This window comes from Anoplophora glabripennis, unplaced genomic scaffold, assembly GCF_000390285.2.
Source record: "Anoplophora glabripennis isolate ALB-LARVAE unplaced genomic scaffold, Agla_2.0 scaffold224, whole genome shotgun sequence".
In the NCBI taxonomy this organism is placed as follows: Eukaryota; Metazoa; Arthropoda; class Insecta; order Coleoptera; family Cerambycidae; genus Anoplophora; species Anoplophora glabripennis.
Window position 1 is genome coordinate 96,553 of NW_019416317.1, and position 144,179 is coordinate 240,731.

At 32.1% G+C, this 144,179-nt stretch overlaps 11 protein-coding genes across 29 annotated transcripts in view; 5 read left to right on the forward strand and 6 right to left on the reverse strand.

Annotated features, from left to right (window-relative positions):
- The window catches only part of LOC108907831, a 10,412-nt gene extending 7,641 nt beyond the window's left edge, over positions 1-2,771 (forward strand). For both annotated transcript variants that reach the window (XM_018711648.1, XM_018711647.1), the window contains exon 4: positions 2,230-2,771. In XM_018711648.1, coding sequence (XP_018567164.1) covers positions 2,230-2,702 — 473 coding nt within the window. In that variant the 3' untranslated portion in view covers positions 2,703-2,771. The remainder of the gene's footprint in view (positions 1-2,229) is intronic.
- A 4,760-nt stretch (positions 2,772-7,531) lies between these two features.
- On the reverse strand, positions 7,532-18,738 carry LOC108907855 (beta-chimaerin). Of its 2 annotated transcripts, none has more exons than XM_018711682.2 (8): positions 18,590-18,738; positions 18,178-18,385; positions 17,321-17,557; positions 17,054-17,265; positions 14,127-14,357; positions 13,122-13,259; positions 10,116-10,221; positions 7,532-10,056 (listed from the first exon to the last, which is right to left on the reverse strand). In XM_018711682.2, exons 1-8 carry the CDS (start codon positions 18,636-18,638, stop codon positions 9,891-9,893), a joined length of 1,347 nt encoding a protein of 448 aa, XP_018567198.1. In that variant the 5' UTR covers positions 18,639-18,738; the 3' UTR covers positions 7,532-9,890. The 2 variants fall into 2 exon arrangements, with proteins under 2 accessions (XP_018567198.1, XP_018567197.1); XM_018711681.1 differs by lacking the exon at positions 18,590-18,738 and adding an exon at positions 18,438-18,569.
- Positions 18,739-19,333: 595 nt separating this feature from the next.
- Positions 19,334-76,813, forward strand: LOC108907845 (phosphatidylinositol 4-phosphate 5-kinase type-1 alpha). 10 transcript variants are annotated; one of them, XM_023454073.1, is made up of 18 exons: positions 19,334-19,636; positions 19,943-19,989; positions 40,694-40,847; positions 50,720-50,931; positions 50,986-51,127; positions 51,543-51,718; positions 51,771-51,986; positions 52,041-52,270; positions 54,581-54,713; positions 54,773-54,860; positions 58,766-58,828; positions 59,532-59,609; positions 59,993-60,043; positions 63,967-64,173; positions 67,169-67,364; positions 67,489-67,685; positions 70,193-70,287; positions 72,155-74,024. In XM_023454073.1, exons 1-18 carry the CDS (start codon positions 19,519-19,521, stop codon positions 72,197-72,199), a joined length of 2,448 nt encoding a protein of 815 aa, XP_023309841.1. In that variant the 5' UTR covers positions 19,334-19,518; the 3' UTR covers positions 72,200-74,024. The 10 variants fall into 10 exon arrangements, with proteins under 10 accessions (XP_023309841.1, XP_023309837.1, XP_023309838.1 ...); XM_023454069.1 differs by lacking the exons at positions 58,766-58,828; positions 63,967-64,173; XM_023454070.1 differs by lacking the exons at positions 58,766-58,828; positions 63,967-64,173 and having other exon boundaries at positions 52,044-52,270.
- On the forward strand, positions 27,902-28,913 carry LOC108907835. Of its 2 annotated transcripts, none has more exons than XM_018711654.1 (2): positions 27,902-28,451; positions 28,502-28,913. In XM_018711654.1, exons 1-2 carry the CDS (start codon positions 28,053-28,055, stop codon positions 28,505-28,507), a joined length of 405 nt encoding a protein of 134 aa, XP_018567170.1. In that variant the 5' UTR covers positions 27,902-28,052; the 3' UTR covers positions 28,508-28,913. The 2 variants fall into 2 exon arrangements, with proteins under 2 accessions (XP_018567170.1, XP_018567169.1); XM_018711653.1 differs by having other exon boundaries at positions 28,508-28,913.
- Positions 76,814-76,847: 34 nt separating the features above from the next.
- On the reverse strand, positions 76,848-85,729 carry LOC108907846 (integrator complex subunit 9). 2 transcript variants are annotated; one of them, XM_018711668.1, is made up of 11 exons: positions 85,721-85,729; positions 85,472-85,663; positions 85,214-85,416; positions 84,962-85,163; positions 84,664-84,910; positions 84,292-84,605; positions 83,936-84,038; positions 83,638-83,882; positions 79,708-79,860; positions 79,504-79,653; positions 76,848-77,009 (listed from the first exon to the last, which is right to left on the reverse strand). In XM_018711668.1, the coding sequence occupies exons 1-11, from the start codon at positions 85,727-85,729 to the stop codon at positions 76,995-76,997; spliced, it is 1,833 nt and encodes a 610-aa protein (XP_018567184.1). In that variant the 3' UTR covers positions 76,848-76,994. The 2 variants fall into 2 exon arrangements, with proteins under 2 accessions (XP_018567184.1, XP_018567183.1); XM_018711667.1 differs by having other exon boundaries at positions 76,894-77,013.
- A 318-nt stretch (positions 85,730-86,047) lies between these two features.
- LOC108907847 (DNA repair protein RAD51 homolog 3-like) lies at positions 86,048-104,369 on the forward strand. 3 transcript variants are annotated; one of them, XM_018711669.2, is made up of 5 exons: positions 86,048-86,384; positions 86,438-86,544; positions 86,591-86,766; positions 86,820-86,945; positions 86,997-88,901. In XM_018711669.2, exons 1-5 carry the CDS (start codon positions 86,086-86,088, stop codon positions 87,183-87,185), a joined length of 897 nt encoding a protein of 298 aa, XP_018567185.1. In that variant the 5' UTR covers positions 86,048-86,085; the 3' UTR covers positions 87,186-88,901. The 3 variants fall into 3 exon arrangements, with proteins under 3 accessions (XP_018567185.1, XP_018567186.1, XP_018567187.1); XM_018711670.1 differs by lacking the exons at positions 86,591-86,766; positions 86,820-86,945; positions 86,997-88,901 and adding exons at positions 103,331-103,439; positions 103,814-104,369; XM_018711671.2 differs by lacking the exons at positions 86,048-86,384; positions 86,438-86,544; positions 86,591-86,766; positions 86,820-86,945; positions 86,997-88,901 and adding exons at positions 98,451-99,029; positions 103,331-103,439; positions 103,814-104,363.
- Positions 89,646-95,285, reverse strand: LOC108907849 (protein N-terminal glutamine amidohydrolase). 2 transcript variants are annotated; one of them, XM_018711673.2, is made up of 6 exons: positions 95,071-95,156; positions 91,099-91,228; positions 90,387-90,540; positions 90,185-90,333; positions 89,998-90,122; positions 89,646-89,944 (listed from the first exon to the last, which is right to left on the reverse strand). In XM_018711673.2, the coding sequence occupies exons 2-6, from the start codon at positions 91,128-91,130 to the stop codon at positions 89,835-89,837; spliced, it is 570 nt and encodes a 189-aa protein (XP_018567189.1). In that variant the 5' UTR covers positions 91,131-91,228; positions 95,071-95,156; the 3' UTR covers positions 89,646-89,834. The 2 variants fall into 2 exon arrangements, with proteins under 2 accessions (XP_018567189.1, XP_018567188.1); XM_018711672.2 differs by lacking the exon at positions 91,099-91,228 and having other exon boundaries at positions 95,071-95,285.
- Positions 104,370-107,582: 3,213 nt separating the features above from the next.
- LOC108907838 (cyclin-dependent kinase 2-interacting protein-like) lies at positions 107,583-108,759 on the reverse strand. Of its 2 annotated transcripts, XM_018711658.1 has the most exons (4): positions 108,679-108,759; positions 108,366-108,495; positions 107,924-108,306; positions 107,583-107,859 (listed from the first exon to the last, which is right to left on the reverse strand). In XM_018711658.1, the coding sequence occupies exons 2-4, from the start codon at positions 108,427-108,429 to the stop codon at positions 107,701-107,703; spliced, it is 606 nt and encodes a 201-aa protein (XP_018567174.1). In that variant the 5' UTR covers positions 108,430-108,495; positions 108,679-108,759; the 3' UTR covers positions 107,583-107,700. The 2 variants fall into 2 exon arrangements, with proteins under 2 accessions (XP_018567174.1, XP_023309842.1); XM_023454074.1 differs by lacking the exon at positions 108,679-108,759 and having other exon boundaries at positions 108,366-108,505.
- Positions 108,760-108,939: 180 nt separating this feature from the next.
- LOC108907850 (poly(A) RNA polymerase, mitochondrial) lies at positions 108,940-117,932 on the forward strand. 2 transcript variants are annotated; one of them, XM_018711674.1, is made up of 7 exons: positions 108,940-109,398; positions 109,458-109,657; positions 109,711-109,947; positions 110,002-110,208; positions 110,268-110,482; positions 113,663-113,895; positions 117,217-117,932. In XM_018711674.1, the coding sequence occupies exons 1-7, from the start codon at positions 109,272-109,274 to the stop codon at positions 117,822-117,824; spliced, it is 1,827 nt and encodes a 608-aa protein (XP_018567190.1). In that variant the 5' UTR covers positions 108,940-109,271; the 3' UTR covers positions 117,825-117,932. The 2 variants fall into 2 exon arrangements, with proteins under 2 accessions (XP_018567190.1, XP_018567191.1); XM_018711675.1 differs by having other exon boundaries at positions 109,711-109,917.
- LOC108907851 (thioredoxin-like protein 1) lies at positions 117,907-121,122 on the reverse strand. The gene is made up of 6 exons (XM_018711677.2): positions 120,903-121,122; positions 120,685-120,841; positions 120,517-120,624; positions 120,338-120,460; positions 120,104-120,264; positions 117,907-118,238 (listed from the first exon to the last, which is right to left on the reverse strand). The coding sequence occupies exons 1-6, from the start codon at positions 120,998-121,000 to the stop codon at positions 118,028-118,030; spliced, it is 858 nt and encodes a 285-aa protein (XP_018567193.1). The 5' UTR covers positions 121,001-121,122; the 3' UTR covers positions 117,907-118,027.
- A 4,025-nt stretch (positions 121,123-125,147) lies between these two features.
- Positions 125,148-142,010, reverse strand: LOC108907837. The gene is made up of 2 exons (XM_018711657.2): positions 141,942-142,010; positions 125,148-126,649 (listed from the first exon to the last, which is right to left on the reverse strand). Exons 1-2 carry the CDS (start codon positions 141,956-141,958, stop codon positions 126,043-126,045), a joined length of 624 nt encoding a protein of 207 aa, XP_018567173.1. The 5' UTR covers positions 141,959-142,010; the 3' UTR covers positions 125,148-126,042.
- Positions 142,011-144,179: the final 2,169 nt, after the last annotated feature.

The window sequence follows — 144,179 nt, forward strand, 5'->3', positions numbered from 1 at the left end:
GCGAAATGGGCGGTGACTATTAGACGCTTTCATTATAGCCATCTTTATCGCACAGATTTCTATGACTTTCTTTATCGCTCTCACGTAACGATCGATGAACCATGGGGACTTTCTGACCCTGTATACGGATACGCTCCAAATTATAGCGCACACGTGAAATAAGAAAAATTAAAATTGTAAAGATATCTAAGTATAATATTTTTTTGAAAACATGTATTTTTTGTAATAAATAAATGTATTTTAATAATTAAGAATAAAATAGTTGTCACAGAAACCAGCCATCCTGGATATTAGGTACCTCGAGGACCGTTACTACTGTCGTGATATTCCTTTTGAGCGACCTCAAAACCCCCGAGGTAACGAGTTTCGGCTAATTGTAAGTTTATAACGAATTTCCACAAAACTCCAGGAGACGACGTGGAAACCGGCCACCCTGGGCACTAGGTACCTCGAAGACCGTTGCCGTCATGATATACGTGTTCAGCGATTCAAAAACCCCCAAAATTGAACTCATTTCCGTCGATATTTTCCAAGTTATAAATTTTTCAATTTTTAACTCTCGAGATGCAATTTTAATTTCTCATTGATCACATAGGATCACAAACTTTCTAGACGCTCTAACAAATCGAATGCAAAAAACTGCATCACGATCCATCTTACTGCACAGATTTCGGAGGTAAGACCGTTTTTAGTGCTTTATTTCCTCGACTATTCAACCAGAAACCAGGCTGCACTTTTCCGAAGGTTCTGGTTTAGAAGGTCAGTCACATTTTGTCGGTCTGTGTTACTGCTGATACGCTCATTTGTAAAAATATTTCTTAGGAAACGGAAAAAGTTAATAAATAGGCTTTAAAGGCCGATTTATAAAGACGATATATCTTAGCAAACTAAAACTATGTACCTACTGGTCATTGCCCTTTGTTCTACCGCCAGTTACAGTCTCTAGTTCCAATGTTGTATTTTTAACTTGATTTTTGAATTTTCCATAAAAAATGCGTTGTGTACAAAATTATGCTTCTACAAATATATCTGTTTTTTATAACGTCACGAAAAAAACAAAGTACGATCCTGGAAATGTACGATTTACTCGCGGACCTTACAACACAACTACTTTTTATATTTGACATTTTATTTAAATTAAAAAAAAACAGGGACAAAAAAACTTTAACAGCACATTAAAAATCTTTTAATGAAAAATGCTATTTTCGTACATGCCAAAGAAAGAAAAACGCACGCAGAATATGGACGATTTTAAAAGAGCAAGTTACGACGCATCAGCAAAGTGACCGATGACCGATTTTGATGAATAAGATATGAAAATATTCATAAAAAAGAAAATAACACAGGCCGACAAAATTTGACCGACCCTCTAACTCAGAAACCACAATGTATCTTTCCGAAGGATTTTGGTGAGCTGGATTCGAATCCGAGGTCCAAATTTGTCAATTGGCTCTGGTTTTCGACAAAAAATGCCAAAATTGAAATTTTTTGACATTTGAGGTTATGTAACATGGATAGGTATATTTTTTTTGCTAAACCGATTAATGGGGTCTTAAAGTACTATACTTACTCTTTAAAATGCATTTGGATTTATCCCGATATCACTTTTTGATCTTTGAGAAATCGCATATGATTTATTTCTCGATTTTTGAATATACTAATAACACAGCACGACAAACCGAAATTCATCGGTACCCGGAAGTAGGGATCTTACATGTTTTTAAAAATACTCTATCACGTCAAATTTTGCAAGAAATTTTAAAAAATGTAAAAATTCGAAATAAGGCCGATATTTTTCGCATTATGTCAATCTGGAAATACATCTACACGTAGAAGAGGCTAAATATGCTCAATCTCAAAAACCCTAAGGCCATAATCCATAACCCATAAACTCTAAAATTCGAGAAATAAGTAAAATTACTTTTCAACATACGATTTCTCAGACGAAAAATTATATCGGGATAAATTTAAATGCGTTTTAAAGAGTAAGTAGTACTTTAAGACTGCAATAATGGTTTCAGCAAAAAAATTTACCTTTCCATGTAACATAACCTCAAATATGTCAAATAATCGCGATTTTGACACGTTTAGGTTAGGATATCTCGAAAACCACAGCCACTTGAGAAATTTCGACCTTGGATTCGAATTCTTCAGTTTAAAAATCCAGAGAGAAAGATAGGTAGCATAGTACCTATTTATTTGATAAATTATTATCATTTTATGTTTTAGGTAAAAAATTCATAATCACTAACAACCAAATCAGCCAATGCGACGGATCCGTGTCAGACGACGGCAAATGCAGTGGATCCTTAACCCCCTTCAAAATCAACGAAAAAAAGGACCACTGCTACAACAGGCAAGGCTTCTCCCTCGTGAACAACTACATATGCATCGGTGCCTCGACCGTATCAATTGTAAACGGCCAAATTAGTTGTACCAATAGGTTCGGCACTCCTGCCTTGTTGATAACGTTAGAAGATTACAGGAAATTATGCGAAGGAATATCCACTTCGGTAGAGTACAAGTACATCGCCAATCCCCAAGATTCGAAACACGTGGAGATACCCAACAAGAATAAGTATGTTACATGTTCGAATAACCAACCAGGCGTGTGCGTATTTACCGAAACTAATGCTATACCGAATTCAAATGCGAATATTATCATTAACAGCTATAATTCTGGAGCTTATGTAAGCGTGTAGTGACAATAAAACTTATATGTACTTACTTTGAAGCAACACGTGATTTTAATAAAAATATATATATTTGTTGACTGTATTTATTTTCTGTCCGTTTTTGATTCAAAAGGAACGTTTGTTGACCCCCTCCCCTGTAATTTTTTACGGCAAATTAAAAAAAAACGTTAAGGAGGTTTATCGGGTACGGAGGTACGTCTAAAGTCTAACGAGAGTTTCTGTAGATTCGCTAGTGACTACAGTAGTAAGCCTTTAGATTTGGCAATGTTGCACTTGGCTGGCTCGCTCGCCTCGGCGTTCGCTCGTTCGCACTCGATCATTCTGTTTGCTTGGACACATGCATATTTCAAATAATACGCTACGTCGAGATCACGCATATGGAGGTTAAGTTAGTCAACAACAGCAGTTTGAAGGAGAATTATTATAAATTGTGTATCTTACAAGTACCTAATCGATTTCTACCAGCTGTCATACGGTTCCTTAGATATCGGTTTCCTATTTATACAAGTTGCTGTGGAGACTGTTCGTCAATTGTTGCGCATTCTATGTGGAAAGACCAAAAAAATCTGCATTCACATAAGACTTCATACTAAATCGTGAAAAATTATTTTATTAATATCTTGTCTCTTAGGTATCAAAACTAGTCATAATTTTGTTTGAGGATTCTCTTCATATTAATAAGCTTATATTAATTTTTTTTATAAATATTTGTTTGTCAATTCCAACAAATCAGATACCTCCTTAAGTTAAAAGTCGTTTTGTTTATAAGTGTTGTATTTTCGTAAATAGATTTTTTACGCAGTTTTTTTACGTATAGGTAATTCAGCAACGTACGCGATAATTTTCTATAATTTCCATTTCTTCAATTACAAGATAAAACAAATACATATTTTTTTATGGAACACTACGTACGTATATATTTTTCTATTTTTGAAATCCATGTAAAAAATCCCTTTCAAATGATGTTTTTATACATTATATTTACAGGAAAAAATTCATTCAAGGAAGAAATGCCAGATTTTTGTTATTCAACTGTTTATTGATGTTGACACAACTAAGTGTGCCATGCATGTGTTTAATGTATAGATGAAAAAAATTTTAATAATAAAATGTTTTTTTTTATACAGGGTGTCCCACCGGGAAATGCGTCGATTGATATCTAGGAAAGTACTGCTCCGAAAAATTTGAAAATTTGGCAGCATGGCAATATTCCTGGGGCGAACACAACTAAAATATCTAGAACTATCCAGCACTTCCGGGTATACCGGAAGTGGATACGAACTTTGTTATTTTAAATGGGACACACTATATATTATTGAATTTTCGGATTCTACGTGAAATTTGAGGGTCACTTTATTAAATATTCCCTATACCTAGGAGTTATAAAATTTGAGATATTAATATTTAAAGAAAAAAATTTGACATATGCAAGGGTCCGCGGAGATGCTAGTAACTCTCTTCAGGAGCGTGATGTCAAGTGGATTTTTGGTACCTGTAAAGGGCATGGGTAACGCTAAATTATGGTATAATAACAAATTAAAACATTTAATACTAGGTGTTTCATTTTTGCTGTTACATTTTGACAACTTCAAACAGCTATAACTTTGTTAACTTAAATGGAACACCCTATATTTTTTTGCTCTGTCGTATGCAGATTCAAATTTCCTTTCAAGCCATATCAGCATTGTTAGGGTTGCCCTTACTACTTTTAGAGATGTTTGCAATGTTCAGCTTTTTGGACAGTTTTTTCTGGTATCAGACCTGTTGTCAAATTGGCCATGACCACAAACACTCCAAAAACAATTGCAATAACTTGATGTTTGTCAAGTTAGTTGTCAAATGAATGTTGTGTCTAAATAGTTTTTGCTGAAAATTTAAATAAAAATTATTATTATTTTAACTTGTTTGTTATTTATGGAAAAAAAGCAGCCAATTCTCCACATGTTCTTGAAATTACTTTGTCACATTTTCCATAAATAACAAACAAATTAAAAAATCCTCATTAGTATAATTTAAAAAATTAAAAAATTTAATTTGTCTCATTTTTGTAGTGTGTCCAGGCAATTTTATTTAAATTTTCGGCAAAAACTATTACTTATGTAACAATAATTTGACAACTAACTTGACAAATGTCAAGTTATTTCAATTGTTTTTGGAGTATTTCTGGTCATGGCCAATTTGACAACAGGTCTGCTACGAGAAAAACGTCCAAAAAATAGAAAATTGAAAATATCTCTAAAAGTAGTAACGGCAACCCTAACCACGCTTATATGGCCTGAAAGGAAATTTCAGTCTCCATACGACAGAGTGAAAAAATACAGGGTGTTCCATTTAAGTTAACAAAGTTATAGCTGTTTAAAGTTACCAAAATGTAAGAGCAAAAACGAAACACCTAGTATTAAATGTTTTAATTTCTTCGTATACCATAACCTATGCCCTTTACAGGTACCAAAAATCCGCTTGACATCATGCTCCTGAAAAGAGTTACCAGCATCTCTGCGGACCCTTGCATCTGTCAAATTTTTCTCTAAATATTAATATCTCAAATTCTATAACTATAGGGAATATCTACTTAATAAAGTACTCAAATTTCAGGTAGAATCCGAAAATGCAATAATATATAGGGTGTCCCATTTAAAATAACAAAGTTGGTATCGACTTCCGGTATAACCGGAAGTGTTGAAGAGTTCTAGATATTTTAGTTGTGTTTGCCCCAGGGACATTGCCATGTTGCCATATTTTCAAATTTTTTGAAGCAGTATTTTCCTAGATATCGATCGACGCAGTTCCCGGTGGGACACCCTGTATTGATTTAAAAAAAAAGATTGAATTTTTAAAACAACGTCTCCTAATCGTCACAAATGACTTTAAGTTAACCCAAATGAATTTTCTGAAGTCAGTTTTTTTAAATATTTACGTTTTTATGTTTTCAAACAAAAACTCAATTGAATTTTAAAAATTACTAACTAGTGCCACCAAATAATCACAGGTAATAACTTTTGACTCTGTTCAAAGTCAAGTTAATATAACCTGTGAATATGAGGAAAATTAAACAGTATTCAAGCTATATTGTCTGTGGTATTCGTATTAAATTGAACACTCAGAATTCCCCAAGGATCTGCCTTGAGACCTTCACTGTAGATATACTGTCAATGATTTTTTATTATTTACATTCATATGATAACATGTAAGAATAAATGAATACCATAAAAAATAAATATTGTTTACAATGGAATCAAAAGGGTTTCGGTTTGCAAAGGAATGTACATATTTCTGATAAAAATACATTAATGGACCTACCCTAAAAAAAAGTATTTCATCTCGAGTTGCAAATGCTATTTTTTTTATTCATGTATAGATTCTTATTCAATTTATCTTAAAATTAATGGTTTATTACTGTTTCCCGTGTATAATAAATAACTATTTTTTTTCACTGCATAGCAAAAAGCCTTATTTAAAAAATATATTAAAAATAATGTCATTAATAAATTAATACTGGTTGTAACTTTATCCCATTTAATGTTAAATTAACACAAGGCAAATTGTAAATATTAATAATGATAAATTCCTCAAGGATCTATCTTGAGGCCACCACTGTATATATATTTGTCATTTATTTAAATTACCTGCATAAATTCATAACACTCATATGGTAAAATATTTCATGTGAATAATTAATGTTTCTTATGAAGAGAATATAAAACCATTTTGGCTTGTCAAAGCAATATATTCCTATATAATAAATGAAAAACTTATTTATATGGTACAGTACAACCACTATATGTACTTTAGCATCATTCCAAGCTCCGTGCAATAACAAATGTCTCAAATAATCATAAAAAATAGAAAAAACAATTAGAAAAATATAAAAATAATAAAAATCTACAAAGTAAAAAGAAAATACTTGTTTGTAATTTTATCAAGTACTCAACATTTAAACTCTATAATCTGGAACAAACTTTACATATTTATAAATCAGATCAATTTTGGTTCAAATTACTGGACTCGTCGTGTGAAAATAACACAGGCATACAAAAAAAAAGTCCAAACCCAAGAGATCCACATATCATTTCCGAAGGGTATCAAAATTCATGACTTCCCGATGAATTTTGGAGAAAACTGAAATTTTTGGGTGGAAATTGGCCCCAAATATGGGTCAAAACTGACTTTTACCTAAATTTTGTCCAAATTATTATTTTCGTAGTATTTTGAGGTGCTGAACGTGACGCCATTAGAAAAATTTACCCGTAACCTCAATCATTTTCAGAAAATCCACTCTTTGGGTGAAAACTGACCTAAATATTGGTCAAAACTGATTGTTTCCTAAATTTTGTCTAAATATATAATTGTTGTAGTATTTTGGGGCGCTAAACATCATGCCATTGGTAAAATTTACCCATGACCTCGATATTTCTCAAAAAATCCATATTTGGACCAGTTTGCACTCAAATAGTGGATTTTCTGAGAAATACTGAAGTCATGGGTAAATTTTACCAATGGCATCTTGTTTACCGCATCAAAATACTACAAAAATGATATATTTAGACAAAATTTAGGAAACAATCAGTTTTTACCAATATTTAGATCAGTTTTCACCCAAAAATTTCACTTTTCTCCCAAATTCATTGGGAAGTTATGAATTTTAACCACTGATTTGTGTTCAGTGCATCGAATTTCTTCAGAGATGATAAGTGGTTATCTTGGGTTCAGACTTTTTTTATGTGTGTGTGTAATTAGTTATACAGAAGACAACCACTGTATTCTGTATTTTGTATACACTCACTTTCTGAAATAATTACAGGATTTAGGACAAGGTAAGAAATTATATACCTCCGTATTCTAAAAATCACTAAATATATTTCTGATATAAAATTACAAAACTTCTTAATACTAAAATGAATACAGGTATTTCAAATACCAATACCTTTTAGAAAATTTAATAATATATTAAAATAAATAGAATACTATATTCCTATGAACAAGATAACCTTCGTGTAAGTTTGCTGATGATAAGAATTGTACTTCCAACGCAGCATGACCCAAACATGACTGCATAAAAGCAAATTTACACAACGCTAAAGTTGAAGTCATAAAATATATGTATAACATAAAAACTTCAAGAAAAAAGTAAATAACTATCTGCAAATACAAATAATCGCTTACTTTTTGGAAAATATCACATAGAAAACTAATTTAGATCACACATGAAAATGGAATTTTACAATTTTTACAAAAAAAAAAAAAACTAAAGAACACTAAAGGGATCAGTCTCTAAAAAAATCTAATTATTTTTGTGCAATTCCATTCCGCAAAATTCTTGTAAAGCCAAATTATTTTAAATGACTGCAACAAATATAAAAACTGAGATTCAAAAATAACCTCTAGAAAAAGTTGCACAATAATCCTAAACATTTTTTGCAAAAAAAATATTGCATTAGTAAAATTACCAACGAAGTAAAAAATAAACTGCCAACTTTACATGCCCGTCAATAATGATAAATTATCACAAACGACCTCTAATATAACTTTTTAAAATTTCGAGACCATACGCTCATATCGCTCATCTAAATATTCCTAAATAATGGATTAACTTTTAGGATAAAATATATAATACTGAACTAAAAAAATTGGAAAACAATTTTAGTTTGTTGTTAAAATTTAACTACAAGTGCCTAGTGCTTCGTCTGCCAATAATAAAAATTTAAACTTTCTTCAAATTACAATGACAATTAAAGTTTAAAATTCTAATAAAATAGCCAATAATATGCAAAATACGGAATGTACACAAAGGAATTTTTTTAGATAATCTTGAAAAATGTAGGCGCACTTCCAATAACAAGCATATTGCACTAATGATTTTTGATATGTTTTGAAAAGTTTAAAATATGGGAATTCATGAAATATATTAGACATTTGATTATTTTAGAAAATAGTTTGATTCTAAGTTTTGTTTTATGGATCATTATTAAATGTAAAATATACAGAGTATGAAAAATGCTTTGTCACAATTTAATGGTGGATTCATTATAATTAAAAAAAAGTTCCTAGAATTGTGTCCGGAATTGAAAATTAAGATTGCAAGTAAAAGTCTACCCTTGAAACTATGACTCTGTATGTAAAAAAAAAAAGTATGGCAATTTCAGGAGGTCCTAAAACTGATGGTTGGCTGCCATTACAGGAAAACGGAAAGATCAAAAAAGAAACCACAAATAGGGATTTTTATGATATAAGTGTTTGACATGAAATTTCGTCTTGATAAGTTTACCACTGTGATGTCATCGAAATTATTCTTCCCCAACTCATAAATACCTACTTTTTACAATATATGTGTCGTGTTTTTTTTTTCCTAACAAATTTTATGGAGAAAGATTATACAGGGTGTCACGCTTAAATGTGATACAAGCCTGTGTTGCCGTGGAAAATAAGATAGTTTCAATGTTTATTTAATTACTGATAGGTTTTAATTATTTTCGCGTTTATTACTAATTTATTAATAGTCACTGAAAAAGTAGATATTATTATTTAGACTCTTGCAAAAATTCAAAATTAGCAGAACTGCTGAACTGAAACAAACAATTGCAATACTAATAAAATCAGTAACAGACTTGATCAAACCAAAATATTTCTCTATACACATCATTTTGTATCTATTAAACAGGAAGAGATATCAAAAAACTTTTTTAGTAAAAATTGTTGAGAAAAATATATAAATTAAAAAAAAGAATGTTTGATAAATTTACAAGACGGAATTTAAATTCAAATGCTTGCTTTTTCCTAGTTATTCTTTCCATTTTCCTGTAATAACACCAGTTTTGGATCACTCCATACATACATTTGTGGATAAGTAATAAACTAATTCCACATTTGAATTAAATTTTCTTGTAATTATAAAAAAAAATGTTTTTCAAATTTTAACACTCGATATTGCGAAAACAAACTGTTTTTGGACATTACACTTAAGAGAACTTATTTGGTTAATTGTAAAGTCTGCCATTAAATTCTGGCCTAGCACTTTTTTAACATCCTGTACATATTTACATTCATTCAATCAATTATCTACAGTCATCAATTAAAAAGAGATCAGTTATAATTGCATAAAATTGAATTTGTAACTTTGCGATAAAACAATTTGAACGAATACGAGGCTCGTCAGCACAAAGACCATATACTCTATTGCAAGTAGAATAAAGTTAACTATTTCATGAAAATCTTATCGTAATTGTTGATCATGATTTCGAGCAGTAGTATGTCGCTCCTCACGTCCCAAATGATGTTAGGCGGGTGGTGGATCAGAGTGGGCGCGAAAACCGTCGCAAGGTTGGAGGAATTCATTTTGTTTATAGGTGCATGCAGAGCGACCCTAAAAATTGTTAAATCTAAGCTTAGAGAAGCCGACGTTGGACGACAGGTGAAACTTACCTGTAGAGGTGCTCTATCATGAATTTTAGAGTGTCGTAGTGCGGTTTAGGAAGCGAGAGAAGGGCGTGTTTGATGGACGACAGTTGTAGGTCTTTTTTATCGTGTTCTGTAAAGTATGTTACCATATTTTGTACCCAAGTTTTGTTTGTGTTTTGTACCCAAGTGTGTTTCACTCTTCACGGAGCCACCCTTATATCTAACGCATTTTAGCAGAAAATAATTACCTTTAAAGCAATTATTCTGATAGTTGTTTAGTTTTAAAATTAAAAACAGGTTGGACTATTTTTTATTTATTAGAGACTTTTTATCTAAAAACTAATACTATATTCTAATTTAGGTTCCACAAAAACATCTTTTTACCAACTTTAAATTAAATATCTTTAAAAGTGTGTAATATACGGGTGGACATGTTTACTTTATTTTATTAAACTAATTCAAATAAATTCAAAAAATTTATTTCCAAAAACTCAAATACAATGTTTTTCAATACCAAAAACTGTAGCAGATCTTTTTTTTTATGTCATCAAAGGTAAAAGCAAGAATATAAGATGTTTCTTTTAAGAAAGAATAATAACCAAAAATGTAAGTATATAAAAGTTATTCATAGACAAGGTTCTCGACTGCTTTTTGAATTAATAATATTTTCTATCACACACGCTCGCTATGGGACCTATAGCGTAGGGGGTTATGTACACGGAAAGTGCCAGATAGTACAACCGCGTGATGTTATTTTCATAACGCAACACAGAGATTATTTTGAATGAGAATTTCCCGAGAAAGTGGATAGGTTGCAACAGTCAATTAGTTGAGTGGCCGTCAAGAGCTCCAGACTTGACTCCACTTGATAATTTCTTTATGGGGCACTTTGAAAAATAAAGTGTATTAAACGAGACCCCAGAAGAATTATGTAATAGAATTAGACAATCATGTAGACAAATAACACCACATCAGTTGAGCAGAGTTATTAGAAATAAGAGGAGACGAATTGAACAGTGGACTAATAGAAAACAGTAATATTTAAATTTTATTTTGTTGTGAAAGTCATTTCTGGTATAATAAAAAAATATATATAATTTGGCTGTCTTATTGTGAGCACCCTGTATGAGTGAAATCAATAAAATTGCATGGAAAAATTAAAATTAAGAAAAAATATCTTAATATAGTAACCCGTTTCAAAAATTAAAAAAAATTCCAAGCAATTTACTTATTCGAATAAGAAGAAGAAGAGGAGATCTGGAGAAAAGTGTTCAGTGTTCTTCGTTCTTACTTCTTATCTTAATCTTAGGCTTCTGGTTAGTTAGAAAAAAGAAGGAGTTATGTATGTCTTTATGGAAAAATAAAGTTTTAGAGGAAAGTATAGTGTGCCTTCCTGAAACAGCCACCCAGATAGAGCTCCCTACATTAAAAATATTTTCTGCTGTTACTACAGGACACTGCAAACAGTGAAATTTTTCGAAGTTTGCACCTATTTTGTGAACACCCTGTAAAAGCTATATTAATGAAACTTTGTATTTAGGGTGTTTTGAGGTGTGATCAAATCGAAATTGCTATCCATTTCTTTTTTAAAAAAATGCCTAATATGTTTTTTTATTTTTTGAGGGTCTTTTCTTAATGATAGTTGGCCGTAGAAAAGATCGCATGTCAAAAAATATAATATCCAAAAGTAGGCCTTTTGAGTACTACTACATAAAAATAAGAATTTTGGAAATCGGCCAATGCCATCCTAAATATGGAGGTGTTCCAACTTTAAGTGAAACACACTATATAATACTTATTAAAAAAATAGTAAATAAACAATTTCACCTCTAAAACTTTAACATAAGTTGCACAACAATATTATGATTCCATTTTTCAAAAAATTGAAATTGTCAAATTTTGTGGGGTACGTCGTATTAGAACGAGAGTAATGATTTTCTAAATCCTCTCTTTATGAAGCCTATCCTTTCTTAAGAGCACTGCAGAAATAAATTATTATCAATTCTTAATTATTTAACATGCAATTCTATTTCTTCTTTTTTTGTATATTACTTGATGTGAATTTTTTCAATAAATGTGAAAATATTAGGAGCAGCAGCTTCTTACACTAATCTTTTTTTGGATGTTGGATAAAAAAAATTACAATGAGGCTTCTGGGGATGCTAAATTATTAACTTCTAGATAAAAAAATTGTTAATAATAAGTGTTTTAAAAGTATGTTTCTTTATAATTTTGAAACCGGATACCTATGATTAAAATCAAATTTGGTAATAATCATCGTTTGGCAATTAATTCTTTCACACTAAAATGTGAAAAAACGGTATAAATGCGAGACACGGGTAGCTCCATGAAACGTGAAACACTGTGTACTTTGATCTAGTCAGACAACCAGTCAAACTTCGAAAGGAAAATACTAGATGGCGCCTCTCCCATAAATTCCCTGTTATTATACGTATTATGAACAAGCGTGAAAGATTTGTAGATTTTATAATTCTCGCTAGCTAGCATTTCCATTCTTAAATTTTCTGGTTGTCCAGCTGTTTATATAAATTAAAAAAAAATCATCTATGTATAAAACGAAAAATACTTGCACATAAACAAATTAGTTCTTCTTCGAGTTATACGTTGAACAATTTAATCTCGTTAATCCGATCAGTAAAATAACTGACTATCGCTCGAAACCAGATTAGGAAAGTGTTCAAAAAAAGATTGTTATTAAAATTTTAATTGTTTTGAGTGTTCCTTGAAATTCAGGAACAGCTGTTTTATGATAGGTACACATGATATCAGATTGTAGTTTCCCAAAACCCTTACTTACTTCTACAAAAAAATTTTTTATCATTACATTCTATGTCAACTAATTCATTAACCCGAACAAGTCACATCTAAATTCGTTTCCCTTTCCATGACCCTGCTTTACTTGAAGAGTATAATAGGTTTGTCAAAAAAAGAACGTTGAAAATTCAAAATAAAAAAAATGCATTTTCATTTGATCTCTGTAAAATGGTAATAAATTTATTTTTTACTCACGTATTGCATCGATCAGTAAAGGATGGACTTCGAACGTTATTAGAGGGACGGGAAGGATCCTCAGGTAGAGCTTGAGGGCGCCTGTTATCACATTTATATTCGGGTACTTGTCTACACTCAAATCGGCCTTTTCTCCATCTGGAATACAAATGACATCGTATTACTACGTAAAGGCAGAAAACGTTGATGCTGTGCATGAACTGATATTGTAAGATCCTCATGTGAGTTATCGTGAGATCGAAACATTTGGCTGCCAAAAAAATTTGTTCGCGTTGGATCCCATGTAATTTGGCAAACGCTCAAAAAAAGGCTCGTGTCGATTGTTCAAAATAAATGCTCAAGAAATGCGATCGCGGTGCTGCAAAGCACGTCTATGACATTGCAACAGGTGACGAATCACGGATCTATGCATATAAGCCCAAAAGTAAACAGCAGTCGACTGTATGGCTCTTTCAAGATGAGCCAAATCCAACAAAAGTCGTTCACGCAAGAAGCATTTTTAAGCAAATGGTCACCTGTTTTTTCAAAAAAACCAGATATGTGATAACTGTACCATTAGTTGGATGGTCAATTTTAAATGGTACCCAACCATTTGTGGAAAAATAAGTGAAATCAACCTCTGAAGATGTAGCATTCTTCACCAGGACAATGCGAGCTCACACACTGCTCAAACAAGACATTTTGAGAACTGAAAAAATCAAATTGATGAGTCATCCGCCATACGGCCCTGATTTGACACCCAATGACTTTCTTTTATTCCCACACATCAAAAATAAATTACGAGATCAACATTATTCCATGCCTAAAGAAGCAGTTGGCACGTTCAAAATTTATCTTTTATAACAAATTTATAACTTTAGGATGATTGAGTTTAACGATAGGTACAAGAAAAATTTGATGTATTTTTCTTGAAATTTACTATTTAATAAACACTGAAATGTAAAACAGATATTTCAACATAATGTATACTTTTATATTTACATATTATACAAAAAATTTACTCACCTTTGTCTAAAGCCATCTTGATGGCATCTATCTCCTCAGCAAAACCACTCAATCGGTAGATTCCTTCTGTCGTAAGGCCCCTCGCCTCAACTTCGGCAACACATTTTGTCACCACAAAGGGCAGTTCTGCTTTGTAGGCGCTCAAGAGCGTGGTCAGTTCGATTCCAAATACGCCTCGGAGGTATTTTAAGTCCGGCACGCAGTCGTTGGCGAACTTTTCCGAACATTTCACTGAAATATGAAGATCGGACGTTCAAAAATGAAAATTCATAACTAAACTACCGTCAAAAGTTTCAAAGTAATTAGTTTTGATAGCGAGTATAATTTTTCGTGAATATTGCCTGCCATTTTTGGTGATTTCCTTTTTTAAATCAGGCAAAAATAGATCAGAAAAATGTTTGAGTTTTTAGCAAAAAAAAAGATGAGGATGATTCTTTTTCTGATTTTTCTGTAATTACAGCAGGGCCTCGATAATCCGAACACCGAAAATTTATACCCTGTTCGGATTCACGAAGCGTTCGGATTATAGTATGTAGACATTTTGAAAGGGATTTTTCCAAATAAAACAAAAATATTTTACATTATAATGTATTTAAGTATGTACGTTAGATGTATGTTAGATAAAATGCTATTAATCACACTTTTTTAAAGAATTCCAATATAGTGCTTTGACGAGGAGTATTTAGCGACATAGAAAATGCTTTATCCCTTAATTTACGTAACAGTATTTTTTCCGGAATAGAAATGTCGACTTCATCTGCCCATTCTCAACAAAAAAACGCACTACGTGGCACTGGCGAGACAGAAACTGTGAGAAATGGCGGTTGCGCAGGGGTAAGGGGGGGTCATTCGGATTATAGAGGCGTTCGGACTAGCTGGGGTACGGATTATCAAGGCCCTGCTGTAATGTTAAAAATAGATAGCAGGCCAACTAATAGAGCAAAAAAAGAGGCTGTTTTTATGCTTAAATTTTACAGCAAATTTCATGTATGCCCTTTTGAAAAATACTTAGTAAATGAAAACCCAAGTGATTTCCCCAGCAAAGTCGTGAACAATTTTTTTTAAAAAAAAAAAAATGCAAAAAAAAGAAAAATTTTTTGGTTTTTTTTTATAATATCTCGAAAAATAGTGATGGAATCGTCTTACTTTCAATAGGAGTTTTGTAGAGAATGAAAAAACCTATAAAATGGTTTTTGTGCGACCCAATCGGTTCATTTTTGATTGTTTCGGGCAACTTTCAAGGGCATTTTTAACATATTTCCCATCACCCAGGCGGAAATCTGAGATATACAAATTGGGGATTTGCCGTTTTCAGAATTTAAAACTGACCATTTTTGATATGTTGTGCAAAAAAAACACCCTAGTTTGTTTATAATGCAATTGTGCAAAAACTATGCATCAGACAGAAACCATCTTACGCACGATTAAACTACATATTATTATCTGTCATTTTCCGCAAGATTGTTTTTCCAGCTTCAAATTTGACGGTTATGAATTTTTAAAAAAAGATCTATTTTTGAAGAGGTTTTTCCGGATTTCATCTGTAAAAAATGAACCAATCGGGTCGCTCAAAAAACCATTTTATAGGTTTTTTATTCTCTACAAAAGTTCTATTGACAGTAAGATGATACCATCATTATTTTTCGAGATAGATATTATAAAAAAAACAAAAAAATTTCATTTTTTGCAGTTTTTATTGTTAAAAGAAAATTGTTCATGACTGCTGGGGAAATCAATTCGGTTTTCATTTACTAAGTATTTTTCAAAAGGTAATACATGAAATTTGCTGTAATATTTTAGTGTGCCAAAAAAATCTCTATTGATTGGCCTATAGTGTTGTGGAACATGTACAAGAATTTATTATTGACATTTTCCATCAAACATAAAGGAGAATAAACAAGAATAGATAAGCATAAAAGAGAAGAATCTGAAAATTAATAATATATAAAGTAGAAACAACTACTTTTCTTTGGAGAGGATTGATTTTCCAGTGATATAAACCCCTTAACATACTTTTTCCCCATAATATTGCATGGATTACCAAGCAGACTACCAAAGTAAATCTTATTGAACACATGGAATTATATTTTTACTTCAGAACAGTTCAATCAAGAAAAATACATACTGCAGAAATGCCAGTCAAAAGTCAAATATAATTTGATGTACCAGATGTCAAATGAATGATCCCGTTGACTACCAGGTTATATTAGCCACTCTAAATTAGTTATTTTCATACTACTAACTTTAATCTGATAGTAAATTTTAAATAAGGAAGTAATTTTTTTTTTACAAATACATAGTTAAAATATCAATAATTTTTATCAGAAAGGTGTGGCCATGTTTCAGATTGAGTATAAATTAAAAAAATAGGCAATCAAACGATAATAATACACTCTTTATCTTTTCTTAAACTTATTTGACCCAGTTTGGAAATTATAACACATAGAAGACTATAAAAAGTACCAGGAAAAAGTAGGTCTATTGCCAATATAACTAGTGGAGAATGAATTTAACAATTATGTAAGCCTTAGTCACAGGTTACGGTATTTAATACCACTTAAACTATATAAATTCCATTCAATTAACCAAGTCAGCGACCTGCTTACGTTTTTACATGAAAATATATTTCTCCTTACTACGTTTTATACAAATAAACACTTTAGAACCTCGTTTTCACTCACCTTTCAACAAAAAGTAAAGTATTTTACAGGATATTATTTTTTTTTCAATTGCTACATTCTCTAGGAGAATGTGAGAGAGAATGTCATTATTTCAAAGCAACTTTTATAATTTTTAAAGATATTACTATCATTTTCGATTAGAATAATAGAATTTAAAGAAAACTAACTTTAATAGGGAAATTTAAATATTATTTTGACAAAAATGATCTTATTAAAAGTAATTTAATTTTATTTAATTCGACTTACCGTGTGCTATTACACCGCAGTCCTCACACCTTTTGCCCTGCAGCGTAAAACCCCACAAGAAATTCGCACACAGCTCACACCAGTTCAAACCTTTGAAAGTTGTCAACTTGAAAGAGTGCGCTTTTTCCAACTTATCTGGCACAGTTTGACCCAATATCTGCTGCGCTAACTGTGAATTTTGATTGTACGAATCGTTGAACAAATTCCTGTTCCTAGAAAACGGACAGAAATTACACCTGAGATGAGAAAATTACACCACAACTTTACTTTGCATTTTCTCTGGATAAGGCCCGTAATTTTCTTTTGTTCAAAGTCATGTATGGGCTTTCCTGGTAATTGGCGTTGGACAAACACTGAAGAATGGCTGGAGCCTTGAGATCTATGTACATTGTGACCAATCCATCTGCTACGAGTGATCGAACACAATCGTATCTTTTCTCCCGGACATACAGACCCGATTTGGGGTCGTAGAAGAGTTTGTAATGATGGATTTTGTCATTGAACCTATTCAGTAAAAAATATTTATTTAATTTCATTTTACTGTAGTAAACGTAGGACGTGTGTCTAGCAAATAAAATATTAGTGCAAAATTACAATTTTATATAAAGATTCTAATAATATCTACAATCAAATTTCAAGGAAAATTAAACAAGCTGAAGTGATAATCTTTGATGTTTTATCAGTGCATTAAGTATAATTCTGATTTAATACTGATTACGTTTTAAATAAACATACACTAGGGAACGTGTAACTTACAGGTTATTCCCGCTTTATCAGTAATAAAGATAAATAAATAATAATTCTTTTCGGTGCATTCTTAATTGAAGATTTAAAAGAAAATGTATGATGTACTGGTTATTCCAAGATTCCTAATATAGTGTTTTAATTCAATCGCTTAAAAATTAATATTCATCATTTCAATTAATTTACATAGAAAAATTGTTTAATAATAACCCTACAATTCTATCTCTATAGTAGTGGTGAAAGAATACAATAAAAATAAGGAAAATGTAATGGTAGAAGGGAATATTGTATAGTGCAGTCCCAATACCGTAAAAAAAATTAAATGAAAACTTTTATATATAAAAAAATTGATATCCATAAATAATAAACAAATATCTTACTTCAAACTTAAAGTATGGAATTGTCCATTTGCGGATTTACTGCTCCTAACAAGATAGGCCCCATTTGGTTGACCGCTCAACAAGTTCGAAGCGTCAACGTGAGAAATTGCTCCATGGTAATCTCTGCCTAGATAACTAGGTAAATCAGATGGCACCTCGTCACATATTATTGGTACCGGCACAGGAGCCTCCAATTGCATACGATACACTAAAAACACACAAACCGTTACACAGATTAACGGAAGTCGAAATGCACCTACAAATTAAGATGTCAGTGGTCAGAGGGTAGAGTAAATTCCAGTCCCTCTCCATGATGTCTGGTTTGAAAATACGAGATATTCGTAGTACAACCATTTTAAAGTGTGAAATCTCTAATTAAATTGGAAACAAGAAAATAGGTTATGTTGCTTACAATCACTTTTCCATACTGTGTGCACTAGGGAATCCGACTCTAGACCCATCGTAACTGCAGGTTTATCTTATCATAAACAGGATAATCAGCTCACATCATTTTTTTTTTAAAAAAAGCTTCTCGGTTGACAACACGACACAACACACAACACAACAAAGGATCAGCAGTGGCAATGCAAATGACATTTGACATTTGAAATTTCTCTACTGTAAGAGGGAAGTACTTTCCTTAAAATTATTTTTCTAACTCGAATCTTAAATGAAGCTGGTACATTAACTTACTGAACTAAAATACACTAATATACATAATTTTCTCCTGTGATTGTCGAATCAAAATCATAGCAAAAGCAAACCAATTATGGATTTGTTGAATTTGAATTTTGCTAATAGGTGGTGCCATCTGTTCACCAAAAGGCATGTTACATATTTTTACACACTGTGACATCGTGACATCTACCGTTGATCGAAATATTCTCTCATTTCAGTCGACGACATCTATTTAATATTCGTGGAATCAAACACACGTTTGTATAAGTTACTATAAGATGACGCCAGTGCACATAAGTATGTTCCATAATTTAAATGAAAATTAAAAAATATCATAGTCACAGTAAAATAATTAAAATAAATTCCATAATTAAGTATATTAGTCTGTATTATTAAATCTAATTATTAATTCTTTTTTTTTCATAGTCACATGACTGCATTTGACGCAGGCGCTCTAACAATTTGTCAGACACCTAGATGAGGGTGGGGATAAATATGTCAATGGAAAATGTTTATGTCAAAGTGGTAAATGAAAGCCGATTTTTCCCGTTAAAATCCGCCCCGGAATTATTGGCCGACTGAAAACATGTGGTAGTGTAGTGTTTTTGTAGTGTAAGTGATAATAAAAATCCCTCAATTAAATTAATTTTACTACAGTGCAAAATGGCTTCTGGAGATGTAATAGAGACTATAGAACTTGATTCAAATTTGGCATTGAATATGAATAATTCCAAGGAGATTTCGGGGTACCATGAAACGGGAGAGGGTGGAGAAACTGATGGTAAATATTGATTATATAAATTGTTGGAATAGGCCCAGAAAGATTAATTTCCAACCAATACATGATTTAAATTTTTCGGGTCACTATTAAAAATGAAAGTATTGAATGTGTTTCAACCACTTGTTCAGAAATTTCACATATTTTAAAATTTCATAAAAAACCACAGTGCAATCAAATGTATAAGAATGATAAATTACTCATAATTTTTTAAATCAAATGCAAGAATGCGAATATCTTGTTCACAAGATAATTTTATGACTCACTATCTATACATTGTATCTTCATTATAAACTTTTCTTTTTTCAGACAAGGACGACAATAAGGACACGTTAAATAAAAGCAATGTCCAGGATGTAAGTACCACTATACATAGAAAACGATAAATATATTAGATCGTTGGCCTTGTACGATGTTTCAAACAAAAACTGCAAACATTTCATCAAATTAGTGTACAGAGTCCGGGTAGTTGTAATTAATTATATTAAATTTTGTTGGGAATGTCTTTTTAAGAAATATTTGTAGAAATGTTTGCAAGTTATTTAAATATTACTGTCTAAAAATACACTTAATTTTATTAAATATTTCATTTATATGGTACCGCATAAGAAAACGTACTTTATTCTTTTTGTATTTATCTTTATAACGCAGGTAAATTGAAATAGGTATGAAAAGGAACCTTTTATTGTGCATTTAAATGTAACTATACAACTGAAAAGTTAAAAAGTTTGTAGGATGTACTCTTAAATACTTGTCACAGTATTTTCATTTAAAATACTGTAGCTCATAAAATAACAATGGACAATGGACTAACATTGATAGAAACTATTTGTTTTACATTTAAACAAAAATCTCCCCACAAGGGATGATACATGTTTTTTGAAGTACCCTGTATAATCATTGGCATTGTTTTATATTATCTACACAAAACATAAATCAAAGGAAGTGACCGTATAAAATCAGTTTGGGTAAATACCAAGGACATATAAATATCTAACCACATTTCAACAATAAACAATATATAATTGTTTTAACTATTTTAAAACATCACATTACCATGTACCGCATTAAATAATATTCAATTAGACAAAATTAATATTAAGAAAATATGTTATATATTCCATTGTTTAAATCTTTAGTATTCCTCTATCTAGAAATACATTTGAGATCTTGAGTGGGTCAATAAATTAAATATTAATCAATAAGTATAGCTCTGCACTTAAAGCATCAATAAGGTATGTTTCATATACATGTAGATAACAAATGATTGTGATCTTAATACCACTTATTTTGGAATTTCGGTGATGTAAAAAATGTAAATTGAAAAACATGTTATTTTATGGAAGATTTTATATCTTTCGATAGCATACCTACGTTATTATCTTATTAGGGATTTGACGCAATTCAGTTATAATTGTTGGGTGTACAAGGTGTATTTAAATGAACAAAAACAAAGGGTTCCTCGATCAACTTGGGCCAAAAATATGATAATTGGGCCAAATATACCTTAGTTACAGCATATTTAACTTTTCAGAAAAAAACATTACAAATACACAAATATCTCGAAAAGGTAGATTAAAGAATCTTGAGGTACCAAACTAAATAAAGGTAAAAATTTGCGTACAATTATATCAGCCAGTGGCTCCACATACTGGGAGCGAGGTGAAAATCACTGACCAAAATTTGTACAAAATTCTCGTTTTCTTATAATAGATAGCAGGGTGGCCGCTTTAGATGTATATGTGCATTGTAACGTGTGACATAAAATAATAATAATAATAATAATTGAAATATTACCGCAGATTATTCAAATGTTCAAACTTGTTTATCAAGTTATTCCTGTGGTTTCCCCTCGTCTGGCAGACACACCACCATTAAAAATGTCAGAATTCAGTTTGTTACATGCAGTTTTTTGTAAATCCAATAAGTCCGTTTAATTCGTAATGGTATTTCAAAGAAAAAGTTCTCTTTAATTTAATTAAAAATAAATAATTTACCTAAAAATAAATAATTTTCAAGTTATTATTTGTTCAGTCCAAACAGCAGTTCAATAAATTAAAAATATTTCTAAAACTGTTCATTTTACAAAGAAGAAGAATTCTTTGTTGCAAATACAATGTAATCATTAATGTCCAGCAAATTAAGTAACTTTGAAATTTACCCTTTACGACTCTTTAGAAAAATTAAATTCAGTGTTTTTTGTTCTTGCTGTTACATTATATTTAAAATTATTGTATTTGTAACAAAAAATTCATATAAATGTTTTTTTGCCTAACGAACAGTTTAGTTATTTTTTTTTATTCAACAGTGTAGTAAGCTTATTTTATACTTAAAAAGTAATAAATCGAAATTTACTTGTTTAAACATTTTAAACAACCATTTTATGGCTTACATTCCCCAACTAGCATTGAATTATACCAGCAATACCCAGTAAACAGCTAGTAGTTAGTAATTATGTAAAATAAAAATTAAAAGTGATATACTTATCTAAATATTATTGATACAAAAGCACCTGATATATTGAAATTATTAATAATGTAATTTTTCAAATAAATTTTTTGTATTCTTGTTCTAATATCACCCTTGACAAAGACCAACTCTAATAGCTGTTTTACATTGACAATTTATTGCTCAATTAATTCATGAAGTCGCTTCATCAAGAAATTCTGTCAAATAACTTCATGAATTTATTCATCAAGTTCTTGACGAATTAGAGCATGTTCTAATTTTCGTCAATTTCTTTGTGAAATTCGGAAGTACCAACCCAACAGATTTCCAGCCTCAGATCAGTAATGAGGTTATGTTATTGGAATATGTAAATAATTGTGTGGCGTCGTGCTAGTTTTGCATTGTTTTCACTGATTTGTTACTTACAAATACTAATATTTATATAACATGTGTCAGAACGGTACCGCTGTTGTATCACTACAATTATGAGTGGAAAGGTGACATTTTTGAAATTTATTTGCTTCTTTGATTCATTGGTGGAACTGATTCATACGTCAAGAAACTTGACAAAGTCTGTAGCAGTGTAAAACCACACTGTTTACCAATAAATTCGTGAATTAATTCATGAAGAACTTCGTCAATTTATTGATGAATAAATTGTCAATGTAAAACAGCTATTAAAAATAGCTACAATAGAAAAATCTTACTATTTCTACTTTTTACTTGCAAATGAAATTAATAAATATTAATAGAATAAAATTATATAAAAATAAAACTTACAAAAAATTTTAAAAATGTGGAACTATTTTTTACCTAAAAAAATATTTGCCCTTATTTTTATTACTTTGTAGATATTTTGCGTATTGCGTATCTGCATTTTTGGAATCAAAAGAAAATTGTTGACTTCATTTAGTTTTAAAATAAAGTAAACATACAGAATCTAATAACAAAAACATATTTTTTAAAAATATATTTCTAGCTCAAGATTATCAAAGTACTATTTGCGCTTCTTCATTTAGATACAACCTGTAGAGATAAATAAAAGACATCGTGTTCATTATGTCATTATGAAAGAATATACATAGTAGTAATTATAATATAAGTACAAGTCATATAAAAATATGTAAGTAAATGCAATAAAAAATATAAATAACGTAAACATTGCAAATGACATCACCAAGCATTTCATTTATGAATATTACACTGAAAGGGACAAAATACATCAACATTTTTAAAATACCTACTATTTATTTTCAATGTAGACATAGGAATGTTTCGATTGGTTAATATATCTAAAATTTTCTCTAAGTTGCCTAACGAAGCTTGCTTATACAGGGTGTCCCAGAATATATGGGCAATCTCAGATTTATACGGTTGACGTTAAAATAACAGGACAAGTCCCTATAAAAATTTCCCTAGAGGGCTTCCCTGCGGCCCCTGAAAATTGATTTTTTTTTTTTAATAACTTTTAAAATACTTCGTGCAATTTTATTACTTTTAGGAAAAAAACAAATGTAAATAAAACTGGCAATTTTTTACATAGGTACAGAACGAATGCAAATTTAATCGGTTTATTTCTATTTACAGATGTAATAAAAATCATATTAAACAAAAATAGTTTTTTCTCGAAAACAGTTCATTTTATCAATACCAACCAAGAGTCCCTTTTTTAGTTTAAGGTTCAAACTATCTATAAATATTATTTTTGTGCCTTTGTTGTAAAGGGTGTAAAAAATTTTTATATTATGCTACAGCTAGACCGTCCCTGGGCAAACCAAATAAGCCAAATTATTTTCATGGGTCAATTTTTAGAGAGCCTCATCTGTTGTCCATAATATTGAAAAGTAATTAAATTACACAAATATTTTAAAAGTTGTTAAAAAAAAATCCATTTTCAGGGGCATCCATTTTGGGGGCCTGAATCTCCGTAGGTGTGCCCTCTAGGGAATGTTTTTATAGGGACTTGTCATGTTATTTTAACATGTCCTGTATAAATCCGAGAGATTGCCCACATATTTTGGGACACCCTATACAGGGTGATTTCATTTTAAATACAGAAACTGGTGAACTAGATTCATTACCAGAAAATAAGTAGAGTTTGCTCTATAAACTTTTTTCCTGCGGGACTCAGTTTTCAACATACAGAGTGTTAAAGTTTACAAAAAAATATATATTTTCTGCTATATCTTCTTAATGCGCTGACGGAATTAAGTAAAATTTACTACAGCGTATTCACATAATTAGACCTTTTATGAATGTAATATTAACCCTGTGCCTTTAACCAGTGGCGTGGTACTGGAGGTGCCGCCCCATTTTCGTAAGAATAAAATACGCCACTGGCGGTTTTTTGTAGAAATAATGTTACATTCAGCTTACTTGGTGTTTTTTAATAGTAGCAGCAGTTTAGGAGATATTTGGGCTTGTTTTTACGTTTTATTGAATTTTCCTTATAAATTAATTCATAACCAGTGACGTGCTACTAAAGCGTCCGGCAACTTATTCCAAGAAAAGAATACGCCACTGGTGGTGTTTTGTAGAAATAATTTTATTTCTGGAAAAAATATCAAATCTAAATAAAAAATAACATTGGCAAATAGGTCGAGTAAGTAATTAAGTAACGAGTCCTACAACAATAAATTATTGTCCAAAATGAAGTCCTTTCGCATCGATACATTTCTGATATCTAATCTATTTATAGAGGAACTTATCATGAAGAGATTACAATTTTCCTCTATTCTTTGGCTTCAAAAATAAATAAACAAATAAGTAAATTATCTGCTAAACGGCTGATAGTATTAAAAAATACCAAGAATCACTTTTCATTCATTTAACGTAACAGTACCTGAATTGAACATTATTTCTACAAAAAGCCCCCAGTGGCGTATTTTTTCTTGGGAATACCAAGCGGCACCTTCAATAGCACGCCACTGGTTTATGTCATGAGGTTAATATTACATTCAATAAAAGGTCTAATTACGTGAATACGCTGCAATAAATTTCATTTAAATTGTTCAGCGTAATATGACCGACAATTTTTTTTTGGAAAGGACCTCGCACTTTTCTTATGGGAAGTGGGTTTCGGCCAATTTATTTGAAACTTCGCAGGTTGATAGTTCTTAACATGTAGATCAAAAGTCTCAATGGTCACAAAGCCCCAAATCCACCCCTCCCCCCCCCAAAAAACTGCCTCCAAGTAGCGGGGAGTTTCTTGTCGTTTTATGAAAAAAAGTTTCAAATAAAAGTTGTTTATTTCAATGAAGTCTAAAAAAAAACTATTCTTGTGTTTTTTTTCGAAAAATCAATGTTTTAGCTTTAAAACGCCACCAAAGTTTAACACAGAGTATACGTATGATAGATGTAGATATTCACGTGTGTTAAGTTTAACAGCTTGAATATTACTATTTTGAAAAAATCACATTAAAACTTTTTTTTAGATTTAGTCAAAATAAATAACTTTTACTTGAAATATTTTTTCATAAAATCACAAATAAACTTTCTACAGCTATATAAACAATTAAATTGTTAATAACAATGTTCCTGAGCCGATTTCGTAAAATTGAGTTGCAGATTCGAATTCATTGTGAAAAAATACGTGCTAAAAATTTACGTGCAAATATACGTGCAAAAAATACGTGCAACTATAAAATACAGTAATCTGGAAAATCCGTAGGCTGATTCGTAGGGGGCGGGGGGTGTGTGAGGGGCGGGGTCAAGTGGGGCAGTTTGTTAATAAAAAATGTGGTTGTTTGGGGTCATTGTTGGGTTGATTAAAAAAATAAATTGTTTTACATGCAGAAATCAGTTAAATCGCCCCCGCTACTTGGCGGCAGTTTTTGGGGGGAAGGGGTGGATTTGGGGCATTGTGCCCATTGAGACTTTTTATCTACATGTTAAGAACTATGAACCTGCGAAGTTTCAAAAAAATTGGCCGAAACCCACTTCCCATAAGAAAAGTGCGAGGTCCTTTGAACACCCTGTATCTCGAATACCCCCCCCCCCCTCCAAGCAAAAGCTTTCTATAGACCAAACTCTACCTATTTTTTGGCAACTAATCTATTCCTGCAGTTTCTATATTTGAAGTGAAATCACCCTGTATAGCATTTATAGTCCAAGCATTCTGTCACGAATTAATGTTAAATTTGCAGAAATTATTACCTGGACAAAAAAATATGACCGTATAGAAAATTAAATTTTAAATTGAGTTTCTTGTTCTTTAAACTCGATCCAATATGGCGAACATGGTTAAAAAAATCGCAAAGTTGAAAAAAAACGGTTTTTCTAAAATAACTAAAAAAATACAGCACTGATTGAAAAATTTTAAATGAGAAAGTTGTAGGTTTCAAACAGATCTATCGACTGATTTTTTGAAAGTATCGATTGCTTTGTTACTTTTCGAGATATATCGAAAAAACCGTTAAAAATCTTCTCTTTTCTCTTCTTCTATAACTCGTTTACATTTACATGCCCATATTTGCTATTTACTGCAAGCATAGCCCGCGGCAAGCCAAAAAAGTACATTTTTGAAAAATTTAAAAATATTAATTATTTTTCGAGATATATGGATTTTTTGAAAAAAAGGCGCTCTCGAAAATTGGCTAGATCTTCTCAGCGGATAGCCCTACAGTAACGATTTTCGGTTTATTTTCTTCGTAAAGAGTTATATTATCATGCTGATAAAAAATGTTGACGATTTTATTAATTTTAAGGAGCAAAAAATGACTGAAAAAGTTGCACTTTTTTTGGGTATGTTTTTTTCAAATAACTTTCAATTTTTATTATTTTTTTGTACTTAATCTGGGGTAGCTAAACACGAATATTATAGCATTTTTGCCTTAGAAGCAAAACAGACCCGTAAATGTTTAGTTTTCTTTCTTTAAAAGTCATTTTCATAAAATAAAAATTGAAATAGTAATTTGAAAAAAACATACCCAAAAAAGTGCAACTTATTCAAAGTCATTTTTTGATCCTTAAAATTAATAAAATCGTCAACATTTTTTAACAGCATGATAATATAACTCTTTACGAAGAAAATAAACCGAAAATCGTTACTGTAGGGCTATCCGCTGAGAAGATCTAGCCAATTTTCGAGAGCGCCTTTTTTTCAAAAAATCGATATATCTCGAAAAATAATTAATATTTTTAAATTTTTCAAAAATGTACTTTTTTGGCTTGCCGCGGGCTATGCTTGCAGTAAATAGCAAATATGGGCACGTAAATGTAAACGAGTTATAGAAGAAGAGAAAAGAGAAGATTTTTAACGGTTTTTTCGATATATCTCGAAAAGTAACAAAGCAATCGATACTTTCAAAAAATCAGTCGATAGATCTTTTTAAAACCTACAACTTTCTCATTTAAAATTTTTCAATCCGTGCTATATTTTTTTAGTTATTTTAGAAAAACCGTTTTTTTCAACTTTGCGATTTTTTTTAACCATGTTCGCCATATTGGATCGAGTTTAAAGAACAAGAAACTCAATTTAAAATTTAATTTTCTATACGGTCATATTTTTTTTGTCCAGGTAATAATTTCTGTAAGCATTTCTCTATAATGCTTGGACTATTATTTAGAACGGGCATAGACACAACCTGAAGAAAGTTTAAACGGGATTGTTGTAACTGAAGAAATGTGGAAAAACTGGTGTAAAAAAACCGTTTTACGCAGTATCTTGGGGGGGAGTCTGGCCCCGCGATCCTCCCCTCCTTTGTACATAATATTGATATTGTTGTTTGAAAAATAATAATATATCTTGTCTAATAGATTTATAAATAATTCTTTTATCTCTAATTGCTATAAAAATAACAAACAGTAGATAAGCTCACGTCTGCCGAGTGCGAAATGAAGCGAATCCATCTAAATAGTTAATGACGATCATCCAGAAAAACCACAGGGAGACGTACCCACCATAAAACAGACACACCTACCACTTTTGATAACGCAGAACAAAAGTTTGTGATGCTAACACAAGTCAACCATGAAGACCATAGTTTGCGGCGGTTGTGAGAATGTTATAAGGCCTCGGAGGCTGAGGCTTTTCTGTAACGGGTTGTGCGGCCGATTCTTCCACATACCCTGCACCGACGTGCCCCTGGAGCTTTACCATTCCGTCTGCAAGTACCCCTCGTTCGCGTGGAGATGCAACGATTGCAGAGCGAAGCTTCAGTTCTGGAACCCGCGCTACCTCAACGACTATTTCGTGGAGAAGATCAAGAACGTCGTGGGGGAGATGGAGGAGAGATTCAGACGTTTCAAGGAGGAGCTGATATATAACTCCGTAGGAAAGTACAAGGAGGTGATGAGTAGGAAATTAGCGTACGAAGCCATGGAGAAGATGAAGGAGACTCGGCTGAGGCAGCAGGAAAATTCGACAGAAGTGAGCTTGTTAACTTGTTCTTTTTTGAACGTGTGATATATTTTGCGAAGTTTTAGGTTGGCTTTTGCTTCAAACAAGAACACCTGAATAACTATATCGGGTGATATAGGCAGTCCATTACAGTAAGATCATTTTTGTTGTTCTAGTTAATGTACTACGTCGATTGCCCACAAAATTTTGTCTTAGTAACGTTACTGTTTCTTCATTGACTATTTGACACCACTTTGAATTGCGCTAATCAGTGACCTAGCCGTAGAATCATGCAATAGTGTTTAATTTCGTAATGACGTAAGAATAAAAGCCTACTAGAAATGGATCATACAGATTATAATTGTATGTATTTAACTTTTGAAATAGTACGTCTTATAAGAACTCCTAACCATAGATATCTGTATTTTCCTCTTGCTGATATTTCGAACATCACCCGATCTCATCTCTGCAATAAAGTACCACTTGAATTACTGATTGCTTGATATTTTTTTGCGAAAAATACATACCATCAATAATTTAAGAAGATTGCCGGCAGTTTACAATGGGAATATAAATGATAATATTTATCAGTTATCATAATCAGTATGGCTTGCGGAAAAAAAAACATTATTTGTGGCTTTACATTTGTGACGTAACACTTGAGTCATTGTCAGTGGCGTAAATAGAAAAGTGGATGGGGCCTTATTTGACAAAATATGTTAGTAGGCAAAATTAACTATTAAATTTCAGATTCTACCGACTCCTTTGTGTACGTCACTGGCTACACAATAAAGTCTGGTTTAAACAAGAGTAATGTAACGCAAATATAACTTGCAATATAATCGTAATGTAATTTTGTAAGTGTTGGAAAAAACTGGGTTTTCTTGGACACTGCCTTGTAGTACAACAAGACACTCTCACTGTCCCGCAAATGAAAACGTATTTCTGCACTTCCTTTTCTACAAAAATGACATCAATAAATGAAATTAATCCTTTACATTTTCGCATTTTTTGTAATAATAACTAAATCCGTTTTATGCATGTTAGGCTTTAGATTAAGTTAGAGATTATAAAAATCTATTTTAATCTCAATGTAATGAAAAATAAAACTTATCAGAAGAAACTTGTATTCCACTTCATTTTGTTTTGTGTATGTTTTGAATTTAATTTTAGGTATTGCATCTATGAAAATTCATCTTCATTTGAAAAAATTTGTTTTAGTTTCGGAAAAATAAAAATGCTTGAAGGACCTGTTACGGGTGACTTTCTAGGTTTATTTTAATACAAATCGATTGTATTTTTTTATGGAAATCAAGTTATTGACCTTTTCATTAAAAAAAAATGCACAAATGTTAGAATTCATCTGCAGTGATACAGATAAATTAAGAAATAAATAAAAATTCTGTAATTATCACCCAACTGCCACATTTACGGTTTTAGGAGACCACATGGAAAATCTGGATGCATACAAATGGGGAAGTCTAAAAGATTCATAGGAAATTTGTGGAAACATGGTTGGTGCTGTTTTATATTAAAATTTCAAATTTTTGTATGATATTGGGTTGTGGAAGTAATTTAGCAATAATCAATAATTTTCAAAACCTAATAAAAAAATAATACGAATTTATGAAATATTTTATTCTCGGTTTTATTATTTCTAATTAGTATTGCTAATAGTAGTATGACTTCGTCCAATAGATATTTTGAAAGCGTTCAGAAGCGTTCCTATATCTATCTCTAATGGTCTTCGAGATATTTCAATTATATCAAAAAAAGTTGGTTTTCGATAGCCTAATTCAAAATTGCCTATTTTGCTATAGGGGGATAGGGCGATGATCATTTATTACAGTTACTTTAAAAACTGTTTAATTTTACACAGGGTGGTGAACATTTATTGTCGAATATGTTTCACTTCGAACCGCTCAAATTTGGTTTTTCTAAATGGAAAATTCAAATCGAAGTAGTCCCTGAAATATTTTAATGGGACCTCACCGTAAGACAGTTGACAATATCGAAGGTACATAATACGACAAGGCAAAAGAGTCGAATAATATCGAAATCTGGACACTATTTATTTTGGCCGATCAACATAAACAGTAACAATTTTTTTCCGTAGCATCGTCAAACAAAAAATTTATTTTCGAGATAAGAATTATTTACAGCTTTCTAGAGAACCCGCTTTTTGTTAGGTTAGGTTACCCAGTTTTGTTATGTACATATTTTCATTATTAAAAAAGTGGTATCTCTAAAAACGCTTTTAAAGTTTTTGTTGTCATTCAGCATAAGAAATTCGTACCATATAATTGACCTATATTGACATTTTCTTCATCCTCTTTCGGCCTTATCTGAGACTCAATCGGGCCTCTATAATAGTTAACTATAGCGCGCGCGGTATCACGAAGGATAAGCAGTAAGCACTCCTACAACAAGTGGGTGCTCTCTGCAAGTGCGAGACAAAACTCGTGTTCTCGATTTTTCTCCCACCTAAAACTTTTTTCCTATACTCTTCACATAATAAAAAACCATTTATCCGAAAATAGATTTTTTCAAAATTCTAGAGTGTATCTAATACCCAAGTAACTTACGACAGCATTCACCGTTTTCCTTAACAATACGGCTATAAGTGAACTTTAGCAGGTTTAATAAAATACCTATGAACATCTGTCGGTAACAACTTTTAATGGAAACTGCGAAATCNTTTATATTAAAATTTCAAATTTTTGTATGATATTGGGTTGTGGAAGTAATTTAGCAAATAATACAGTGAGCTTTTTTAAAATTCCTTCAGATTTTAATGCCTTGGTATGCGAGAGGCGAAAGGTTTGGGTGGACAATTTCAATTTGAAAAGTATTTTCTTGCAGTCCAGAATTAAATTAAGAAAAAAAGAATTATAGAATTTCATGTAAATTTTGTCAAAAATTAAGAATTGCCGTGTCCCTCGAAAGCGATAAAATATACCACTTTATACCGGGTGGGGCATTTATCTTGAAACAAAATATCTCGGTTGGACTCGATTAATTCGAAAAAAATTTCAAGGCACCGAGGGGGCCACTGAAAGGTTCATATTACAACTTTTGGTCTAGACCGGAAGTGTTTTTTAGACCGGATGTTGATTTTTTTAATGGAAACATTCATTTTTTACTACGGATTTCGATTGAAAAACGAAAAAAACAACTATTTGTTCTTATTATTTTTTCGATTTAACCCATATTTTGGCCATAAAATGTCCATAAAAAAAACAAAAAAAAACAAGAATCTTGAGACAACGTAGTAACTTGTTGGGATCACTTTTTAGAAAATGTTTCATACAAAAGTTGAAGAGTTAAAAAGGGGGCTATCGTGACATGACCTTGACAATTACCTTGACTTCAAGGTCGTTTGAAGATCAAATTCAACATTTTTAGTGAAACCCTCTGAGGGTTGCTTTCGCTGAACAGCAAAAATAAAAGGCTCTCTCAACGGTAATAATAAAGTATTTTATTGAAAACTAAGTTCTTCCTGGAAGGTTGGTGCGTCCGGCGGTGTTCTTGACGTAATGCTTAAAATGGGTCACAAATATTTTAATGGGCCCTCACCGTAAGACAATCGACAATCGAAGGTAATAATGACGGCAAGACAAAAGAGTCGAATCATGTCGAAATTTCGACACTGTTTATTTTGGTCGATCGACATAAACAATAACAATATTTTTCCGTAGCATCGTCAAACAAACAAAATATTTTCGAGATAAGGATTATTTACAGCTTTCTAGAGAACTCGCTTTTTGTTAGGTTAGGGTACGAACATAGTGGCGCGACGAGACTTCAGTGTCAGATAGAGTCTAGAGGCAAAACTTGCCGCTATGTGATTTAAATACATTGAATAGCATTGGGCAGTCCATAGTGGCGCGACGAGTCACGCGTGTGTCTCCTCGAGGCATCGAGGAGGCAAATCTGCCTTCCTGTTATTTCACGCTTCTTTACGCGATTTTTAATAAATTTCATTGTATTGGTACAGTTAATATCTTTTATTTAAAAAATATATACCTACTACTTGGAACCGATGTCATCCTAATATTTGTAATGGGTGTATTCTAGATAAGTTATGAGATTAGGTAACTTTTGAATTTCAATGAATAGGTATAAAATTTCATTTGTATTTAAAAGAAATATTTACTTTTTTATTTGTGAGCGGATGTCAATATGTAGAGTTTAGTAAAATAGGGCGATGCAAGTTTTAAATGAACATACTTCGAGGAGCGACATGTCTTTACAAAATAAAAGATAATTTGTTGCGTACGTACCCCGTGTGTAAAGAAATATCAATTTTATTCGTTCTAAACCGATAAAGAAATCCAAATAAAATTCGATGTATTACAAAATTGCTAACCAGTGGAGGACAGACACGGGATATTGTCTACATAACACGATAAAAAAATAGTGCGTCCAAAATTGAAATTGATCACATTTTTGCATGTAGCTTGTAATTTTCAAAAAATAAATTTTCTTAACTTTCTCAATTTTGCGTCAAATATTTATTTTCTTACATTTATTTGTGATTTTGCAAGGAATCAAACACAATGTTAACAAATAATCAGCATAATATACTTCCAAATCTAATCTGTTCATATATTTTATGTATACATTGCGTTCCAATTTGAAACTCGTATTTTAGACTGCATTTACCGATTAATTTTTTTAATATGTAGTACTTGAAGTGAATCTACCTTCACTATGTTTGGAAAACTGCGAAAATTGACAAAATCGAATCAGGTATTTTTTTGTAAGAAAGCGTTTAATAGCTTAATCGATTTCTACGCATCCCAAATCTAAAATTAAAAAATATAAATGCGTTTATCACAACTTCAAATAAATTATAATTTTTTAATTCCCCCTGTGCCCACATAATTATTACTACTGCACCTTATGCTATTTATTTTTACAATAAATTATCCCATGTTCGATGTGATTAAGGATAAATAAGGAATCAAATTTGCAGAACGGAACGACGACGACTTTTCTGCATTAACGATTATTATTATTTTGATTCTTTCTGAAATAAAGAGCACATAATATCAGACTTTCCATTATGTCAAAGCAAACACATTTCAACTAGGTTGCAATAAAGCTAGCTATACAGGACATTAAAAAATTATAATTTATTAGAAATGGTAATTTCTATAACAAACGCCCTGTATATGCTATCGAAGCGATATTTTCGACTTGACATTTAAGATGCATAGAAATCGATTGATAAAATATTTTCTTAAAAAATGTCTAAATCGTTCCTCGGGTCCAACGGGCATTTTATTAAAATAGGTCCAATTTTTGTTTAAATGAGGACTAATAATGTGATTTATATAATTGTGTCGTTAAGTCCATCCTCATATACTTAAAAAAGCGGTCTGGATATTTTTTTAATTCATCGAAGATCCGATGGTATTCTCTTAATACGTTTCTTTTTTATTAAGATCGTGCACACTACACCGTCTACTTAGTAATAATACTTTTTTGCCGCACAACTGTCCAAAATAATATCGTCCTCACTGTCTGAATACATTTTTGTGAATAAGGTTATTTCCAAACGTAAACAATCTGATGCATTGACCCCGAATTCCAGAAGTCGCCCCGCGTGTTGACGCGCCACTATGAACACCTTGTCGCGCGCGTCTTTTGCCTCGTAGTAAGACTCTATCTGACACTGAAGCCTCGTCGCGCCACTATGGCAATACTCCGTAACGTAACAACGAACGTGTTACGGCCTGTTGCAAAAGGTGACACGGTTCGCTGCGAAAGTATGTGTGGTTTTGGTCGTATCATTCATTCCGTAACGTAACAAAATAAGGTTACGAGACGACAAAGGAACATAAACTCGCAGTATGAACCTGACTGCAATAATGGATTCGTCACTGCAATTGCAGTTAGCAGCAGCGTCATATATTTTTATTCATCATACAATTTTGAAGAATAAGAAACGGAAATCTCCGGAAATCTTTTCTTTACCCCACTCCATGGCACAAACACAGAAAAACACACTCTTCCTAGTCACTGCAGAAAACAGACTGACCCCAGACCATATACAAAAGACTGACGAAACAAAAAATAAGACAAAATCACATGTGCAACAGGTAACGTTACGGCCAAAAGGGTAACCCCGTCTCAACATGTGGCAGAAAGTACTGTTGCATCCCTTTGATGCGACGACTAAAAGCCGACAACTGATGGTTCGTCCCGGATTAGTTACGCGTGTCAAATTTGTTACACGTACCATGCAACAATTTTCCGTCTCCGCTACTTGTAACGTAACATGTTCGGTGTTACGTTACGGGGCATTTGACACAAATGGATACCTGCCTTTAGGTACCCAAGTAACTTACGACAGCATTCACCGTTTTCCTTAACAATACGGCTATAAGTGAACTTTTCTACCTAATATTTAATAACAGGTTTAATAGTAAACCTATGAACAACTTGGTAACAACTTTTAATGGAAAGTGCGAAATCATCAAAATCATTGTTAACAATGTTATAAACTTATAAATTAACCTATGCTAATTTTCAGAAACAAACATTCCTTCTCGAGATAAAGATCGTTTAGAGCATACCTATTTCTTATTTATATAATAAAAACATAAAAATTGCGAGCTTCCGAATTATCGTAAGGCTATTTTTCATTCCACATTATAAATAATTTTAATCCTACATCACGCCAGTGACTGTTTTATCGGTATCAGTACCTACGTATATTGTTCACAAAATGGAGAGATATAATCTAGGAATGTCAAATGTTTACTGTATTTCGGTTCGTACTGTTTTTTTTTAGTGTTTTAAATATTGCATACGTGATTATTCGTGACGGTTTGTGATGCTTTAGAAACTGCATTTTCAAAAACGGAAGTATTATGGAGATGTTCGATTATTATTACTCTGGCTATTATCAGGTAATCAATTATTGATTAATGCCAAAGCATATTGATACAAGGCTTCATTCGTGTTTTTTATTTTGTATTAGGATTGTTTGTGTACCTATTTGTTTTACTACTAGAGTTCCGTCACATTATAAGCCTTTGATGAATCACTTACAGGTGTTTTTAGAGGTTTAAGGAAATTGATTACCTTTTGGAGGAAGTATAAATGATGCTTCTGACCGAATAAACACAATTACAGTTCCATAGAATTTCTAATAAAGTGTCACCATATTTTGTTCGGGTGGTTGCTAAACTAAACTGATAGAGAAAATGTTAAATTGTCTTTGGGCTGTTCGTTATATCTAAATAAAACCTGTAGATACTTCTAGAAGAATAGGACAAGTGTTTAGTCGTAAATAGTAACTTAAAAAAAGTTACAAAACGAAGTGACATATGACATGCATTAGGTGCGTTTAATTACGGGAAAACGGAGATGTATTTATAACTTTTACCGTGGTGTTAGGGAATTGAGGAGTGTGGAGAAGTAATATGCGTCCTCATTCACTGCTGTTATTAAATAGAAATAACGGTGCCTCATACTCATTACCCGTCGAGTTTCGACTTTCACTCTTGAAGATAAAAATGATGATTCCTTGACGTCAGATCTGATATGCTGGAGTAGTTACAATATAATTTATCACGGTAACGACCGCTGATAACTGTGGGAACTTGTCGAGAATCTAATATTTTAGTATCTTCTTTCCTGAAAATACAGTACTTTTATAGTAATGTTTTTTTTTCAATAAATATCTCTCCCACCCTGAAAAGGACGTTTTTTTAATAAGTAATTCCTCGCGCCAGAAGGGTCAATGAAAGGGTGGCTTTTATAAATTTGGTTTTGTCTAACTAGAAATATTTCACAGCGATTAATTAGATAATACTTCTCAACTACACAATAATCGCTAAAATACAAGACATAGTTTCGAAAAATTCTGTTTTTGTTCTCAAATCTCCGTTTTCATTCTCAAAATTCAAGTTGGCTAACAGTTTTTTTGTTTTGTTTATCTTCCATAGATATAAAAAATATCGTATAATTTTTATTCTGTTATTACTTAATATCAAAATTCAAGAAATGATTTGGAAAACGACACAATCAATTCAATTTGATGGGTTTTTAGAAGGAAAATCGAGAGTTTTTCGAGGTGTTAATAATACTTTGTAATGATCTTTGTTTAGTAGAGAAGTATCCATTTTCTCAGTGTGAGATATTTTTGATTCAGCAAAACTAAATATATAAAATCACTCCTTTGACCTATCCTTTTGGCGTAAGGGATTATTGATATAAAAACGTTTTGTTTTCAGATGGCAGAAAATCCAAATAAATACAGTAACAGAAATTGCCACAAATAAATAATTACAAACAATTCAAATTCGATCTTTTAGATCTAAAAATACTACCACGGCAACTGTTTGCTTTTTAATACGCAGTAAACTTTTAAGGGGCACATTAACATAAAAAAACTTCGCATAAGCTAACAAAGCTGTCTTGTTATTTCAGTGTTCTTCAATTATTCAATTCCGTGCCTGATCTTGATAGTTGCCGTACGCTGTTGTATTTTTAGTTGGAAGTTTATTTCTGCGTTGCTCTAATGATTTTTGCCTAACTGGAGTAAAAAAACCGTTTCATTTCTACTAATATAACTTTCATATCATCATGTCTCAAATCTAAATTGAAACTGGATATACACAGATAATCTCGAGAGGTACAAGTACCTCTCCAAATAATGTTTTTTTTTTCTGAACTTGATTTACCTTTATTAGAAATTTGGTTACTTCAAGTGTTTTAATTACATAGAACTCATTTTGTTTTTCTCGTTAAATAAAATTTATACAGGGTGATTCATTAACAGTGGGAAAATCGAAAGCTGAAGATACTACACGTGAAATGGTGACCATTGGCGCAAACATACCTTATCCGAAAGTTGATAGTTTCGGAAATACAGGGTGTTGAAAGTTAAAATTTTAAATCGTTTTTTTTTGCGATTATTCCGAAAATATGTAGGTACGTTAGGAACTTGAACATTTGTGAAACTATATTTTTTAGGCGACGAATAAAATACGTGTTGTAATTTCAGCATTGCTCATAGAGGGCGCCATTTACGACCAATTTTACCGAAAATTTAGTTAATAACTTTTTACTCTGTATGTCTAATAGCTGTTTTACATTGACAATTTATTGATCAATTAATTCATGAAGTCGCTTCATCAAGAAATTGGACAAGTGTAATGCACCAAATCAGCTGTCAAATAACTTCATGAATTTATTCATCAAGTTCTTGACGAATTAGAGCATGTTCTAATTTTCGTCAATTTCTTCGTGAAGTTCGGAAGTACCAACCCAACAGATTTCCAGCCTCAGATCAGTAATGAGGTTATGTTATTGGAATATGTAAATAATTGTGTGGCGTCGTACTAGTTTTGCATTGTTTTTACTGATTTGTTACTTACAAACACTAATATTTATATAATATGTGTCAAAACGGTACCGCTGTTGTATCACTGCAATTATGAGTGAAAAGGTGACTTTTTGAAATTTATTTGCTTCTTTGATTCGTTGGTAGAACTGATTTTCATGCGTCAAAAAACTTGACAAAGTCTGTAGCAGTGTAAAACCACACTGTTTACCAATAAATTCGTTAATTAATTCATGAAGAATCAATTCAATTTATTCATCAATAAATTGTCAATGTAAAACAGCTATTACATGAAACTTGATTCAAAACTTGAAAGAGCAATTATTTTTCCATTAATTATGTGTTCTTGTTTCATTTCGATATCTCGATCCATTTTCGAGAAAAATCGATTTAACGAACACTATGTTTTGATGATACGAGAAATTAAAAGCGAAACAAACTAAGTGTTTCTTCCTGTTATTACAACAATTAACAATAAAACAAATGAAATTCGTAATAATGATTTAAAGTCAGTGTTCGAAGAATTCACCGTTGATATTTACACACTTTACACAACGTTTTGTGAGAGATCTTCGAGTTTGAAACAACATGTTGGGATTGCGCTTGATTTCGTTGGCAGCGATTTGTACCTATTCTTTGTCACAACTCTTCACATGAACAAAAATAGATTCTTTGTAAACGATATCTTTCATTCGAACCCAAATAGAAAAATCAAGAGGATTGAAGTCCGGACTTATGGATGGCCAAGCAAAAATGCTTGAAGAAGTTCCACTTTATTTAAGAAGAGACATGTAGTTCATGCATGACGGAACTTCACCGCATTTTCCTCGGCCAGTGCGTGCATATTTAGATGCAATTTTTCCAAATCGCTGCATTGGCCATGTAAGCATTTTTGCTTGGCCACCCAGAAGTCCGGACTTCAAACATCTTGATTTTTCTATTTGGTTTCGAATGAAAGATATAGTTTACAAAGAATCTATTGTCTCGTGTGAAGAGTCGTGGCAAAGGATACAAATCGCTACCAACAAAGTCAGACGCAATCCCAATATGTTGTTTCAAACTCGAAGATCTCTTAGAAAACGTGTAAAGTGTATCAGTGTCAACGGTGGATTCTTCGAACAATTGCTTTAAATCATAATTACGTATTTTATTTGTTTTATTGTTAATTGTTGTAATAACACGAAGAAACACTTGGTTTGTTTCGCTTTTAATTTCTCATATTATCAAAACATAGTGTTCGTTAAATCGATTTTTCTCGAAAACGGATCGAGATACCGAAATGAAACAAGAGTACATAATTAATGGAAAAATGATAGCTCTTTCAGGTTTTGAATCAAGTTTCATGTTAAATATACAGGGTAAAAAGTTATTAACTAAATTTTCGGTAAAATTGGTCGTAAGTGGAGCCCTCTATGAGCAACGCTGAAATTACAACACTCATCTTATTCGTCGCTTAAAAAAATATAGTTTCACAAATTTTCAATTTCCTAACCTACATAGTTTCAGAATAATCGCAAAAAAACGATTTAAAATTTTTATTTTCAACAGCCTGTATTTCCGAAACTATCAACTTTCGGATAAGACTTGTTTACGCCAATGGTCACCATTTCACGTGTAATATCTTCAGCTTTCGATTTTCCCATTGTTAATGAATCACCCTGTATACATTTTAACTTGCTCGAGAATTTAGGGCATCGCGATTCTGAATATATAGATTTTGTTTAAATTATAAAAATATTTGAATACTTTTTCTTCAAGTGTTTCTCTTAGTTTCTAAAATTTTTCCATCTTTTTAATTTTTTCAATTTTTTGTTTCGGAAAAAAACCGGCTTTCCTTTTTTTAAATCTGAATTATTGAATCTTTAGATGTATCCATTTTATTTTACTACTCTTCTAAATCTTTACCTTTTTTTTTTCGCGCACACCAGTACAACTAACCCAAACAATCGTTTATCTACTTTGATTTCACTTGAACAATTTGGGACATATGTCGCGTATGGACAGTGACTTTCACCTTATGTTCACTTTTCAAGGTCCTTGGTATAAATCTTTTTAGCATACTCAAGACAATGCGAGGCATGTTATTTGTTCTGCTGGAGCAACTAAGTTGCATAAGGATTTGAACTCTAATGTCATATTTTCGTAAGATAATCGAACCATTGTTTGCCCAGTATTGTGACGTCAACTATTAGCGCCCTATTGTTTACTTATACGTTCTACGTAATTTCAATATACACAATGTCTGTGATAATCACGAAAATACTGTCATAAAATAAGAAATCCTCCAGAAATAAACGTATGCTCTTAGTGCTGATGGATGTCCTTGGAAAACCAAATTATTAGTTCTAGATTTTTTATCGTCCCAATATTTGATGATTAACAAAGATATAATTAAGAATCGAAGTGAACAAACAAAGAAAATCCGGATCAGGATCGTAAACGGATAAATCCGTTTGGTTTCCCCTTTTCTATTTTTCTTTCTCGTTATGATATAACTATCGATGGACCTTTGATCCCACGCGTAGGAATTATAATCCACCAAATTAGATATTAAATATTTAATTTTCGTCATAAATCAAGCGCGTTCGAGCAAAAAAAAGGAGTTAAGATCTGCTAAACCGACATCTCCTTATCACAGTGCGCCGCTTATCAGTCGGCTGATTTGTATAAATAATTAGTACGACTCCAGTCATTTTACGTCATCGTAATTATTTATGTAGTTGCGTGTACCGACCCTTCTTTGTACCAGTATGAATGATATTTAATCAAATGATTTGTTTAATTAGACTATCCAGTGTCTAAACGGTTGCGTGTGCGGTACCAAGTTGTTCAGTGATATGATGCATTGCATTCGACTATAATGTGCTGATAAATAACAACCCTTCTACAGAGCTGTGGTGCTATTTTCCAGGTCGGGCAGAGAACCCTATCAAATGTGGCCAAAACGAAGGCGGAGAGAGAGAAGGAGAGGGAGAGAAAGATCGGACACCGGAGGGTCGGGGTGGGGGGAGAGATCACTTACAAGAAGATTCAGACCACCCAGATCATGGGATCCATACAATTGGGTAAGTCTCTAGGTCAGAAATGTGATAAAAAGTTTGAACCTACTTCTGGTTTAGGAAGAACATCAGAAAATAAATCAGAACTTTGTGATGGAAAATGTATCGGGCGTTCTTCCTGACACAGAAGTATGTTCACTGTTTTTTGGACCACCCTGTATACACTGTGTTGCACCCTTATATCTCGGTTATTTTAAACTGAAGCGATTTGCCATTTCTCTACGAAACAATTACCTGTAAAGCGATTACTCTGCTGTAACCAAATTAATTTGAGCCATAGGCGTCCGGTTTTATAATTAAAAAAGGGGTGTACTTTTCAAAAAATATATAAGCGGTTTTTTTTTTCATCTAGGAATTAGTACTACTGTTTTCTAATTAGCTATTAGAGACCCCTTTGTGCCAAATTTGAATAAAATATCTTTAAAAATGCTTTAGATACGGATAAAAATTACCAAAGTTGGATAAGCTCCTAATATTTCCACATTTATTGAAAATATCCACATCGTACAATAGATTATGGCAAAAGGAAACCCAAATTGATTTAATTTTTGGTGCACAATCAAGAAAATTATTTATAACGAAAGGCTTTGTACTAGAGATGATTTAGAAAATAAAATTAGAAAAAATGTGGCGAAATTACTTGGCGAGAAAGAAGAAAAGTAATAAACGGGTTGGAAAATGCATAAAAAAGTTGGTTAATAATTGAAATGTAGAGTATTATTTAATGTTGTTATATTATTTAATTTGTTCTTTTGCAATCTATATTTCGTTGTTAAAATTTCACAGCTCTATTTTGTAGCCAATCAAAAGATATTCTAAACTTTATCATGGCAATAAAAAAATTCTGTAAATTTTTCTCTTTGTCGTTACTCTAGACGAAATTGCACGAATATTTTTCTGTCACTTGAGATGATATTTATGACATACTGACATTATTTTCCTCCAAAATTCTATTTAGTAGAAGTTACAATGTAATTTGTTTTTTTCCCTAAACTCTTAATATATGATTCCAGCTTTATTTAAGTTACTTATATGGAGAAAAATACTAAGCCTTACGTTTTGTTATTTTGTATAAATAAAGTTAGTAACTTTTCTTTATTATTATTTTTTAACTGCTATTAATGTTACATAAAATAATTCGCACAATAAACAAAATGGTATTAACACAAAAATTGTATTTATCAGTAACATTAAAAAGACAGTTATTATAAACAATTGTGGGTTGGTTTGAATTGATGGTTTGCACGTCACTATTTTCTCTTTTCGTGTTCTTTTGTATTTTGGTCATGATTAAACAAACTGATATTATATAGATACAGTCTTTCTTATGTTTCAATAATTTCCCTATGATGCTCCACATCCAAATATAAGTAAGGGTAGATTGATTGGTTGTTACTGTCTCCTGTAATTTTAAGTTGTTCTCCCATCCCCTTGTTGGCCAAATTTAGCACAGCAGTAGCTCTTGCATAATGATTGGTTATTGAATTTGTTTCCTCCCAGTTTGGATTTGGAATAAAAACAATATGTGTCGGTCTTAACGTGATTGTATCTTTTTTTTTTTATTAATTTCTTGTACTGGCGGACAGGGTATATTTGAAGATAGCCCGGATTTGTAATTAACCATTTATTATTTGCCAATTTTTTGGAACCGTTCATATTTTTCATTTTTCTTGTAACTGTTTTGCTTTGGTTCCGCATTGTTTTAATTATACTGCATAATTTTCACAATTTCCCCTCTTCATATCGAAAGCATAATCTTCTAGAATGTTCACTAATTTAGTTGTACCAGTGTTGCCAATAGCAATAATCTTATAATAAAATATCTATTTACAAATTAATGTGATTAGAAATTGAGATATTTAATTTCTAGTTATCAAAATGTTCTTATAACCTTTGAGTTTCAACATAAAACCACCAAGTGGATAATTTTAAGGAAATCAATTATTTTTGTCATATTGCCAAATTTGTTAAAGCATTGAATATATTAGTTTCAAAGTAGAATGTTGACGTAGAACAACTTCAACAGAATGAAGGAACATGGAAAGAATTAAAGAAATTCAATTGTACCATTTGCACATTCAACTACTGAATGCTAACGTTGTCGCTCTTTCAAGAATCCGATCGATGTGTTCTATTTAACAAAGGCGATACATATCTTATTCAACGTAATACCCACGAACTATCATAGAAAGACGTATTCTGAATATACGGATTCTATGTACTCTCATAATACATAAGACACAATATAATAAGTTTTCCTTGTACGAGTAATATCGGAAGAAGTTGATATTGACACTAACCAACAAATCGCTATCTGCTAGTGACGGAAAGAAACTTTTTAGCTGTCTCTAAATGATGCTAACTTGTTTGGTGTTCCTGGAAAATTTTGTTATTTTGTGTTACAATCCATTGAACAGTGAGCAGCAACCATAAAATTTCTATAAATAAAACACTATAAAAATATAAGAGTACTTCGAAGAGAATAAATAATCATTTTTGAAGGTACGCGCCAGCGAAAACATATTAAAATTTCTAACATGTTGTATAAATGTTTTTAAACACTATGTATAGCGTAGCTAATCATAAATGAAATTATGTTTAATGACTGAACTTAATGAGTCACTAGTTCAGGTTCTAAGGCATCTGGCGCGGTAATTATAAATTAATAACATCAGTTTAATCATTAATGCTATTCATCAACGTATTTTACAGCTCTACCGTATGATTAGTGCAGTTTAAATCGTACTTTGCATTAGGTGAACACGAACAGACAGTCATTATATTTGCATAGCTTCTTTACGAAGATAGTGTCCGCTACAGAGTGTTTTGAAATAAGTGTTTTCATGTAGGAAACGTCATTAAATAACCTGTTGTCAAGTCATGTGTTCCAAAAAATTGATCGAGAATTATTTCGCGGAACTCTTGCCGATCCTGCATCAGCCCATATAATCAACTGATCGAGTGTTTGCAGTGCAATTCTTTTACTGACTAATGCATTCTCTTCATGTTATTGAAAAATTGTCCAGACTACTCTTAATTTACTTTGGCATATAATCAGTCTTAGTTTTGAATTTGTTTAGTTTTATCAAAAATAAGTTGAACACAATCTATATGACAGTCAGTTAGAGATCACTAACAGTTGTAGTGCAAACTAAAAGAATGGAAAAGTGCTTAATCTAACAAGTTTCTAGATGGAATGATTTTTTGAGCCAAAAATTCCGTACACCAGCGCGATTAAATTCTTGGAAATATTTTGGAGACATTTCACTACTCTTCCGAAAGTTTATTGCGATTCTGACTATTTCCGGTTTCCTGTTCTGTATTTTCTAGGTCTGCATATTCGAATCTATTCATTGTGGCAAATAAACTTGATATTTTAAATTTCCTCTACATTTTGTTCAGCTGATCCAACTTAGTAAGTGAAATTTGAAGATTTCTTAAATATTACCGTAATAGGTCTCATAAAGGTAATCTTATCCCTTATCGGCGTTGCAAGAGATAAGAGAAAAATCTAGGTTCGCCATCATCCAATTCAAATTTTGGAAACTTGGTGAGATATACAGGGTGTTAAAGAGTGTAAAATATTTAAGGAGGTAATAGTATGAACCAAAATAAGCAGAAAAGTCTCAATAAACATAGGTCCGCAAAGTAACGGTTGCGGAGATATGGAATGTTTTATGGTTTTTAGCCCCTCTTTTTATTTTGCAAAACCGTTGTGTATTTTCTTATAATAGTTGGTTGATGTTTAGTGAAATAAACAGTACGTATTTGACAGTTGTTCTCAGTGCACAAGTTTTCTTTCGCTATGGCTGGTTACTCTAACGCAGAATTAACAGACATGCATTTCATGTATGGTCGTGCTAATGGGAACGCCACCGAAGCGCGACGTCTTTATGTTGACGCTTATCCAAATCGCCAGATTCCTTCACAACGCATGTTTGGAAGAATTCACCAAAGATTGCGTGATACCGGTTCCTTGAGCAAACAGTGCCATTTATCCGGAAGACCAAGGTCGGTATCCACTCCTAGAGCAGAAGAAGAAATTCTAGCACTGGTAGAGCAGAATCCAGGTACGAGTGTGCGGAGAATATCAGCCGAGGTAGGAATTAGTGGTCCTCTTGTTTGGAGAATCCTTCACGAGCAACTGCTTTATCCATACCATGTGCAACGAGTACAGGCCTTAAATCCAATAAATGATCATCAAGCACGTTTGGTTTTTTGCCGCTGGTTTCTACGTCATGATGCTGAAGACCCTCGTTTTCTTGCAAACATTCTTTTTACTGATGAGGCCGGGTTCACAAGAAATGGAGTGTTTAATTTTCACAATACGCATATTTGGGCCGACGAAAATCCTCATGCTCTAATAGAATCTGGACATCAGGCACGTTTTTCATTAAACATTTGGATGGGTATTGTAGGTGACAGGTTTCTAGGTCCTGTTGTTTTACCAAACCGATTAACAGGCGCTGCTTACCTCAACTTTCTGCAGAACACACTGTATGAGTTTTTGGAAGACATTCCTTTGAATCAGAGGCAACAAATGTGGTTCCAGCATGATGGTGCTCCAGCTCATTTTTCCATGGCCGTTAGAGAGCATTTACACCAAACTTTTCCACATAGATGGGTAGGAAGGGCCGGACCTGTTTTATGGCCTCCAAGATCGCCTGATCTGAACCCTCTAGATTTCTTTGTTTGGGGATATTTGAAGACATTAGTGTATGGTACTCCTGTAAATAGCCTGGAAGAGCTGCAGCTACGGATTAATCAAAAGTGTCAAGAAATCCAAACCAAGGAGGGTGTTTTCGAAAGAGTTCGAATATCGTTGAGACGAAGATGTCGTGCCTGCTTGGAAATGGACGGAGGGCACTTTGAACATCTTCTGTAACTTTGTTTTTTGTTTGTTAAAAGCTTCCTTTGTCGGTTTATTCCTAATAAAATAAAATGTTTGAAAAACGAATAGTGGTCCATATCTCCGCAACCGTTACTTTGCGGACCCATGTTTATTAAGACTTTTCTGCTTATTTTGGTTCATACTATTACCTCCTGAAATATTTTACACTCTTTTTTTAACACCCTGTATATTAGAGTTCCTTCTCCAGATATCAGCACTTTCCGCAGCCTTAACCCACAGCCAGCCATTATCTTATCAGATTACAATTTCTACTCATGATTTTACCGAAAACAATTCGAAATATGTGCTCCTAGATAATTAACTGTCAGTCGTGGCGTTCGGGTAGATGGTTGAGGTTGCAAAATGTCTTGCGTTACTTTCTTGTACACAAAGTCGGAACTGCTCCGAAAAGTAGAAGTTGGTGAGTTGATAATTAATTGTTAATAACATTCACTTTTTTTAAACTGAACAATTACATGATAGTGGTATCTTACTGGGTTTCCTGCCACTGATAAGGAAAAATATACATATGACCATCGTACATCTTTCTGTAAAATAACATCGTGAAATATTTAAAATTACGATGCAAAATGGCCACAGCCTTTTATAACATTAAGTCGTTTCCAGCAAGCGCTGTGAAATTGATATCAAACCAAAGCAAAAATACGACTTGTATACACCTCGTCGTTTTGAATTATCAACAAGAAGCTTATTCCTATTTATATACTTTGGTTAAAAACACGTGTTTTGTGTCCGCTTATCGAACGTTCCATTAATATTCAAATGGAAAAGCTTTTCAGCATTGGGATTATCAACAGTCCGTCTTAAAATAGGAACAATTGATAGTGTTAGGTGTCGATGTCATATTAGCTGCGCTTACTTGTAATCCTAGCTTCATGACAAAGACGAATTGGGGATTATGCCGAACATGGAATTAAATATTGAGCACAATTTTAATTGATCATAGTCAGTCAAACTGGTAAACATGTACGGGGCGTTTCATTCTAAGCGAAAAAATGGTTGCGATTTTAAAGCTTTCACAGCCCGTGGTGATATTTAAAGTAGGATGGTTTTTCGGGTTGTTATATCGAGGCCTATATGCCTGGTCACCGCTGGAAATCTGAGATTCCGAAGTGGTCTCTGTAAATGGTCGCATCCAGTATCCAATGCTTCGAAACGTTTCACGAAGTGCAGGCATCTTCAGGGGTAATTGTATGAGTCTCGCCACACCTTTTTTTGCATGTGAAATTAGTTTTGTTCCTAGAGCAATCCAAAACTGTTTCCAGCAGTCAGACCTTCCACATTCCCATATCCTGCCATTGATTTTATAATCTACGCTATCAGATAAGTCAAAGTAAGAGCTGACGCTCACCCACAAATTTTGACGTTTACAGGCCGTCAGGATCTAGGGCTCGCCGCAGACGGCCTAACTTCCCCTAAAACGGTGGGCAATGGTCAATGTCAACGATCAGATGGACTCTCTTATCCTATATATCTAATGATAATGCTTTCATAAAGTTCAAAATTCATTGTTACTATGAAAGTTTTGAAGACCTCTTTGTAGTATAACAACCCCGGGTTCGGATCGTCATGTCATAAGGCATACCTACGTTGTATACATCTATTTCTAATTGACCGAAAGACGCTGGTTACTAACTTTAAAGAGGGGAACTATGGTTTAATTTTATAAAACAAAAGCAGATCTAACTTTATTTTTTTTGTACAACAGTCTTCAAATTAAACATGTGACACAGCAAGAAAAACAAAAACATTAGCAACCATTTAACATAAAATGAGAGTGCCAGGCTCACCTAGAGCTTCTGTGGGGAAAGAGCATGGCAGAGAAACCCACGATCGTTGCTCTAACTACCCAAATATAAATANAAAACATTAACAACCATTTAACATAAAATGAGAGTGCCAGGCTCACCTAGAGCTTCTGTGGGGAAAGAGCATGGCAGAGAAACCCACGATCGTTGCTCTAACTACCCAAATGTAAAGACAAAACAATCGATAACAAAATGCATAAATTGAGATCCTTTGCTAATAATAAATAACACCCGACTTATTTAATTTCTCACTAAATGTCACTCACTCGAATTAGACATACACACTTCCAAGTAAAACTGAAGAGGTTTGGTGTTAGTTAGCCCGTAGGGCCGGAAGGTACTAGAGTCCCATACGGGAAGCAATCCAGCTATGAGTTGAGATTTCGGAAGATTATTTTAGCAATTCTCTCTTGTTTTTAATTATTCTTTTTACAGATTCATTGCTCACGGGCGAAAATGTTAGTAAATTCAACAAGGCTCTTATATGCGTATGACATAAAGCGAGCACAAGAAACGCTTTATTATTTGTTTTTCGAACAATGTAATCATGATAAAAACAAGTTAGATGTGATACAAAGGAGTTATTATTGCAATATCTGGGCAGTCACGACAATATATATTTTAACATGTAATAAATAATGAGCAATCGTTAATAATAATTGTAACAATTTTACCTTAGAAAAATATATGCCCTTGAACATAAAGCAATGGAGGCTAGACGTACAGAGAAGAATTGTTATCATTAAACATCTATAACCATCACAGTCATAAGATTACATAGAACAATTAACAAGAAAGTACTTAGAGAATAATTACCTGCTAATTAATACGGGTTAAACACTTTGATTTTTCACTATTTTGGCTCACTGCCCGCCGATCGTCTTACTCCCATCTCCACACTTCTCTCTTCCACTATTTGGGCTTCCTTCCAGAATTTCCCACCTAAGCGTTTGTTTTTGCGCTTCCTTCTACCAACTGTCAATATTACGTTTTCATTATTGTACAACACCCACGTAACAGGTGACGTTCAAGTTAATGCTATAAGTATGGTTTTGCACATCTTATACCTTTATTGCTTCAAAAGGAACTAAACATGTAAATTAATTCCTTTTTATCAATTTTTCTATTACACCGACAATGAGATCTAAAACTATTAATCATTTAAGCGAAGTCGTGAGTAACGTTCAAAAATATGAGCAATGCTTTTCACGTGGAATTTGATAAAACGTAAATCCGATTTCCTTATTTTAGAAGTCCATTTGTCTGTCTTTTTCACATAATATTTTGTTTCCCGATACATACTTTTAAAAGTTGTTTTGAAATTCATTATTTCATCCTTGGCATTTCAAGTCACAGCGCTATAATAATAAAACATGATTCTCAAGCATTGTTTCAAAATATCCAAGCTCTGTCGATCGTGAACGACGTCGGTTCCTTGAAGCGTTGATGATTTAGTTATTAATGTTATTATGATTCACTTTCCAAATACTTCACGATTTCTGTTTTATGTTTTTAACCTTGTTGATGATAAAGTCAAGTGCAGGTGCAAAACAGGTTATTAAATAAACACACCAACCTTTTCGCTGATATACTGATAGCCTAATAGTAAAATTTTCCACATTTTCTGCACTCTGTAACTTGAAACTAAATAGGTATTATGTATTTTTACAAGTTATTTAAAAATATTGAAATATATTTAGGAAACATGGGTAAAATATCGATTTACGACAAACTATACCTAATTTGTTGAGTAATCTATTGTTTTTATCATAGTACAATGAAGTTGTCTATAAACTAATACATATTATTAACCTTCACAGTAATTTGTTTTGAAACTTCCATGAGTGGCTTTGTTTTTCACAGCCACTATTTTTATATATAAAACGAAAGTCTGATTATTATTTTTTATACGTAATCAGAGTGCTCTCTACTGGGAATATCAATTAACACCAGTTAACAAGATCAAAACAAACGTCATCATTGAAATTTGAATGAACTAGAAACAGTAATAATAATTATAATGTAGAGATAGTTTTCGAAATACATAATTAAACAGATAAGAAGGATGGTGCGTCTGGTTTTGGATCGTCAAGGGACCAAAAATTTGTAGGTCTGGTTTGTGGATCTTGTTAAAAACAATTCTAATTTCCCTTGATTTTTGTTTTGATTTTTAACGTTTTGGTATCTATACTTACATGCCACCATTTGCAGAATTAAAACTTATACAATACTTATTGAAATATTGCAGATGAATTTTTTAAAGAAGCTAAAAAACAGTTCTGGCTATTGAGCATTGTGTGGGTATGCTTGATGTAATAGCTGTTTTACATTGACAATTTATTGATCAATTAATTCATAAAGTCGCTTCATCAAAAATTGGATAAATGTAATGCACCAAATATGCTGTCAAATCACTTCATGAATTTATTCATCAAGTTCTTGACGAATTAGAGCATGTCCTAATTTTCGTCAATTTCTTCGTGAAGTTCAGATGTACCAACCCAACAGATTTCCAGACTCAGATGAGTAATGAGGTTATGTTATTGGAATATGTAAATAATTGTGTGGCGTCGTACTAGTTTTGCATTGTTTCTACTGATTTGTTACTTACAAAAACTAATATTTATATAATATGTGTCAAAACGTACCGCTGTTGTATCACTACAATTATGAGTGGAAAGGTGACATTTTTGAAATTTATTTGCATCTTTGATTTGTTGGTAGAGCTGATTCATGTGTCAAAAAACTTGACAAAGTCTGTAGCAGTATAAAACCACACTGTTTACCAATAAATTCGTGAATTAGTTCATGAAGAACTTCGTCAATTTATTCATGAATAAATTGTCAATGTAAAACAGCTATAAATTTCAACAATTTCGCCCTTATGAGACATAAAATTCGTTTGCACAGGCCCACACTTATTATCGACATCAGTCATCATTAACATCACAAAATAGACCATAGGTTCATTTAGCATATTTTTTTAAATTAATTTTTATAATAAGTGAAAAATCAATTTTTTTTTTTTCAAAATTTCTCTCGAGTTAATAAAAACAGCATTGCAAACAATAAATATCTACTAGCAATTTAGAGCAAACTTGAAAATTTTGAAAATGGTTCATTAGATGCTTCAGTTTCTGATTATATGCATTTTTCAGGCATTCAGCATGCTGTTGGTGGTTTAGCGTCGAAACCTGAGCGAGATTTACTGATGCAGGACTTTATGACGGTAGAAACGACGAATTTTCCGAGCGAGGGTTCGAACCATACGCCCGCGCATCACTTTTCCGAATTTAAGTTTAAGAATTACGCTCCAATAGCTTTTAGGTACTTCCGAGATTTGTTCGGCATCCAGCCAGATGATTTTTTGGTAAGTTAAATTAAATTTACACCTGTCAAAAATTGATATGATTTTATTTTTTAGATGTCCATGTGTAATTCTCGTTTAAGGGAACTCTCAAATCCGGGTGCGAGCGGTTCGATATTTTATGTCACAGCTGATGATGAATTCATAATAAAGACAGTGCAACATAAGGAGGGCGAGTTTTTACAAAAACTCTTACCAGGTAAGCAACAGAATATCCCATCCTTATTCTTCCGATATTTTGTGTATTCTCTATTCCAACATTTTCTGTTTTCTCTGCATGAAAATTGTAATGTGCCGTTCATTTTGCATAGTTTATCGATATGTTCAGCCTGCGCGTGCATTTCTCGATTTGTCAGTTTCCAGCTTAGGCGTTTCCTATCGTGTCATATGCGTGCGAATGGGAAAACGTTTCATTATTTTCAAATCTCATGCGAGTGTTAGTAGCCAATCTGTTAATATTTGGGGTAGTTGTAAACAAGCGAATATAACAGATCGAGAACATTGTATGATAAACAACATTTATCCGTCGTACATATTTGCATGTTGAAAATGAGGCGTTGCCTACAATTTTGGAACCCTAGTATTGCGATGTACTGACTGTGTTGTCATTGCAGGTTATTATATGAATTTAAATCAAAACCCTAGGACGTTACTTCCGAAATTCTTTGGACTGTACTGTTATCAGTGTAATAGTAAAAACGTAAGACTGGTCATTATGAATAATTTATTACCTAGTAACGTTGTGATGCACCAAAAGTATGACCTTAAAGGGAGCACATACAAAAGAAAGGTAACTTGCTCTTACTTATTCTCTCTATGTACTAAATCCCCGCATTTTAAAGGCCTCGAAAGCAGAGCGGCAAAAGAGGTCACCCACTTACAAAGATCTCGACTTCATGGAACACCACCCAGAGGGCATTCTTATGGAGGCGGACACTTACAATGCTCTAGTAAAAACAATACAGCGGGACTGTAGAGTGCTAGAAAGCTTCAAAATTATGGATTACAGTTTACTCTTGGCCATACACAATTTGGATCAGGCGCAAAGGGAAAGGATGGTACGTAGATCAACGATTCCACAACTTAGTAGTTTATATGTTTATATTTTGAAGCAGAAGAAATCTCAGACGACGTTAGAGGAGGCTCCTGAAGACGGAGAGGCGGGCGACATGAGCGCCGCCATGGTGCAAGAGGAAAGGGAGAGAGAAAGAGAAGACAGAGTGGGCGCAGCAGCACTGAACCGCAGCAGGTCTATAAACCGGCAGAGGCTAGTGGCGCACTCCACCGCCATGGAGAGCATCCAGGCAGAGTCGGAGCCCATCGATGAGGACGACGACACACCGTAAGTCATATACATACAAACACAATACCATTTTCTTAATAACATTTAAAAGTAACTATCTGTTGAGCGTCCAGTATAATGTCAATGACTTATTGGATTACGTTCTTGTCTTGCGCCCCTTTCTGTGTATATGTAAAAAGGAGGAATTAAATGTCTGTGCACAAAACAATTTACAAATTTTTATTTATCCATGTACATCCATGGCCAATAATATTTCTTATTAAGATTTTTTTTGTTTCTTTCGCTTTCTTAGTCGTTTGTTTTCATGTAATTTTTAAGTACATAATTTTATTTGAATAATATAGTTTTATTACTTTATTTTATTATGCTTGTTTTATCTAGCGCTTATAGACCAGGGCGGATCGTTGAAATATCCCACTTCTTGAATGTTTTTTTTGCTGGAATACCTTCAGTACAACTCACATAATAAAAGTGTAGATCCCTAGATCTGGGCGAGGTCCGGAATATTTTCAAAATTGCAAAAATGTTTAAAAAATATTTTAAAAATACCAATTTTATCTTGTTTTTTTACTTATACATATATTGGAACCTATGCATTTTGGAGGAACATTGAAGAGGAAAAAAAGTTTTAGAATTGAATTTTGCACAATATAATGTAAGTTAAGAATGTTTAAAGGACCCCGCACAAAATATATGGAAAATGGTCTTTCGGTAAATCTTGTTGAACAAAAGTCTCATTGACACCAAGTAGAAAGATGTTAAAAATGTGTAAATTTATTACTGATATTGCAAAACAGCAATAATTGATGAAAAAAAGCAAATAATCAAGTTTTTTGGATAATTTTTTTAAAATACTTTAATTGCTCTGAGGGCATTCTAATTTTGGTAAAAAAAACATTAGAGTATAATAAGACAACACACCAAATTTCATTAAAATCAGTTCGAGTTTTCGCAAAATAATTTTTTTAAAAAAATTTTGAAAAATTTTTTTTCTAATTCTCAAAATTTGCACAGCCTCAAATAAAGCATGTAGATATTTGAAATTTTTACACATAGAAAAGACCGTTCAACCTTTCAGATGGTTTTTGAAAAATTGAAATCGGTTGATTAAAACGGCCGCAGTAAATTTTTAAAGTTCACTCTTTTTTATTTTTAAACAATTAGATTACATTTATCAATTTGCAATTTAGTTTGTAGTTGTAGTTGAAAAATATGTTTTTCATAATTTTCAAATCCAAGATGGCGTATCCAATATGGCCGACGGTCAGTCATGCATTCTTCTACTCAATGGTTTTGTCTAAATTTTTTTACTCGGTCGTTTCCTGGGTCGCCGATCGCGAATATGAAGTTAGATTTTCATAGTTTCCAAATCCAAGATGGCGGATCCAATATGGCCGACGGTCAGTCATGCATTCTTCTACTCAATGTCTTTGTCTGAATTTTTTTACTCGGGGGTTTTCAGGGTCTGATCGCGAGTATGAAGTTAGATTTTCATAGTTTCCAAATCCAAGATGGCGGATCCAATATGGCCGACGATCACCTCCGGTGACCTCGGAAACATATTTGTGAATTTTTCCAGATTTTTTCGACGATCAGTTCTCTACTTGACCTTCAAAATGACCTTGGCATGACCTTAAATGACCCCTGGGAGTCGCTGCGGGGTAAAACGGACTACGGTTTCGTGATTAGGGACCTCGAAAACATATGTATGAATTTTTCCAGATTTTTTCGATGGTTATTTCTCTACTTGACTTCAAATGACCTTGAAATTACCTTGAAACTGATGTGACGGAGCTTAACTGACCTATTCATCGTAATCTACGATCCCAAGAACCCTATAAGGACCAGACCGCTTTGGGTGTTTCATTGTGGATCAAATGTTGACCTGTGTTTAGCAAGATTCAACGAAATACCTTTTTTCGTATATTTCAAGCCATTGCTGTCAATGAGACTTTTGTTCAACACGATTTACCGAAAGACCATTTTCCATATATTTTGTGCGGGGTCCTTTTAAACATTTTTAACTTACAGTATATTGTGCAAAATTCAATTCTTAAACTTTTTTCCTCTTCAATGTTCTTCCCAAATGTATAGGTTCCAAGATATAAGTAAAAAACTCAGATAAAATAGGTATTTTTTAAACATTTTTACAATTTTGAAAATGTTCCGGACCTCGCCCAAATCTAGGGATCTACACTTTTATTATGTGAGTTGTACTGAAGGTATTCCAGCAAAAATTTGGTTGCCCCCTCTCACATCCACCTCAAAATAGATCCGCCCTGGTCTATTATATTAAATAAAAATAAATACTGAATGTAACGTGAACCAATTGTACGAATATTATTACAGTCCTGGTGGAATTCCGGCCAGAAACGCAAAAGGCGAACGTCTACTACTTTTCATCGGTATTATCGACATCTTGCAGAGTTACCGGCTAAAGAAAAAATTGGAGCACACGTGGAAATCCATGATCCACGACGGTGTAAGTAAAAACGGGGCGTGTACCGTCAAGCGTTAATTTTTACTTTTTTTCTTTTCCAGGACACTGTCTCGGTGCATAGGCCGAGCTTTTATGCCCAGAGATTCCAGAAGTTCATGTCGCAGACCGTCTTTAAGAAGATACCATCACGTAAGTATCGCATCTGCAACACTTTTTACCAGGCGTAATTTAACATTGTTCTGTTTTCTCTACTTCCCTGTTCGGTGTCAAGTGTTAACAAGTGTTATAATCTTGGCGAGATCTGTTAAATGTGTGATTATTAGGGGACATGATGATGTTGCTGAAAAATGGAGAGAAACGTTGGATGTCCTCAATTTATTGTGAATATTTTTTAAAATTTGTTATAGTTTTGAACAACGATTAGTTAATTTTTATCGATCGTTAATATTGGCAAATACTATCTATCCACGTTTCCCCCCAATATAGTAATTAATTTTTGAATAATCCTGTTGTTAGATGTTCATTTTTTCTGGAATTTTTTCGATCTACAATTAAAAAAAGTTATATACATGTACATAGTGATTCTTAAGTAATGGTATAACACTTTACTGTGGATACTAGAAGTCAATATTATCCATTTATCCATCGATCCATTCTATATATATTAAAAGCTGTAGGTTACTCTCGCTCCCACACTCGGCTGCAAAAAGAGGCGTACGGTATTATCAAAGGCTTTCTTTGCGAGCCGCGGTCCTTCCTTTATCCCAACGTCGTATTTTGAAGGCGATCTGTTAGCGCCTTCTATGTGAAATTTCCACTTTAAGAAGACTCCTCGCCAAAAACTGACTTTTTTCGGTGGGAAAGAGATACCCTAAGTATATCCGATATTTAAACAGAGATGGAGACAAACGTCAAAATAAACTTTGTCATTTGACACGTTTTCCCGTGCGATGGGCCACGGTGAGTCGTTGTATTGCCGTTATGCACCGCTGCCGATCTTTTAGAGATGCAACTTTTGCGATAAAACTTGATTTGAACATTTTTAATTTTCCGTTTACATTTGCCGAGAACCAAGGTTTCAAATAGCTCGTGCAGGCTCCACCCATCGTTAGATCACCGTAGCTCATTTTGTAAACTCACGACTGCGAAGCCGAAGGCTCGGGTTTCGAATCGCGAGCGGGTGGCATTTTTTCTTTCTTTTTTTTCGGAAAATGATTATTATTATTTACCAAGCCACAGAGAACGACAGTGAGTGCTCGAGCCCGAGAGAAAGGTCAAGTCCGCGTCAGCGGACTTGCCTACCTTTCTAGCATTATTTTTAAAATGTGTCAGACATGCCAAATTAACATATAAAGCAGCATTTTTACCGCAAATGTAGATAAAATAATAGTAGTCATGTAATAGACCTGCGGAAGTAGAAGTGTAAGAATTTTCTATTCCAACACTGTGAATTTTCTTTGATTCTTCAGCTTTTCTTGCTTACTGAGTCTTCTGTATATGCATCGGCCACAGAAGATGACGTCCATCTCTCTCTCCAAATGCGGAACAACAACTGACGCCCTTCGCTTCGTTACCGTTGACCTGCACTATCTCCCCTCACGTGCACTGTAGGTTGCCTACAATTTGTAATACGTGATTACAGTGGCGACGTACAAGTTTTAAAGTGCATTTTAAAAAACTAACTATAACACGACTATTTATTTGATTAAAAAAGAAAAGAATTTCATATTCGTATTCAGGAGAACACAATATTATCCCTAAAAAACTGACCCCCAACTTAACGTCATACCCTTTATAGCATCCTAGGTCGTTCAGAGTTGATATTATGATTTCCCTCTTCCAATAACCCCCTGCCATCAACTTTCACAAGGTAATTTCAAAAATTCATTTATAACGAAGTAATTTAAAATTTTACACCATGCATTTTTTCGGTATCAGCTTTTTAAACTTGCTATAAAATATGTTCACTAATTCTATCCACAGCTGAGCGTTGCATCATTGTTTATGAATGACTTTGTATAAAATAAGTTAGGCACAAGTGAAACCGAAGACAAGATTATCCTTTATTTCATAGCATCATGTCCTCTACAATTATCAACAGTCGAAAGTTTGTAGAATCCTACAATCAGTGTGTCCGTATAGTAGTTGTAACTGTCGATATTCTGTATGTAATGCAGCTTGGTTGTTCAAAAATCACGATCGAGCATTCTAAATGATTTCTTAAAAAAAAAGTATTGGTGAACTTGTTATTATCTTTGAAGCGAGCTGCATTATATATTATGTATTGTTTTCTGGAGGCTAGTTTTATTCCAAATCCCATAAGAATTGTTATTTGTCATTAACCAGTACAATCCGTTTTGAAACGTAAGCTAGATACATCACGCTAGCACAAAACTAGCTCCTTAGCTGTACCTGTAGCGGTGGTAAGTGTATTTTATGATCAATCCCCAAATGGATATATTTCCTAAATGTGAATATGAAGAAGTGTGCCTTCCTCCATTTGAAATTTCACAAAGCAAGGTGCGGAAAAGGATTAATTAGACATTTGAGGAAAATGAAATGACATTTGTTTCACACTTAATATTTCCTGAATTTAAATTAAAGTAACAATTTCAATTTTCCACTGGAGAGAACAAATCAACTAAATAGTGGATTTATCGTAGTTAAGTTTTGACTATGTGTGAAATATAACCTTAAAGCATGTTTTGTATTTTAAATGTTATTGCTGGATCAGCATTTTTGTAGGAACAGGTGCAAGTGCTTCCGGCTTCAAAAAAAAAACCTGTTCCGAAAAACTTCTCCTGTTCTAAACTGGTCCGAAATTCTTTTAAGAAATGCTCCTAACTCACTCCGACTGTACAATGGCTTAGGATTTAAAGCAATTTTTTGTTAGTATTGGATTAGATTTATCTGTCAAAATTTAAATCTACTTTTATCCTAAATGCAGCAAAGAAATAATGGAACATAAAAATATAACACCCATTTTTTAATTATTGTCCATAGTAAACTATTAAAAAGTTTGAATTGTAAAATTAGTTTCCCTGTTTTTGTTTTTTGTACCTTACCGTAAATAGCAGTTTACGCTCAATCTCTGACAGAAACCCTTTAAAAAAACATTGTTCAAGCGGAGCAACTTAAAATATTCATTTATACTTGTTTCGAGTATAATCCTGTATTTTCTTAATTAATTGTGCAAAATCTACCTGGCCGATTTCGATTAAAAAATTTCTGCAATACTACCATATCATGAAGTACTCAGAACCATACTTTTCATATGGCTATTCTAAAGTCAAGGTCCGAAATAAATTTATGAAAAAAAAACATCTTTTTTCACGAATTTTTTTATCGGTCTATACTTATTGCAGCAACAATAATGCACATTGCAAATTTCGGACCACTTTTATTTGGAGCGGAATTTCAAAACGACACTTTTTTTCCTTTGTCTATTTTCTCTAATGTCAATATTCTTCGAGTTATACATGAAAGAAGGGAGAAAAAGCACCTTTTAAAATTATTTTTTTTACATTTTCTTGCATTAACAATTTTGCACAACTTTTGTTTTATTCCAATTATCATTTTACATAATATTTAGAACTATTTCCAACAAAAATTAACGTTACTATATAAAACATCCATCTTGAAACAGATACCGACTGACTACAATGTCATTAGTTGAAATGTTGTAAATTGTTAAAATTACTTGAAGGAAAATTTATATTGATATTGTATGACATTACTGACCTCACAAAATAACTTACTCGGTAACATTACTTTGTCCTTGTTTGTTATTTGGGTGGTGCAACCGGGGGAACTAGATGACATTTTCCTGTGATTTTTAAATTTTATATCAGTTTTTCTAAACTTTATCGTGATAAAAAAGAAATTGGGAAAATAATATTGCACTATAAATACTTTTAATTTTGGCAAAATTGAAATTTGTGAAGAAGGCCCATTATATTTGTTTATTATAAAAGTGTTTGTTAATCCATTGGGGATATCATACCGCCACCTCTACAATGTTAGTGTAGTATACCTAGTACCAGTAGTATGTTGGACTCTGACTCTATATGTGTGTGTTTCAATGCTTCATGTAGTGGACTTGCCTGAAATTAAGGGCAATCATCGCAAGTTTCGCACCCTGGTTACCAGCTATATAGGTAAATTCCACCCCACAGTATATTATATATTCACATTTTTTTTTTAATCGTTATTATAATTCTTTTTCTCTGTTGTTTTGTAAGTGGTTTTTTTGCCAGCTCTTTATTGAATTTTTAATCTGTGTGTATCTTTAACAGAAAAACTGCAATACTCGGGGTGTCATTTTATTTTTAAATAAATTGGCTTATGTAAATAAATATTTCTACGTTAATACTAACAATTCATGAAATTGCTTTTATTTTGAAACGAAAAATTTTTCATAGGTTTATTTGAGGACCACTCAATACTAAACGTATGGGATAATAAAATCCACTATTCCTATTTTACTCATATTCTCTGTTATGTTGTCTTTATTTTTTCCCTCATTGACGCGATTTCAAAGAAATATTAATGAAAAAGACATACAACTAGCTTTTTTGAGTATTTTTGGTGGTTTAATAAATATGTCTACTTAACCAAAAGGTAATGTTCGCTGTTGATTGTTTTTGTTTAATGTTAATCTTATATTTTGTCTGTTGATGTTTTATGTAACAACCTTTATTAATATTTAACCCTTTCTTCTAATCTTAAGAATTCTGTTGTTCAGAATTACTTCCCTTTTTTTATTTTAAATTTTTGCTAAAAAAAATTTATCAAACTGGTCACTTTTTTGTATTTTTTAACCTTATAAATTATTCAGTATTCACTTGATTGTTGTTTCAGCATTAAAGCACTCCCCGTCAAAACGGAAATCTTTGTCCAGGCCACTGGGAAGACACGAGGAGTTAAACGAACAGGATAGTAAGTTCGAACCTGTATATCCACACACGTCATCGTCATCTAACATTCACATGTCATTCAGTATAATTTAAAATGTAATCTAGCTACACGAAAGTTGGTTTTGCTTAAGTTTGTACACGATTATTTGCCCGTAGAGAGAGTCATATGGATAATACCCTTAGAATGATGTGCTTTCCGTGGAATCGACAACAAGAAATTATTTTGCTTTGAGAAATACACACATTTTTTGCCTTCATTTACGCAAAGTACGAATTATTTGCGAAATTTTATGTTTTATAAAAAATTGACATTTATGTTCATATTTTCCATGTGACTTTTTGTATGTCTCAAAAGCGTGCCCTGTCGAATGTTTTTGCTAATCATTGTGGTGTTGGGTTATACAGCTACTGTGCAGGCGCAGGTGAATTCTAGTCAACAAAATGGAAGCAAAACTGGTGAGTGGTCTAGATACTTAATTTTTTGTTTTTTGTCGTGAGGAGGATATTTAGTAAATCTTTTTTTAAATAGGGCCTTTAATCATAGACCAAATTTCGATGTAAATTATCGTGTGAACGGTTCAGGATTAGTTTCGATGTTCTATAACCCATCACAAACAATTTGAGCTTATTATTATGTACGAGTTTAAAGCAATTTCGTTAAGTAGATATAATTAAACTGAATTACTTTTTATGTGTTTTATTTAATAGGAGTTTATAGAAATATTGTTCACAAAGTGCATTTTAGAAAAGAAATAAATTTTTATTGATACTTTAGTCTTTACACTCGTACTGCGTAATGTTTTAGGACATACTAGGGTTAGTACTAATCTGTGCAAGTCAGGTTATTATAACAAAAAAAATGCGGAAAAAACATATAAGAACTTATTTAAAAGCGATACCGATTATCATTTTCTGTTTTGAATTACAATATGACATTAAAAATGGGCTACAATTTCAAGGTTGATTTTCTCATAAAGGGCTAACTTTGATATTTTTTAAAATTTACTTGTCAGTAATATACCTAATGTGGCAGCTTTTACTGAAACTTAAGTTTTCTGAACATGGGTGCCAGGGAAAATAAGTCTTTTTCTCCAAAATTTGAACACCCTGTAGGAAATACCAGCTACGTTAGACAATTTACTTGAATCAAATTATAGTCCCATCTTTCCTGAAAATTTAGTTTTTTTAGTTCAAATCATCTCTATTTGTAATCGAAAGAAACATGGGCAGATTATTTTAAAAAATTAAAAGAACAAAATTAACAACAAAAACAAAGGAGAAAATCAATATTGTGTAATTCCACATCTTCCGCCATAACACAAATGTCTTGTTTCATCATAAATTAAAACGATATCTATCAACTCCGAGTTGCTATACACGTAAGCCATTTTTGACACTAACTACTAAAAAACTCAAAAAACTGTTGTAAACACAATTGTTGATTGTATGATAATAATGTTAATACTAATTGAAGAGTGGAAATTAGAAAGGGCCTAAGTACTAAAAACAAACTGTTGAGATAATCAAGAAAAACTGAATAAAAGTCAAAAATTTATTTAGCAAACATTTAAGTACATGTGTTTAGTGCAAAACGGAAAACATGCTTTACAACAAAAAATATTAGCAAAGTAACTTCTTATAACAAAAATTTCAATTTGATGAGACACGTGCAGACATCTGATACAAACGGACATACTGTTGGACATAGGACCTTTCTTAGGAAAACGCTTGCACACATACAAATACCGATATCTATGAGTAGCTTCCAAAACTTTAAATATTAATATCAGCACTAGGAACCTTTCCTAGGACATAAAGTATGGTATTCAGACCATTTCTGTGCCAAAAACTAAATTTTGGGAAAAATGGTACTTAGACCCTTTCTAATTTCCACTCTTCGATTGTAAAATCGGATTTCAGTATTCGCTGTCGCTCTCCACGCGCATTGCATAAAGTGCACAACACGAATGACGTTAGAGACTATAGTAGCTCAATGATGTAAGGGTTGTAAATACAACAACTTCAATAATTTCTTTCTCAGAAACTATAAGGAATTTACAAAAAAATTTTTTTACGATATTGACTCCATTTTTTGGATAAGTTTTAAATCACCCTGTATAGTTTAACTTTGAATGGGGGTCATATTAATATGGAGACCTTTAAAAACACATACAGGGTGGCCAAATAAAAACGAAACAGAGCTATTTTCAGGAACTCCGTAAAAAATTGTAGAAAAACGCTCAGACCCGTCGATTTTAGATTAAAGGAGGACATTATTTGCTGGTATTTTTGACTTCGCCACTTTCACCCCCAGGCAAGGGTAAGCATCACCCCAAAATATTTAAATGGCATTCGGGGTTGAGTAATATTTCTTTTGAAAGCTCTTATAATTCTCTTTACGACAGACTTTAAATTTTATAATTCCGCCCAATACTTATTAAGAATTTTGATTTTAAAGTTGAAACTATGTACAAACAATTAGTAACGGTTAAAATGTTAGTCATTCGAGTTAAGTATGTCAATTGTATAAATTTAGTATTTCTTGCCTTACATTAGTTTTTGGCAATTTGTTATCACTTTCGTAAAAAAAAACACAATTGTAAAAAACAGAAATGAATGCTGAAAATGGCTCTGTTTCGTTTTCATTTGGCCAGCTTGTATAATAAGTGTGTTTTCTCAAATTCCTCTACAAAAACTGAATTTTTTGTAATTTTTTCGTAATTTTGTGACCCTGCCCCTGAACAAGTAGTGAACCTCAAATTTCATCTTTCTTGATTCCTATACATGTTTTTTCATGTCACATGGAAATTTAACAATGAAGACACACAAACACACAGACCATTACCAAACACTAAATTATATATCGTTATAAATAATAGCAATCTGTTTTTAAAAAATTATTTTCCATGGCAGTTTCGATCTCTGCCACTCTGTTGGTTTCATACAGTACTTGATTTTAAAAGTAGCAACACTGGTAAGCATGCACTTACAACTGGGAGGTGTTTAGTGGTGGTGTAAACAAGAGTTTAAGAGCAATTTATTTGATAAAAAATATATATACAGTGAAAATCGGTTATAACTACCTTCAAGGGACCATTTGTTAATGGTTATTATAACCGATAGACATAATAAGCAATTACGTATATTTTATTTCAAATTTTTATAGAAAAAATGAGAAATTTACAATACAAGTCTTTAAGGATGTACATGTATTGCTTTGTGTTCAAAAGATCTCGGGCGCTTCATTTTCAAGTAATTGTTTCCGAATAGAGACTTTACTTTATTTCTATCCTTCCAAATTGTTGAAATCGTAGTGTAACACGCCATATTCTTTTGCTTGCTTGCATTAGTTTCTCCGTTTTTTACTCTATATTATATGTGATTTTTCTTCTTTATTAAACACTTTTCTTTTCGACATCGTGATAGACAGCGGTAATTAATTCATATAATATGACTATAGAGATGTCGTAATTTGTCACAAACGTACTAACTGGTGTCAAAAGCGTGGATGTTAGTCATTATAACCGACAGATTCTATAGTGAATGTATATAAAAACGCGTCGTTAAATCTGAAATGTCATTGTAAACGGTGTCGTAATAAACGATATTTTTAATATGGCATTTCTATAGGGTTAAATCGGGACTTCCAAATTCCGTCGTTATATCCAATATGTCGTAGAAAGCGATGTCGTTATAACCAATTTTCACTGTATTTCTGATTAGCATTATGGGCAATACGTACTAAAAAAAAAAACTTAAAGTTACAGCCTATATAGACATACACGTGTTTTACACGAAGAGCAAGCATATCATACTCGTACTGTGATATTTTTTTTATTTTATCAACTAAAGTTGTTGCTGGCAGCATATTAAATGTTGATCACAAGAAACACTGCACTTACTGCATTTACATTCAGTGTACTACTGTGCATTATATAATTTCCTATCTATTTATTGAAATTAAAAAAAAAATCGGTTCATTATGAAGCACTCGAAAACACGAAAACACAGGTAGAGATAATGGTATACTGTAATTGTTTGTTGTTTCTGCAGCAGTCTCAAACTGTTGGATACACTTGGCCACTTAAATTGTCATATTGTTGAGATTCTAGGGTCATGAATCAATTGAACCAATATCTCTAATAGTGTCAAATGAGTCCTCAACTGCTGCAGAAGTTATAAAAGTCTTTATATGGAATTTGAACCTGACTTTCACATTTTAGTGCTAGCCCTAGTACATACACTCATGCCAATGAAATTTCTCTTTCATGCTGCATCTGCTTCCGGATCCTGCCATGCTGATCGCCTCTTCCCTTCTAACCTCAAATCATTCATTACTTGTACAAAAATTTACTAAAACCCCACCGAATTTCGTCCAGCGAGTCCAACAGACCCTGTGCCTGCCAAGGTGTCCCCGCCGACTCACCCCGTGACCTCGCCCCCTTCCGCTCCCCTCACGTCTCCCCCGGCAGCCTATCCCGCTGTCCTCGTAGGCCGCTCCAATAGCGAGCTGAAAGCAAAGGTCCCCCCTCCCGTTCCCCCTAGAGGCACGCCGAAAGTAAAGCGGGTCGACTCGAACGGTAAAGGTGCGCAAAGCTTTCGTAATGCTGTCTTGAGTGATGATGCGAGTTTGTTGCATGCTGGTTCTGCGCTTGTCGTAGTGGTTGATGGACGGCCGGTTCGTTCTTTGCATGTCGGTAGAGCTGGCGCCACCCCAAACAGACCTGGTAGGAGGCGCCACAGGAAGTGTTATTCAGACGAGACCAGAATGGTCCGTTTGGTCAAAGATGCTAAGTTACCTTTTGAAAACGATGATTTGTTGAAAGTCGAGATAGCTAGTAGTCGTTTGAGGAGGAGTCTAAATTATGAGGATTTATATAAACGGTCTAAGGTTGATTATCTTTTAGAAGAATTCGTGTAAAAAATTATGAAAATGCTAGATGCATTACAAGTAATATTTAATACTAATTAGTTGTTTTAAATCGTTACAAGTACATACACCAGGAAAATTAGCGAAAATAAAAGAGAAACTCGAAAAAATTTATATCCACGATATTATTGTAAAATTGTCTAAAGGAACATAATACAAGACATCTCTCATATGTGGATCAAAAAATTTTATTAGCTAACTTTTCTATTTAAACAAATAAGTGAGGAAAACAGTTTTTTCATTTTGCAGGGAAAACCATCAATTTTAGCGAAAAATGACTCACAGACAGCTTGTAGGGAGTAAAATTATCTACAAAATGAGACTTGTTAAATTAAAATCGGTTAATAAACAAAAAAATTATTGCAAAAAAACAAGAAAAATGCCCATTTTTTAATTTGATTATAACTATCGCATTTATTGGTAAAATTTTATAAAATCTATGACAAGTTGAGGGTTTTGTCATACTTTAAGTGTGCCAAAAGTGGGCGCTGTAGGTGCAATAGTTTTCGCACAATTCAATTTGTTTATAACGGAGGCTCCAAAAGTTATGAACTTTAAGCCTCTGTACAGGCGTTAATTTTCAACCAAACATGATTCTGAAAGCGTCATTGTAATCTTAAAGACGTAATTAAGCGACCTATTAAAAAATATCACCGTTTTTTTGACATTAACATTCTCAAATTGTGCATTAAAAAATCGTGCGTGTTTCGCTTATAAACAATTTGAATAATATTGTTGCTATTTATGCTACCTCACCGAAAATAGATGCAATGGATAGCTGGCAAAAAAATACAAATTTAAAAAAAAAGCACACTATGACAACATGCAGGAGCCAAGATAAGAATTTTTTTAAATCGTAGCGCAATCGTTTATAAATATTAAAACTTGAATATTTCGCAAAATAAAGTTTACGACATAAACTACGAATTGCATTGAAAAATGTGGAAAATTAATGACTCACGAGCCTTTTAAAGAGAAGGTACTTGCTAAATAAAATGTCCGGCGTGGTGGTGGGGGAAGCTCGTCCAAGCGAGTCGCACGCGAGAAAAGTGAAATCCAAAGTTCAAATTGATGCGCACTGTAAAATTTTGCAATATCTCGGCTTCTATTCATCGTAGAAACTTCTTTTTTTTTTAACTGGGGTAGCTCGACGAAAAAATAACAATGGGCATATTTACGAATTCGTAGAATAGCCCTGAACCCCAGAAAAAATGCATATTTTATACTGATTTTTTTTTAATTTACAAAAATGTCACAAAAATTATTGTTAAACTAAATATTAATTAAAATTTCAATTTCGGTATTATTTTACTACTATTAAATAAATAAATGGAGCTATCGTTCATTTAAAAAGTTATTTTTTTTTATATATTAAGCCAAAGTAAACTTATTTTTTCAATATTTTGTTAGTTATTTTTTAATAATGCACAATTTGAGAATGTTAATGTCAAAAAAATGGTGATATTTTCTAATAGGTCGCTTAATTACATCTTTAAGATTACGATGACGCTTTCAGAATCATGTTTGGTTGAAAATTAACGCCTCTACAGAGGCTTAAAGTTCATAACTTTTGGAGCCTCCGTTATAAACAAATTGAATTGTGCAAAAACTATTGCACCTACAGCGCCCCCTTTTGGCACACCTTTAAAGTATGACAAAACCCTCAACTTGTCAAAGGTTTTATAAAAGTTTAACAATAAATGCGATAGTTATAAACAAATTAAGAAATGGGCACTTTTCTTGTTTTTTTTTGCAATAACTTTTTTGTTTATTAACCGATTTTAATTGAACAAGTCTCATTTGTAGATAATTTTATTCCCTAGAAGCTGTCTGTGAGTCACTTTTCGCTAACATTGATGGTTTTCCCTGCAAAGTGAAAAAACTGTTTTCCTCACTTATTTGTTTAAATAGAAAAGTTAACTAATAAAATTTTTTGACTCACGAGATGAGAGATGTCTTGTATTATGTTCCTTTAGACAATTTTACAATAATCTCGAGGATAGGACTTTTTTCGAGTAAAAATTGTATTTGCTTGGCCTAACAGATTAATACTAACCAATTGTCAGAAGCTTGATTAAGTTTGTACAATTTTGAGTGACACTTCAATTTTTTATGTTGAATAGTTTTTATGGTCTTTAATAGTTAGATAATTAGCAAAATCTAATGTAAAATTTCTTATCAGGTTTCGTGTCTGTAGTCAGACGAAAAATGTGGGTGAGGCAATACGATGGTAGGTTAAATGCTTTTAATTATAGATTGAGAAAAAAACCTAACGTGATCTTGCCTCAGTTAACTAACTTCAACTGCAAAAATTATGTATAATTTTTAACCACATGTGAAGTGATATTTTTTTTAGTATTAACATTGCCCTGTTGTCGAACTGCTTCTCAAAATAATCAACCATTTGTGTGTTCACTATAGTTTCCGCTAATACTTGGCATTTGAAGTTTGTGTTTCCTTAAAACGTCTTCGTCAGTTTCGGACAAACGTCCGAATGTCTCGTACCGTTTCTTTGTCTGTGGCACCCCCTACCAAAGTCCCCATCTGGTCCCGTAAATCCGTTAACAAGCGAGTTTGACTAGATTCATAGTAGTGACTTGCCTAAATTTAACCACGATAATGGCTAGAATGTAGCGCTCATATTCATGCAGGTGTAGCGCCAAGTTGCTGCAGCACGCCGCCTCCCACTTATGACGGCCTGGAACAGGAACCTGGAGTGGTGCCTCTCACGGTAGGAACTGTCTCTTCGCTGCCTGCGAGGGTGCGGATGGGTTCCCATTCGTCCCACCAGTCGCATGCGTCGCACCACCACTCCGCGGTGAAGAGTTACAAAGAAGATGCTGTTAGGTAATGCATAATAATTATTTTTAATGGTCATTGATGTTTTGTTCAGTTGCAAACCTGTTCTTTTTGCGAAAAATAGAATATCTTGAAAAAATAGAGACCATTGCTCAAAAATTGTCCCTTTCAGTATAACCGATATAAAACTCGAATCTCGATCCGAAAATAAATCATCTCTAAGTGTGGAATCTGGCAGTTCGGGTGCGGGCCACTCGAGCCATTCTAGAGGCTTAGCATGGACGCCCCCCGCCTCGGTGGAGGGTTCGACGCCCACTTGGACAGAAGGTACTCCATCTTTTACCGAATCATCCAGTAGTGGAGACATGGGTGAGTGAATCGGTGGCATGTCTCTCATTTTTCCTTCTTTCTCTGAGATGGCACCATTAATTTCATGAAACGTGACAAAAAATATTGGTTCTTTTGCACTAAAAATAATTATAATTGATTCGTGAGCTACTCTTATTTTTTGCTAGTGGTGCCATCTCGTGGTCCTATCTAGATTAGCTTATTGATTATTCCATCTAAATATGTTGCGCTGTCCTCTCCTCTGTAATAGTTTTTGTTTGTCAAAGTCTGTTGAAATATTTATATATGCAAAGCTAAATACAGTAGTACAGAACTGTTCCTTGTATTGACACTAGCCGTTAGGTTTGTTATGTATACGTTTAAACTAGCACTGTAATAATCAATAACTCTAATCTTGTACGGTTGGTGTTGTAGAAGTCTCAAAAGCTGTTAAATCGTGACTGTAATAGTCGGGTTATTATTAAACCATTAATTTATGTTTTACTAGGATGAATGTTAGGAATAGTTAACAGGGCCCTATAGAAAATATGCAACCAGCATAAATTTTTGTACATTTTATTACATAGTTTGTCTAAATATGAATCAATGCACAAATAACAAGACTTTCCTCCATTCTAACGCATATTTTCTATAAAATGGAGTTAATTTGAAACTCAAATTACTTTTTGTTGTAAAGAAATTTGTAATTTGCCGCTTTTCAACATCGTAAATTACAAATTTCTTTACACCAAAAAGTTATTTAAGTTTCAAACTGAGTCCATTTTACAGAAAATCTGCGTTAAAATGGGGGAGTGTCTTATTTGTGCATTGATTCATATTTAAACTAACTGTGTAATAAAATCTATAAAATTATATTGCTGGTTTTCTAGAGTCTTCTTAAAAAGACATCCTTTCAGTTCTACAGTATTATTTATCCTCCCTACATTTAAAGATTTAAACACTGAAGCTACTCTTACACTAAATAATAAACTAAATGTACAAAATCTCTGCTAGGTATCGACTTGGGCTTCTACCTTGAATAATCTTTAACAAGAAACTCTGGCTCTAAAACAGATAGTTCAAAAGTATTACTTTTTACTATACATATTACATAGCAATAGAACCGCTTTCCATTTTTTTAAGTCTTATCAAAAGATATGCTTAAAGTATTTCGTTCCTTTTTTATTTTTAATCGTTGTGTGCAAAATATTTAATTTAGAATTATTTCTCTTCGTAAACAATTCCAGCTTAGATACATCGTGAGATATTTGTTGGCTTGCATATGCACTCTTGTCGAAATTTTCTATGACCGTTGTGTATAAATGCAGCTGAATTTAGTTGATACAGCGTTCAATTTGCTCCTTTAAAGTGTGGGTGATCGTGGGCTTGTTAGACTTCAAAAAACCCCAAATAAAAAAGTTCAATGTCATTAAATCGCATGATATGTGCGGCCAATTCTGAGCACCAAAATAGGAAATTGCCAGGAAATGAATAATTTAATTGTTTCTTGGGCTGTATGGTATCACACCAAATGCGACAATATTGTCGATTACCAAAGCCGTCAAGATAAAAATGGGCCTTATTGCTGAAATGGATTTTATTTGAAAAATCAGTGGCCACTAGATGAACTCTCTTTACTCTGCTTGGTCAGTAGGCCTCAGTTCTTGAGTCAATTGCACTTTGTAAGCACAAAGATCTAAATCTAAAAGAATATGCTGTAGAGAGCTCAAAACGTCCAATTCCACGGTGCCAAATTGATGTTCCTGGACTCTCAGCAACACTCTCACTGACTGCTTCGATTTAACGTATCAAGTGAGTCAGAAAAATTTGAATACCTTTAGTTCTCGGTGGTTGTCAAATAGCATATTTACACACATATTGTTTATGATTTTATAATTATTTATTGGAAACAAAAAAACGTTGAAATAATAAATTTTATTTTCAAAATATAATTTAAGAAAACACAACAACTTTAAATAATTCTACACAAAACTTTATATACAAAAACTCTAAATCTAAATTCTGTTCTCGGATAATCATCCGATTCTTAAAAGTATTCGAGAACCGAGTTGTCGTTTCTTCAAAATACTCGATTCTGCCCATCACTAATGAAAACGCATTGTTCTTTCGTGTAGGGCTCCATGTTTAATAACCCTGAGCTGTCAGCGACATGTTGTTCTTTTTTGTTGGCAACACTTTCCGCATCAGTGTCGCAAAATTCAAATCATGTGAATTTTAAAACATCCGATATAATGAAAGTTACTAAATTCATTCACTCATGTTAATATTATTTTGAGGAGATCCGATGAAAGATGATAAACAAAAAAGCATACATATATTGACTTTATTTTATTCATTTTATATTCATATAACATTTATATGAAAATAACCCTATTTCATTGTTTGATACAGCTTTTGAGACATTCCATTTTAAACCCATTTTGTAACAAATACGATTTTCAAAATGAACCATATAGAGGTACTATGAAAATATTTTGAGAATCGTGTTATATTAAAGTAAGTAGTTGAGAATAAAGGGTGTATAATAGGATGTCCCACCACGCCGTTGCGCCAAAGCTCCCACACCAAAGTGCACCACAAGAAGACCGTGGAACACGCTATCAACTGTCTTACCACAGAAATGGTAAGTCCAAAGCGTTGAATTTGAAAAGAACCAGTGGAATATTAACACAATTAGATCAGTTAAGCATATGTAATGGCAATTTTATGATGTTGAGTTTTATGAGAGATTTTTTATTAACAAAGTGGTTTATTTGTGAACATTGGACGTAAATAACGTATCTTTATTTTTATTTATTAATTTGTTCTAAATAATCGATTACAAATGCTTAAATGAAAGACATCCTCAATTGTCACCTTAGTCACAATGCACCACTGATTACAATAATGTAAATCAGTTGTTATTACACATTTCTAAGGAAACCGTAAAAGTATATTTATTTGTTAACTTAAATTTATTTACTTTTAGTGAACGTTAGTAGTATTTATTCTTTGGTAGTCTAAAAAAATAAATATATTTTAAGGGTTTCCTTATTTTTAAAATTTCCCCGTTGCCGTGTACACATACAGCTTTTTTTCTTAGATATGCTCCCCCTCTCTCTTTCTTTATTATAGCATGCTTTTGTAGCCTTCCATTTATAATAATTTGTTTTTTCTACATACATACCAATTATTAGGTGTTTACTAACGTTAAAACTTTAATACAAGGTAGTTAAAAAAATGCTGTAACGATCTCATTTTTCACATGATTTTATTGATGAGGAAACCAAGTTGTGGGTAAATACCATAATTTTGTTTTTAATTCATTAAAGTGCTGTAAAAAATCCATTAACATCTTCATGCAGTCATTTTTGTACCTCATCTTTTATATGTATTTCAAGCTTACTTAAATGTGTTAATGAATATTTAACTAATATCAATATGCAATTTTTGTATTTCAGTAACAAATTCTTGTGCCGGAACTTTTTAGATCATCTTTTGTAAATATATACTAAAACAGCTCAGTTGTATTTAATCCATTTATTTCTGGTTAATTTAATATTTTCTAGATTGATTTCTCTATCCTCAGACATTTCTTGATTTAGCTCGATTATTTATTTACCCAGCATGTTTGTAGGTTGTTACTAAATGCTCACAATTTATTTTGTATCGTTGATAAAAACTTGGCTAACCTCTTTAAGTTTATGTATAGCTGTTTTAAATTTTATTACATTTTCAACGTGTACACAGCCTTCTGAACATGTGATGATTTCCAAGACAAAAATGTTCGTAATTTCAGGTGCATAATTGTTGTTTTTATGAAAATGAATCATTTGATGACTTTTCAGTGTTAAATTTGGAGATCAATCTTAATTCAGTCAGATATTGAGTTTTCTGAGACTATCCTCAAGGAATTTAATACTGGTTTCAAGAAAAAATTGTAATTCCTAGTTAGTATTACGTGTGTAATTATTATCAAACTTTGAATTGATTCGTCATAATAGTTCCAATCCTGCTTCTGATTTGAAACACGAAAGACAGTTATTTCATGAAATCAGACTGTAATGACATTTGGTCTTCAAATCTTAGCCTGTGTACACTAACAACATTTATATTTTTCGATTTTTGTTTGCTTTTGGATGATTAGGAGCAACTGAAGAATCGTGTCGAGTCGGATTACAAATGAACGGAAACATTGGCGATTCCTCTCATAAGAGATACTGTAAAGTGTAATAGCACACTGATCCTATATATACATCATATCATTGCATCACATTTCTGTTTGTCAGCTTGGCCTCTAGTGCGGACTAAAACAGTGGCTTGTTGCCGCCACGTTTTTGTGATAAACTTTATCGTATTTTTATAATCATGACTAACGTGTTACACTGTTTGTCATTAACTTGGTTTTTATCCTCTAACATTAGATGTGTGTTCTTCGCTTAGGTTTGTGTGTTCCGTTTCATATTTATTATTTTAGTTATTTATTATTTATTTTTTTCCTCTTATTGTAGCGCATCGAGAAAAGATATTTTATCACTCGGTGGAGGAACTGGTGACACCATAAAAACCAAGTTAAACATTTTCCACTTTGTACAGTATTGATAGAAATAATATAGGCCTCGGATGAAATATGTCAGTGAACCTTTTCGGTTTTTCATTTATCCCAGTTATAGTTTTTGCTGATATATTTCCACCGTCTTCATCGCTTCTTGTTAAACAAAATATTTATATCAGCGTGCGGTAGCCAAAGTGATGTTCTTTTTCAAATAATTTTACACTTAATGGTTTTTTGAACAGAAAATATTCTCGTATCCTCACGAATCTTCCCAATGCATTTAAATGTCTATCCATGATCAGTTATTACTGGAAATGTAGGATGGGTGTGTATAAGACTTGTTTTCTCTTCATTAAACTGTATTGGGTGTTATATAAAACCTTCATAAATGATTATAAGCCACATGACCAGTAATTTTGTTTGGAACAGTAAGATCAAGATTACATTAAAACAACATTCTGTTTCACCGGCATAATTTTTCATGAGATTTTATTCAACGAATTATTGATCGCATTATCTTGAGCTTAGATGCAGTAGTTTGTCATTGTTCATTGTAAATGAATCATTATATTGATAAGATTTACGGACTTTTAGTTGATTTTATGAGTCGTGCAATGTTGGGGTGCCTAAGCTCGACAGTCCCGTGGCTTGTAATCATTTGTGAAGGCTATGTGCTAACCAACGTATAACAATTTAGAATTTTCAATTTCTTTAGCAATTTAGTTTTGTAATGACAAAAAAATCCAAAAATCCGGATCTAGCATATTTCGAGACTGTGTCTTACAAATTAAAGCGTAAAAAAGCAAAAAAAAAACACCGAATTATAAAGAACATGCTTTTTAGTTACCGCACAAAGTTCCCTGTCTGCTACATTCCACATAGATATAGTAGTATAAAAAAAGCTGTTATTATATAATTATTGATATAACTGCAATACATAATGTATTATAATGTATAAATGGATGTTTATAAAAGTTGCTTCGTATATTTCTCAAATCTAAATGTGATTCATAACAATACAAACATACAGAATGTTTCAATACGAAGCTTATTTTTAAACTTTATTAAAAAAAAATAGTTCATTCGTACTATACTTAGATTCAGTATACTCTTTTTGTTCAGTGTTTGAAACATTTTGTATTAATGTAGATTTAGAGGCAATAATATCAATATTTTATCAAACAATATTCAAAATTGTCCTTTGATAAAGGAAACTAAGATGTAAATACTATATTTTTTTATATTTTGACTTTTTTTACTTTCTCTTATTTATGTACAGTTAAATTTTCTTAAAATATGGATAGGTACCCAGATTATTAACTTACGATCATACTTTTAGTATAGCATAAAATAGGTAAAATTTGAAGTTAAAAAAATTTTGGTTAATTTCTCATGTTCAGGTAATGGTGTGCCAATTGAATTAAAAGAAAAATCCAAAACATTTTCATTTAAAATTTGAACCACTTGAAAGTTTTTTTATCGTTGCTATCATATCACGACCGGTAAAAGGAGTAATTTATTTTTGGCTGAAAAAATCTGAAAAAAAATTTGTTAGTACCTACTAGCAATACTGAATCGTTTCCACCCTAAACGGACCAACCCCCTCACCCTCCTTTCCTCCTCCACCCCCTTTAAATGCCGGGGAAACCATCGCTTATTAGAGGAATCTTTAAAGAGCTTAGAGATGCGAAAGTCATTCAATTCCTATGAATTTTACATATGAAGAATTTTTTGGGTCGCTTATCACGAAAGAATCACGAAATTCAAAATGGCGGATCCAATATGGCGGACAAGACAATTGAAACGTCTTCAAAATGCATGAATTTTTTTGTAATGGGTTTTTTGGGTCTATGATTATGAATCTGGACTCTAAATCACAAAATTCAATATGGCGGATTCAATATGGCGGAAAAAAAAATTAAAATGTCTTTAAAATGCATGAATTTTTGTGTAGTGGGGTTTTTTGGGTCTCTGATTATGAATCTGAAGACAGAATTACGAAATTCAAAATGACGTATTCCATATGGCAGACAAAAAAATTAAAAAGATTTCATAATCCTCAAATATTTGTTTATAGAAACTTTCTTGGATCACTGATTACAATTATGAATTCAAAATAACGATATTCAAAGTGGCTAATCAAATATGCACAAACATGTATGTATAATTATTGATTTTTTTTTTCGTTTTATTCAATGTAAATATGTGATCTCATTTAAGGGGGTGGAAGGGGAAAGAAGGTTGAGGCGGTTGATCCGTTTAGGGTGAAGACGATTCAGTATTGCTAGTAGGTACTAAAAAAAAATTTTTCAGACTTTCAGCCAAAAATAAATTATGCTAAAAACCGGCATTAGGGACCCTCCTCCTTTATTTAAAAGATTGCAAATATCTGCCTTGCACAAAACAGTTTCAGTTATCAAAAAATGAACAGTATTAACATGGACACTTGAACTTTTGTGATTTCTTTCAGTTTTTTTTTGTTTTGTTTTACTGTATCATAAAAACTGTTGTTATTCGATTGATAGCTAAAAACTAGTTAATATTGTTGCGTACTTATATCAAACTGTTCGGTAAGAGCAGAGTGGTAGATTTTCTTACAATTTTTATATGTATATATAATTTTTTATATGTGGTTATTAGTCAATTTGTAGATTTATCAAAACATGTATGCCGAAGGCGTAAATATTCGGAAAAAATACTTGTAAACCATGGCTCAGGTGAAAACATATAGGCTCTATTATCGCGTTGTGTAGGGAGCGCTTGATTTGTTGGCATAAACGAATTTTTATATCGCATTGTTACTTGTATAAGTTGTTAGCTAATTCTCCATTACCTATTGTTTATGCTTAGTGGGATATCGCTTTGGGAAATATAAATATTTCAACATTACAAACAGGCTTTTATTTTCCAAAAATCCCTATGTAATATTTTAATTTACGCATAAATGGATTTTATATACCGTTTAGATTGATTTTTGTGCCATAGTTTGACAAATATCACTCGGGTCCTTAATACAACGTACACTACGAGTGAAATTTGTCATCCTGTCAGTCATTAAAATGTTAAGTATTCATTTCGTTGTTACTCATCACCATGCCGATCTATTATTTGGTTTTCCGCACCAGAACTTCATGAGTAGTTGCACAAAAGCATGCTTTTTAATCGGGGAGAGTTTATTTCCGTACCGTCGCCCATCGTTTTCATTTTGAATTTTCATTTTTAGACCCATCTTTGAGAACCAGCAGGCGCTAGCCAATTTTTTTACTGCCAAAAATTTATTCCAAATATTATACTTACTCAGGATCGAGGTAAGATTCGCTGCTGCTGAAGGAAAATAAAAAATACCCACCCCGTCACAGTTTTGCTTTTGCTTAGAAACGGCCCATGCGATAAGTTGTATTTTTTATTTTTTTCCTTAAAGGAAATGGTGATATTTTTTATGTTCATGTGAGTATAGTAAGCTTACATTTAATTAGGAGTAAGTCTTGGAGAAATAGCATTGGTATACTTTTTGAAATGAAAAGTATTTGTTATGTATTGGATTATACAAAGCGTTTTAGACAAACAAGACTAGGTTTATTACTTAAATGAGTAATAAATTATTTAGTTTTAAACGAATGTAAATGAAGAAAATATTTATTTTAACTGAATCTCAAGTTTTCCCTTAATAATGAAGTTTTTTTTCCATTTCACACTATTGTGTTTATTACATTTTCTTTTAAACTTCATATGCTTCGTGAAATGAAACCATACTAGAGTTTTTTATTGAAAAGTGAGGAACTATGTATATATGTATTAAATACAGTATAAAACATATGTTATTTATTTATGCTTTAAGATGTGTGGTACTATTTTTACTGTTAGCGCTTTTTTTTATTAAATGGTTTTATTTTTGAATTATGCACATGACAGACCTCGGTTGAATCATTTTTAAATAAATATTAATATTTTCATTAATATGTATAATTTAAACAAAATAAATCAGCCCCTGACTGTCGTGTGCAGTGCTACTTATAGCCAATTTCTAATGCATGAAATTGTGAACAAACTATGTACTTAAGGAACCTGCTTTAATTTTTCCTTTTTTTTTTTTTCATTTTTTATTCATTACAAACTTCAAAGCATAGATAATTTCTTAGATAATTCACTATCGGCCAACTTTGCACGTTTTCACGAAATTTCAAAAGACTTTTTAAGCTGAGTATTTAGCTAGGAAATAATGAATTTGGAAGATATTTTACTAGTACAGTGGAGATAGAGTCAGAAGATCCTTTGAAATTATACGAAAATCTGCAAAGATTGAAAATTCTGATTACATAAATGCATTTTCGATCGTTCCTGTTACAGAACTACATTGACAATGTATTGTCTTCTTTCAATGTGGTTCGTTTGAAAAATTACACTTGAAATTTCTTCCATTAATTCATAAGTTTGAAGTGATTTATATGTTTTAACGTTACCCTTATTATGTAATATTTAATTATTTATGTAAGTACGTCCTTTATTTTAAAGCTTATCCTGTAATATTTAGTACAAATATTTGTTCGCATCATTCCATATTTTGAATTGTAAAATTCCTAAATTTTAAATATATTTTTTAAAAACAAAATTGTCTTGATTTCAATATTTTCCATTATCAAACAAATGTATACGAATAAAAAATTTATTTACAAAACGTACAAACGTGTCTTAGATCTAAAACTTTTTCAAACACTGCATAACTATATTTCTTAACTTAGTCCTTAACTGTTCATCAGCGTTACACACAACGTGAGTGCTGTTGTCTTCAAGTTGTATTAAAGCATCCTCGTCTTGCTTAATGGAGAAAATAACGAGAATGTAGGCTTTTAAGCAAAAATCCAAGATGTCTGGTGAAAATTAAAGTGGTCATTTTTCACACATCCAGACTTTATGACAAAAAAATTTTGGACAAAAAAATTTAAAGTAGGGATGAACAACCCCAAGATTTCAAAATAGGTTGCACATAAATATGCAAAATATTTTCTTCGAAAGTAACGGTACTATGAAGTTCAAAAAAGTAGTCAGTTTTTTAAGAGGTAATAGTATGTACCCCAGAAAACTAATGATTTTTTTCAGTTTAAATAAAAAATAATTGGGTTATAATTCATTTTTTAAACTGATCTTAAACTCTTGTCTACGCCACTATTGGGCAGTGCCCAAACTCGGTTGTATGTGCGCACTTATCAGTGTTGCCTGTTTTTACCTTTTTAAAGCAGCTTGTGAAACTAACAAATTGATAGAGAGTGAAACAAAAATGGAAAATAATTTTGTAAAAACAGATTGTTTTTGTATAACTACGACATGTTATCTTAAGCTATGGTTTGTTAGAGCTGTAGGCGATGCAAAGCAGACAGTCAGTTGTGCGCGTCGGATTTACATTGGAATCTACAACACAAGAAGCATAGCTGGTTTGTTAGACTCTGCTTAGGTGGACTCACGGTAGGCAGAAAATTATGTGTGTCGTCGGTTCAGTTGAAATAAAATTCGATTTGATTTCAACGCAGTCGTTCAGTTGAGCTCACGGCATACAGTGTTAAAAAAGCGGTTATTTTTAATGAATTTGGCAACCAAGTTTCACCAGAGGAAGACGTACAAGAACATCCTCCATTGTATACCGTCCCTTCACTTTTATTTTGACAACTAATTAAATTTAAAAGATCTTTTTCATGTTCTTCCTCAATAAGTACTGTTAGCAAAAAATGTTCAGCCATTGTCATAAAAAAAAAAATTTGCCAAAATAATAATAAATATTTTCGTCTGCACTTACCAGCATACAATCACAAGCACTAAATCTAACAAAATGCCCCCCCTTCAAAACCGATAAAGTTGAACGCTACAGATTCTGCTAACCGCGTATGTCGTCTGCGACACACAGTTCTAACAAACCAAAGCTTTAGCCACCATATTTTTTTGTTAATTCGGAAAAAGTGCTGAATAAGAATTGTATATTTTTGCAAAACTTTATTAAATATTATAAGCATGTCGTATTATCGCCACGGTAGCGCAGTCGGTCGAGAGGCAATGTCAATGGATAATGGGTGTTTGTCCGCATTTTTTCAAGTGTAGCCCCCTTCCGCACAAGCCTTTGGCTTTTGGATTTGGGGGTTGTCTCATTTCTGTGGTGTGTCTTATGTTTATGTTTTATGTGGATAAACGTACTACTAATAATTGTAAGTAAAACTAACGTTTTAAAATAATTATTTGAATTGAATTTTTTTTTAATTTTTTTCTCGTTATTTTACCATTTTCTAAATTGAAAAAAATCGCGATTCTGAAAATTTCAAATCGATATTTTAACTTCTAAAGGTCATTCATAATTATTTTAACTTTAAAAGTAGTGTACCTAAAATGTTTTTGAGCGACCTCTAAAAATAAATATCAACGAACTAATAATTTTATTTATTGAATTTGATGAACAAAGGAATAGAAATAAATCACGACACTTAAATTTTAAAAAATTTAAAAATTATAAATATTTGATACAGTGCAGTAGTAAAAAATATGTAAAAGTACTTATTACCGTGATAGACTTGAAAATTTTTTAAAATCATTTTGTTTTTTTAATAAATATTAGTTACTATTTTATTTAAAGCACTGTGTTTAGTTTGCAATTCTCAATGTCGATGACCTCTAACACTGACCTAGTTCAAGTGAACTACAATACGTAATATCAATCTACCTGGTGTGATAGGAACTGCTAGACGTGCAAAAAATGAATTGCGACGTTAATTCAGAAAAATGGGAATGGTGGAACATGTCAACGCTTCATTTTATTACATTCTTTTTTGTTTTTTATTGGTTTAGGAGATGTTTGTAATACAGCAAGTAATTCTATTACTTCTATGCGACATATTAGCTCTTATTGGAATCAGGGCAGAATTTGAATATTGCACTGTTGTATTTTATAAAGCTTAATTATATAGCAAAATTTGAAATAGTATCTAATAAAGTGTCTTATGTAGTTAAGTTTTACAAACCTTACAGTTATTTATTTGTGTTTAGTGACGGTGTATGGTGTATTTGAGTTTTCATTGTTAAATTTCTGTGATTTAAAACACACGTATACGAATAAGATAGATGAGATTTGACAACAGCGTGAATCATAAACCCAATTGCAAGCCTTTCCAACATCTAAGAATTGGCCAGCCCTATTTTATATTTTTATTTAACAAACTCGGTCTGAAATCTTTCATCAGAAAAGTTCCCTATATATCCCGTACGTTTCATTACCAAAATAAGACCATTCTAATTTTCACCAGCCACCACAGGCACAAATACACTTACCAAGTGAATTACAACAACGTTACTTCCTAGAGACTCCACCTTGGCATCCGTTATACCTTCTTGCGATAACTTTTGCAAGAACTCTGTTATATTCAGCGAACCCCATTCATACTTTACAAACTTGTTTATTCTACTATCCGAACCTGGCTCCTACAAAAACAAAATGCATTTATCGAAAATATTATCATTGCCAGTTATTTGTACCTGGATGTTGTGAATATTGTCTTTCACGTTAAGTGTGCCTGTGACTGTGGACAAACTGATGCCCGGTTTCACTTCTACAGGTACGATTTTTTGTGCGACGTTGGTCTCAACGAACACTTGAGCCTGTTTTCTCTTTAGAGGTAAATTAATCACCTGGAACCGAAAAAGGATATTAATTTTCTTGAGCGAGATTGCAAGTAGAATATTACAGTAACCAAATTGTTTTACTGTACTCAAATTAGGATTAACACAAAAATGTAAAGTCCGGGTCACATTACTGTTATACAACAATTAAAACTGATCTCCGGTAGGAATTAGAAACTGGGAATAAATGCCCTACGAGTATACTTCAGTGCCAAAATAGTAGGTAGTAGTCAAAGTACAATTTTGTTCCGTTGATTTTGCATAGTGTTCCAATAAAGTCCGCCTATTTCTATCTTTGTTTATTATGTACAAACAGAGATGGCTTAGACTGTATGGTTTAACTTTTTGAAGTCCCACCCTGCCTCAGTTTCCAGCTCAGATATGTCAGTGTGTGTCATAGGCGTACAAGTGAGAATTATTCCAATAAATGCTGTTAAAAGTAGGATCAGGGTGTTAGCGATCAATCTAATAACCAGGGTAATTTAGTCCACGCACATGCCCCCCCTTGATTACCAGATACTTTATAACTCGTGAGGAGCTTTGTTTTGACGAGTCTACCACACTTTTCCTCTGCGAGTGTTCTCGATTCCTCCACTTTTCCACGCGGAAAAGTCCAAAAACATGGCACTTTCCCGGGGTCTTCAAAAGTCGAGACCACATCTTTTTTTTTTTAGCTTAAGCTACTGGAAATTTTGTTGCAACTGCCGATATAAATTTGTCCGACAGAAATTCTTCCGACATTGACGTGTCTACCAGCCGAAACATTGAAAATCAATTACCACATAGGTAATTTTTAGTAAAATTAATTGTAAATAATTAATTCTGTCAAAAAGTATTGTCCTACAAATTTCAAGCTGCGTTTTTTCAGTCCGACAGCTGGAAATCAGAATTTTCACAGGGTATGATAAATCGATTACCACATATCTAATTTTCATTTTTTTCACTTTTAAATTTACTGTACAAAATAATGATATAAGTGTCCGACGATTTAATGTCCCCAAATTATTAAAAAATCAATAAATTAATAATTGTGATGAAATTTAATTTTTTCACTCCAAAAATTTCATATTTATAAATGGTTATTAATTATTATTATGTAAATTATTATTTGTTTTAAATAAATAATTATAATATTGCTTATTTTATGCTTAAAAATTTTAAAGTTATAAACGCAGTTATTTTTGAGACGATTAATCAATACAAAATTCAACATATTCAAACTATTTTCTCCTATAATACTTTAAAAGTTCCCGCCTTATGTTCCTTTCATGAGTAGTAGCAACTATAACAGGTTTAGTAGTAAACCAGTATAGTTAAATTACTGTCGACGGTAATTTTATAGATTTAAGACCATAATCAATTAGTATTGCTTTGACCAATGTAGTACTTACTTAATTTTTAATAATGTAATTTTTTTAAATTTTAATATTTCGACAATAACAATTTTAACCAAAAAATGTTGACCTGTTTCTGTTCATTTGTGTGGTCACAATTTGTTTTGTTAATTAATATCAGTCTTTTTCCAAGTGAAATGTTTATAATTTTATTATTGTTATGTTATGTAACTCCTGAAGAGAGAATGATTTTTTTGAAAGCTTGAGATGAAATAGAGTTTTCAACCTTTATTGTTTTTTCCCAAGACCCAATTACTTAACCAAAAATTTTATATGGAATTTTGCTTAATACATGAAAATACCTTATTAGAAATTATAAATACATGTGCACATTTTTTACGAAATTTGTTTCATATTTTTTTTGTTGGATTAACGATTTGCGGATATATTTTTGTCGGACATTACAATTTTTGCCTATAAAAAACACTTTTCTATCGTGTGTTATTTTTGTCCGACATGTGGTAATCGATTTATCACACCCCGTGAAATTTCCGATTTCCAGCTGAACTGAAAAAATGCGGTTTGAAATTTGTCAGACAACAATACTTTTAGACTGAATTAATTATTTACAATTAATTTTACTAAAAAATACCTATGTGGTAATTGATTTTCAATATCATTTTGGCATGTTTCAGCTGGTAGACACGTCAATGTCGGAAGAATTTCTGTCGGACAAATTTAAATCGGCATTTGCAACAAAATTTCCAGTAACTTAAGCTAAAAAAAAAATGTGGTCGTGACTTTTCAAGACCCCGGAAAATTGCCATGTTTTTGGACTTTTCCGAGTGGAAAAGCGGAGGAATTGAGAAAATTGGCAGAGGAGAAATGTGGTAGACTCGCCAAAACGAAGCTCCTCACGAGTTATAAAGTATATGATAATCAACTTTCCAGGGGGGGGGGGGCTGTATTTTGGACTAATTGTAAACAACCAAATCTGAGTGATTCAGAACTTTGTATGACAAACAATGAGTAAGTATAGGAAAATTCAATCAAAACACGGAAGTGTCGGTGAGTGATGCTGTAGAAATGTGCATTCTTTTACAAAAGGGTCTGTTTATCCATGTGTTAAAAAGTGATACAGGCATAAAAAAAAGTGAAACACGTGGCAAGAAAGAAAGTAACATTGACAATGACGTTAAATATGCAATCTGTACGAAAATTCACAATTTTATTTTGAAAATGAACATCGCCACATTAAAGAAATTTCAAACTGCAATCACAGATGATGGAGATTTGCCTATATCGCCAGAAAAACTTTTAGTGCATAGTATGTATAAAATTTATATTCTTTACTTAAAACGAAATCAAAAATGAAATGAAAAATTATAATATGGAGTATGTATTTAGAAAATATAATAAGTGTTGTACAACGAAAGTAAAAATTCATTATCTCCAAGATTTGGCTAAATTTAAATATCAAAAGTAATCGAGAAGCATTTTTAGAAGGATTTTCTACGGGATCAAAGACACCCTCTGGGAAAGGACGGCAATTAATAATTAGACTTATCAAAAGTGAATACAGATAGGACGGAACTTGAAAAATATTTTGCGTATATTTTGTCACGGGTAATGTATCTTCCGATAATCGACGAATAGAAAAATTGCCAACATTTGAATGGAAAACATTGAATATAAAGACATGGTGTTAAAAATACAATTATTAGTAACCGCACAAAAATAACAAATCAAATATACGAAATATGTTGCGGATGAGGTGGCTAAAGCACGCAATGTTATATTTCTTCGATTGTCACTAAATCACTGTGAGCTGAACCCCATTGAATAATCTGAGCAAAAATAAAAACTTATATGGCACGAAATAACATAACTTTTAAATTAGGGGATGTAAAAGTACTTCTGCAAGAGACAATTAATCCTGTAACTGAAATGTGAAAGGCTGACAATCACGCTGCCCCCCCAGCGGTGGAAGACCCAACGTCTACAAAAATTGTGGGCAGTGTTAACAATTAGACAGGTCCTATTATTCTGTATATTAAATAATGATAGTGAGAATGTGTCACTGCCCTGTCAGATTGAGCACTAATCCAGATAATGTGTGCTTTAGAGTGACTCTTCTGAGTGTTTTTTTCCATGTGATAATTTAGTATTATCTCGTAGTGTTTTCGACCAGTTCATAGTGACAGAATTAATTTTCTTCAAGATTTCAATAGTTACGGATAAGTTACTAGATAACCGCAAACTAATGTTCACTGGATGTACATACCTGTGCAGTGTTTGATATAGTTCATATTTGAATGTCACGAGCAACTTTCGCTGGTAAATCAAATTTAAAAAAATCTTTCTGTTTCTGACTTAAAAGTATGATACACTTGCTATATGTGAAATAAATTTAATGGGATACTCAAAACACGTTACGTTTCAGATTTCATACCTCCCCCCACTTATATGGTATCAACGTACTGTCCGGATGGTTGCTTATCACCAATTCTGTCAAATTTGGTGCCGAAACTGGTGGCTGGGTATAACATTCCGGTACAACCAGCGTCTTCGGCTTCAGATCTCTAATGAGTTTATTCGCCTGTGTAAAATTCAATGAAGTGTCAATTGCACAATGAGCCACCTTTATCTGCAAGGGCTGATACGGGGCCAAAGCTTCAATGTAATCGTAATCTGGTTCTAAAAGTGTGACATTGTATTATAAATTTAAAAAAAATTAAAATATCAGTTACCTGTGAATACTATACAGTTTCTAGGATTATTACCCCAAAGTTCAATAAACTGAACGACGTCTCCAAACCTCAAACTGGGGTGTCCACAAAAAACAACACAAGGCTGCAGGCAAGACAACAAATTTAACAATCAAAACAATCGCGTTAATACAATAGATTATAATACTTAAGAAACAAGTATTAAATTTGATTTTTGTACAGATATAAATTTTCAAAGTGCTGTCGGTAGACAAGTGTTTTAATGAAACGCTCATCTTGAAAATCGTGAACATTATTAATTTTCAAACTATTTTCACAAGTAGCAAAATAGACAGGTAAACAAGAAAAGAACAGGGATATTTAAAAAACATACTCACTTCTTGAAAGTCGGTACTAAACCCTTCCGAATATATATGCTTGAAGTGTTTCAACTTATTACTCTTCACTAACATGGCATGAGGGAATGGTTCGTCCGGAACGTACACCTTATTCTGTTTAACAGAAGACAACCACTCGGCTAAAATGTTAGAGTACGCCAATGACATATCGGCTACTGGTGATACGAAAAACATCGGGCAATTGGAAACGCCCAGTTCCTGCATTTTACCCGACAAGCACTCGAAAAGGTCATAAACTACCCCAGTTGGATAACAGGGTATCAAAACATTGCCACCACCTCTCAACGTCAAGCCTTCATAAAACATAATGTAAAAAACTATACTTTAATGATACAATTAATCCCGTCTTACCAACAACTACACATAAAACTCCCAGCATTGAATCAGGGTTACTGATAGGGGTTTGGGTGAGATCAGTCATAATTAAAACATCAGCACTTTTAAGTGCATGATGGTCCATTGGCCTTGGATGTGTGGTGAGTGTACTTGAGCCACTAAGATAAACGATTTTCTCATGTTCTGTGCTTATAACCCAATTAGCTGATCCCAAACAAAAGCCTGAACTTGCTGGGATAACTTGCAAAGCACCATACACATTCTAGAAATTATTCTATTTATTCACAAAAAAAATTACAAAAGGGTTTCTTACAATCTTCTCATTATATCCCACCATCTGTATTCTCGATAAACTTGCATTAACACTGTTCATATTATAAATCTGCCTCCATGACTTTGGTTTAAAGGATTCGTTCAATGGATAGGGGCATTTATGCAAAAAATTTTTCCATTGTGCAGCAAAGTTAGCTTTAGGACACTGTTCAATATATATAACCAACTCTTCTAGTAACAACCTTAAAATATGTCTTGTTTATTTACTGTAAGTAAAGGATCAACTAAATACCTTCCAATTTGTAAGGTGGGCTCGGTAGCATATACTCTACCTTTAAAACCTGTGCTCTCTGTTATAAACGGCAATGCCATCATGCATAAGTAATTGGAAATAAGAATAACATCTACTTGAGAAAAATCTATAAGTTTATCCAAAGGAGGGCAAAACTCGGGAGGAGAATCTACAAAAACTCTGTCTCCATTTTCTTTTAATTCCTACAAACAATTTAGTTTAAAAATTTTATAGTTAACAGTTTGAAAAAGAACTTACCCCTTCTAGGTCGGGATCTGAAGTATCGCTGGGCATCCAGTTAGGCAAATTCATTAATTTGTTAGATGGTACAAATGATAAAGGTAAAAAATTTAATAAAGATTGCATAGAGAGACCACAATCCAACATCATGGTAATTTCTCGGAATGTTAAAACATGGCATGGTTTATTTGGATCGTTACTTAAACAATACTAAAAAATAATAGAGAATATTAGATTGTATTTAACTTTACTGTAGATTTTACTCACTAATTTCATATTGCTGATTGTTTTATTTTATAAATGTCGAACTTAACCTAAAATATTGAAATGGAAGATAAACAAATTAAATATCAAAATTATCAAATGAGTACTGAACATGATTTTGCACTCGTATCTACCTTCACATGGATCGCCTCCAATACTACATAGGTATTTTAAATTTTATAGGTCTGTTTCTTGTCAGGGTCTTTTTACACCAATGAGAGACGAACGAACTACTATTTTTTGAGTTGGTACGTACGTGTTCCGTGGTTGATATCGAAAGACCCGGCAAAAATTTATTCGTGTCGACTTGTTGACATACATCAACTGTGTTTGGTTTTTGATTTCTAACGTATTTGTTCCATTCTATTATGGAACTAAATATTGCTTTTCTTAATTTACCAAAAACTACAACATTTCAACTAAAACAAATGGGTTATAATAATGTCAGTGATATCGAACCAAACTTAATTAAAGAAAAGTTTGATGTGGAAACCAATTTATGTGTACCAGAAACCAAATCTGCACTTGAAATTTATAATGAAGAACTTTTAAATGGATGTATTCTAAGTTATAACGAAAAGTTAGATTCTGTCTTGTTGGATGCTATTATACCCAAAAAAATAACAGAGTTAGCTGGAGAATCAGGTTCTGGAAAAACACAAGTCTGGTAAAAATTGTTAGCAATGATACGAAACATGTATGAAGACATTCACTTTATAGCTTTCATCTGTGCATCTCAGTTCAATTACCAAAGTGGTGTGGAGGTATGGAAGGTGAAGCGATATATATAGATACAAATAGTAACTTTGCATCTCACAGAGTAACAGGTAAGTTTATTTGAAAATATTATATTAGCTTATATCAGATTTTTAGAGTTAGCAGAAGATTTGATAAAGAAATATAATTCTATAAAATCATCAGTAGATGTTCCTTATGTCGAGTTTGATAAAACTTCTATTCTGCAACACATTTATTACATTAAGATCTGCGATGTTGTAGAATTACTGGCATGTATTAAACAGTTAGAAAATTATCTGTCAGGCAAACAAGTAACGCTTTCTAGAAAATAAATGCAAATTATGTTTACAGTTGAATGTTTTAGGTTCGTCTAATTGTTATCGATAGTTTTGCATTTATTATGAGAATGGTAGATTTAAAAGATAGGAAAACATTAATAAGTAAGATACTTTGCGATCTCCGCAGTTTAAGTAGAATACACAACTTGATTGTAAGTAAAATAGAACTTCAATACAGGTTTTATTAAACCAATTGGTTTTAGGTAGTTATAACCAATGACTTTACCACACGGGTAAATAAAGGAGAGTCTTACATCACCCCTTCCCTAGGGGATAGTTTTTATCATTTAATAAATACAAGAATATTGTTGTCTAAGAAAGACAGCTTATTTCAGGCGAAATTGGAGAAAAATATTATTCACGGCCAAAAAGAGACATCTTTTTATTTATAGAATTTACATTTTAAACTTTTGTAATACAATTTTTATTAAAAACGCATTCTTATTGAATCCTGCATCATTGTGTTTCGTAGAGCATTACAAATCTTCCTTGTAACCATCAGAATTATTCTGACACAATATAATTTGATACAAAAATGACTAAGCTACATCACAATTAACACTTAAGATTAGGCCTTATTCCATTTAAATAAAAAAAGAAAGAATAATATTAACAAAATTGATAGATTTTTGTACATATACATTAAAAGAATGTAATAGAAATCATGTAAGTATTTGAGAGCATTTCGACAAATAGGTATTCATTTTAGCCTTTGTGAACACACAGCATAGGTACAAAAAAGGTATAAATAAATTGTATCTCTAAATGTGTCAAAGTTCTACAACTACTACTACACACTGTTCCTTCACTTCTGATAAGCCACATTTAAATATTTGCAAAAAGCATAAGCTCGAGTGAAAATGATTGGAAAACTATGAAATATTTGATATTTGCCAAAATGCACTCTATGCAATAACTACACTATTAACGATAAAGAATATAAAGATTGTTTTTGGTGTGTAAATGTAAGTAAAAATGGAAGGCAAATGTGCAGTCTTAGTAATTAACATTAAATACAATTGTTTTGAATCTTATGGCCCATTTGCTGTTAACCACAATTAGGAGAAAGCCTAAGAGATAAACATCAGATTATAGAGTGTAACATCCTTACATAAAAAGGTCAAAAAATTGATTGTCCAAATATTTTTTTTTGGAGACATTGAAAACAACACTTAGTATTAGTTCATAAGAACTACATTTTATTAATAGCTGGACAAACAACACGATTTAAGCAGTCGGAATTGTGTAAACATGTAGATATAAATCCATTTAATATTTTAAAATATTGGTACCTAATTATATCTTTTTTTTGCTACACTATAATTTACAATTATGTTATGCAACCATTGTTTTTTTAAATGAACTATTCACATTCACATACTGCCAGTTTGCCATTCAAAGGGTCATTTTTATCCAGGAAAAGTTATAAATTATAGTGCAACAAAGAAAATAATTATAAAGTATACTAGGTACTTAAAAATCACAAATCTTTTAAAACTAATGAAAATATCACAATTCACATGTTGGGATGCTTGTACTTTCATTACATAAACACTAAATATTATTGAAATTGTCCAAGACAATTGCACATAATAAGAGAATATATAAAATGTTTAAATATATTTGTCAACTAACGACCGGATGTAGTCTATATTGATTCCCCAAAGTATTCAAATTGTGATATGTACAATAAATGTAATATCGATGCACAGCAAAACCCATTTGAGATAGCTTACCACTATAAATTGTCTTTAATATTTGTTATTAAATCAAAAAAGTTTTCATGATGGACATTTATAGATAAACCATCATTTCACTTCCATTCCATCATTTCACTTCCATTCTTATTGAATCAGTTGTAACATTCATTAAAACCATTTTCACAAAAATAACCCTTGATTGATCCTTTTTCCCCACAAGGATTTATATCACTAATTTTTAAATTTTTTCACGAGTGGCAAAACACTCAAAAAAGCCAATAAGGAATCAGGAAAGCTAAGTTAAAAGTAAGAAATAGGTATATCTAATAACAAATCTAAAAATGAAGTAAAAATGCATTTGAATAAATGTAAGGGCTAGTGCAAGGGTCGGCAACTGGCGAACCGCGGTCCAGGTCCGGACCGCGGAAGGTAAAATACTGGACCGCCAAAAATTTTTTGAAAGTATAAATTACTCAAATAAATTATTTAAAAAATGTTTTTTACATTTAAGTGCCAATTTTATAATTTTTTCTAGTATTTTACAATTATGTGAGTGTTTTGAGTTCTTAATTAGTAAGCAGATTAAATTTGAGTCCAAATTAAAATAAAAAAATAAGAAATATGAATTTTTTTTCTGGACCTCGTTAAAAATTTTCAAAGCATCCGGACCCCACCTAAAATTCCTTGCCGACCCCTGGGCTAGAGTATTGAGTGTAGTTGTATTCAAAATAAATAAGTTTTTAAATCTTATTTTGATAAATAAATGAATCAATAAATTATTATTCCCTTTTAGATTTATGATCAAATAAATTACGTATATTATCAGGAACGAATTTTTGTTTTTCAAGTGACACCTTTATGGCTCCTATTTATCAAAACATCTTTTAAAAAAAATTCTTTCAATTTAAAGCAGTAAGTAACACACAATTCACATTACTTTAATTAGTAGTTGAAAATGTATTTAAGATAAAATTTTTCTTAATTGCATATTAAAACTGGAATATAGTATAAAATTTATTGACTGCTTTATAACATTCATAAAACTTGGAATTTGGATTAAATACACATTGAATTGTTACAATGTATATATATATATATATATATATATTTTTTTTTTATTATAAGCCCCTTTACCATTTCCGCTTNTATATATATGGGATATATAGAAATCGTTTAATGTTAAGAAGAAATGTGCTTATAGAAACTCCAAGAAGCTATTAAAGACATTATAACATTATCCTCATTCGATGATAAACATTAAAATTTGCTCTACAGTATGTAAACATAAGAGCACAATGAAAAATTGACTTAGTTTTACCACAAACCGTCAAGTGATTAGAACTATGTAGCAGGCTTGTAGAACCTCTGTACGAATTGTGTTAAATTCAATACTTGACCAGGCCCCTTCGAAGTATCCATTTGAATGTAGTCTTCCAGATTGTGGTCACTCTCTTGGGGAAAAGCAATGCTTCAGTAATAATAAGTTAGAATGAGCAGTACTTACTTGTTGTTTGTATCGCTGGATAATTTGGCGGGGGTTTGATCCAGCTGCCATCAGATCGTTTCATGTGCCTTCTATCCGAAGCAAATTCTTTTAAAAATTCATTAGCCGGTATGACTCTGAAATACCTGAGCAAACCATAATTGTTAACACACAAAAAGATCAACAAATAAAAACAGAATATTTTTACCTAAAATAATCTGGTTTGAGGATATGATCCGTACGAAATGTTTCTGTTACATATTTATGTACGTAAGTGGGAAACGGTAGCTCTGAATCCAGATCATAAATGAGACATTTTTCTGGCTCTGGATGGTATAAGAATATCACATGGTAATCCTGCAAAAGAAATATGTGGAATATTTTGAGAAGACTCAGGATTGCTATCGTACCCAAATAACTAATCTGTCCTCGTCTTTTCCAGCTCTTTGCCTCCAAAGAGGCACGGTTCGACTATGATTTGATATAAACACAACATAACATTTGTTTATTTCATTGGGGTGTCTTGAGATAACATCTTGAGCTAACTTGTGGACGTTTTCCTCGCTATAACAAACGTTTACGAATGTAAATTGAACAAAAAAAAATATATTCATTATGCAAAATATTAAGAATCGTTCGAGGCCGAGGATACTTATAGCGATATCGTCACATATTGTTTGCCGTATTATTTACGGTTACAATTAGCACCCACTACGGACTAAATGTTATAAAATAAAATGGTTTTGATCTCTATCATATAATTAAATCATTTTGGTATAGTATTTCTTGGATTAAAGGATAACGAGTTTAGGTAACTTTTGTCATAAAACTAGATCTACAACGACAACGCTGTTAAAGGAAACATTATTGGGTTATGCATTACATTACAGAGAAAATAAAACAAAAAGGACCTAAATGATTTCTCCTTCACTGCAGAAATATGTTAGAACTGCGACAATTTTGACGACTGATGGAGACGACTTCAATATGTTACATTAATTAACATCATAAATCATGTGACGCCACCAAATTATTCTTCCCGTTTTCCCTCTAAAGTTCGAAGTATTTATGATTTTGAATTTCTCATAAAATATTGCAATATTTTTAATGGAATTCTCTTACCACTCCAGTCGAAACACGGCCGTGATTTCCATATCGTCGGTACAGGGCAAAGCACAGAACTAGTTTCAAACGGTGCTGTTCGTGGGTACGCCTCGCGCGTTCACTCATTCAATCTGATTAGCCTTCCTGCCTATAAATATTTAATTAGTACAGGCCGGCATGGTGGAATTGTATGTATGTATTTCATTTACCAAACGATGAAATCAGGGCCGGATCGGAGAACTTTCATACAAATATGTAATTAGTACTTAGGTAAATTTATAAAAGTCTTAGCCCTAACTTAATCTTAGTCTTTGCCTTAAGAAGTTATACTATTTGAAGTGTTACTTTATAAAAATCCTAACCTAACCTTAGTCCTATAAAGGTTTTAAAACCTGACTGAAACTTTCTATATTTTAACTTCTTAATACTTGGTTGTTTTACATTGAGAATTTCTTCGTGAATAATAATAATTCGTCAATTTATTCGGATTGGTACATTGTTTTAAAATTTATAGTAATTAAAAACAGATAGAAAATAATTACATTTTCTTTAATAAATGAAACGTTTTAAATTAGATAACATGAAAAAATGTTTACCAGTTTCAGCCTGACTACTTACCAAAAATGTGCTAAAGTAAATAGTGATCTTAACCTCACTATTTTTGTTGGTAAAAAACCTCATGATTCCGACTTCTTCATGAAGCGATTTCACGCAGAAATTCGCAGTGTAAAGCAGATATTAGGACTACGACTAATGCTACAAGTACGCGTACGCAAAAGTCTGTCATTGGATGGCCTATTCGTAAGATTAGCTTAAGGTGAGTTATAAAAAAGCCTTAGCACTAACTAGTCTTAACTTAGCCTTAATTAGCAAGTAAATATACAGATTTCAATGTTTTAATCTTAAGAAGATATCAAAGACCTGACCTTTAAAGTCTTATCTCCTAACAACTGCCCGCCAATCGCAGCACCCATGGTACTACAAAGCCGACATGATCTAACTGATTATGTTTTATTTAACTTATAACTGTTTTACATTGACAATTTATTGATCAATTAATTCATGAAGTCGCTTCATCAAGAAATTGCACAACTGTAATGCACCAAATCTTCTGTCAAATAACTTCATGACTTGATGAATTTATTCATCAAGTTCTTGACGAATTAGAGCATGTTCTAATTTTCGTCAATTTCTTCGTGAAGTTCGGAAGTACCAACCCAACGGTTCCGTGAGCCGGGTCAATTGAGCCGAATTTGTCATGACTATCCCTTCCCTTTTTTTCTTTCTAGTACACTGCGAACCGTGTAGCCGAGTGAACGTATTGCGTAGTTCACTTAATACAATTATTAAACGGATAACATAAAATAGATTGTTTAATAGAATTATGTATTATTTTTATACAAATATATTAGAATCAATATTTTGTTGATTATTAACTAGCAATTTAGAAAGCACGTAAGGAAAAAAAAGAAAATTTTGAAATTAATTTTTGTTTTTGTTGTATATATTTTTTGAATTTATTTTTTTGTATTTATTTGAATGAAAATTTGTTTTCACTACTTATTTATCATTTGAAAAAGTAGCGAACAATACAAATAATACACCTGATACCGGCACCGTATGAATAATTGTGCGAGTGCGGGTGCACTACTCTTGATTTCGGTTCACCACTTCCGACATTCGACGCAAAGATCCGAGAGCCGGGACGGATCTTTGAGAAGGAACCGGTTCACTCGGCTCAGTGAGCCGAATCAGTCATGTTCCGCCCATCTCTAATTCATATGTCAAAAAACTTGACAGTCTATAGCAGTGTAAAACCACACTGTTTACCAATAAATTCGTGAATTAATTCATGAAGAACTTCGTCAATTTATTCATCAATAAATTGACGAAGTTCTTCATCAATTAATTCACGAATTCATTGGTAAACACTTACCAACACATACGTCAAAAAACTTTGTCAAGTTTTTTGACGTATGAATCAGTTCTACCAATGAATCAAAGAAGCAAATAAATTTCAAAATGTCACCTTTCCACGCATAATTGTAGTGATACAACAGTGGTACCGTTCTGACACATTATATAAATATTAGTTTTTGTAAATAACAAATCAGTAAAAACAATGCAAAACTAGCCCGACGCCACGCAATTATTTACATATTCCAATAACATAACCTCATTATTGATCTGAGGCTGGAAATCTGTTGGGTTGGTACTTCCGAACTTCATGAAGAAATTGGCGAAAATTAGAACATGCTCTAATTCGTCAAGAAGGAACTTGATGAATAAATTGATGAAGTTATTTGACAGCTGATTTGGTGCATTACACTTGTCCAATTTCTTGATGAAGCGACTTCATCAATTAATTGATCAATAAATTGTCAATGTAAAACAGCTTTTAGGACTGAGGCTAATACCATAAGTACGCATGCGCACATATCCGTCATTGGATTGCCAATTCTTTAAGATCTATATGAAGAACACATTTTTATAAGCGCTGTAAAAATATCAGGTTAAGATTAAGATAAGATGTTCAGTTAGGACTAACAGAATAATCAATTTGATGATTGATGCATTTTAAAATCTAAATCACTGTTAATTTTTGTAGAAATTTTAGATGGAATAATGTAAGAACTTAACCGACTTGCATTGTTAGGAACAGAAAAATTACATTTATAAAATAAAATATGTGCTCAATGAAGTATATAAAGGGTTTATGTTGACACGCAAACTTGTGATGCTGCAATGACAAGAATAACATGATATTCCTTAAATCGAGATCTATTTTAGTAGCCAAACGGGTGTTGTCAGCACTTACAAAGCTCAACTCTGTACTCTGTACGCTCGCTCGCTTCGTGGCATGTTAGAAAGTCATAAAATAATAAATTTATTGTTCATAATAAATCGATACATTCTGCACACAACTGCACTACCGTTTAGAGCGTGTTATTATTCGGGCGCAAAGTTAAATAATAAAAGCGGTAATGATAGGGCTCATGATAGGTTAATTTCTGCTGTGAATTTATTTTGTTGCTGGCACGATCCTTTTTGTATTTGACGCAATCATTTCATGACCACAAAATGCCGTTTTACACGAAATACTAACTACCAACTAGGAATATCAACAGGAAACTTGCTTTAGCAGCAACTTTTCTACGGTTCTAACAAGCAGAGTTGTAATCGTTTTATCATACGGTTGCAGTTACATAAAGTTTATAATAGTTATAAAAACAATCGATTTATAAATAAATAAAAGGAAAAACTACGTAAAAAAATGCCACAAATGTCGACAGTATGGACAAAGTTTACAGATTCTGTAAACTTTGGTATGGACTTGCATTTTCGAAAAAAAAACGCTAAACATATTTACCAATAATTTTGTATATCAAGAAACAGTTCACACTGAAAATAGTATCTTTTGTAACTGTAGGTAATTTAAAAAACTAAGAAGTATTTAAATTGATCTAGAAATTTAAGCCAATGAGTGAATTTAATCAATTGAACACAAATTTGGGCGAATGAGGAAGAACAAACTAATTTATCCTTTGTTATAAATCAAAAGTTAGGTTAGAATTAGAACTGCAACATTTTTATTATAAATACACAAGCTTTGTTTACGTTTTGTATTGTACACGAACTAGGTGGGTACCTACTTGTTGATTTTTTCTTGGCTCCAAATTAAAAGGCAAGATCAATAGAGGTGTGACACTATGTAGGGCAAGTTGAAGCTTGGTCTAATTTATTCCTCTAATAAATTAAAATTACAGGATGGTCTTACTCCTAAGAATTTTTTCGTACTGTGTGAAATATCAATGTGTAGCAGAATTTTCGTATCTCCTTGTCTGACTGCGAGAGTATGTAGTATAGTTTGTTTATTATTTCTCTAATGTTACTTAGAATAAGGAACAAGCCAGAACGTTTTCTTTCATATTTTCTTATTAATCGTTAGACGTAGATATTTATTTACTTCGTCGATTGAATCCTACTTACCAATAACAAGACACATAGGAGCATTCGGATTGTTTTGAAAACAGGTTGATTAGAGACTTCTTAACGTTCTCGGAACTGGGTCGTTGTATGATCTGATTCTGCGAATCGGAAGCCATATCAGAATGAATTACGTAATAAGACAGCGGACACAGAACACCGATTTCCGTTAGTACATTTACGACACAACACAAACTGACCTTTTATTCAGCTTAATGCTGCATCGCCTGCGACGCCGACGCAGTTTTTTCTTCCCGAATCTCGAGTCTTGACAGCTATCCGACCTTGGGCGTGCGCAATGCGTCTTGCGGCAGGCCTACACGGGCGCGAAAGTGTTAATCTGGGACAGTGGCGGGCGGGTCACCCTATGAATGAATTGATGAATGAAGACGCATCATCAGCATCACATCCTCAGCGATCAGCCACATATGTATGATACAGTGGCGTACACGAAATTCTACCGTGAGGGAGGTTAAAATTCGTTCCTTGTAAGTAGGATAAAATGTCTCCCATACACACACAAAGGAAACTTGACAAATAAAAAAAAAATCTTCAAGAAGCCGTTTATACATATACCACAACAGGTACATTATGATCAGTTGCGACTGGTACGGGGGTAGGGGGGGTGGGGGGGTAGTAAAAAAATTTTATTTAAAATTTATTAGTTTACAATGTTATCTGGATAGTTAAATTGGTTAACCGTATGAAACACGTTAAAATGGAATTGTTAAATTTTGTAATGTGCAGTCAATTTAACTCGATTCGCAAAATTCCTTTGAAAAACTGTGAATACGTGGGTTCCGCGTAGCTAGCTCCTACATCTGTAAAGTTTTTACAACGGTGGTCATGGTTATACCTTCGCGCAGCAGTGAAAAATGGAATGGGAGGATATGTACTCTGTTTAGTCCGACCGTAATCCAATAGTAGCTATTCACGGCTTTTTTTTCTTATTAAACGTAATTTGTTCAGGTGTGATTAAAATTTTGTTACTTACGCATCTATTGCTTCTTGTATATTTTTTTAAAAGATTGTAAAAGTTTGCATTGCAGCAGATTTTCCATCACATATGTTCTCTCCAGATATGACAAAAAAAAATCTAAGAAAACCTTTATTTTTGAATTTGATAATATAATTCGGAACACGGAGCCGTCGTCCACAAATGTTTTCAATTAACAAATACAGAGTGATTCAGAATTTATCCAAAAGGGGACCCTTACAAATACAATTTTGTAAAGAAAAAATCAAAAAGGTCAGTTCGAAATTGATTTAAAAATACACTTCTGCACGGCACTGGAAACTGGTCCACTGTAAAACCTGACCTCGCACAATGCTACCGGTATGGCGGCGTGATAAAAACGGACAAACACTTTCACAAGGAAAGAAATATGTAAATAGAATTTTATCGCACCTATTTTATATCGGCAAATTCAAATGCTTTTGCCTTTATTAATTATTAATAAAATTAATTTGTGTTTTTAAATAATAAAATCATTTGACATACCCGATGCTGCAACAGCAATTGTTCAAAATTTTATCCACTCACGTGTAAACACATTTGGGTCCGTCTTACTCACTTTCTACGAACTAACACAAATGATGTCTTGTTTCACCATAACACAAACGCTTCACCATAAATTAAAACGATATCCATCAACTCCGAGTACACGCAAACCATTTTTGACACTAACTACCCATTTTTGACACCAACTACTAAAAACGTATTATAAAAACCACAGATAACAGGTAAATATCGCAACGACGATTGCAAAATCCGAATTCAGTATTCGGAGTCGATGAGGCCACGTGGCGAATGATGCTCGAGACTACAGTTGTCCAGCTATGTAGTGGTTTAATGTGCTATAACTTCAATATTTTTTTCCTCAGAAACTATAAGGATTTTACAAATTTTTTTTTACAATATTGACTCCACTTCTCATGCCGCATCTATTCCCAAATTTTTTTGGATAAGTTGTGAATCACCCTGTATATTAATTCTTGTCTACAAAAGGCTGCCCTAAGTACAATAATGGTAGTTTGCAATTAAATGATAATATTCACAGTTAGTACCATAATCGTTGTTGTGATCCTTAACATAAATAACTATTTTTTAAATATTCCTTCATTTCATGCAGCGACATGAAATTATATGTAACAATCCCAGAAAAATACGGTCAAAAGAGATGTGTTTGTTACAAAAAGCAAGCCGCTAGGTAACTAACTCATCAACGTGTCCATAAATGATCTTTTCTTTTTAGAGTCCAAAGATGAAGTTCTTACATCAATCGGGTCACCGTATACAATGGTATATAATAGTTCTACCACAAGCTGTGGTATACTTGAAACTTCCAATGGCGTACCATAAAATGAAAATACTTTGTTACCTTGTGAGGGGAAGAACCAGAACAATAAATGCATACCTATCTGATGGTTTCATCTTGAAACTTCATGAATCACTTCTATTGTTTTTGCAGTAGTTGGATATTTCAGTTTGCTTATTAAGTTTTAAAACTGCAATTATTAAATTACAGGTAGGTATCCTACATTTTTTATTGGTTGAAAATTAACAAGTCATAGTTCTTGTTCATTGCACAAAAGAAACAGACTTAGATATTCAAAAATAAGTAAAAGTATATTCTATAATCAATTTGTAAAATAAAACATTTTACCTAGGTACATTTTTTTCATGAATTTCGAAAATTAAGAGAATTGAAAATAACTGAGAGATTGCTGTATAACAAAGTCCCTCAAAGTAACTACAGTTGAATTAAAGAACATCACATATCTCCATTCCAATTTCATATTTTATTTTGTTAAGTTTCTGCGAATATATATTGTACTTATTTCTATATGTACAATTATATGTATATAACAAAATAAATTTTTGTTTACGCAAAAAGTATCACTTTTTGTGATGACGTAAACATTGAAACCTTTATTAAAACAAAGGCACAGAATTGCGAGAATTATTATCACAATGTTTTTATTGATAAGATAACGAATGTCGGTAAACTGATTTGTTTTTAATTGAGCATGACCATAGAAATTTTTTATAGAAATTTTGAGAAAATATTAAGTTAATATTTAAGTGAAGAGAAAATATTAAAACCCTTTAATATTTAAGTGATGTTAACGATTACGTAGAAAATGGTGTTACTATTACTAGATCTAGCAGTTAAAGTACAAGGTAGCTGATCGTTTCTAACCACAGTTTAATGTTTTTGGTACAATAGTTAATATTTTAAAAATTTGTGGCAAGGGATCACTCACCTATGTATGGAAAATGCTATTAAAATTCACAGTGGCGTGTTACGTTCGATAAGAGATAATATTTTATTTCCAAAAATCAACTCAAGATTAAAGTAAAGAATAACAGGTGATCACATATCTCGGACACATTTCTAATCTCACTGCCTCCGCCTGTGCATTTGTTACAGATTATAATTATACTCCTCTGACAGACTGCCTCCGCCTGTGCATTTGTTACAAATTATAATTATACTCCTCTACATATACATTTACGCGACAGCAATTAAGAATCTCTAGCTGTGACGATCGGCATTTGTCGCGCTCTAACCAAGCTCGCGGCTGATCGTGGGTGAATCACACCTGTAGTCTGTAGCCGCATGGTATTGGGTGCAGGTGACACCACTCCAGTGCACCTAACACGCTGCGGATCTCTTATCGCTACTTTCTTCTGGCCATCGTCAGTTTGCTGCTTTTCTTCGGTCTGTGTGGAAGTGCCCGGTGCGATCTTTGCATGCCCTCTGACAAGTCGTGACCAGTCGGAATGGGGGTCATCTACCACAGAAACCTGATAAATCGCCAGATCAAATACGATAGGAGATTGATCTGCAACGTGAAAATACATCCCGCTATTTATGATAAAAGCCACCCTGCTTACAGCAGCATATCCGAGAGGAAAAGGGTTTGGGACTTGATTGCTAAAAATCTTCAAAGTTCTGGTAAGCCTTCTTTTTTTGAATTTCATTTTTGGGGAACAACATCAAAATGTTTAGTTATCACAACAATAATTACTATTGTAATATTATGAAATAGGAATCAGATAAGGTGATCATACCACTAATATTACCTACTGTAAATAAATATAGAGATTATGTTTATTGTTTTCTTTTATTTAATCAAAATCGTACACAGTAATAATTATTTTAATGTTGTGCACACTTTATCATATTTATTTTTTTAAGTTTATTTTGAACAAATTTAAGCTGTTACATATACAATTTTATGCTTAGACAAATTGTACTTTATTTTGCAACATTCTATATTTACCCGATAGGTATATATATTTATTTTCAACATGTTTTACGTAACAAATGTATAACAATAAAATGTAAATATAATTTATTCTATATCTTATAAAGAGATCATTAAATCATTTTTTGGAAATTATTTTTCTTTTGCCTTGAGATAGTCATTTTAGAGTCAAGGTCAAAGAGTCAATGATCCGTATTTGTGAATCACTTAATGACTAGGTATTTTTAAGAAATGTTTATATGCATATATTAGTAGACTGAAATTTGTCGCAATTTTCTCCTGAGGTACACTATGTAAACACGTAATCTTAATTTTTTTAATATCTAAGTATGCTAATATCCATATGTGGCAATTCTTTTTAACTCCGGTCCTGTTCAAGTGTTCTATCATTTCTGCAGTAAGGACTAAGGAGGTCCAGCCAAAATGACAAGTGCCACATTCCTGTATTAATGACATCACTCATTTTTTGCAGTTTTGGTTATATTCGTAGGAATTAAGCTTTCTTTTGTATATTTTTCTCATACTTTTCTTTCTCTTTTGTTTATTCTTTTTAATGTGAGTATTTCTGATAAGAATTATTCCGTAAATACATTAAATACATCTATCTACGAAAAATTTACAGTGAAAATAACAGGATGTTGGTTACGGTAACGTACGTATTTTGACTCATGCAAATGATATTCCGGGAATTACGCACTTGAGAATAAATTTTTGGATTCCTTGGATTCCCCATTCAACACTAGCAATATTAGCATCAAGTTTTAAACAATCTTTTCTAGTGTCATATAAATACATCCATCTGTTATTTATATTATTACCCGATATGAAAAGCATAATTGAGAAGTGGATCACTTAATCTATTCTTGGAAGCGTCGACCTCGTAAGAATGAAAACCTAAATTAATTATAAATACGTCGTTTACAACATAATTTTTCTTTCGTAAATCGGGATTATCACACACCTATCTCTTTATTTTATGTTTGCTTCAATATCTTTCGAAACAGACGGCTTTCTTTTAGTTCAGGCGAATTAATTTGAACGTAAAAAAATTATTAGTAGACATTGCACTTGACGGTGAAGGGAAGTATAGTACGATCGTATTCGATGCAAAGTAATAAATCATTGCCTGTCAAGGGAATCAGTGCAACACATTTTATAGGGGTTTTTGGAAATTGAATAATTTCTTTATGCATTATGGATTAACAGTTATATATTTATGAAGGACAAAATGAAAAACAAAGGCATCTCCTTCGCACATTGGGCGGCAGGACAACAATACATTTATTACTCCCTTCATTATCCCTCATATGACTTGTGTCTTGTGTTTTTTGCGGCGGCGCGCGTGCCGGCCTGGCGTGGTCAGTTTCGTTTCGGTTGTATTGGTGCTGCGTGTTTCTCGCTCGCGATATTTGTGAGGTTATAACTGTTATAAGTGCAATTATATTTCTTTCGGGCTATATGTGTGTTTCGCGCTATTATTTGAGAATTTGTGAGTGAAATCATATTTCTTGTGCTCCGTAACAAAAGTGTTTTTAGTGTTTTATTTGTGTGCTGTGTGTGTGTTTCGGGCTGTTGTTTGTGAATCGTGAATGCTATTATATTTTCTGTGCTAGTGAAGTGAAGTTTTTTGTATTATTATTGCTCTGTTGTCGTTATATGGATAAATGGAGGCGGTGCCTGGATGTTCGCGAGCCGGATGTACTGCTGTGGGTACAAAAAAATCTATATTAAGTTACAGAGAAAAAACGATAATATTAAATGTCTATAACCCTTTAGAAAAGGATCATCCCATGAAACTGAAGACTGGTTTGGTGGAAATGTGTTCTAGATATACTGGAGTAAGCGAATTATCTGTTTTCAAAATTTTAAGAGAGAAGAAAATTGAAGGAGACGTTAAGAAACCTAAAAAAGGGGGTGCAAAGAAGAAATTAATATTAAATGAAGATGAGAAAAATGCAGTTTGGCGTACAGTACATAAATCATAGAATTTATATTTTGTTTATAATTTGTTAACATTTCTTGTTTGATAGAAAAATAACTTATTTTGTTGAGATTGGTAGAGAATTGTTGTTAGTGTTTTCATTTGATAGAATCATATCATAGGATTTATATTTTGTTTTCATTCTGTAAATATTTATAGTATATCTGTTATACAAGGTTTTTGCTTTGAAACTTCGTTCTCCTTATAAAAAAAAGAATCGTAATGGGGTGCGATGAAGAGATCAGTTCACGTCTGGAACCCTGTTCCTACAAAAATCCCTTTATTCTCATAAACTATTTGTTTTAAATGTAATTTATTATAAATCCAATTCGTTATTTAAATTCCACATATGTACTACATTTCACCTCTGTACGCGCCACTGTTTATTGTTCCCTGCTCTACGATCAAGCTCGCCAGGTTAGTATTTGACGTATAACCGACCACTTCGTACACTCGATGCACCTGGCCGACTACAGCTAGTACCAGAACACAGTGCGTATGCGGCGGTATTTCAGATTTTACATTCAATTTCATTTTAAATTTGAAACGGTTCATCTTACGCCTCCTAAAAATGATGACACGATTTTCCTTTGATAAAAGACCGACAATTTTTTGCTCTACTTTGCATCGTATACGATCGTACTATAGAATGATAATATCAAAACTTATACGCGAAAAAAGTGACGCTAAGTTGGCAAATTTTTAATAAGTGGCTTTTTTAAGACGGGGTTTTAGAAACAATTAAAGAAAGGGTTATTTTCAAAAAGTTTTACATTGATAGTTCAATCCATGTAATAAACGCATCAGCAGCATTAAAAGTTAACTTCGAAAATCCCGGTCCGATACGTCCAGTAGTTAATTAATAATTAACGTAATAAAAAAGGCTATCTTGGGAATAGAAAGGCGTAGGTGATTTCTTTTTTCTAATTACCGTAAAAATAAGCTCTATTTAATGCAAAAAGAGCGAATTCCCGAGCGGCCTGTCTGGGACAATTTATAACGCTGTTTTGTACATCCTACTTTGTTAGTTGTAAAGAGCAACTTAATTTCAACTTATTTGCAATTTGCCAACTTAGCGTCACTTCATAGGAGTTAGTTTTTTGATATTATCTTCATCGTCATTAAGTGTAATAAAATGTCTACTCATAATTTTTTTAAGTTTTCAGGGTTTATGATATAATTGGACTGGACTACTTTATGAGTCAAATGTTTCTCTATTTTCTTTTTACATATCAAGTAAGCATTCACAAAATTACAATAAATAATTATCTCTGAAGTGTGTATAAAAAGACAGGCGTACCTAGTTAAGATTGCATCATCCATTAATTCCAAATGATTAATGCTTAATTATAGACAAAACCTGCTGCCTAAAACACATTGTTTTGGATACTTCAATTTACATGGTAACATTTTTTAAATTGTATTGACAAAAATCAATGAAACGTTATTACATATAATATGTATATTTTCAGTACCTACCTACTTAATCCTTAAAATCTGAGAACCTACATTTTAGGAAATAATTCAAAATAAAAAATAATGGTTTTAATGTACAGATAAAAATTATGAATAGATAAAGAGATTATAAGCGATAAAATTGAGAATAGTACATATTAAAAGTTAGTTCTATAAAGACCTTTTTCGTACCTATCGTATATATATTTTTTTACTTTAGGAAATTTGTACGAAATATTTTCATAGAAATGGAAACCTAGGTAATTCTTTCCGCAGTTGACGTCATGTATTAAAACTTCTCAAACGTGAAGCAACATTTTTTAAATCTCATTGAATTCTAATGAATGCCAAATAAGTCAAGGTCATGCCATGCAAGTCAATGATCTAGCTGAATGATTCATTTATTGACTTAAAACAATACATCTTCAATACAATTTTATACAAATATAGGCTTGGGATAAATATACAATTACTGGTTTAAAAACAAAAAGAGATCAATATTTTGATTCTATTTTTTACGATGTAATAAATTGCAATTTTTTTATTTTTCAGCAAAAATGTGCGAAGAAAGATGGAACCAACTTGTTGAAATGTACAAGGCGACTAACTTTGCAATTCTACATATCGCTCTCTATGAAGAGATGGACCAGTTCCTAAATAAGTAAGTCCTTTATCAATTACATTTTTGCTTGTTTGTGTATGCACAATTAATAGCTACAACAATAACACTACTACTAAAACTGATAGATACCTACTAATAATTAAAATTAAGCTGCTTGTGTTACAATTTTGTTTTTATAGGTGGTGAATTTTCTTGGGGATGCAAATGGGAAGAATTATAAAAGTATTTGTTATTTTATTATAAATATTCTCCGAACAGAAAAAATTTAATTGTAAGTTTATTTCCTCGTTTTGTTATATTTAGTAGTATAATAAACAGTAAATTCAAAAACTATAAGAAACAAATAAATATAAAAGCAGTGTTATTGTTAGAATTATGTTTATCCTTGTTAAATACTTATTTATTTTATATAGGTATTGCGAATCTGCTGATTTGTCGGCAGAAGATTTTGAAGAGCAAATCGATTTTGAGGAACTACTTGCCTCTGGATTCATCGATGAAACCTACGCTTCACCTCCCTCTAATATTCATTTGTTTTCGAATGGATTCTGTGAGACTGAAGATGAGGAGTTCTATTCACTCTAAACATGCCCAAAATATTTTTAGAAGAAGTACGCTTAATAACTATTGTACATATATGTTATGAGGGAATAATTATTTTATTATTTCGATAATTTATTTCTTATGTTATTTAAATGTTCTTAAAGTACCTGTTAAACTTGTTTGCAGCTATTTTGTAAGAAAAAAAAATTTTTTGTCTAGTCAAATGATCTGATGAGATAAGTATCATTTTTCGTGTATATTTAATTACACACTAGTTTTTTCTTCTTACAACATCAGTTTTATAGTTATTTACCTTACCATTTAGAATCAGACTATTTAATTTGTGTTTCTAATCAATGATATTTTATTAAATATGTAAGTAATATAAAAATTTTTTAAAAGTAATAATAAACTGTTATAGTTTTAAAGGAGTTTGCTACATTTTTTAATGTAATAAATCTGAACTGGATATATTTTAAATAAAAAATCAATTGTTTTTTTGTTTAACTTCTTACCCTTTCAAGATATACAGTGCATCCCATTTTTCAGATTAACACATCTGTAAATGCAAGAAGGCTGTGGACTTTCCGCAAGCCAGTTTGTTTACAATAGTACCCTGAAGGGAGGTTATCATTTTATTGATGTAACAAAAGCCTGGCCTACTATTTTTTAAAAAATAAATATTCCTCAAACCCACATTTTTTGTACATCATTTTTACTGTGGCCGCAATTAAGTGTTGAATTTATAGTGCGTGTATTTTTTCTTGTTCAATTGGTACTTGTTTTCACTTTCATGGCAATGTTTGATCTGCTTATTGCAATTTTTAGTTGTCTGATTTTTCGAAGTATGATACCCAACAAACGCTCAATAGACAATAGATTGTGGTTCAAATTTGGTATATAGTCCAACCAAATTACACTTCGAGAAAAAAAAATTGTTACCCAGACTTTTATAAGTGGAAATGGTAAAAGGGCTTATAATGAACGAAAAAAAAAAAAAGAAATGCGTGAGCAGGGGCAGCGGAGGGTTAATTTGGGGGGTTGAAAAGTTATGAAAAATTGTATTATTGGGATTTCTAGCGAAAGTTGACGTCAAACAAAAAAGTATCCAATACAAAAGTTGTAGATCATGCAAAAATCTACAACTTTTGTAGAGGTCACTTTTAACATAACCTCAAATTTTCCGAGAAAAATACGAAAAACAGTTTTTTTTCTGATTTTTCGTTTTTTATTTCTCATTTCCGCAAAATTAATTTAATTTTGACGAAACTTGGTGAAAGTATACCTTTCTCTGTCTTAAATAACCTCAAATTTTTTTAGATAAAAAAATCAAGAAGTTTCTGAGATATTCATTTTTTTCGTTTCGTGTGAAACACTTTTTTCGAAGAAAAATTCTACTTAAAAAAATCATCGTACAGAGTTCTGCCGGTAATAATTTTTTTCGTTTTGACATATACTTTTTGGTGAAATAAAAAAATCTGTAATAAAAGTTCAAAAACATGCTCAAAAATCCAAAAAAAAAAAAAATACGCAACAATGAATTTTTCAGTTATTGTTGATAATTTGTTTAAATTAAAAAGCATTCAAAAACTGATTACACCATTCAATTCTACCGGAAAAAAATTTAAAAAAACTCATTGTTTGACCCAAAATTTTATTTTTGTACAGTATTGCTATAAACATCTAAGTCGAATTACAAATGCACAAATGATAAGTTATCTCTGGATGACTTGAGATTTCAGCAGTACAAAGTATTAACTACAAAGTCTACTGTTGACACGAAATCCGAAAACCCAAAATTTTGCAAAATCTTTTTTTTTCTGACTTCATTTTAAAACGAATTTTAAATAAATTGCATATTTACATAGCCACTTTTTTCGCTCTATCCAATGGCGTCAACATTTTTGCAATCCAACGTTTCGTCTTCGAGGGGCCATCATCAGATTAATTTTTTTAAATATATCGCTGAGAGAGAGAGAATAAAAGTCAATACAGCATAAAATATCCAACAATTTTTTTAATCCATAATTTAAAAAGTTGTACTTAATAAAAAAATAATACGAATTTATGAAATATTTTATTATTTCTAATTAGTATTGCTAACAGTAGTAAAAAATCGTTGGATATTTTGTGCGGTATTGACTTTTATACTGTTATATGACTTCATCCAATAGATATTTTGAAAGCGTTCAGAGCGGTACTCGGAAAAAAATTTTGAATTATTATAGCTAAAACAAGCTAAAAGCATTATAGCTAAAAACTTTTTAAGTGATTACAATATAGTAATATGCTCTAATTCAGAATTAAAAATTACTTTAGATTTTATCATAAAAATAGCAGACCTATTTTAAAAAATTAACCCAATGATGGCCCCTCGAAGAAGAAACGTCGGATTGCAAAAATGTTGCGCCATTGTATAGAGCGAAAAAAGTGGCATTGTGAATATGTAATTTTAAAATAAAGCCAGAAAAAATTAAACAATTTTGCAAAATTTTGGGTTTTTCGGATATTTCCGGAACTACCCGGAATTTTAAAACTTTCTAAACAGCATATTGTTAGGTATAAAAACACACTGTATATCTATGAATTCATCAAATTAAAAAAAAAAAAATACACTAATCGATCCTACCGAAAAATTTTTTATTTTATTTATTCACTATTCGACTTATGTTTATAGCAATACTGTACAAAAATAGTTTTAGGTCAAACAATGAGAGTTTTTTTTAATTTTTTCCGTACAACTGAATGGTGTAATCAGTTTTTGATTTTTTTAAAATTTAAACAAATTATCAACAATTACTGAAAAATTCATTGCTGCAAGTCATTTTTTACTTTTTTGCATTTTGGACTATTTTTGAACTGTGATTACAAATTTTTTTATTTTACCAAAAAATTATGTCAAAACGAAAAAAATTATTACCGACAAAACTCTGTACGATGATTTTTTTAAGTAGAATTTTTCTTTGAAAAAAAAGTGTTTCAGGCCGAAAAAAATGAATATCAGAAACTTCTTGATTTTTGTATCTAAAAAAATTGAGGTTATTTAAGACAAAGAAAGGTATATTTTCACCAAGTTTCGTCAAAATTAAATTATTTTTGCGGAAATGAGAAATAAAAAACGAAAAATCATAAAAATGCCCGTTTTTCGCATTTTTTCTCGGAAATTTTGAGGTTATATTAAAAAATGACTTCTGCAAAAGTTGTAGATTTTTGCATGATCTACAACTTTTGTATTAGATACTTTTTTGTCTGACGTCAACTTTCGCCAGAAATCCTAATGATAAAATTTTTCATAACATTTCAACCCCCCAAATCAACCCTCCGCCGCCCCTGCTCACGCATTTATTTTTTTTTTTCGTTTATTATAAGTCTATTACATATTTTGTGATTATAAGCCCCTTTACCATTTCCACTTATAAAAGTCCAGGTAACAATTTTCTTTTTTTTTCTCCTCTAAATGAGTTATTTTGATCGGTCTAATATGGGTATTTTGATGGATGTTGAATAGCCTGGTATATATTATCTTTTTGATAAAAAAATGCCTAATACAACTTTCTGGAAAAAACACCCTTTAAAAAAAATAGTAAGCAGACTTTTGTTACATCAATAAAATAATAGTAGAATATAACCTTCCTTCAGGGTAGTATTTGTAAAAAAAATGGTTGCCAAAAAAATATATTATTTTCATTGTTTATGAAAAAAAATCTATTGAATATACTGATTGGTGAAACTATCTAATTCTAATACATAGAACTATTCAATTTATTGGTCGGAATCCTGTCTCTACCAGCAGTGCTTCTAATGTTACATTTATACTACTAGTAATGCGAGTCTGGTGGGCCCAACAAGCAGCATAGAACATTGCTTCATGCTTATTTTTTGAATGAGCAATATTTTCTAGAACAAGTTTCTTCAACTGTAATAGAAATGTTAAAAAAATACATTTTTACAATTAGAAAATAGTTCAATACTAACTGTACCTTAAATTCTGCAATGTAGGCATTGGCTATATCAATAACAGCATTTGCTAGAGCAGTAGCATTAAGAGAAATAAAAATAGGCTCAGAATTTTTTTCAAGCTTCGATACAGCTTTAATTTGTGTATTGTAGTGTTCAAAATGCTTTCTATATATGTCTAAGCTTAGCACAACACTAAATAAGTCATTTGTATATTCTTCCAATTGAGGTGAATAATTTCTATGATCTTCAGATTTTAATATAGCTATCTGTTTAACTATTTGTGCTCCTTTTATGTGGCTGTCATTCCAATGTTGTATATTATTGTAGAGATCTGCTACTATATCTCTGGCTACTCTAGGTGGACCCGTTAGATTTTTCTGAGAAGCTCCTGGAGTTTGTCGTACTAGAATTAATTCAAAATACATCATTAAATGATGTCTATATGGTACTCAAATTTATTACATATCACAGGAGAGTATTCATTTTCTTTAAGAACTGTATTTTCCTTCTTTGGAGTGTGACTCATATTTCAGATATTAGGTAAATAGTAAATATAAATATATTATTTTCATAATTTCATGGTTAACCTAACCTAAAATATTAAAATGCAAATCAAAAAACAAGTAACATGCGCTGAGCGTTTTTTTCGCGAGAAAGCCGATGTAACGCGGTTAACTACTAATATTTATAGTATTTAACTGAGGTTTGGTATTTTCGCCTTTAGATAGGTTTAGAAACGTTAATAATCACAAATTATAATTATACCATACCTTACCTCAAGTTTCTATTCGAATTAAATAGTTATTGTGAAATGTATAGCGTCACTAAAACTGATAAACTGTCTCCTCAATTCTCAATTTATAGGCTTTTTTTCGCGAGTGAAGTCGTATGTTGTAGGATGAGAGTGAAGAGATTTAAACTACCACAGGACAACTAAGATCAAAAGAGATAGAAATAGTAACTACAAATCAGATATTCACCAATATTCAGTCGCGAAAAAAAGCCTTATATGAGGCGATAAGATAAATAATTTCGAAAATATAGCATTATTATTGAAACTGAATTATGTTCACTACAACAAACAATTAGTATTTATCAGTTTCGACAAGTGGAATTTGTTTTCTAATTTTGTCAAAAAAAGGTTAAAAATTTTTGAAGAGCATTTTAAATGTTCAGTTGCTGCATTACAATAATCATTATATCATTCTACTATTTATTGAAGAATGAAGATTATTTAGTAAATGTAATTGTAAAGAGGGAGTTTGGTTTATTTAATTAATTAATTAAAAAAATACGACTGCACCGCAGCCCTTTTTATTTTGGGTCGAACAGAAGACTATTTCCTGTCTTAGTTCTTAGTTCCAAAAAATGTACAATTTTTTTTATTGTTGTGCTTTTAAGTGGAGGTATACGAATTTAAATAATATTTTAAACCACAGTTTAAAAAACTATCAGTTTAAACAAGTAAGGGGTATTCGAAGATATTCACAAGAAAGTAAGAAGTTAAGGTTAGGTTAGGTTAGGCCATTCAGCAATTAAATAAATATTTTGCAGGTAAGAAGGATGTTAACACATCAGAAAATGATAAATTTATACCTTTTTTGGAAAGGATTGACTTGAAGCGAGCTGAAGCTAGAAGAAGTATTCTGGTACAGGTACAGTCTGCCCTATCGTATAAAGAGTTGCACACCTATTGCAGTTCAATTGGCACAGTAAGAAATATGTTTCATTATACAACAGGAGTGGAGCCAATGGTTATTACTTACCTATTTTATTCTCATTTCGATTACTGATTGTTGTTTTCCAGCATTTTATAATAGTTGAGTTTTCTAAAGAATCTGATGTGACAAATATTTTATCCACAAGTTCTTACGTTGAAGACATTCAAGCAGTTCCCACACAGTCACAATTTTTATGGTTTAGGGCTTGCAACAGAAAATTAGGAAAATTAAAACAAAGTAAATCAGCCAAACTTTCCACTGAAAATGGTACCGAAATAGTTATGGAGAATGTGGTTAGAGATAAATTAAAAGAATGTGAAAGTGTAAGTCGAATATGAAAATTCATTTACTAATTTGATACTTTTTTAATTATGCAGATGTCGGAACAAATGAAGATATTACATAGTATAACCAAATTGAACGATGTCGGAAGTAGGTTAAGATTTCTAACAGCAAGACAAATCGAAAGTACGTTTTCCAGCATGTTTCCTTACGTCTGTGTGTATCCATTTGGCTCCTCTGTAAATGGATACGGAAGGATGGGTTGTGATTTGGATCTTGTACTTCGACTTCTTGATAAAAAAGTAAATATTATTTTCTTTATTAATTTATATTCTAAAAAAAATGTCTTTTATTTGGTTAGGATAACGCGGAAAGTAGGCTTGTATTCCACAGCAAGGCACCTTCTGGTTCAGAAAGAAGCACAAATCAAAGACATATGGAAGCGATTGGAGATTTAATTCATTTATTCCTTCCCGGCTGTTCACAAGTACGCAGGATACTGCAAGCTAGGGTGCCCATTATCAAGTACCATCAACAGCTGACTGATGTTGAATGTGATTTATCAATGGCAAATATGTGAGTTGAACAAATAGGTAATATTATGTCATGTCAGTTTTCTAGGGGTACATGTTCTTCTGAATACGAATCTGAAATTCTTTTTTTTTTATCAAATACGTAATGTAGTTATAATTAGTACTTTAAACTGCACTTGAATTCTTGTATACGCCGCCACTGGGTGGTGTAAACCGGGGCACTCGGAATTTACATATTCGTGCACTAACTGTGTTGCCAGTTGTCTTTAAGTCAGTCTATATTGTGCGAAGTTACAATAAAAAATAATTTAGTAAAACAGATTGCTTTTATATAATTTAGCGACGCGTTATTTTAAAGTTACCATATTTTTTTTATATCACTGTTGTCGAAGCACCGAACAGAAAAAAACATTCTATTTATAAAAAAAATTAAAAATTTTACATAATTTATCAAATAATCACTATACACTTTTTGATGTCAATGTGGATGAAACACCGAGCATTAAAAAAATACACATTTTTTTTATGTAAATACTCCATTGACTTTCTTTTCTGTTTAATAATTATAACAGTTTTGATTTGGAACAATTGGAAAACCAAAAATAATGCAAAAGTTTTATATGTCTGTATTGCACAATTTTTGTTCAGTTTATTATTTTTATTTTAAGCCCTGGAGGTTTCCTCAATCTTTATCATTTTGAGATGTATTTTTTTTTACAAAAATGATAATAATTTCATTAGGCAACGTTAGGAATTTTGATTATAATTTACTATATATGTTTATTCCGCACACCTGCAATAAAGACTAATTAACTTCAATTTTGTCTAAATTATTATTACCATTATTATGGTACCTAAGAGGTACTTTTATATTTTACAGAAACCTTAACTTCACTATTACACCCAACGAAATATGTCGACTTTCTAGTCACCCTATATACAGAACATTTGACAAGTTTTTATTTTTACTCTATTTTAAAGGTATTGATCTAGTCCAAACAAATTTATAACATTTTTTTTAAATAATAAACCTGATCAAATTGTGGGATACAACTACCCTATGGGCTACGTGCCCTGACTTGCATTGGATTACACCAGCAATATCTAGCAAAATTCTATATAAAAAACACAAAACTTATAGAAAAACTTACATTTTGAAATGACAGTGGCAATATTGTATGTATATGACTAAACTAATATGAATTGTTTTTTTACCTAATACTTGCACTTTTTACTAAATTTATTTAAAAAAACATATTCTATTACTAGCACTTATACTTTTGCTTTGACGTATTAAAAATCATACCCATATTACCTAATCATATTCATTTTTTTTTATTAATAAGTCATCTGTGCTATGTGGCTTTTTTCTGCTTTTTATTTAAATAATACTAAAATATTTCTACATTGTAACTTGCATTTTGCTAGTACATAAATTTTACATGTCAACAGTATTATGCGGCACAAAATAGCAACAGTGTTCTAGGGTTAAGAAGGCATTAAATTAAAAATTTCCTTAAAAAATTATTTACAAAAAGAAAACATTTAGAACGAATGATATTTTGAGACTATAGTGTTGTTGTTGTCAGCGCCGGACTGGGAGAAAAAAGCGGCCCGGGAATTTTTCAAACCAGCGGCCCTAAAAAATTCTAAACTGACTTGGCTTGCCATAGTAAAAAGGAAACGGGTTTTTTTGGTGTACAGTTTTGAAATAGTCGTTATTTATGTCGAGTTTTCCAATTAGTTTATGATTTCTTGTATTTTTTTCAGTAGATAATTTTACCTTGCATTTGACTACTTTTAAGCGCTTTACCTGGTAACTTTTTACTAGAGACTTTTCTAGATCCATCAAGCTTGAACCATAGAATACGATTTTGTATAAAATAGGACATGAAAATATGAGAGCTGTAATCTAAGAACTTAATTCTAGAATAAACCACAATTATTTGTACGAAAGCCAAGGAAAGCGTATTGTTAAATCATATGTATTGACCTAATAGTATACAAAAGAATAACATACATGTCGAACTTAATTTTAATCATTTCAGCAATTTCGATTAAATAAATATATCTGACAAATCTGAAAATAATATTATAGTTAAAGCTTATTTCTAAAACTTGGATGTTTTGAAGTTAGTAAGTCAATTACTCCGTCATTCGTGATCTTGTTTAAGATATCTTTTTCAGAGTTCATAAGTATAAAGGCTTCTAATTTTTCTTGTCCGATGGAATTTCGCAACCTATTTTTGATAAATTTTAAAATACTATACGATCGCTCACAAGCCATCTGCGTAAAAGAAAGAGTTGGGACATATTTGTATGCTAAACTAAGCGTTGGATAAGTGCCCGTCAGAAGATTATACTTTCTATAGCAGCACACAGCACAGTCTGCAAGATTTTTTTTGTTTTTCTTTACTTTGATTGTCTTTAACATTCGAGGTAATTTCATCATCATCTATGTCGCCATCCTGACTAACATCGTCATCATCGTCATTACCGGTTAAAAGTGCAATATCACTATTATCCACGTCGTCATTTTGATCGTACTCTCCCAAACGTGACGATTTAATTTTTCTGGAGTATCTGGATTAAAAAATTCCAATTTTTCACCAAGTTCTTCAAAGGCAGGTGATTTTAGGAGTAATACGGTTTTATGCCTTTTATGACTTGAACTCGCTTTCCCCAGCCTATTTAAGGTTTACCTACCTACCTATGGTTTTACTATAGTATTGATACTATAGGTTTTACTATATATTACTAGCTTCTCCCTGCCTATTAGAGTTTAATTCACGCCTGTTTGCGGTTTTGCAAACTTGCATGTCTCTTAAATAAATTGTCTCAAAAAAAAAACAGTTTAAAAAGAGACTAAAATTTGATTTTTTTTTTACTTTCCATTCTAAAAGAGTTTCAAACTTTTGAAATATATCTAATTAAATGTTGGGCCAAGCGGCCCTTTCGTGGAGTTTTCCCTATGGCCAGTCCGGCGCTGGTTGTTGAATATAAGTATTAACATTTAGGAATCTTATCTGTGGGGGTTAGATATTTTCTGCATGCCTAGATTTCTGGACATTCTGGACATCATTTAATAACACTATTATAGAAAAACCATTTTGAATTTGAATTTAATACGTTTATAATATGAGATCTACTAATAGAATGTTTTTTAAAAACATTTCACGTCTTTACTAATCATTAAAATCTGAAATTTATACCACTTTTGCAGGAGCGGTGTTCACATGTCCGACTTCCTGTACATAATGGGAGAATTAGACGACAGAGTACGACCTCTAGTTTTCACTATACGAAAATGGGCAAAAGAGGTGGGCCTGACGAATGCCTCGCCGGGTAGGTGGATGACAAATTTTTCGTTGACCCTACTAGTTCTGGCTTTTCTTCAGAAGCCGCCACATTCTCCACCAGTGCTGCCATCTCTGAATACTTTAGTAAAATTGGCAGGTGAGCAGAGACAAATATTTTATGACTTTGTTTATACAACCTTATAGGCTATTGATTATGTCTTAAAAAGCAGGGTACTAAGGAACTACAACGTTGATGGGTTTTTATTGCATGAATCGTTCAAATGGTTATTCAGAAAGAAAAAACCGCGGAGTGCTATTAAATTAGAGGGTGGAAATTGGAGATGGGGGTGAAAATGCAACCCTTACGGTTTTTGAGTATATCTCGAAAACGAAGCAAAATTTAAGGGTATTGCATACGAAAAATTTTATAGATTTTCTATCGAAATAGCTTATTTACAAAAGGTCCCCGCAATAATTTTATGGAAATTGGTTTTCAGCGGATTGGTCTGAATTTTTGGTATGTTGTAGTCCTAACCATACTGATTAAAAGTCCCAATGGGCACGACCCCCCTAATGGCGTATTTTCGCCGCTAGGGGGCACTGAAAGTCCCCCAAAAGCCAATTTCATTTAAAAACTGCAGATTTTTTGCAATAACATTATGGAACTTGGGCTTCAGCGAAACCATCTGAATTCTTGGCATGGTATAGCCATAACCACTCTAACAAAAGCCCCAATGGGCACGACCGCCCATACCGTGTGTTTTTGCCACCAAGGGCATTAAAACCCCCCAAATTCTATTCGTTCGATTTCAGCAACATCGTTCAGAATTTTTGATATGTTGCAGCCCTAATCATACCAATCAAGATTCCCAATTGATACGACTCTCTAAATACCGTATTTTCGCAGCTAGGGGGCACTGGAAAACCCCCATAAGCCTATTCATTTGACAAATACAGCTTTTTCGCAATCTTATGAAACTTGGGTTTCAGCGAAATGATCTGAATTTTTTAACTCTTAGCGCGAGAAGCTTCCTCACTACTATCTCCCTCCCGTTTCTTGCAGAGAAGAGATCAACTAAACGAATTAACTAAAGCAAAAGCTGGTTGAATTAAAACATTTTAGTTGTTAATTCGTTTAGTTGATCCCTTCTTTGCAAGAAACGGGAGGGAGATAGTAGTGAGGAAGCTTCTCGCGCTAATCTAAGAGTTAAAAAATTCAGACCATTTCGCTGAAACCCAAGTTTCATAAGATTATTGCGAAAAAGCTGTATTTGTCAAATGAATAGGCTTATGGGGGTTTTCCAGTGCCCCCTAGCGGCGAAAATATGCCATTTGGGGAGTCGTGTCAATTGGGAATCTTGATTGGTACGATTAGGGCTGCAACATATCAAAAATTCTAAATGATGCCGCTGAAATTGAACAAATAGAATTTGGGGGGTTTTAATGCCCTTAGTGGCAAAAACACACAGTATGGGGGGTCGTGCCCATTGGGGCTTTTGTTAGAGTGGTTATGGCTATACCATGCCAACAATTCAGACCATTTTGCTGAAGCCCAAGTTCCATAATGTTATTGCGAAAAATCTGCAGTTTTTAAATGAATTGGCTTTTGGGCGACTTTCAGTGCCCCCTAGCGGCGAAAATACGCCATTTGGGAGGTAGCGCCACATACTTCTTTCCGATAGATCGAAGTATGTGGGTAGCGCCCATTGGGACTTTAGATCAGTATGGTTAGGGCTACAACATACCAAAAATTCAGACCAAACTGCTGTAACCCAATTTCCATAAGATTATTGCAGGGTCTTTAAAAAATTTATTTACTGCAAAATATATTAAAAACAATTTAACAAGAAAATGCAAAAAATTAAATTTTTTGTTTTTTTTACTTTTAGGCAAATAACTTTTTTCTGAACAGAGATGGGTATAGGCATTGCTTCATAGAAAAAAAGCATATAAAATTTCCTTCAAACCAAGAGGTTGTAGAGTATTTTTGGATGAAAATTGACTGGTATATGCCCGCTCAAACATAGCCAATTTTTCGATTTTCGTCACGTTTACCTTTATACATTTTAATTCTCATTTTTTGCAAAAAAGGAAGGAAATAAAGCGTTCAAGGATTTTCATCACATACTTGTTCGAAGGGTCATTAAAAATGAAAAAACCGCGGGATGCTATGAAATTAGAGGGTTGAAATTGAAGATAGTGGTAAAAATGCTCTTTTGCAGTTTTTTAAATATAACACGGAAACGACGCAAAATTTTGGTATAATTCATAGAAAAAATTTTGTAGAGAATTGAATTTCTCATCGAAATGGCTTATTTAAAAAATGTAAAAGGAAAATTTTATGCATAAAATCGTTAATAAACAATTTTAAAGAAAGCAAAAAATAAGATTTTTTGATTTTTTTAAATTTTTTAATAAAATAATTTAGTAAAAACTTGAAAATTTAAGTACAATAAAGTTTTTTTAATATGTATATATACAGTGTATCCACGGATGTAGTTGACAAGAGGAGAAACTATTTTGTTTTTGACTGTATCGAAAAATGTCACTCTTTATAAAAAGTTCTGCCCCTCGATAAAATGAGATTGTCATACAAACATCTTAGATTAGATGTAAAGGGTACTCATAAATTAAAAAAAAAAACAAAAATACTCAAGAGAGATGTACCATTATTTATTATTTTACACATTTTTATAGAACAAATCTGTTTATAACATCAAATAATGTCCTAATACAAATTTTAAAATAAAAATAAAAATTTGTATGAAGACATTAATTGATGTTTTGGAATAGATTTGTTCTATAAAAATGTTGTGTAAAATAATAATGGTACTTCTCTCGAGTATTTTCGTGTTTTTTTTTTAATTTATGAGCACCCTTTACATCTAATCTAAGATGTTTGTATGACAATCTCATTTTATCGATGGGCAGAACTTTTTATAGTGACATTTTTCGATAGTCAAAAACAAAATAATTTCTCCTCTTGTCAACTTCATCCGTGGACACACTGTATATATACATTATTAATAAACTTTATTGTTCTCAAGTTTTTACTAAATTATTTTATTAAAAAAGTAAAAAAAATAAGAAAATCTTATTTTTTGCTTTCTTTAAAATTGTTTATTAACGATTATTTTGCATAAAATTTTCCTTTTAAATGTTTTAAATAAGCTATTTCGATGGAAAATTTAATTCTCTAAATAATTTTTGCTGAATTATAGCGGAATTTTCCTTCGTTTTCGAGCTACAATTAACGGTTTTTTCATTCTAAATAACCATTTCAACAATTCAAGCAATAAAAACCCATAAACGTTGTAGCTCCATACCATATGACAATCAATAGCCTACTACTGTTTTCGACTTATTTGTACTTTCACGCACTGAGTTTATCTTCATACTGTATTATATCGAATAATAAAGAATGGAAATAGTCTTAATGCAAAAAAAAAGACAAAAGTAAAAAAACACTACTTTCTAGGGTCAAGTGACAAATACATCACGGAAGATGGCGTAAACTGTTCATTTTTAAGAGACTTAAACAAATTTAAAGCCAAAACGAAAAATATCGAGACGCTGGAGTCTTTACTTTCAGAGTTCTTTGAGTATTACTCTCAATTCGACTTTACAGCAAAAGCAGTATGTCTAAATGAAGCAGTAGCCCTCACAAAGCCAGAATTCAGTGCTATGTACATCATAAATCCTTTGGAGAGAGGGTTGAACGTTAGCAAGAATGTCAGTATAGAAGAAGTGGAAAGGTTCAAAGAGGAATCAAGGAATGCAGCTTGGATGTTGGAATCCCAAGAGAGCAAAACGTCGAACTGGGGACTACTGTCCATTTTTGAGAATCGGAAAAAAATCAATTACAAATTTAATTTTTCTTTGGCTTCGAAACAGTCAAGATTGATGAACGTCAGGACTCTATTCGACGAGGATAAGGAAGAAGAGGAAGAACACGCTCAAAAGCTCAAAGAGATGCAATTTAAAAATGAAGCCATTAAACAAGAAATTAAGGAAATTAAAAAGGAAACACAGGATAATGTCAAATCTCTGGAGAACAGTATAAAAAGGCAGAAAAGTCGAAGGTAGCGTCGGTAAATTTTAAAAGAAACGATTACTTTATAAATCTTTATTGTTTAATCTTGTTATACTATAAGGGATTATAAAAATCAAGAAATATAATTTTTTTAGACTCGACATCAGTTTTTTATTTTTGGTGTATTATTCAAAATTAAAGTTTTCATTTCAATACGAGTTTTCTTGTTAAATATCATTTAAATAAAGGACATTTCCTAGTGGCTTTCACCCTTCTTTCCTGCTACTCTTTTAAAATCTCCCATATTTGTGGTGCTGATAGGCGATCCGATAATCGCTAGGTGGTCTAGCTGCGTAACCTCTCCCCCAGACTGGTTGTCTTTCACAAAGAATTGGATATTCTGAACATTCTGGAATTTCACGTATCTTAAATTGACTGGATTGCCTTCTAAATCTTCGGGAGTTAAGCTGAAAAAAATATATACAGGGCGTCGATCGAAAAATTTTAACAAGACGTCTTAGAAAAAATTATAATAAAAGTCTGACAGAAAAGGAGGTAAAAATGATTGTTGCAATAATTGAAAATCAGCATTACGCAAATTGTTATGACCAATATTAATGATCTGTTTACAATGAACAGTAACAAACCACTATGTCTACGTTCAAGATAATGCGATCGCTGATTGGTTGAATACAATCTCGTGAAGAATTACACCAATCACGGCCAGTGAAACAGAATGTTGTGTTTTAATGTAATTGTGATCTTATCGTTTTAATTTTACTGAAATTTAAATGTCAACATGAAGGAAATAAAATTCCAAACAAAATTACTGGTCACATGGCTTACTGTAATCATTTGCGAAGGCTCTGTATACATTTAGCTACTTTTATTTCTGCATTCAACAAGAATTAAAATTTCTATGCACTTAGCTATTATAATTAAGTATCAAACGAGATTCTCTTTGCTTATAGACCAAGAAATAAAGATGAAAAATCATGGAGAACTCGTAAAAATTACTGGGCGTGTTTTTATTATTGGAAAGTCTTGGGAATGATAATACAAAAGGCGTCTCATGAAATGGGTCATGAAAAAAGTATAGCGTCATTGTTTATTATCAACAAATAGGTAAAAAAGTCATCATTTTTTGTTTTACGCGTTATTATAAAAAAACCTATTAATTTTAGCAAAAAAGTTCAACAGACGATTTGATCTAGAGAAACTCATCTTTAAAATGAGACTTTATAATTTAAAATTGCTTTATAAACAAAAAAGTTATTGCAAAATTAATGGGGAAAAAATGCTTTTTCTTTATTTGTTAATAACTTTTTAAATAATTAATAAAATCTTACCAAACTTTCCCAAAATGTGAGTTTTTATAGCTTCAAGAGATGTGCAAAAGATGGGCTCGATCGGTCAAATAGTTTTTGCAAAATTCCATTTATTTATCCCATTTTTGCAAAAAGGCCCATTTTCAAATGACTATTCCGAGGGCAGGGTTATGACTAAAACATTCTTTTTGGGCTCATTTTCTTCGAAGGGACACCAAGCCCAAAAAGAAAGTATTAGTCATAACCCTGTCCCCAGAATAGTCACTTGAAAACGGGCCTTTTTTGCAAAATGGGATAAATAAATGGAATTTTGCAAAAACTATTTGACTGATCGAGCCCATCTTTTGCACATCTCTTAAGGATATAGAAACTCACATTTTGGGAAAGTTTGGTAAGATTGTATTATTTAAAAAGTTATTAACAATTAAAGGAACTTTTTCCATTTAATTTTGCAATAACTTTTTTGTTTATAAAGAAATTTTAACTTATAAAGTCTCATTTTAAAGATGAGTTTCTCTAGATCAAATCGTCTATTGAACTTTTTTTGCTAAGATTAATAGTTTTTTACAATAACGTGTAGAACAAAAAGTGACGAATTTTTGACCTATATGCTGATAAAAAAACAATGACGCTATACTTTTTTCATGACCCATTTGATGAGACGCCTTTTGTATTATCATTCCCAAGACTTTCCAACAATAAAATCACGCCCAGTAATTAATAAATTTCAAAATGTTTCCTTTCTTGGTCTATTAGAATAAGTTGTATTTCGGGCAAGACATGTTGTAAAATTTGATGGACATCTCTGTAAAAACTTACCTGTAGTTTTGTGCCAGAATTGACTTTTTTCATAAATAATAACATTTTGTTCTTCACTCATTATGTAAATTACTGGAAAAGTAGACACGACAGCATGCGGCGCATACACTCAGTGTATGCTACTGTACGGTAGTGTATAAAATTTATCTTAAACCTTAATCATCAGTAGTGATAACTTTACTTACTCTAAGTCTTGGATACTAGTATAACTATCAGCCAAATCAAAATCCAACGTCCTGGGTTGATTAATGAAAATCCTAATATGTTTGGGTCCTTTATCGGCCGGTGCCTTAATTTTCAAGCTATGTATCTTCACAGCTTGATTAAATGCAATAGAAATTATTAGCTGTAATAGAAATAAAAAGATTAATTAATCAAAAAGAATGTTAAAAAGCACAAGCGATTTTGTGATGGCATACCTGTTCATCACAATCAGATTGTAAATATCCTCCTTCTGAAGTAAGACAATGCGCAAAAGGGTGATCATCACTCTCATTTAAGCATTCGCTTTGGGATTTAGTAATAAAAGGCGACAAGTCCATCTAAAATAGATTTAAAATACGCCATACAAGTAATAAGAAGTATTATACCTACTTACGTGTCCAGCCACTCCCTCGGCATCTTCACTTTCCTCAGACCCATAATATTGCTGGATTTTATTTTCTAGGGTTGTGGCATCCGCACCTTGTAATCGATCCACTTTAGTCTGAAAAGAGCATTATTTTTTTGTGTAATAGAAATAACTTATACAGATTAAAAAACCAACCTTGTTCCTATAAAAGATGAACGTAGGCATAGCAGAAACTCCCTGGGCTGCAGCTGTTTCTTGACACTGATCGACGTCGATTTTTAAGAACACAGCCTTAGGATATTTAGCAGCGAGTTGCTGGAATACAGGAGCTATTCTCTGACATGGTCCGCACCTATTAAATTCATCAAAACATTAAAAAAATCTTACAACTTACAACTTGTAGGTTAACTCACCAAGTAGCTGTAAAATCGGCAACTACTAATCTGGCAGCTGCATTGGATAGCTCTGCTTGGAAATTAGCTTCGTCGTTTATTACTCTTACAGATCCCATGTTAACTTTTGTTTAAAATGCTCCAAATAAGTCGTGATATGATGACTGGCACAATATAACCCCTATACAAATGATACTGATATAACCTTTTTTCTATCACAATCTCGAAAGTTGTCAAAAATGAGACAGGCAAATGACAGTTGACAATATTGCAGAGAATCACTGATCCAGGGAGACTAGACAAGGAACACGAAATTATTCAGGAAAATTGACGAAATTGCCAACGTAAAAGTAGAAATTATAGTTTTTACCGCTAGGCTCGCTAGTGTTCCTTGTACAACGACATATTTTCATTATTTCTGGACATATTTATCTAATTCAAAGTAGCCTACATTATTTATTTTAAACTTTTTAACACATCACTTAATCATCATCATCATTTTTAATTCAAAGTGCCGGTTTCTTTATCTCCCCTCCACTATTTCGGTACATATGTGACACTAGCGCACTCTAATTTGGTAAGATATTTGTTTACGTGGGGTTCGTATTCCTTAGGGCCTTTCGATTTGGCAAAAATAATAGCTATTGATGCTAATAGTAACTTAGAGTTACTCTGAACTGATATTAGTTGCTAATAGGTACAATTTTATCAAAACGGAAGCCCCCCTTGTGTGGTCTCCATGCACTGACCCACACTGACCTCTCAGAATATGGACTGCCATTACTGCTTGCTTCAATAACTAAATGAAATTACTGCTGCGTAGGTAGTATTTGATTCTGCGCATTTAATTACATATACAAATTATGTAGAAAGCTTATGAGCATAACGCAGCATGATCTAATCTAGACTTATATCTAAGACGCAAAGCCAAAGAAGTTATACGGACAGCGGGTCGAAAAATTTTCCCTTCTGTCTCAAAGGCGACAAATTTCTATGCTTCAATATACAGCGTGTCTAAAAGTGAATAGGTCGTACTATAAGGGTATAGCTTTCTAGAATGAAAATAAGCTGGTTTAAATCAAATTATTATGGTAGTTTTGATTCATTAAAAACTTTTCTTCTATAACTAAGCGTTTTCAACAATTTTAACATGAGTACACTTTTTTTTGTATATGTAACGAAATTTTACATTATAATATAAATAAATAACCTCAAACAAGTTATGCCATAAAATGTCACTGGGAAAGGTTGTAGCTAGCGAGCTCTAGCAGACGGCCTAAAAGTGAAATATTTCACCTTCAATCATTTTTTTACATTACTGTTTGGAAGTTATGCCCAAAATTGAATTTAAAAAATGATCCTTGACGACCTGCAGCTTATTTCTTATTTCGTGATATTCCATCAGTTCTTGAATTTATGGAATCTTTTTCCAAAACACCCTGTATAAATCAAATAAACACTGATTTTTAGATAATAATTGTTTATTATACTAATACAGACGTAAAAGTGTATTAGTTTATGTTTTGATGTTTAATTTTTCATGTAATTAAATTAAACAGACGCCATGTGAATTTCAATCTATTTAAATTTTTATTACAAATATCTCATAATTAAGAAGTGTGCAGGTTCTTTAATCTTTTCCATTCAGTTTGATTAAGTAGTGGTTCAAAAATAAGAGCGAACACTAAATTTAACATTTGTTTTATTTGTTATTACATTTAAATAAACAGTTGCTGTTTAACAATAAATCAATGCATATGACATTAAAATGTAGATTAAGTAACAATTTTTTTTATTTGAAACAGATGTTACAGAACTCGTTAAAGCCAATTCTTTTGCTGACATTGCACAAAGCCTAAAAATAACAGTTACAGATATACAGGTAGTTAAGCTCTTACAATTTTACACATTTTTTTTCCTAAAATAGTTATTGTCTTTACACAACAGTGGTGATAATTGCGGAAAATATAATCAATACGAACTCATCGACTCTAGTCTACAACATTTGTACAATCGCAGCTGTGTATCTTACAGGTTCTTTTTCTTAAAAGGGGAAGCGGTTACTGTCGGGAATACAAAACAAAAGTATTGACCATAAGTAGGAAGAAGTTCTCGATTTTTCGTAAAAGGTACAAAATTTCTTATTTACAGGTAACTTAGATGTACATCTCTCAAAATTTTCAACAATGATATGCTTATTCTAGATCTATTAAATAGTTCTAAAATAAATGTTATAATTAAAAATCATCGCCTCTACAGGGCGTCTTATATACAGGGTGCCTTTTATGTACAGCTTGTGGAAGACTTTGTGACTCTGTCGTCTTACATATTATTCTTACCCTAGGATACGATAGCAGGCGTTTTTACATTATTTTAGAATTTTGCAGGTACAATGCTAGTTTCCATTTAGATGATGAGGCTGCTCGGTCCACCCCAACAATATATGGCAAACAATCCAGACAATTGTGATTTGTTTATAATGTATTTTATTCAGGATATTTTATGAATAATTGACCAATCTTAAAGATTTGAAATCAGCTAGGTAAAACAAGTGAGGCAAGTGTTATGATGGATAATGTCCAGAAACGTTTAATTTTCAAGAAACACACAAATTTTACGTTTTCTAAAATATCTCTGATGATGTTTGACGTAGAATGATGAAAATTCGGTTAATTAATGACCTAATTAAAGACAAAAAAAATTATACTCTTTTTTATGGTAGGTCCTACAGTTATTTTAAATTCACTGGGGTGCTTGATAACGATAATGCAAGTCAAAAAAGTAATAAGTCGAAAATTATCTTTTTTCAAGTGAAATAGAAGAAATTTTTTTTTTAGAAACACCACCAGATATTAAAAGCAGTGACCGAATTTTCAAAATATAAGGCGCCAAATTTTTTGACTTCTCTGTGATAGTAACTTGTTTCGGTACCTCCGCCACTGGTTAATGTATATAAAGGGTGGCCTCGAGGTAATGGGCCAAAATTCATGGGTAGATTCCCCAAGTAAAAATATTGCGATTTAGCTGAACTTACCTTAGTCCAAAAGTTGATAGTTAAAGAGATACAGGGTGTTAAATGTAAAATATTATTTCAGTTTTTTTTAAATTTATTGCTTGCAAATGCAAATATCATCACAAAATTTTGGGGATTAGAGTTCTTTGAATAGAGGAATTGAAATCTGTTCACATTTCGGTTAAAGTTCATAGAGGGCGCTAGCTGCAGTAGATTGAATGTGTTAAATACGACATAACTTTTTTGTACTTTAAGGTATCTCATCTTTGGTAACAAATTCTTATTTTTCAACTTTTTTTACACAAAAAAGGTATACTTTATTAAAGTAGCTATCTCACCGTTTTCGAGATATTTGGCTTTGAAACTTCCAATACTGTTTCATTAAATTACAATTAAGTACCTTCAGGTATTATTAATTTAGCGATAAAGTTTCTTAAGTAGGATTTGAACGGAAATAAAATAATTGACGTCTTCCACTTGCCTTATTGCTGTCATTTGTATGCTAATTTCTATTAAGTATTATTCGTATCTAATTAAAATTACATCTTAGCTTACAAATTAAATTGTATACTCGTATACATAAATGTGAGATAAAATTCAGAGGTTTTCGTTTTTGGAGTTACATAAAATCAGTTGTTTATGGAGAAACTATAAACACTTGAGAAGAACTTTAGTAGCAGGTATTAAATGGTGCAAAGTTATTTCGCGTTAAGGATTTATACTTTAAAATAAGACAATCTCTTAATAAACGTGTTGATAAATGTATTGAAGTTAGAGGTGGACATTTTGAGCAATTATTGTCAAAAAGGCATATTTTTTTACTAATTTTTACTATTTTACTGTGCATTACAATTTTTAATTCTACATAAAATCTTGTTTTTGACATTTCTAAATTATTTTAATTATTTCAACTATTAGCATTGGAAGTTTCAAAGCCAAACATCTCGGAAACGGTGCGAGACAGCTACTTTCATAAAGTCTACCTTATTTGTGTAAAAAAGTTGGAAAATGAGAATTTGATACCAAAGATGAGATACCTTTAAGTATAAAAAAGTTATGTCGTTTCCAACATCTTCAATCTACGGCAGCTGGCGCCCTCTATGAACTATAACCAAAATGTGAACAAATTTCAATTCCTCTATCCAAAGAACCTCAAACCCCAAAATTTTCTGTATCTCTTTAACTATCAACTATTGGACTAAGGTAAGTTCGGCTAAATCGCAATATTTTTGCTTCGTGAATCTACCCATGAATTTTGGCCCATTACCTCGGGACCATCCTGTATATTACAGTTCTGCGTTATATCACTCTCCGTCAAAGAACTTCAGAGATATTTTTGAAAACGTACGATTTTTTTTCAAATACAAAAACCCTGTAAGTATCTCGAAAATAAAGCTTTTCTGGACTTTTCCTCATAAGACTTTTATTTGTTATTTTGACGACTCGAAATTAAATTTTAAATTCTTTACTCCAAAAATGAGGTTTTACAAATTCACTTTTGCCTAAACAGAAATATCACACACTGGAAAAGTAGGTAATTCTTCTGGATCAGGACTACACAATAATCATTGAAATATAATACACATCAACACTTTAAAGTTTAACTAAGGTTTTGATAACGAAAACAGAGTGTTAACTGTGTAATTAGTTTCAGTAGTCGTAAAGAATTATTACTTACCTATTTCTTCAGTGCGATATATTTCCGGTCAGGCTAAACTAAATTTATAAAATTGACTGGTCCATTCTGGTGCAAGATGTTATTTATTTAACATTTTTTCCTCTTCCGTGTTGCAGTCCTAATCAAATAAACGGGTAACGGAAAATGCTGCAAATAAATAATTACATACGGCCAATAAGATAATATTTCCTGGAAATAATAATTTTAAAGTTATTTAGGCACTATAAGCTTATTCGAAATAGTTTTACATCTTCCACATAATAGCTACAACTTTTTGGATGACTGTCAGGACGTATCTGGTTTTGACATATGAATTCTTACCATGCCTAAAATCGTCAGCTGCCGCACAAATCGCTGGGGTGAACGAATCGGAATGCAAACAACGATCCAAAAAATAATATACATACTTAACACTACTACATTCGATTAGCAATCCCTAATACATTTAGACAGGAAAAATTAAAGCCTCCTTAGATCTCCAGGCTCATGGGCAGCAGATCACAGTTGCAAGCGGCCCCGCCGTTGCCCTCCTGGCACATGTTCTGGCACCACAGATCCCAGTTGACCACGGGCTCGCCTTCCCCGCCGTCGTCGTCGTCCTCGGAATTGGTGGACACCCCTACGTAGCTCAGCATCCTCGCCTCCGTCGCGTTCTTGTACAAGGAACACGTCTGACAGCCGTAGATGCGGTAGTCGTAGCGCACGCAGAAGAAGCCGCATACCTGCATGAAGTCCGGCTTCTTGGCGACCTTCCCCGTGGTGGTCTCGTTGCAGTGGCATAGCGGTTCGCCCAGCTGGTTCTCGCAGAGGACGATGCAGGCCTCGTGGCGCGTCGCGACGCCGAACTTAACAGTCGTCGATCCGTTGAGGGACTGCAAGGGCAAGCCCTGGGGGGTGAAATCCACGCAGTCATCGCCGCAGGGGGTCCCTCCTAGCCCCGTCATGCACAGCTCGGCGCAGATGCGGCGCTCCTGCGAGGTGGTGACGATTGGCTGCAGGGCCGCGGTGTCCATGTGGTAGGGGATGTAGCCGGGAAGGGCCACGCCCACCAGCAGGAACAGGGGCACTATCGACGTCCTGCAAAGTTATGTAACCGGGTGGTTATTGTTGGTGGGTAGTCGGGGGTTAGGGTGGGTGCAGGGAGGTGGATTTTTGGGTTTTTTGTTGGTGTATGTGTATTATTGATTGGGTGGTTGGGTACCACTGACATTTCGATTTTTTGCTTAGGCCTGATATTGGCATATTTCGAGGGGGAGTGAAATTATAAATTAACTATTACTAAAAAATTATTGTGGGACAACTAAAGCGTGTAAATTTTGTTCAGATGTAGAAGTTAACTTTTTTTTCAAATCATTGAACTTTTCAAAATCACCCAATTAAACAATCAACAAGTTTTGCATCGAGATAGGTAATTTTATAGATGTACTTCAAAGAAGGAGCACAAGTGGTATAGTTGTTACGATGTGAATTGGAACCTGTAAATCTTAAAGCACAAGACCGTATGCCCTTCTCCTGAAATTCCTTCCTATGCTTTGACCATGATGCGTCTCGTAATTTATACTCAAATAGCAATACGGCGAGTCCGGTATTGGTAAACTAATCCGCCTTATGTAGAATTGACAGCGGCGCGCTGGTCATCAAAGCAAACCTGTATCGGTCCACTAGGTCGTAAATATTTTTTTTGCATGGTACACGGGTTCACTTATCTTTACCAGTGCAGTGCAGAGCATTGCGCGGTATGTTGTTGGTATAATACGTATTATTATTTATTAGTTGATATTATTATTTGTTCATACCGTAACCAGTAAAGGGTAATAGTTATTAAAATAAATGTTATATGTAATTATCTAATAATTTAGCGTGGCTCTCTGGAGACTCTTTGAAGCGGAGGATAACGAAATAACTCGGTAAATCTCCAAATAGTGGAACCGCCCACTAAACATTTTTCAGTTTCTGACATGTTTCAGAAACGTTTCCATTTTTCTTGAAACGTTTCATAAAAAATCCATGCAACGTTCTGGTAACGTTCTAGAAGCCCAAGATGTCCTCCCCAAAATACGTTTCCAATGAAACGTTTCAAAAAATTGGTTTCAGTAACATACTTTTTATGTTCCATTTATGCCCTCGATATTTTTGTTTTACGTTTCAGTATATTTTCAGAAATGTTTGAGTAACATAATAATTTTATTATCATATTGTTCTCATAATGCTCTCAACTTTAGATCATTTTCATTTCAAAAGCGTTTTTGAAATAGTATAAATAGTGTGAGTATTTTTTTAAAAATCTCTAATACTCCTTTGTGATATTTTTATTTGTATTGTACTTAATTCGAACTAAAAAAAGTTACATTGTATATTAAAAAAAAATAAATATGCTCTTCTAGTTTGGGGATGCGGCAACTTTTACTAAGAATTTCTTTCTTTTTGAGAAGCCACTGAAAAAAGTTTCTAATATGGATTATGAATTTTGCCATTCATCGTACAAATAAAAATATCACAAAACAATATCAGAAGCATTAAAAAAAAGCTACACATTTTATATAGTTCAAATACACTTCTGAAATGGAAATTTTCTAATGTTGAGACCTTCATGAATATGGTAACAATGACGAACTGATAATTAGAAAAAGTTAGTTATGATTATGAATCTTAAAATGGTAGGTACATAAAAAACAAATAACATTACTGAAAAATAATATAAAGTTATAATTTCTTCTACGCATGGTCAATATTACATATATCCTTTTAATAATAATAAATTATACAGCAGAAATAAGAATACAGAATGATATAAAGTAAATATCTGTAGGTATACCTAAACTCTTTTATTTAAGCATGCCTATACACATAAACAAATATAAACATTTGTACAAAATATAAAATAAACGACGTCTATTTCACTTGATTCATCCATATTTCAAATAGTTCTCACTGACTAAGTAGTTGCTCTTCAAATTATATCGAAACGTATAGTTGTTGTTCCATTTTCTTAGTTCTTGTCCCTTGTCCTCTTGTCTGTAATAGTAGTGGGTATAACTAAATTTAGGTAGATGTGACGCAAAATTGGAAATCTCTTTACACATATCGTTTTAAACATTTTGCATCAATATTCATTATTTTATATGCACCTTACAATAACCACAACTGCACACACTACAAATTATCACATAAAATAGCGTCAAAGTAAAGATGAATAACAACGAAACCAAGCAAACTGACAAACCGCAAACCTAACCTAACATAATACGAATTGAAACGACATACGGGAAACAAATAAACTCGGGCTGTTACGCGCAGTCTACGCAAGTCACGAACATACATTTTTTCTAGACTTGTGTTACAAATATGCTACCACATTTTTTTTTAATTATGTCTTTATATAACAAAGGCAAATGAACTAACGCTTGAGAAGGATTGGGGATTGAGAGCAAAATTTAACTAATGCCGAATGTTCCATAAGATAAGCAAAAATAGCAAAGGGTTGTTCGTCTGTTATGTTTCCGAGATCGAAAGGGAATGTTTCGAGTAATGTTTCAAACTCTCTTCAATTGTAACGTTTCGGCTATGTTTCACTAAATAAGTTTTCAAGTGCTACATTTCTGTAATGAAACAGAAACGTTTCTAGTTAATGTTTCAAATGTTTAGTAAAACATCTCATTTGCAACGTTTCATTTACGTTTCGTGTTTAGTGGGCGGTTTTTGTCGAAAGTATCGAAACAAACTCATAGTTTGAAAATAAAGATTTACTCGTACAAAGTAAAAGTATTATATTAAATATATATGAATGTTTGAATATTGAAAATAGGGAATAATGTGATAAAAAGTTAGGAAACGTATTAACGAATTAACTAAGATATCAAAAACGACAATTTATCCCGTTATTAAAGAAGGGTTGATCACGGTATAAAGAGGAAACGGAAAAATACAAAATTAAAGAAAATTTTCGATTTTACCAGATGTAATGCGGCGCACAATTTATAATATGTATGAAGAAAATAAAGTTCCTACTTTAAACATGATTCGAAATAAATTAAGCGATTAACCTGATTATAGTTATAAATCTTTAGATATTTTACGACATGCTTTATTACAATACGATTTTAAACATAAAAAAACTTGACAATCATTTGGTAATTATATGGTAATATAGCTCGGAATATAGTATATCTAGACGAGACAGGGCTAAATTTTTCTAGAGGCTATGGATTCCGTAGAATTTATGAGTTAAATCTTTTTAAGCGGTTCCAATTGAAATCGTAACAACTATAGTTTGATTACCTTTAATTCAAAATATGATAATTTGGCATTAACATTAATCCAAAGAAACATTACTGAGAGAAATCGACCAACAAGAAAGTTTCGCTAAGATAACACAGCCACACAAAAAAAAGTTCAAACTCAATAAAGCCACATATAATTTCTGAAGGAAATCGATGCGCGAACACGGCCCTGTAGTCAAAATTCATGATTTCATGACAAATTTTGGACAAAAGTGAAATTTTTGGGTGAAAATTGGTCCAAATATGGGTCAAACCTGATTCGTGGACTCAAAATAGGCAGATTTAGGCCAATTCACCACAAAATCGCTTCGTTTGGCCGCCAGATAACCTCAAAGTTCTTGAAAATTTTATAAATTTTGTAGGTAAATAACTCGAATATGTATTATTCGATTTTGATTATTTTTGTAGTGTGGATTTTTACTTCCAATCTAACACTTTGGTGTTAAAACTTACAATTCCTACAAAATTTATATATGGTGATAATATCCGTCTAACATCTACAATAAACAATAGTTTTGAAGAAGGGAAATACGTTGTTAGTCAATTTTTAGATTTGACAAAAGCTTTCGATTGTATGTATATCACACGAAGTTCTTATACATAAGCTACATAATTATGGTTTTTCATCGTACAGTTCGGATTTATTGAGATCATATTTGAGTAATAGATTACAGTATGTTGTATATAATAATGTGAAATCATCCACAAAGAATATTGAACATGGAGTTCCACAAGGTTCCATATTGGGTCCGTCACTATTTCTGACATATATTAATGATTTTCCTAATTGTTTACGTCATGATATTAAAAGTATACTCTTTGCTGATGATACCAATATAATTAGAACCAACTTAAACTTTGAACAGCTGATGACATCAACTTATGACCAACATGCGTCGGTTGAAAACTGGTTTACCAGTAATCAACTCAGTTTGAATACTTCGAAGACCGAAACTATGATTTTTAGTCTCCGGAATATAGAAAACTTGGATAATCCAGCACATGTAAAATTCTTGGGAGTTCATCTTGACTCTAAACTGACATGGGACGAACGTGTTAATTATGTTTGCTCCAAAACATACTTATTTACTCCGGAGTCTCAAACAAAGAGTCACAATATCAATCTTGCTGATAGTTTATCATGGCTATATCCATTCCATCATAACATATGCTATTTTAGTATTGCGTCATGCCCCCTCTATGAAAAAAGTTTTTACTCTCCAGAGAAAAATTATTAGAATCATATCTGACCTTGGCCTTAGAGATGATTGTAGAGAGCAGTTCTCCAAGTTGAACTAACATATTGTTAGTTAGTTAGTTAACAAGTTGAAATAACATACTAACTGTACCCTGTGCATATATACTTCAGTCAAAAAGCATACATAACTTTGAAATTAGAAGTGAGACTCACTCTTATAATACCCGAAAGAACACATACTTATGTACCTAATAAATTTCTAAGACTTAGTAAAACGCGGGTCGGTACTAAACATTTGATGATTTTATTGACAGTAATGTAACTCGAATATGAATGTTATCATTAATCTTAGTGTGTCGTTTATCCTACTTATTTTAATTATATGTTGTTTATGTATATTTGTATAACTGTTAGTTAATTGCTATCATTATGTGTATTGTTATTTATCATTTTTTTTGGACGCGTGTAAATACTTTTATGTGTATGTAACACTAGGCTTTATAATAAATAAATAACTTTTTCCTCTTTCGGGCAATAGTGCCAACTATTTTTTATTTGATAGGTAATATCATTTGAAAGTTTTTGGACCTCTTGTAGAATTTTGATTAAATAAGCGGTTTGGGTACAAAAAATATTTTTTAAATGTATACATTATCTTGCCACTCATATTACAATACCTAACAAAGTGCTAGTAGGCTTTAATTTTGTAGGTCGACTGTAATTTCAGTTTGATCTTGTTTGGGATAGCATTATTATTGGCCCTGTTATTCTACTAAGTACCTAGATTGAATAGGGAATTTTATTTAGAATTTTTGCAAGACCCGAGTGATTGGAAGATGTGCCGTTATTACTAACAGCTATGTGGTTTATAGCGCTCCACCACATTAACTGGCCTATACGTTCACCAGATTTAACACCTTGCGACCATTATCTTTGGGGCACTCTGATAACAACAGTGCATGATTCCATATCTAACACTGAACTGAGTTGTGGAGGCATATCCAAAATGCCATAATTGTTTTAAGAAATACTTAGCCCTTAAGAACTGCAAAGGGTGTCCTTTAACTTTCTTCGACGAATTAACCTTTGTTGTAGAAACAATGGTGATCATTTTGAACAGTTTTTATAATAAGTTGTACTAATTTTAATAACCTCAACTTTGTTACTGTTATCTCCAGCATTTTTTATTGTATTGTTGTTGTTTTTACGAATTATTTCAATAAAATTGATTCAATTTGGTCGCTCCATTTTCTCGCATACGTTTATCACAAAAGAATAAGGTAGACATAAATATATACAATAAATTTGTTCATATTCATGGAAAAGCTTTAATTGACAGTTTGTCTGCCACAAAATTTTACAATTCTGTAACGTTGTTTTTATTAAATTATTGCTTTTATTCTGTTGACGAATGTTTTTTATTTATTAGGCCTATAAATTGTTTGTATTTTTAATCTGTTAGATTGTTAGATATTTATATTTTCTATTTGTGACTTCAAATGTACTTGTTGTATATAAAGTGGTCAATAAAGTAAGTTAGTAAGTAAAATAGGCTCTAATTCGTCGTATGTGTGTATCCATATCGAAATGATGAGCATGTGTTATATATTGTCGTAGTAAACACTCATTAAGAATTGGCAGGTACAATGACTACTGAAATTACAGTCAACCTACAAATTCACTGACTACTAGCACTTTGTTAAGTATTGTAATATGGGTGGCAAGGTAATGTTGACATTTAAAAAATATTTTTATGTACCCAAACCGCTCATTTAATCCAAATTCTATAAGAGGCCCAAAAACTTCCAAATGGTGTCACTATCAAATAAAAAATTATTATCATTATTGGCAGAAAGAGGAAAAAATTTGAGGGTTATAAAAAAATGTGAAATATAAAAGTTGCACGTGTTTTTATGAATTTTTCTAAAATGATAGTAGAAAAACAAATGAAGTCCAAACAAAATGGCCGCGGGTGTTAACTGTGTTAAATTAAATGGAACACCCTATATATTTTTACATATTTGGATAGACCGTTCCCTGTCGAGCATAGTCATGTAGGGTTTGTTGTTTAAATAAATAAATAATAATATTCAATCACCAAGAACCTTTTTTTAACTTTCACATTCACAAAAATAAAATAAATTTATTAGACAAAATAATACCGAAAGTAATAAAAATTTTATAAAAAGAAAAAGTATCGTTGGTTAAATTGACATATCTCGGTTGATTTTAATTGTACAAACTTCTACCAGGTACCATTTTAAAGGTCTTGAAACCAGCTTTCATTCGAATACGGCATTACATATACCTAAATTAACTCAGAAAAAAGTTATAAGACGAAAATCGTCAAAAAAGGGCAAAAATTGTCCAAAAATCCAAAAAGTAGCCAACTTTGATCCAATGTATCTCGGTGTCTATTAGTCGTAAGTAGGTACTTCTATAGACTTATTTTAAAAGAAAAAACATTAACTTTTTTTTCTGTGAAGCAATGCCTATACCTAACTCCTCTCAGAAAAAAGTTGTGGGCCAAAAACCAAAAAGAAACAAAACGCATTTTTTCGTTTTTTTTACTCGTTTTTTGGGCATATTTTTGTTAAAAATAATTTTTTTTGACTTCATGACTCATTTCGATTGGAAATTCAATTTGCTACAACTTTTCCGGTGACAACTATAGTAAAAAAATGCATAGTTTTCGAGTAAAACTCAAAAAACTGAAAATACCACCTTTTTACTTCCTTTTCAAAAACGCACCCCTTTAAAAGGTAGCACTTCGCGGTTTTATTATTTTTTAGGGTCAACTGAACATATCAAACAATAAAATTTCTGTTACGTTGTAGTTCCTTTGTACCCTCTTTTTTTGACCTTGAGCCTATTAGTACTCGTTTAGAGTAGCTTTCATGAATTTTTTCAAATTTTTATTTCAATCCCTATCATTTGAATGTTTTGGGGAAAAACATTTCAAATACCTGTTAACTTGGAAAAAACTAAAGATGTCATAAATTTTTTTTTTCATTTTGAAAGAAGTGGTGTTTTTGTTCTTCGAAAAATTCTCAAAATAATCCTCTTAAAACACCTTTTTTTCATAATAAAGTTTTTAAAGATCTGTTTAGTATGTTTAATAGCGTAAAAGCATAAATACATTTCCATGGCAATCTTGACTTCTATGGTAGATGGTCAATAAATAAACTAAAATATTGTACAAATTATCGGAACAAATATATGACATGTATATATCTCTGTAATCAGAAAAAGGAGATGATTCCAATAAGCGACAAATATAAAGGGTGTTCCAAAAAATAGAAGTTTGGTTTATATCTTCGAAATACAACAGTTACCTAATTGTTTCTTTATGTTCTACTTTAAAATCACAGGAAAGGTTCCTGAAATACCGTTCCATTTTTTTCTAAACAGAAGGTTAAAAAATTAAGGGTGGCAGAATTTCATGTGAATTACCTTGTACATATAATAAACAGTAAGAACATATACCTACTTACAATTAGTGAAGATCCATTGTATTAAAAATTCATTTCGATCACTGTTCCTTTATTAGATTTATTAAAAAATTATGAACGGATATTATCACCAATCATCAATTTTGTAGGAGTTGTAAGTTTTAAAAAACACTCTGTATAACCCGAAAATGTGCAGATTGAAAGCAAAAGTCCACACTCGAAAAATAATCAAAATCGATTAATACGTATTCGAATTATTTACAAAATTCAAAAAATTTTCACGAACTTTGAGATCATCTAGTGGCCAAACAAAGCGATTTCCGATGTAGCCTAAATCTGCCTATTTTGAGTCCACGAATCCGTGGTCTTCGGTTGTACACGTTATTCTGGGACACCCTGTATATTCGGACAAAATTTAGGAAGAGAACAGTTTTGTTCCAAAAACCATCATAGAGCCAAATCGGAAGTGGTCGAGTGGGGACCACTAGTCCACTTAATATTAGTAGTTTTATCGCCAAAAATAAAGTTAAATTCTAATATTTATGTAAAACTATGAGTAGAAAAATGCATCTGAAAGGCACCTAGATGCGACTCTAAAATCGCGACCCACAAAACCAACAGAGGGAATGGAACGCGTCCAAATTCCCCATGGACTCTTAACTAATCTCGAATTCCATTATTCCTAATCTGATTTTCAATTGTCGTGTGTACAAACAAAAATCCCGGCGGCCCTTTTCCACAGCCGGCTTGCCTCTAACCAAGCGGAAAATGGCAACCTCTGGCGTTGACATTTGATGTTCAATTGTTTGCGCGCGGGCGGGAGGGAAGTCGTCGGCGTCGGCCGCGTCGCGATGCCCTGTAGCTGACTGGGATTTATGATAGTCGAAGGGGACATGATATATTTGCCGGCACGATGACACTTATTAAATCGTTTGCTCTGCTAATGCCCCGACTTTATTCTTGTTAGTATTAAGGCCGCTCGGCTCTCCTATAATTTTCTGTTATTGCGGTGTTTAACTAAATGATGACAGCGCTGCTGCCGACCCTCTCACGACCCTGCCGTTACCGTAAGGCTTGAAGCGAATTGGTCGTCATTAAATCTAGTTGGCATTTAAAAATCTCGTTTAAGGAATGGTGAAATTTAGTACCTTCATTATCCCTGACCACCTACTGAATCCTAAGTTATTTGAATTAGTTGAACTCATATCGTGGCATTGAAAACGGGAGGGTTGTCATAAAACAAAATTTCTATTAACATATTCTATCTATTGAACACACCGTATCAGTTCCATTTAGAGTGTTGAAATTTTTGAAAAAATTAAGCACCGGTTCTGTCCCAGAAAAGTGAGGAAAAAACCGTAAAAAATTGGAAGAATTTAAATTCTATTAAAATAGGACATAAATGGTTCTAACGACTATGTTAATAGAAATAATAATACGTAAACTAGTGTTTCAGGCTTTAATACCAGGTGATAGAACACATAATTTTAGCAAAACTGTCATATGAGTTATAGAACGCTTCGTTTTCGAGATATAGACCTAATATAACAAAAATACCACATTTTTTTCACATACCACATATTCACGTTTGATGTAAACTGGTAAAATTTGGGCCCATAATTTTTCAACCAGTGGCGGAGATACGGGGAGTCGGTACTACTCGGAAGCTCAGAATTTCGACACTATAGAGTATAGACTTTTTTAGTAGTGACGTCACATACGCCAAACAATAGGCAACCCTATAGTACATATTGTCATGAAGAATTTCTCAGTATTTTCACAAGATCGATTTTCGACCTTACGTACTTTGGACATAAGTCATGACCTTAAATATCGCGATATTCGGACAATATTACAAATATTTAAGAACTTTCAAACCCCAAGTGATGAACTAAAAGAATTATAGAATTCATATTTTTAAATTTATAGAACAATATTGACTTTTATAGTAATTAATAAATTAAAATTATATCAATGTTACTGAGCATGCGCATTAAAGAAAATTTCATGTAAGCCAAGTACCGTCATCTGGGGTGAAGTCGGATAGTAGGGGCGAATGCGGACAGACGTATATATTTTTCAAGAACAAGCCACTGGTTTGCAACAAATTTTTAAAATCGGTTTTATGGCGTCAGTAGAGACTAGGATGTAAGACTGGACGGTTATTAGTTTGATTTTATTTATGGCAGAAGCGTACAGGTAGGTAAGGTTTTATATGAACTTTTTTTTACAATTTTTTTAAATCTTAGAAACAAAGTGTTGCCCACAGGTATTGCCTATATATGCAAGAAATGTTTTTGCACTAAAGTCTTAAATAACGTATGGATAACATGTGGCCGCAAAATGATAACCATCCTTTTTTTAATTTACTTTTAAATAATTAATTTATAAAAAATTATCCTCAGGTGGGGTAAAGGCGGACATCATTGTTAGGAGTTATAAAAAGAAGGTTGGTTTGAATTTTATGAACTATCATGAAAAAAGGTTGCAAGAAGGCATTAGAAAATATAAAAAGGGGCTATAAAAGTATTCGACAGGCATCAGTTCCCTATTTTAGAAAAATATAAAAACATTCGAATTGAATAAATCACCCAAAAAATAATTTCATAAGATTTTGTTTTTGTTTTTTCTGCAAAAGGTATATTTTGTTTCATAACCTTGAATAAAGCGTTTTTGTTGAAAATATTGTTTTTTTTGCATTTAATGCCACTTCGTTTAATAAAACATTTTTTTTACATATTTTTTTTCCGCCTTCGCCTTTTTCTATGCCAAAAGATGAGTTTTCAATTAAAATAAATGGGTGTCCATGTTTGCCCCACACATAGGGGCGAAGGCGGACAAGCTTTAATAAAAAAAATAGTATGCGGTAAATAATTTTTGCATATTTTATTTACCGCATAATATTCTAGACACATGAGGCTATCTATATTATTTTTTTGAATTTTTTTGTATAAAAAGAGTACCAGTTATCAGTAAAAGACCCCAAAAATCGTCCGTTTTCACCCCAGATGACGGTAGTCTCGCAACAAGATACCATTCAAGAAAAGTTTGGTTCTGCTCTTAACCAGCTGCTGCTCTCTATAATAAACCACTTGAAGAAAAAAAACACTCGATAAACAGACTGACACAGCAGAGCATCAAGAAAAACAATACAAATTACTTGGTAGAACTAGAAAATGCTAAAATTGATCAAAAGAAGAGAAAATATGCTAATGATTACAGCGATGATATATCAACAAGATCACACCTGCGTATGAGGCTATTCTTCCCGAGCATGCGCATTAAGAATAACACGGCTAATGTTAAATTTTTACTTTATTTAAATTTAAGAATATTCCTCTATATCGACTTTTGTAAATTTTAAGCACATTAGTGTATCTATTTTACGAAACACGTATTGGCTGTTCTTAATTACTTCTAAATCCTTGTAAAGGACTCTATATAAATAGTAAACAAGAGTAAGATTCGATCTGTACAATTTCAACGTTGACAATTTATTGCGGGTTGCCTAAATATGTGACGTCACACTAAAAGACTATTTTGGATATTGAATCAGAGGTTTTAATTTCTAATAGCAGCGTTTCTAAGAAAAAAATTCTCTTTAATTTTATTCGAAGAAATATACGTTTTAGAAATATGCTTCTTTTTTCCAAAGTCCAGAAAATCATTGGTGTAGCAATAATTTTTTGGAAAACTCAAAATAATTTTTTTTAATTTTTCATGACTCCATTGTATTTAAAACTAAATATTTAACATAGACTTCCCATAGATTTTTATAATTAGGTTTATAATTATAATAAGCCTTATAACACAAAAAAACAAAATAAATACGTTAATTGATTATAAGAGTAGCTTTTGGAGAATTTCTCAAAACTAATTGATTTAGAAAAATTGTAATAAAGACAACTACAATTCAATTCAAACTAGTGAAGTTACATATTTTATCGATGCTTTTCAAAAACAGTGGTGTATCACAAGAAAGAATAAAATGTGTAATAAAATAGTTTTCACTACCGCTACCGGAACAAAGTGTTTTCCTTTAAAAAAGTACTACTTAATTTCAAAAAGACCAATAATTCCAATAAAAAAATAAACTCATTAAAATAAAAGTAACTGTAAAATTATTCGCTTTACAAAAAAAAATCTATTGGAAGTCAATATCAGAAATTCTATTTTAAATAAAATACAATCGTCAAAAATTAAAAAATTAATAACAATTACATTTTTTTAATTTTCTAAAGAAACCAAGCACTTTTTGGGCATTCGGTGGTTACATTGTATTTGAAATTCTATTTGTAACACAAATAGGTAGTTTATTTTCAATTTACTCAACTGTACTGATGAATTTATCTTAAAATAAAAACATCTAAACTCTAAAACGGTTTGTTGTTCGAATAAAATCGAAGATAACTTTTTTCTTAAAAACACCATTAGAAATTAAAAGCACTGATCGAATTTCCAAAATACTCAGTGGCGTCGAAATTCTGAGGTTCCGAGTGGTATACCTACCGACTTCCTGTATCTCCACCACTGGTTAAAGTATTTGTAAGCTAATTCAGCAAATACTATAATTATAAAAATCATAGCCCAAGTTTTACTAGTAATCAGACATCTTCAGAGACATTTAAGAAAATTACGGCCTGAAAATACCTGAAATATCCACTATAATTATACAGGATGTTCCGAAATGGAGTGCAAATATTTGGAAGTGGTGTTCTTCTGGTGTTTTTTAGGGAGGAGGTTTTTCATATAAAATAATTAAAAATCTGAGCCTTCTCCAGATATTTGCATTTCAGGGATTTTAAATTAAAGAAGAAAAAGTTTCTAAATCGTCTAAACCATTGATTTCAAAAAAATAATTCAAAAAAGAACCACATAAAAAAAATACAACATGGGCTGCTCATTTCAACCCCCTCTGAACGTAGGGAAGTAATAAAAATATTACAACAAAACATTCAAATTGTTTGGTTGAACTGTTTTTGGGAAAAATGAAAACGTCATCTTTGAACGATACTTAAAATGTGATTTTTTTGCTTTGGAACAAACGGAATCCCTTCCAGTTATCCTGGTTTTTCCGAATTAAATCTGTAGTTCCATTTCTAGTTCTATTTGTTAATGAAGGTACAAATGTTTGTGAATGTTAAATAGAACTTATCAAACTTGCAGTATTAATAAGCATTTTCAAATAATTAAAGTTGTTGAAACTGCAAAACGGTATCTACTTAAAATTAATAATAATCAAAATTATTAAAACTTATTGAGAACCCCTGGAATGGTCCAGTATACAGGGTGATTCATTAACAATGGGAAAGTCGAAAGCTGAAGATACTACACGTGAAATGGTGACCATTGACGCAAACATGCCTTTTCCGAAAGTACCTAGATAGTTTCGGAAATACAGGGTGTTGAAAGTTAAAATTTTAAATCGTTTTTTTTGCGATTATTCTGAAAATATGTAGATTAGGAACTTGAACATTTGTGAAATTATATTTTTTTAGGCGACGAATAAGATGCGTGTTTTAAATTCACCGTTGCTCATAGAGGGCGCCACTTACGACCAATTTTACAGAAAATTTAGTTAATAACTTTTTACAATGTATGTCTAACATGAAACTTGATTCAAAACCTGAAAGAGCAATAATTTTTCCATTAATTGTGTATTCTTGTTTCATTTCGGTATCTCGATCCGTTTTCGAAAAATCGATTTAACGAACACTATGTTTTGATAATACGAGAAATTAAAAGCGAAATAAACCAAGTGTCTCTTCGTGTTATTACAACAATTAACAATAAAACAAATGAAATTCATAATAATGATTTAAAGTCAGTGTTCGAAGAATCCACCGTTGACACTGATACACACAACGAGGAATCTTTTACAAATAAACCAGACAGCAGATAAAATATTTAGAGGCGGGAGAAACAAAGAGACCAATGCCAATACTAGTAATATTGTCGAATAATAATAACCCAGGCTTTTATAGTAAATTTCAGCCAATGTTTGATGGTTGCACACTGCAACATAACTATAAATATAAACAAATAGTTATAATAAACGTTTAATATTTACTAAATGATGCATTTTTGATGTGAATTGTTTTCCTGCGTGCATTTATGAGTATTTACTGTATAAAATATAGAAAAAAAACGGTACGGAAAAGTTAACTTTGTTGATGGTTGCTTAGCAATGAACTAAAATTCTAGAGTATAAAATTGGGTCGAAAAAGTACACACTTACGAACGATTTCAGAAAAAATACTTTTTAATTTGTGCAAGGAATGAATTTCTATATTTTGGACACGTTTCGTTTGATATTAAATACTTAATTTGAAAACTACAGATTAAAGAAATCAACGAATTTTTAGTTATTATAAAGAATTATTTTTATAAGTTGATAAAACACTTTATACATTATTAAACAGTTGCTATGATACATAAATTACGAAATTAAAAAACTTGATACTGTACAGGGTGAGTCAATTATTGTGGTAGGATTTTAACAGTTGATAGAGATTCAATTTTTAATAAGAAAAGTCCTTAGAACTTTCAGAGCACATCATATTTTTCTTATTAATTTACAAATCGACGCTTTAGTATGAAAACATGCTATCTCAGATTTCTGTTGGAAAACATGCTAGCTCAGATCTTTAAGTAAAAACATGCTATCTCAGTTTGACTCGAAATTTAAGTTGGCACTTATACCAATTTCATGCCCAATGAATATAACCAAGAACCTTTCATTTTATAAAAAATTGAAAGAGAGTCGTTTTGTTCAGAATTGATTAAAAAATTTAGAAATATTATTTTCCAGAAAAATTACGAATTACTTTTTTAAATTTGGCAGTAACCCAACTCAGGCACGTCACTGGTGGGTGAAATAGATAACAGATATATTTGTTTTAATCACCATAACTAATGTGTTAGTAATACCAAATTTCAGTTTAATATCTGTTGATGTTTTAGAAATATTAAGAAAAATTCTTAAAAAAGGTGGTTTTCAACACCCTATATCTCATAAATGAAGCATTCTAAGATCTACGTTTACGGGAAATTTTCTTATTAAAAATGATTCTCTATCAACTGTTAAAATTCTACCACAAAAAACTGAATCACCCTGTATATAATATTGGAGCATTAAGTTATTTATTTAAAATTTTCTTAAATAAATAAAGTTGATATTTCTAACAGTGAGCTAAAATTTAACAATGAATTAGCCTACTGATTTTTACTGCTTCTCTTCGAGAACAATAACAAATTATAATTATAAAAAGACCAAAAATTACGAAAATAGTTGTAAAATAACTACAAACATTCTTTTATACTCATCGTCATTTATTTCATATTTCTACAACTATTACCGATCAGCAACGACGCAACACTAAAAATTTAAGATCAACTCATCGATACACGGGCCATATGCACTTAAGATATCAACTTACAGTAGCAGTGAGTGCATGTTGATGTCCGCACCTTTTTTTACTAAACTGACTTAGCGTCGCACCAACCAGTATAATATATCGGAACATGGGTTGTATTTGAGATAGGCTTGCGAGCGTATATATAGAGGGGTGTAGATGTTATCATCAGTCGACGAGTTTATCAATAACTTGTTCACTTGTTGTATTCGCAAATATGGGTGTTCTCCCAAATATTGGCATTTTTACATATACTACGTTTTTCCGTAACATTGTTGAAAACTGTCATTTTATATTTTATACTATCAAAAATGTACGCTTAGAATATCAGCACCATACATGAAAGGCTTAAAACAAAGAAATTGAAAAATTTAACAATAGCAAGTGTCTAAATATCGCTTGTCCAAAGAAGTTGTCATATCTCGTAAACCAATTTTGAGATGCAAAATGAATCATTACCTCCCCTATATAGTATCTTCCCCATTAAGTATAACCACTTTTTCCTTCAACAGCATTTAAATTCATTTTTTTAAAATTAAAATGCAGGAAACATCTATTGAAACAAAATAAAGGTTTACGTAAAATTTCGACTTTTTGGAGGACATCCCATTGCCATTAAGTGAGTCCCCGGACGCCGCTGGAATAGATAAAATAAATCAAATTACATTAGAAGACGTCTACCGTTTTTATAAACAAACATACCAAATTTCAAAAAAATCGAAATTAGGGTTCTCCAGATATTAGTAAAAACCTTCTATTTTCTTTAAATTTCAACACCCTGTATCTCCGAAACAAAGCATTTTCGGACATAGGTTTATAGGAACTGTCTTTCTTATTTTTGGTCAAGGAAACTCACCCAGATTTTTTTCGCAATATTAATGGGACACCCTGTATATCGAAGCCAAAAAGTTGCATTGTTAATGGACGAGTATGCGCAATAAGCTGGCGGAGCTGTAAAAATGCAGCATTTGATCGCATTTTACATTTTTCAGTCGACTCTAACATATTAATTATTATTAATTATATTTATATCATGATTTGATGATATTATATTATGATTTGGCTCCGCTTTGTTAATCTTTGATTTGATGTCACATTTCAGATGTTATATTACTTTACATCCTCGAAAACTTCGCGTGCTTATTTACTTCACGTCCAGTTTCACTTCGAAGGCCTCAGATTTATTCTGTCTTGCAGACGTGAAGTAATTAAGTTCGTGAAGTATTTGTGGACATAAAATAATGCCACAACTAAAAAGTGACACTCAACAAGTGATCATTTGGAAGTTGTGTTCATAAAACTGCAACAGTATCATAAGGGAGCCAAAAATGATATTTGCCTGGTGTGTCAATATGCTGCAAGTCCGACATTCGTTCATATCAACTGTTTAATGTTAAATTTTAATATTAACTCAAATTAAATTTTTGGTTTCATTTATCTAAGTTAATTTTGATATTTTTTTGTACTATGGAGTATGGTAAAATCGATATTTGGAACGTAGATATACAGAGTGTTAATGAAATACTCTGTCGCGTAGATTTGGAAACTTGTGCTAATGATTTGAAAATTTGTCAGCTACACGAATCTGATAATCAGTGGCAGATATACTTGAAAACTACACAGAAACATACAGAAATTCAGAATCTTTAACGAAAAGATAGGAAAATAATATTAACTCGAACAGTTTAAGTTTCATTAATCTACATCCAATACCGAGAAGTTTGTGTAGAAGTGATATCTTTCAAAAACTTCTCGAAATATTTCGAAAACTAGGTCTTTTAGGACATGCAGACTTGTAAACACTATTTATTTTTTTATTTTATCGAAAAAACATATTTATTTCAAGAAATTAAGTTGGTTTTGTAAGAGGAACAATTCTTGATGCAGGTAAAACCCCATTTTCTTATAAAATTTATTAAAAAGTTTTCGGAATTACAATGTTCGAAATTTGACAGTGATCGGTTTACCTTTGTTTTTTTCTATTTCTACATCTTATGTAGATTAAGTATCTTTTCTTTGTAAGAAAAGATAAAAAAATAATAATACTGTCTAAAATGAAAATTTGCTTTTATGACCTAAATTTCAGGATAAAAAATATGTTCCAAATCGTTTTCATTAAACAGCATCATTTATAAAATTACCAAATTTTAATTTAAACATTTTAAAATTTTTCTTAAGTGAATTATTAAGCTCTAAAGAAACGGACATTTGAGCACAAGCAGGGCAAGTGTTTTTTTTCTATAAATTGAAAAATGTTCCCTT

What these genes read in the sequence shown, in the direction of transcription:
- LOC108907855 (XM_018711681.1), bottom strand. Translation starts at nt 18,531, where the DNA reads ATGGTTGTACTACGAATATCTCGTATTTTCAAACCAGACATCATGGAG. An exon ending in CTGCGGTGTAATAGCACACG is followed by an intron (nt 14,358 to 17,053) that starts GTAAGTCGAATT and finishes TTCATATTTCAG; the next exon opens with TGAAATGTTCGGAAAAGTTC. An exon ending in ATGATAGAGCACCTCTACAG is followed by an intron (nt 10,057 to 10,115) that starts GTAAGTTTCACC and finishes AACAATTTTTAG; the next exon opens with GGTCGCTCTGCATGCACCTA.
- LOC108907845 (XM_023454073.1), top strand. Translation starts at nt 19,519, where the DNA reads ATGGCTTCTGGAGATGTAATAGAGACTATAGAACTTGATTCAAATTTG. An exon ending in ATAAAAGCAATGTCCAGGAT is followed by an intron (nt 19,990 to 40,693) that starts GTAAGTACCACT and finishes GCTATTTTCCAG; the next exon opens with GTCGGGCAGAGAACCCTATC. An exon ending in ACAAAATGGAAGCAAAACTG is followed by an intron (nt 60,044 to 63,966) that starts GTGAGTGGTCTA and finishes AATTTCGTCCAG; the next exon opens with CGAGTCCAACAGACCCTGTG.
- LOC108907835 (XM_018711653.1), top strand. Translation starts at nt 28,053, where the DNA reads ATGAAGACCATAGTTTGCGGCGGTTGTGAGAATGTTATAAGGCCTCGG. An exon ending in AGCAGGAAAATTCGACAGAA is followed by an intron (nt 28,452 to 28,507) that starts GTGAGCTTGTTA and finishes GCGAAGTTTTAG; the next exon opens with GTTGGCTTTTGCTTCAAACA.
- LOC108907846 (XM_018711667.1), bottom strand. An exon ending in CAGATCCCGACCTAGAAGGG is followed by an intron (nt 85,417 to 85,471) that starts GTAAGTTCTTTT and finishes AATTGTTTGTAG; the next exon opens with GAATTAAAAGAAAATGGAGA. An exon ending in AGTTTTATGTGTAGTTGTTG is followed by an intron (nt 84,606 to 84,663) that starts GTAAGACGGGAT and finishes TGTTTTATGAAG; the next exon opens with GCTTGACGTTGAGAGGTGGT.
- LOC108907847 (XM_018711669.2), top strand. Translation starts at nt 86,086, where the DNA reads ATGGAACTAAATATTGCTTTTCTTAATTTACCAAAAACTACAACATTT. An exon ending in ATTATCTGTCAGGCAAACAA is followed by an intron (nt 86,767 to 86,819) that starts GTAACGCTTTCT and finishes TGAATGTTTTAG; the next exon opens with GTTCGTCTAATTGTTATCGA. An exon ending in GTAGAATACACAACTTGATT is followed by an intron (nt 86,946 to 86,996) that starts GTAAGTAAAATA and finishes AATTGGTTTTAG; the next exon opens with GTAGTTATAACCAATGACTT.
- LOC108907849 (XM_018711672.2), bottom strand. Translation starts at nt 95,186, where the DNA reads ATGGCTTCCGATTCGCAGAATCAGATCATACAACGACCCAGTTCCGAG. An exon ending in AGGACAGATTAGTTATTTGG is followed by an intron (nt 90,334 to 90,386) that starts GTACGATAGCAA and finishes TTTCTTTTGCAG; the next exon opens with GATTACCATGTGATATTCTT. An exon ending in CTCAAACCAGATTATTTTAG is followed by an intron (nt 90,123 to 90,184) that starts GTAAAAATATTC and finishes TGGTTTGCTCAG; the next exon opens with GTATTTCAGAGTCATACCGG.
- LOC108907838 (XM_018711658.1), bottom strand. Translation starts at nt 108,429, where the DNA reads ATGAGTCACACTCCAAAGAAGGAAAATACAGTTCTTAAAGAAAATGAA. An exon ending in TGAATACTCTCCTGTGATAT is followed by an intron (nt 108,307 to 108,365) that starts GTAATAAATTTG and finishes AATTAATTCTAG; the next exon opens with TACGACAAACTCCAGGAGCT. An exon ending in CCTACATTGCAGAATTTAAG is followed by an intron (nt 107,860 to 107,923) that starts GTACAGTTAGTA and finishes TTTCTATTACAG; the next exon opens with TTGAAGAAACTTGTTCTAGA.
- LOC108907850 (XM_018711674.1), top strand. Translation starts at nt 109,272, where the DNA reads ATGTACAATTTTTTTTATTGTTGTGCTTTTAAGTGGAGGTATACGAAT. An exon ending in TTCGACTTCTTGATAAAAAA is followed by an intron (nt 110,209 to 110,267) that starts GTAAATATTATT and finishes TTATTTGGTTAG; the next exon opens with GATAACGCGGAAAGTAGGCT. An exon ending in TACTTTAGTAAAATTGGCAG is followed by an intron (nt 113,896 to 117,216) that starts GTGAGCAGAGAC and finishes ACTACTTTCTAG; the next exon opens with GGTCAAGTGACAAATACATC.
- LOC108907851 (XM_018711677.2), bottom strand. Translation starts at nt 121,000, where the DNA reads ATGGGATCTGTAAGAGTAATAAACGACGAAGCTAATTTCCAAGCAGAG. An exon ending in GCCGATTTTACAGCTACTTG is followed by an intron (nt 120,842 to 120,902) that starts GTGAGTTAACCT and finishes TGAATTTAATAG; the next exon opens with GTGCGGACCATGTCAGAGAA. An exon ending in TCATCTTTTATAGGAACAAG is followed by an intron (nt 120,625 to 120,684) that starts GTTGGTTTTTTA and finishes TGCTCTTTTCAG; the next exon opens with ACTAAAGTGGATCGATTACA.